The 113,997-nt window shown below is 46.3% G+C and overlaps 7 protein-coding genes and 1 long non-coding RNA gene across 11 annotated transcripts; 4 read left to right on the top strand and 4 right to left on the bottom strand.

Moving 5' to 3' along the window:
* Positions 1 to 10,767: 10,767 nt before the first annotated feature.
* Positions 10,768 to 15,931, top strand: dram2b (DNA-damage regulated autophagy modulator 2b). The gene is made up of 7 exons (XM_047025856.1): positions 10,768 to 10,994; positions 12,017 to 12,084; positions 12,242 to 12,384; positions 12,639 to 12,816; positions 13,399 to 13,481; positions 13,596 to 13,688; positions 14,149 to 15,931. Exons 1-7 carry the CDS (start codon positions 10,864 to 10,866, stop codon positions 14,269 to 14,271), a joined length of 819 nt encoding a protein of 272 aa, XP_046881812.1. The 5' UTR covers positions 10,768 to 10,863; the 3' UTR covers positions 14,272 to 15,931.
* On the bottom strand, positions 14,689 to 29,778 carry dennd2db (DENN/MADD domain containing 2Db). The gene is made up of 13 exons (XM_047025817.1): positions 29,409 to 29,778; positions 27,778 to 27,869; positions 26,219 to 26,379; positions 25,958 to 26,070; positions 24,834 to 24,903; positions 22,915 to 22,992; positions 22,392 to 22,532; positions 20,770 to 20,918; positions 20,465 to 20,636; positions 19,630 to 19,680; positions 17,942 to 18,023; positions 16,678 to 16,920; positions 14,689 to 16,467 (listed from the first exon to the last, which is right to left on the bottom strand). Exons 2-13 carry the CDS (start codon positions 27,866 to 27,868, stop codon positions 16,379 to 16,381), a joined length of 1,440 nt encoding a protein of 479 aa, XP_046881773.1. The 5' UTR covers position 27,869; positions 29,409 to 29,778; the 3' UTR covers positions 14,689 to 16,378.
* Positions 29,779 to 48,352: 18,574 nt separating this feature from the next.
* cry4 (cryptochrome circadian regulator 4) lies at positions 48,353 to 62,235 on the top strand. Of its 2 annotated transcripts, none has more exons than XM_047025790.1 (12): positions 48,353 to 48,482; positions 51,239 to 51,461; positions 51,800 to 52,038; positions 52,564 to 52,680; positions 54,206 to 54,416; positions 56,427 to 56,567; positions 56,736 to 56,906; positions 57,031 to 57,171; positions 57,403 to 57,554; positions 57,680 to 57,777; positions 59,628 to 59,738; positions 61,398 to 62,235. In XM_047025790.1, exons 2-12 carry the CDS (start codon positions 51,285 to 51,287, stop codon positions 61,556 to 61,558), a joined length of 1,719 nt encoding a protein of 572 aa, XP_046881746.1. In that variant the 5' UTR covers positions 48,353 to 48,482; positions 51,239 to 51,284; the 3' UTR covers positions 61,559 to 62,235. The 2 variants fall into 2 exon arrangements, with proteins under 2 accessions (XP_046881746.1, XP_046881747.1); XM_047025791.1 differs by lacking the exon at positions 48,353 to 48,482 and adding an exon at positions 50,085 to 50,396.
* A 5,805-nt stretch (positions 62,236 to 68,040) lies between these two features.
* Positions 68,041 to 71,228, top strand: zgc:153675 (uncharacterized protein LOC768179 homolog). The gene is made up of 3 exons (XM_047025884.1): positions 68,041 to 68,347; positions 69,067 to 69,151; positions 69,901 to 71,228. The coding sequence occupies exons 1-3, from the start codon at positions 68,339 to 68,341 to the stop codon at positions 70,200 to 70,202; spliced, it is 396 nt and encodes a 131-aa protein (XP_046881840.1). The 5' UTR covers positions 68,041 to 68,338; the 3' UTR covers positions 70,203 to 71,228.
* A 3,878-nt stretch (positions 71,229 to 75,106) lies between these two features.
* Positions 75,107 to 84,041, bottom strand: cry3b (cryptochrome circadian regulator 3b). Its single transcript, XM_047025786.1, has 15 exons — positions 83,890 to 84,041; positions 82,975 to 83,145; positions 80,813 to 80,921; positions 80,240 to 80,382; positions 79,679 to 79,863; positions 79,462 to 79,559; positions 79,177 to 79,317; positions 78,648 to 78,929; positions 78,386 to 78,537; positions 78,008 to 78,210; positions 77,786 to 77,899; positions 77,540 to 77,611; positions 77,244 to 77,333; positions 76,259 to 76,374; positions 75,107 to 76,083 (listed from the first exon to the last, which is right to left on the bottom strand). Exons 2-15 carry the CDS (start codon positions 83,130 to 83,132, stop codon positions 76,039 to 76,041), a joined length of 1,908 nt encoding a protein of 635 aa, XP_046881742.1. The 5' UTR covers positions 83,133 to 83,145; positions 83,890 to 84,041; the 3' UTR covers positions 75,107 to 76,038.
* A 379-nt stretch (positions 84,042 to 84,420) lies between these two features.
* rbbp5 (retinoblastoma binding protein 5) lies at positions 84,421 to 100,446 on the top strand. 3 transcript variants are annotated; one of them, XM_047025793.1, is made up of 14 exons: positions 84,421 to 84,499; positions 85,509 to 85,534; positions 85,689 to 85,861; positions 86,265 to 86,405; positions 91,704 to 91,866; positions 92,551 to 92,660; positions 94,896 to 95,015; positions 95,148 to 95,301; positions 97,614 to 97,685; positions 97,966 to 98,083; positions 98,176 to 98,245; positions 98,494 to 98,741; positions 98,965 to 99,177; positions 100,036 to 100,446. In XM_047025793.1, the coding sequence occupies exons 3-14, from the start codon at positions 85,719 to 85,721 to the stop codon at positions 100,086 to 100,088; spliced, it is 1,605 nt and encodes a 534-aa protein (XP_046881749.1). In that variant the 5' UTR covers positions 84,421 to 84,499; positions 85,509 to 85,534; positions 85,689 to 85,718; the 3' UTR covers positions 100,089 to 100,446. The 3 variants fall into 3 exon arrangements, with proteins under 3 accessions (XP_046881749.1, XP_046881750.1, XP_046881748.1); XM_047025794.1 differs by lacking the exon at positions 84,421 to 84,499 and adding an exon at positions 84,923 to 85,067 and having other exon boundaries at positions 98,965 to 99,042; XM_047025792.1 differs by lacking the exon at positions 84,421 to 84,499 and adding an exon at positions 84,923 to 85,067.
* A 5,308-nt stretch (positions 100,447 to 105,754) lies between these two features.
* LOC124470620 (SH3 and multiple ankyrin repeat domains protein 1-like) lies at positions 105,755 to 107,923 on the bottom strand. Its single transcript, XM_047024554.1, has 2 exons — positions 107,676 to 107,923; positions 105,755 to 107,066 (listed from the first exon to the last, which is right to left on the bottom strand). The coding sequence occupies exons 1-2, from the start codon at positions 107,921 to 107,923 to the stop codon at positions 105,755 to 105,757; spliced, it is 1,560 nt and encodes a 519-aa protein (XP_046880510.1).
* Positions 107,924 to 108,144: 221 nt separating this feature from the next.
* LOC124471400 lies at positions 108,145 to 113,052 on the bottom strand. The gene is made up of 3 exons (XR_006956531.1): positions 112,981 to 113,052; positions 108,441 to 108,536; positions 108,145 to 108,193 (listed from the first exon to the last, which is right to left on the bottom strand). It is a non-coding gene; the product is annotated as an uncharacterized LOC124471400 (long non-coding RNA).
* Positions 113,053 to 113,997: the final 945 nt, after the last annotated feature.

Below are 113,997 nucleotides of genomic sequence, written 5' to 3'. Positions count from 1 at the left end.
TATCACAAGCAGGTTTCGGTTATTTGCAGAAACAATCCCGACATCACGGGTTGTATCACAAGCGCCACCTGTCACAGCTTCACCATCGTGACCGAGGGACAAAAACAGTGTACGGGTGACTGATGTGTTGCTCTTTGACGTCCTGGGTTGAGCCCAAAAATTCCAGGCCTAGCGCTCCAGCACATCATTGAAGTTCCCATCAGCGATGCCGGTGGCCATGGCTTCAAGCAGCTTGGCAAAATGCCCAAAACCGTGAAACTGTTCGCAGAATGCATCCAGCTGGCCGGCCTGAGCACCTCAGCATCAGCGATTTGAATGGGCCCATGATGGGCAACAATACTATCAAGAGGGCTTCATCGCCATCGAGCTTGAGCAGGCGCACGACCTCTGCATCGATTTCACGGGCACCTTTGAGTTGTGATGGTGAAAGTGGTGCTGTCATGGGAGTCTCTTAATTAGGAATATTTTTGCGGGAATTATCGGCTGGTGGAATACCGATGTTCACGGCTCATTCCATAGACACAGACCGCATAGTCGAGCTCCTTTGAGGGGGGAGGGGGCATCATCACCTCCGCAGTCTATCCCCCAGGCTTGCCGTCAAGACCCGCGCCCCGCTGGCCCTGGGCTGGGCTGCGCTCCGGGCACGGGGCGAACGGCTCCCGCTCCGCTTTGACTGCTGCGCCTCAAGCGGGATGGCTTGGCGGGGTCGATGATGGAGACGTATTTTTATCGGCGGATTTTATCTTCTGACTTTATGCTTATGCCAAACCACGTGACCCATACCGTAGCGGTGGCCGCACCACTGGAAATGCTGTCTCGTGAGATGTGGAATAGAGCTAAATCATAGCACTTAACCAAATGTGCTCCCGCATTTTGAGTACTCTGCAACAGTCTCACTACAAATGCATTGAGGCCTGTTAAAATTGCATTGCGATAGTCTAGACATAACCAGGGCCTGCACAATAAGTTGTGTAGCATTCTGTGTGATTGGGTCTATATTCTTCCTAATATTATAGAGTGTGAACCAACAAGACCTCGGGACAATCCTAATTTTTGTGCACATTTAACTGGGGTCAATGAAGATGAACCAAGCTGGTTGGTACTATTTTGTGGGATAGCCGGTTTGGCTGGGAGTACAAGGAGCTCAGATTATCGAAAGATTGAGTTGAAGGTGACAATCCATTATCCAAGCTGAAATATCACTGAGGCACGCAGAATGCTGACCGATACTGTGGGGTCATCCTGGGGGAAATACAAGTACAACTGAATGTCAACAGTGATTGGAGAAACCATGGGAATTAATGATTTCCCCTTAGAAAGTGGTCAAATAGAAACAAGGTGGAATCCCCAGTCCCTCTCCATTCCTCTCTTCATTTTGCTCTGCAATTTGCTCTCCATTTTAGTCTCCAGTCCCTCTCGCTTCCTCTGCAGCAGAGGCCAGCACAGTAATGGGCCCATATCCCTAATAAGATCTGGCATCGCATGTTTCCCCCTCTACTGTGCTAAAGGCTAGGCATGTCATACGAACGAGTGCTTTCATTTACGATCAGAGAAAAGGTTCTGTTAGTCAGAAGTTCTTGCTTTAGTAACAGGCCGCTCATGGTACCTCTAATACCAAACACATGAAATAGATCACTCAGAAATTGTAGCACAATTAGACCAGTTTGAGGTGACTTGAAGGTATCTTCATTAAAAGGTTTCTTCACAAACTCTTACCTCATTAGCACTGGGCTCTATAAGACCCATGCCATTATCTCTAAGGGTGAGGTAGAAAGCTTATCCCCATTGCAGTTCCATGTTTTGTTCTGTGGTCCACATCCAGGAATGCCCACTTTATGTTTATCTACCCTGCATTTACACTTTAAAGATTAAAGATTAAAAAAGATTAAAGATTAAAAAAGATTAAAAAAGATAAAGAAAAGCTTTAAACAATGTAGTCTTCCCTGTTTTGGGGGGTCAGATGGCTGAGCGGGTAGGGAGTCGGGCTATTAATCAGAAGGTTGTTGGTTCGATTCCCGGCCGTGCGAAATGACGTTGTGTCCTTGGGCAAGGCACTTCACCCTACTTGCCTTGGGGAGAATGTCCCTCCTTACTGTAAGTCGCTCTGGATAAAAGCGTCTGCTAAATGACTAAATGTAAATGTTTTGTCCTTATATGCAAATCAGACCCTTGCCTCTTAAGTCAGCTGATATCACCAAACTAGGGGACATTTCAGCACCGTTTAGGTGGACAGCATCCATTAAGTACTACAGCAGGGAGCAGGGCACGCGCTACATTCTTGTTCTGGAAACCTGTGTAAAAATGTAACGAACATTCGTGAAATCAGAGAATATAGAGAGAACTAACTGTAACGTAACTGCTAAGATTCCTCGTTCTCGGCACACAGGGCCCTGGGCTGTAGGGGTGTGTCTGCAAGCCAAAGAGGCACCACTGGGAGTGATCCTGCGTAAAACATGTTCATAAGTTGATGAGTAAATGTATTGCTTGATTGTTCTCTCCCTTGTACGTCGCTTTGGATAAGCGTCTGCTAATCGACTAAATATAAATGTAAATTGAGTGTGTTGAGTTATTACTGGGAGTGATCCAGTGTAGAATACCATGTATGTGTGAATTAATGTGTTGACCAAATATACTATCAGCAGGAGAGGGTTAACGGTCAGCATGACGAGGTTCAAACACAGATGTCACAACTACAGAACTTTGCATGTAGATCCTCAGCTGTATTACAGTCAGCCGCGGGACGGCCATTGGGAAGTTCATGAATTTTCTTGCGAGGGCTTTGATGAAGATATTCAAAGGGAAATCTTATTTGCGTTGACACGTGTGGTGCAATCTTGAATAGTTTTGCTATGCTAACATGGAGAATAAGAGGAACCTCACAGTCAGAGGTGAACAACCCTTCATTGGCTCCAACTGTAATGTGTGCAAAGATAACTGACTTATTTAAACAGCGTAAAGTAATCTAAATTCTCTACACTAGGCCTGCTTATCAATTATTTATTGCATTCAGCCCAGCAGTAAAACTGATGTCTGTTAGATCCTTACTGTCCAGTGTAAACAAGCAGGTGAACACCTGGGCACTGACCAAGGAAGGCATAGGAGGGAGCAGGAACCAGAATATATCCAATATTAGAGCCCCAAATAAACAATACAAATGACAGATTGTGGTTTTAATTCATTTGTATCGATAAACGTGTCAGTTTGAATTTGGCGTATCAAGTTGGGGCCCCTTGACACCACATTCTTGGGCTTGCTGCTGCCAGTCCGTCCCTGATTGCAGTTATAGCTCTCCAGCATAGTAAAGTACCAAGACATGTTTTACATGAACAGTCAATGTTTCTGGTGTAAGCAGGTGTGCATATAGGTGTTTAAATAAAAAATCATCAGAGAAAGAAAACGCAGAGAACACACGCTTAAAGATGAAAAACATTGTTTTAACCTGCTTATTTTAAACATGTATCTGACAGGTGTGTGTAGTATTTGACTGTGTACAGCCCGGTATAATGTTTATTCAGCATGGTTCCACTGTCATGGTCCTTCGTAATATAGCAAGAACCTTTAGATACAAATAAACTGACACTAACTCAGTACTTCCCTAATGTTTCACTTCCCATTTGACTGTAAGAATATGTGTGCCCAAACACAAAGCATATAGTCTGAAGTGTTCACAGATAGCCAAATGCACTATCAGCAGGAGAGGGTTAACGGCATGACAAGGTTCAAACACAGATGTCACAACTGCAGAACGTTGGGTGGAGATCGTCAGCTGGATTACAGTCAGCTGATATTCAAAGGGAAATATAATTTGCATTGACATGTCTGGTGCAATCTTCAATAGTTTTACTACGCTAACATGGAGAGAGAGGAACCCCACAGTCAGCGGTGAACAAGCCTTTGTTGGCTGTAACTCAAATTGTAAAAGGTAAATTTATGTAGGCTTTTTTGTGATTTGCTGTTATCACAGCCCACAGCACAGCAGATAGACGGCATCTTTTCCGTCCTTAAAATGGCGACTCAAGCCCTGTGTGACATCACATGAAACCCATGAATAGAATAAACTAGCCTGGCTAACGTAGGTCGCTTTCTCAGGCAATCGACAAATGAAACAGGCTCGCCTTGAAAGATCCTTAGACTGGCTATCTTCAGCAGGCTCTTGTCTACAAAAAGTAGTCTTCCCTGACGTTTCTGAAGTAGAATTGAGTGAAATAGAAAATAGTTTACACACTGCCAGTGAGCGAGCCGATTCTGACTCTGAGGCTAACGTCAAAACAATGTACAGTATCCCCAGGACGCAGTGTCACTCCACTTGCAAGTTTTGCACAAATCACAAAAAAAACATCTGGCTAAAAGCACAATTGCAACATTTCTTGAAGGCTGCCCTGCTCGTCTTTTTTGGTGTAGACCCAGGGCTCTCAAGTTTTGAATACAGGCAAGAGTGACCCCCCCCCCCCCCCCCCCCCCCCCCCCCCAGGGGGTCAAAGGGGGGCGGGTTGTATGGGTCGAAGGAATGGGGGTGTTTCATTAATCATATTATTATTAGTGTTTTTGTTGTTATTAATAATTGCTCTGACTTGCAGAAGAAAATATTTAATACATGGCGCTGACAATTCAACAGAGTATCTATTCAATTTCTGTGTGTGTGTGTGTGTGTGTGGGGGGGGGGGGGGTGTAATAGAGAGAGTCTGTGTTTGAGCTTGTAAAATTTACTCATTTTGTAGATATATGCTTAGCATATATGCTCTCCAGCTGTGTGTAATCTCTTACCGGTCTGTTAAACTAACAGCCATCACAGAAGGTAAACACACACTGTAGGAACTGGTTCCTGGTTATCAGTTACAGTTTGTTGTTTGTGTCAAACAAGTTGTGAATTAGTTGTAACATTGAAATAGGAGATCATGACCTACTCTGTGCTCAAAGTGATACTTGAGCTCCAGTGGTTTGCTCTGTGGATGAACGAAACTTTCTGAAGATGTAGCAGAACACGTGAACAATTACAGGATATGCTTTTTTTTCTTTGGGAGTCAGGTGGGTGAACGGTTAGGGAATCGGGCTCGTAATCAGAAGGTTGCCGGATCGATTCTAGGCCGTGCCACATGATGTTTGAGAAATTTTGGTTGGGCATGTAAACACATTTGTTTAAAATGTGTAAAAATAGGATTTACGGAACGTGGCTGCCTCCAACACGGCTATCGGGCAATTCCAGTTAAAAACAACAATGGCCGCCGAAAAATGTATATTCATATATTCGGAGCTAAAGACCAAGGGTGGGGGACTTGGTCAGCACACCATTTCCAGAATGGGTGTGTGTGCGTCTCGCCAAGCTCGCGCATGTGTCAAATAGGGTGACCACCAGGACTGGGACCGAAAATCGGCCCTGGCATTTTTGGTTTAAGGCCCGAAATGTTTGTACATTTTGCGGCATCCGCCTGTATATTTTTTAGCTTTTTCTCTCTAAGCTTTTCTGCGCCTCCCTTGCACTTTCGTTTCTCCATTTTTATCGATGCTAAACTTTAACGATGACAAACCATGTTAGGCATTAGCCAATAGCTTGTGTCTTCTTGGATTTAATTGGGTCAGGCGAGTGCCAATTAAGGACATTAACCAATGGGCCGCTGTCAGTTCTCTATGGGCCGGCCCGACCAAAATACATACATAAATTATATCGGCGAGTCGGCCCAAAAGTGAGTCAGCCCACTGGCCCACCAATTTGGAGCGCGCGCGCTGTGGAGCAATTCAATTGAATTCAATCATATATTGACATACCAAGGTGAAATTGTTTATGGTACTTCAGAGTGATGTCGTCTTGAACCCTATTAGGTTTGAAAAACAATCAGTCAAAATTATATTAGATCTATTGACACAAAGATATTGAGGCAATGTGGATATTTACATAAAAACACCACATTTCTTTTTCAATTTGACCCTTTATAAAAACATATATTCTACACATCCATAACAAATTTCAAGTCATTGGATCTATGGTCCATGAGGAGAAGGGTTTTAAAGGTTGTACCAGATTTGGACTGTACAGCAAAATCTATCATGGCGGACCTTATGGGTTCTTGAAACTTTTTTGTTCCCCATGAGAAATAAGGCATGTATACCAACTTACAGGCATTTTGGAGTAATGGGGTGCTGGGGAAATCATGTAGACTTTGGGAGTGTTCTATAGCGCCACCTATGGGGCTACATGGGCCACTAGCCGTCAAGGAGTAATGAGTGACCTATTGTATCATTGGGCCAAATGTAAAAAAATCAGGTCCAGGACTTTTTGAGCTATTGGGCCATTTAGCGGAGAAATATAATAATAAGAATAAGAATAATAACAAAAACAATAGGTTCCCCCCTACCGGAGGAACCCTAATTACAACTGAAACAGAAGTATAAAATTCCAGGGTCAAACATTAAAAACCAATGCTACCCTTTACTATTCGTCAAAAGCCCTTCACAGAAGACCGATATACAATAACTTCGAGAACAAGTGAGTGGCAAGAGATTCGAGATTGATTTCACTTTTATTGGTAAATGTGGATGCAGAGCTCTAACCTACGTAGCCCATTATCAACCAGACAGTCACTGGGATATCTTTTAAAAAGATTGGTTGGAAAAAAAAGCATTTTACTGAAAGCACTAACAGACATTTTCATAGCTTCAACATGTAACCGTTTTGGCTGAAGTCAGAAGGAGCTTGGGGGGGGCGCGGCAGAAATCTGGGGCGGCGTAGCCCACCCCAGAGCCCCCTGAATCCGGCCCTGATTCACTTTATGAATAGATTAACCATGTTGTACTCTGTTCTTTGATAGTTCCTTGACACTGTATAATATCATCCAATTTCTTAATGTACCAACTCCCAGACTTTGGTGCAAATAAGCGGCTATGGATTATTAATTAAATATAGCTTTCCTCTCATACAAACTTGTTTGTAGGCATTAGTTTCTCAATAAATATAAATAGTGCACTAAATTAGCTAGCTACACTTAACATTACATAAACGGGTCATCACTCACTTCGTAGCACATTGTTTTTGCTACATTCTGGCTTCTACATTTCTACATTTCTGCATCCGTCTACATCAAGTCTCTCCTGCAACCTTACACCCCCACCCGTCACCTACGGTCTTCTTCAGACAACCGCCTGGTGGTCCCACCGCTCAAGACTGCCCGGTCCCAACACAAGCTCTTCTCCTGCCTGGCCCCCCAATGGTGGAACCAGCTCCCCACCTCCATCAGGGACACTGACTGTCTTCCCGCCTTCAAGAAAAGGCTCAAGACGCACTTGTTCCGGGAGTACAACGGCACTTAGGAATGCTTGGCTGGACTTGTTAGTTGGTTTCCTCCAGGATCACAATGACTCTTATTGAGTGACTTGTTGCTCTTTTAGGTTAGATATAACGAAGTTAAGTCTAGTACTCGCTGGGAAATATTTTACTGTTGATTGTTCTTCTACAGGTACAGTCCTGCACTTTTATGGTTCATGTTGTTTTAATTTGTAACTTGTATAACTGCATGCTCTTATGGGTCTTCCCTTTTGGCACTTGTTTAGCTTTTTCACAATGTATGCTTCATGTTTTGGCTACTTGCAATGTTTGGGACTATCTCGTTGTTATGATCAGTGACCTATGCTCTTTTGTAAAACTCTCTCTTGGAAGTCGCTTTGGATAAAAGCGTCTGCTAAATGAATAAATGTAAATGTAAATGTAGCTAGCATCAAAAAATCTCGGCACTTTAAGATACTGAAATGTACTAGATGCCAGAAAATGGGCTAAGAATTTACACATTCTTATCTTGGCACAGCTCCATCATACAGTACAGTACAACTGTTCCTCAACAACGATGCTGCGGTTTGAAACTGATGCTAGCTCGCTAGTTATAACTAGCCTACATTACAGTACCATGAACGTAAAGGCAACCAATTGACGCAACTCTTTCTCTTTATGACTCTGCATGCAGCTAAATGGTACTAATTGGTATCCAGAGCCTCAACGCAAAAAAGTAAAACATCTTGACTAGCACTTTTTTAGCAAGGTTAGCTGGCCAAAACTCTCAAATATCTGGCTATCTGTTGCGTATGTGCAGTCTTTTGTTTACTAAGGTAGTCATAGCAACCCCAGGCATGGAAAGTCCATCTTCGCACTGTGATACCAATCAACCAATGGGGTTAAGGTGACACCGTGACATACATTGATTGACAGCTTACCTCATTAGTTTAAGGACAAGGAAATACAGAAATAAATGTACACAGACATAAATAAATACAGAAATATATGTAAACAGAAATAAATAAGTACAAAAATAAATAAATACAGAAATAAATGGCCATGTAAATAAATAAATACCTAATTAATATTTTTTCATACATTCTTTTAAATATATAAAAAAAAATTGATACATTTATTTATTTTTTCATTTATTTTTAATTTTGGCTGGTTTGGTCCTCCATAGATCTGGGCTGCACGGTCTAAGCTTATTAATGGTTCAGCTTGAAATAGTGTTGCCTGTTGGTGGAACGGCTTGAGGCTTAAGTCAAAGTTGAAGTTTACCCAAGTGAGACTTATTCGTGTTAGCGCGACTTGCGTAATGCGACTTGCGTAATGCGACTTGCGTTAGCGATGTTGATGGAACACCCCCCAGGCCTCTGATGTTGTTTACAGACTGGTAAACATGTCACTGATGAAGAGGCCTGTTGTAGGCCTACCTGTAATAATTTAGACCTGTCTTGTTGTTGATTTAGTATCAGATTATTTTGCCTGGTCGTTTTAATGCTTGTGTTACTCCTCTCGAGCTAAATCAAAGGCTAAGTCGTTCTTCGTTTTCAACAGACATTTATTCTCCAACAATGCCGTCAGAACTAAGAAAGTGTACACCAAAAGAAAATACATCTCTCATTCATTCACAACCCATGCTGAACATTTAACTATTTATTAATTATTCTCTTAAACAGATCTAAACATGAGTTGCCTCTCTGACGGCAGCTACAGCTTGTTTGGTTGCTGTAGCATCACCTGCTGCATCACCTGTAGAGTGGTGATCTATTAAAAGGTCTTGCTGTGAAGAAGCATGTGTGTAGTTACTGTTTCAGACACTAGGCGGCATCTGCCTGTTGTCATAGAGACCAACTAATAAATCACTAAAACATTGATTTTATATCAAGAGTGAACCCCTGGCCTGCATGAGTTTAGTCATGTTCTCAGACCCAGGTACATACCGGATCTGACCCAGGTAGATAAAGGATCTGACCCAGGTCCATACAGGACCTGACCCAGGTAGATACAGGATCTGACCCAGGTAGATACAGGCTCTGACCCAGGTAGACACAGGATCTGACCCAGGTACATACAGGATCTGACCCAGTACTAAAATGCGTGCTTCGGTGTAATGACTTTAAATGTTGCAGTGTTCTCGTGATAGGCTATTTAATCTTCCTTTACTGTCTTAGATAGCCTACCTCAATGATGTAGCCTACCTCCTTTACTTGGTTTTTAAATGATTTCAAATTATATTATTTGATTCTGAAAAAGGTTAATTCTGGCAGAATTGCCAGCGGCCTTTCAACAATTGCCAGCGACCTTTCAACAATTGTATTATTAAGAATGGTGATTCTTATCTAAGCTCGCTCCTTGTGTCTTTTCATGTAAATTGTCTGTTTTCAACGTATTTCCTTTTATTTCCATCTAGTAGCCTACACTGTTTTCCTTTCTACGTTACTCATCCTCGTTTTTTTGTAAAATTGTAGTTCCCAATTTTTGCAACAAAAAAAAGACAAAAAAGACAATGTAAACTTGACATCCCATAGTGTTAATGATTATTGTTTCTATTTATTTGATTTTATTATTATTTTCTTATTTATGTTGTGTAGCTCAAATTTACTGTTGATGTGTTTTAAATTCATACAAAATAAATAACAGTTGACCTTAAAAGCGTGCTTTTCCGTGATCCGGGTGCTTTGAGAGAACACGCCTCCTACAACACTAACAGGAAGACAGAGTGGCGCTGCATGACCCGACTCTGATCTGGATCATGTACATTTAATTAAAGCAAACCAGCTTTCGTACAGTTGGATTTATGGAAAATGTTAAGCCCATTTAAAGGACGTGTGAACTGTCATATGACTATGTAGCACCGAGGGGAGAAGTATTTTCAAACGTAAGTATTGCTATATATTTAGGATCACACGGCTAAGTCTAGCCTATTTGAATAGGCTACAGTACGGCTTCGTGGTAGTCAACTTTCAACTATTTGATCCCACAGATATTAGTTAATTAATCTGGTCGAGAAGTTCTGTAATTTTGTTGTTTTGACAACATTCCTTTGAAGGAAAACTGTCAGCAATAAAGCATTTATAAGGCCAGTTACAAATCAGTTGGTCTAATGTCTGACACGTTACTAATTTGATCTGTAGCTTTGTTCAGTCTTCCGGATTTTCCCTTACTGACAGCACAGCATAGGTTGCAGGAGGAACCGAAAACTGATGTTTTGAGATCTGATTGCTAACCGTAAAGCAGAAACGAAACCATACGTTGATGTGTGTGTGTGTTCTCTAAAGATACCAAATATGTTCAACTCTACAGGTGGAAACAGGCATCACATTGCCGGCTGGAACATTCACACACTTAGACACACATCCACATAGACACACACACACATCTACTTAAACACACACACACACACACACACACACACACACACACACACACACACATAGACACACACACACACCTCACACAAACACATACACATACATACGCTCACATAGACATACACACCTCACACACACATGTAGACACACTCCTCACCCACACACACCTCACACATACACACCTCACTCACACACGTACACACACACACACGTCCCGGTGAGGAGGCCATGTGGTGGTTCCAGCAGGGTTTGTGTATCCTGCCAGTGGCCCTGGTGGTGTGGACAGCAGCCACCTTCATCCTGGCCTACATCACAGCCGTGCTGCTTCGACATGTGGACCCCCTGGTGCCTTACATCAGGTCTGAGAAAGCACGTCCACCACAACCTCACCACACTCTCTCTGTCCCCCTCCACCACACTCTCTCTGTCCCCCTGCACCACACTCTCTTTGTCCCCCTGCATCACACTCTCTCTGTCCCCCTGAACCACACTCTCTCTGTCCCCCTGCACCACACTCTCTCTGTCCCCCTGCACCACACTCTCTCTGTCCCCCTGCACCACACTCTCTCTGTCCCCCTGAACCACACTCTCTCTGTCCCCCTGCACCACACTCTCTCTGTCCCCCTGCACCACACTCTCTCTGTCCCCCTGAACCACACTCTCTCTGTCCCCCTGCACCACACTCTCTCTGTCCCCCTGCACCACACTCTCTCTGTCCCCCTGCACCACACTCTCTCTGTCCCCCTGAACCACTCTCTCTCTGTCCCCCTGAACCACACTCTCTCTGTCCCCCTGCATCACACTCTCTCTGTCCCCCTGAACCACACTCTCTCTGTCCCCCTGCACCACACTCTCTCTGTCCCCCTGCACCACACTCTCTCTGTCCCCCTGTACCACACTCTCTCTGTCCCCCTGCACCACACTCTCTCTGTCCCCCTGAACCACTCTCTCTCTGTCCCCCTGTACCACTCTCTCTGTCCCCCTGCACCACACTCTCTCTGTCCCCCCCTGCATCACACTCTCTCTGTCCCCCTGCACCACACTCTCTCAGTCCCCCCCTGCACCACACTCTCTCTGTCCCCCTGCACCACACTCTCTCTGTCCCCCTGCACCACACTCTCTCTGTCCCCCTGCATCACACTCTCTCTGTCCCCCTGCACCACACTCTCTCTGTCCCCCTGCACCACACTCTCTCTGTCCCCCTGCACCACACTCTCTCTGTCCCCCTGCACCACACTCTCTCTGCCCCCCCCCCTGTACCACACTCTCTCTGTCCCCCCCCTGCACCACACTCTCTCTGTCCCCTGCACCTGGACCTGTAGAAGCCCAGCTGTGGTGTGTCTGCTGTTTCACACAGCGGTGGTGTGTTTTGTGTTGACAGCGACACAGGTACGGTGCCTCCTGAACGCTGCGTGTTTGGAATCATGCTGGACGTGTCAGCATTCTTAGGTAACTACCCCGTTCTCTCACGGTCCTGTATCACCCTCTCTATTCATGGAGCAGCAGTCTTTGTGTGAGTTAGACTACCGGAAACAGGCTGTTAAAAACTAAAAACATCCCAAATGTTTTGACTGACCATTGACCATGACCTTGGATATTTTGACAGGCATTGCGACCACTTATGTGCGCTACAAGCAGGTACAGGCCCTGACAGAAGACGAGGAGTACAAACTCCACAAGCTCAACCTGTTTGGTCTGGTGTTGGGCTGGATTAGCTCCTTTGGGATGTGTGTCGTTGCTAACTTCCAGGTCGGTGTTTATGCTGAAAGATAATAAAATATGTACTTAGTTTCTGTTAGTCTTTATTTGCTTATGATAATAAAAAAAAAAATATATATATAAAATGTATGTAATACCTGCATCACTATCACACCTATAACATGATTTTTTCTTTCTTTTTTTCTGTCTCTGTTGGTCTGTCTTTGTCGGCCTGTCTGTCCTTTCTTTATCCTATTCTCGCTTCCTTTTCTCCCACACTCTGTGCCACATGCCCCCCTGTCCAGAAGACCACCCTGTTCTCCATGCACCTGGTGGGGGCTGTGTTGACGTTTGGCGTGGGGGCGCTGTACATCCTGGTGCAGACGCTGGTGTCCCTCTACATGCAGCCCCACGTCCACGGCAAGACCGTCTTCTGGGTGCGCCTGGCTGTAGGAGTGTGGACCTTCTCCAGCATCATCAGCAGTATCCTTCTCTGCCTGCGGGGGGGGGAGGATTCTTCGATTGTCTCTCGAACAATTATAGATCGATGCCGAAAACTCAATAATCGGACATTTAATATAAAATGCCGGTAACAGTTTTTATAAGACCCCACTGTACGTTCCTTATGTTTGAACAGTTGGATTGTGAAAATAACGAACGTAAAATGTGTGTCGTACGTACATGCTAAGCTAGGCTCTACCTACTTTGTGAGTTATGGTGAAGATAGCTGAGTTTGAGAAATCGAAGGAGCATAGGCCTACAATCTAACCTGCACATCCTGGCTTAACAGCAAATTGAAGCATTTTGGCTTCTTTGAAGCTGAATGGAAAAAGGACCTGTTTAAGAGCCACACTATAGGCAAGTTGTATCTAACTAAATAAAACATTTGGGAAATGCAACAAACAAGAGAAACCAAATTTCACATTTCCAGTTGAAGGAAAAACGGTGGCAAGGTGAAACAGTAGTCACACAGTGATAGACAAATAATTATGTATTTTTAATGGGTTGTAATGCGTCAATTATGGTTTTCTAATGGAATGGCTCCTTGACCCTTGACCTCCCCAGTGTTTGTGTCGTCTGTCATCATGTACAGCAGTCTACCTGGGGTGGACGTGGCCCACAAACTACACTGGATCCCAGGAGAGACGGTGTGTGTGTGTGTATGTTTGTACGTGTGTGTGTATGTGTGTATATGAGTGTAAGTGTATGTGTGTGTGTGTGTGTGTGTGTGTGTGTACTAACCTTGTCTGTGTCTCCTCCAGGGCTACACAGCTCACCTCATCAGCACCATCTCAGAGTGGTCGCTGGCCATGTCCTTCATCAGCTTCTTTCTCACCTACATCAGAGACTTCCAGGTACATCCTCCTCTCCCCTCCTCCTCTCTCCTCCTCCCTCTCTTCCAGGTACATCCTCCTCTCTCCTCTTCCCCTCTCTTCCAGGTACATCCTCCTATTTTCTCCTCCTCTCCCTTCTTTCCTCCGCTCCCCCTTTCTCCTCTTCCCTCCTCCGTCCCCCTTTCTCGTTCCTTCTCCTCTCCTCCTCCACCTTTTCTCTCCTTATTCCTCCTCTCTTATCCTTCCCCTCTCTCATCCTCTCTCTTTACCTCTCCCACCTCAATGTCTAGATGTAAATGTTCTGTTGTATTACCTGGTGAGGCTGGTGTATCAATAATCCAGTCTGATGTTCATGTTTACCCTAACGCCTAAAAATCTATTATTTTATAAATCTATATGCAGAAAATGCTGTTGAACTTGTTTGCAAAGACGGATGACTGGAGTGACATTTTTGTGTTCTTTTCCTATTTCCTTTTCAAAGAAAATAACCTTGCGAGCTGACGTCAACCTACACAGCAGTCACCTCTATGATTCGCCGCATTATAGCATCACAGCACCCGTCAACCAATCAGAGACATCGCCGTTACTAGCAGGAAGTATCTAAAACTCAGGGACTGTGTTCAACTCTCCCAGTAATGGGGTTCACCTGACACATATATGACAAGTGGACATGGATTTACAGGAGCCGGTAAATCCACATTTCCACTAAATGTTTGTACTAAGAGAGTAGCTAGTCTATATTACTACTTTTTTACATTTGTAAGGCACATTCCCTGGAGGTGCCAAGAAATGTACAGGTAGATATACGTTAGGAAATTAAGTCGTCTACCTGAACAAGTATATTTTAATAGAATAAATCTTGCTCAGATGTTTATCTATTTTGATTCTGGAAGTAATTATGTTTCTCACTTTCTAACATTGCCGTTTTGTTATTTTGCTGCTTCACTTGTGACCAGTTAAGTAGAAATTTGTTTTTTTTCTCTCTCAATTGCCTACACACGTTATCTGAAAGCAAGGTTCGTTTTCTCAAAACTCTAAACACAAATCCAAAAGCTGACACACCAAAACACAGAACTCCACAAATCAAAACTGCTAAACGGAACAATCTAACAATCTAAACGGAATCTAATTTGAAACGTTGTCTTGAAATGACATGCAAACCAACAACTGAGTAGACATTTCTAACAATCAGACACTGATGTGCTCAGTGGGAAACACTTCTATCATACTGTAATCTTACCGTTTGAGTAAGGCTTTTGTATTTCCAGTGTTACACTGCATACTGGATGTACAGTAGCCTGTTGTAAACTGTTATGTTTTCCATCTGAACATGAGTAAAGATCGAACTATCAAGTGTGGTTTAGGACTGCACAATGAGGGAAAAACAGACGTGCTTATAAATGTGCTGGATTGGTGTAAGATAACGTACAAATGTTTTTGATTTTTGTGTTAAAGTTTTAGTGTTACTGTGTAAGCAACTGAGAGAAACTGTTAATATGTTGACAAGCCTTCAATTAATCACACTGCAGTATTATTCAGCTGTCAATAATTTATATCTTTCAAAACTTTTACAACAAGGCCCTAAATAGGGAAGATAATTAAGGTTTTGAATGATGCTGTTGTCAAATCTGTTTACACATTTTGCCACAAACCTGATCCAGCCAGCATTGGTTCTGTCCTCCAGTTCGGCAGGGTATAATTGTCGTTGACAAATCAGACTGGTAATCATGCACTGACATAGTGCATATTTAATATCACACCTTGTGCAAACCTGCTGTATACAAAAGACTTTACACACAGTCCCCAGTTTTATAGGTCTATCGCATCTGTCAAGTTGAAACAGCTTGCATTTCAATGTGTCTGAGCTGTCCATAAGGCAGACTAGGCTGCTAATTATTCTGGGTCATCATGAAATACTTAGCTTAATGACCACAAGCCCTTAAACCATTAAACACCTGCTACAGTGAGTAGGTTGAGTTCAGTAGGAACATTTGCCCGGAGACAAGCGCTGTAGAGATTTTTACAGTAAACATCAGTCGCAGGGAAGTGATAGATGATGGTTTGTACGTCAGAACATTGTCGACTGGTCATTGTGTCTTGCTGTCAAAGCCAGTGCTGGAGTACTGAACCAAAACACAAGGTGTCATTGTACAGCTTTTGTTGCTAACTGTACTAAGGGATGTTGTACCCAATCCAACGTATTCTATGTTTATTTGCCTTTGAAAGAAAACTGTCACCAATAAATCATTTTCAAACCACTCTTACAGTTCAGATCAACTGGATGACTGGCACATTGTTATTGTTCATTCTCCATTTATGTCATTAGAAGCAAACTAGATTTTATTATTTCACATTAAGTGCAAGACATTTGGTCATGAAATCCTTCACATTGTTTCAAAATAGCTAAAAATAACAAACATGTATATACAAACATTTAATTTAAAATATGAAATAATCATTTACAGTAACTTTTAAGTGTAACCATTTTATACCAAGCTTTCATAAAACTATAATAAATAGTTGTTTTTTTCCTTTACATTTTTGCAAGAGATGAATCTGGAGTGCGATAAAATAGAGAAATACTCCAACCACCCCAGTCATAGTAAACAACAGTTGTGTTGGCAAAGAGGAAAACAGCAGGTTACAACCTCTGCTTACAGCAGCAACACGTTCAGAAGGAACCGGAAACAGAAGGCCTGGAAGGTGCTGCCTCACACCATAAACCCTCTCAACCAGCCACTCTTGGCTTTCTCTTTTTTCTTCCTCTCTTGATACTTTGCTACTTTCTGCTGGAAGAAACCTGTAAAACAGAAGAACAAATTACTGGTACAGAGGCAATGCTTAGAGAATATCTCACCTGAGATTTGGTCATACATTTTCTAAATATTTTCCTGTGAGTGTAACATGAGTGAAACATGAGTGTAACATGAGTGTAACATGTCGACAATCCCTTGTGATCCGTTTCAAGCTTCCTAACGTTCCAACATGAACCCAAACATCAAGAATCTACCTTCATGTGTCGAGGGCTGCCCCTCTTCCTCCTGGATGAAAATGTCAAACATCTGGGTTCTGCAGAAGTCCTTGACAAACTGACGGTAGGTCTTTGACTCGGTGGCGTTGTAGAAAGATTTCTTCTGGAACACTCTGGACTGGCCGTTGGCGCTGCGCTTCATGTGGGATGAGAAGTGGCCCACGGTCTTCACAAAGAAGGAGAGGAAGGCTTCCGACACCACTCGGTTCAGCACCTCCGGGGCTGCGCGTCAAACACAGCCAGAAGGGGTCAAGGGTCAGTCACTCACACGGCCAAAAGGGGTGAAGGGTCAGTCACTCACATGGCCAGGAAGGGTCAAAGGTCAGTCACTGACACGGCCAGAAGGGGTCAAGGGTCAATGTCAAAACACATATACACACACACACACTGCATTTACAAGTTGTTCTACTATTTTAAGATCTTAGAGACCCAAAGACAATGGTGCAGACCGGTACAGAAGACGAGTAGAAAATTACATTGGACAGCAATGGTTACTGTAGACGGGCCCCAAAGTCATTTGAAATTGTAGTTTGCCGACCTCAAGTAAGTTTATTTTCAGCCCTCAACTCACCAGACTCTCTGGCATGGGGAGTCAACAGGACGAAGCATATTCGAAGCAAATCCACACAGTGGCCTTAAGTGGTGTTCTGGCTGACACAGCGGGGTGAACACAGAGATAATACAGGGCTAGTGCCCAGTGTTTGAACTCATTCAATATCTCCACTACAGTTACGTAGGAACAATCACCCCTAACAGGTGCTGATCTCGACACCCTTAGGTTTCACTGATTAGAAATCAACATTGGGTTAGGACGTAGAAAGAAGTGGAGATTTTAAGGGTATAAAAGAGAAGACAGAAGGAGCCGATCTTGAGTTCGGTACCCAAGGCCAGGCTCAGTTTGTTGGGATTTTGACTTTTGCGAGACTCAAACTTTTTGCATCAAACCCTGCTGAGATTCCTGACCAGTTTTTGGACTTCAAATTGGACAAACTTGGATTGAAAAAAAATACACGACAGAACCCCCAGCGTCCTAAAAACCTGTCTTCCAGTCTCCTAGATACATTGCTTTTGTCAGTTCAGCATATTTTTACACAACATGAGCCCTGTGAAGCAGAGCCATCCTCTGGAGCTTGAGTCGAGCTGTGGTCTGTCTGACAGAGACACGTTTCCACACAGATGGACTATTTCAGGCTCTGCTTCCGGGATGAACCAAAAACATGAGTCAGGGTGAAGCGTCACTTACTGGAGGCTGTAGTTTTGGAGGAAAGTGCGTGAAGCAGTTCTTCCTGAAGCTTCACTGGGAGGAGCGAGTCCTCGTCTCCCATCTGAGTCAGAGAGGAGGGGGGGCAGACGAGTCAGAGAGGAGGGGGGGCAGACGAGTCAGAGAGGAGGAGTGTGAGAATACACACTTGCAGGAACAGATTTGAGGTATCGTGTCGTGTCGTATGAAGCAGGAGGAATGTTGTGGCGCCTGGCTCCTGAAAAAAAATGCTTTGAACTGGAACACGCTTGTGAACACATTTGACTAACAAATATCTGGAGTTACCAGTTAAGTACAGGATATGGAAATACTTGGTCCTACTCCTCTCTATAGGCTCCTATTGGCTCACCACAATTCCATGAACATATAAATTCTAATCCTACGTGAGCTAAAATTTCTTATAAACAATATTTCTTGTTCATAAAATGTTCCTAACAAACTCAAAATCCTGTATGAAATTGTGTCTGACTTCTATGTACAGTAGTAAAGTAAAAACATTTTTTAAAGAGGAAGACAGAGAGTTACCCCTTGTCCATGAGGTGTCACACAATGTAATGTTAGCAGAGCAACGCACAGGGGGGATTTGAACCTGTGAATTCCTGTCAAACACACTACCACTGAGCTATACACATCCCCAATAGTCCAGACAGGGGTGAGGAGGGGTAAAGGTGTTAGACCAGACAGGGGTGAGGGTGTTAGACCAGACAGGGGTGAGGGTGTTAGACCAGACAGGGGTGAGGGTGTTAGACCAGACAGGGGTGGAGGAGGGGTGAGGATGTTAGACCAGACAGGGATGAGGAGGGGTGAGGATGTTAGACCAGACAGGGGTGAGGGTGTTAGACCAGACAGGGGTGAGGGTGTTAGACCAGACAGGGGTGGAGGAGGGGTGAGGATGTTAGACCAGACAGGGGTGAGGAGGGGTGAGGATGTTAGACCAGACAGGGGTGAGGGTGTTAGACCAGACAGGGGTGAGGGTGTTAGACCAGACAGGGGTGGAGGAGGGGTGAGGATGTTAGACCAGACAGGGGTGAGGAGGGGTGAGGATGTTAGACCAGACAGGGGTGAGGAGGGGTGAGGGTGTTAGACCAGACAGGGGTGAGGAGGGGTGACGGTGTTAGACCAGACAGGGGTGAGGATGTTAGACCAGACAGGGGTGGAGGAGGGGTGAGGATGTTAGACCAGACAGGGGTGGAGGAGGGGTGAGGATGTTAGACCAGACAGGGGTGAGGAGGGGTGAGGGTGTTAGACCAGACAGGTGTGAGGAGGGGTGACGGTGTTAGACCAGACAGGGGTGAGGAGGGGTGAGGGTGTTAGACCAGACAGGTGTGAGGAGGTGTGAGGGTGTTAGACCAGACAGGGGTGAGGAGGGGTGAGGGTGTTAGACCAGACAGGGGTGAGGAGGGGTGAGGGTGTTAGCCCAGACAGGGTCTGTACCACCAGGGACCGCTGCTGTGAAGGAACCAGGAGGATCATGGGAGGGAGGTGATGGTTCAGTAATCTAACTGCTCCACAGGGTTCTGACAGGGATCTTCATACGGCCTCGTTTTTGTCCAGACAAAACATGTCCCTGTGTGTGTGTGTGTGTGTGTCTGGTAATGTGAACGCTAAAGCATGTATGGATGATGTGTTTTTGTGTGGCTGTGACAGTGAGTGTTGTAGGAAACACTTACACTGGTGATGAATCTACTCTCTGCCCCAGCTGACAGATCCACAATCAGCATCTGTTTTAAAGACAGAAAAACACATCACGTCATCAGTCTCAGCACACACACACACACACTACAAAAGACGAACGCAACTAATAAACACACAGAATACATTTAAAGACACAAGGAGTACAAACTAACTCACCACCTCCTCCATAACCTCTGACAGTGAAACTTTTCTCTGAATACTAAGACTTGTGATCATAAACACACAGGCACACACACACACAGGGCAGACACACACACACACACAGGGCAGACACACACACACACACAGGGCAGACACACACACACACAGGGCAGACACACACACACACAGGGCACACACACACACACACACACACACACAGGGCAGACACAGACACACACACAGGGCAGACACACACACACAGGGCAGACACACACACACACACACACACACACACACACACAGGGCAGGCACACACACACACACATAGGGCAGACACACACACACACACACACAGGGCAGACACACACACACACACACACACACACACACACAGGGCAGACACACACACACACACAGGGCAGACACACACACACACAGGGCTCTGTACTATGTAATTGTGTTAGTCTAATAAGTGTCAGCCTCCATGTCTGTGAGACAAACAGGAGCGTCTGAAACACCACAGTACAGCCTGCTGTCCTCTCCACTGGCCTCCTGGATACACGCTTACAAAGATATACTTACAGCTCATTATGAAGCTTCTACGTAACAAGTGTTACCACACACATTTAAAACAAGAAGCAGACAACACACACACAGATACACACTCACATCGCTGTGGTCGTGGATGTTGTCCAGCAAGTTTTTCTGCACACCCAGCAGGTAGGGGGTGGGTGCCATGACGACGTCTATCAGCACCGTGGGAACAATGGAGATGAAGGTGTGCTGCCATGAGAATGGGTAGAGCAGCGCTGCTACCGCATGGAGCACCTGGGACAGAGTACTGGACACACACACATACACACACATACACACAGCATTGTTACAGAAAGCCTCTACAAACCGATAACCTACCCAGAGTAGACCAACAACCTTCATTCCACCAGTACACCAGACGCACGCGGTCAGTAGCCTACCTGAGCTCGTCGGCAGTGAAGACGACCCTCCTCTCCAGCACGGTGGCAGCAAACACGGTCAGCACCTCCTCGTCTGTCAGCAGACCAAACAACACCCTGAAGTCCACATGCTCCAGCCACGAGTCACAGGGACGCGTCAGCCTGATGATCTGAACACACACAAGCAGATGCACATATATATTACATATATATACAGTACCAGTTGAATTGAAGATACACACCAATTGAATGGGAAAATGTGTCCAAACCTTTGACTGGTACTATATATACAAACACACAGACAGACGGTGTATGGTTCAGTGACAGGGTTCAGTGACAGGGTTCAAAGTCACTCTGCAAAACAGGCTGATCCTTCCTGTCAGGGTGAACTCATACCTCCAATAACTTCAATACCAACAGCTGTCTGGTAGCCACATAAACACTCATTCTCCTACAGACACCTGGATGTGTGTGTTTGAGTGGCGCCACGTTAATAATCTTGTTTCTCAGAGGTCGGTCCACACCATATTACATTTTACATTTAGTTATTTAGCAGACGCTGTTATCCAGAGCGACTAACAGAAAGTACAGGGACATTTCCCCTGAGGCAAGTACGGTGAAGTGCCTTGCCCAAAGACACAACGTCATTTTGCACATTTTTCGAACCGGTAACCTTCTGATTACTAGCCCGAATCCCTAACCGCTCAGCCAGCTGACTCCTTTTGACCATGTACCTGTGTACAAACACCACTCCACCTCTGTATCAGACCTCTGTGTGTGTGTGTGTGTGTGTGTGTATTGTGACAACCCTCAGTCAGGTGATCCGGGGAAAGTCCCATAAATTCCCGCTCTCCGGCCGGCTCACGAGGACCACAGCTGCACCTCCTATTACACTAATTGTTACCCCACTCGTCTTTAGGCTAGTATAGCTTACTATGTGTATCAGAGGTTTAGTATCCTGTATTGTATATTATTTTGTATATTTAGGAGCTTTATTATATTTTTGCTTATCATAGGTGTAAATTATGTTTAGAGTACTTATATGTTTATGTTATGCCAGGTAGCTTTGCGTTGTCTGGTCCTAAGAATTTCAATGCCCAGTCTGACTTTATGCTGTTCTGTGCATCTGACAATAAAAGACTTGAACTGGAACCATCAGGACGAGCCGCTGGCTGAGAGCTGGTCAGTACTGAGGAGCAGGGAGAGAACAACCATGGTGAGAGCTGCAGCTGGTCAGTACTGAGGAGCAGGGAGAGAACAACCATGGTGAGAGCTGCAGCTGGTCAGTACTGAGGAGCAGGGAGAGAACAACCATGGTGAGAGCTGCAGCTGGTCAGTACTGAGGAGCAGGGAGAGAACAACCATGGTGAGAGCTGCAGTGGACGATATCTGGTCATGCCCAAGTGAGCTCCTTGGTTATCTATATATACATGTGTGGGTGTGTAGTGTGTGGGTGTGGGTATGTGTATATATGTGTGGTGTGGGTGTATGTATATGTGTGTGTGTGTATATGTGTGTGTGTAGTTTGTGTGTGTAGTGTGTGTGTGTGTATGTAGTGTGTGTTTGTGTGTGTGTAGTTTGTGTATATTTGTGTGTGTTTGTGTAGTGTGTGTTTGTACATATGTGTGTGTGTGTGCTCTCACCTGGGTGCCAGACTCAGGGATGAAGCTGGTGATGTTGACGGTGTCTCCTGGGGCAGGAAACGGCGCCTCTCTCAGACTCTGCATGAAGGGGTAGATCATCGCCACGGAGATCTGCCTTCTCTTCTCCACCTCGTCAAAGATCTGCTCACACAAATGCAGCGCTCTCACAAACAGCCCTGACGTCGGCACAGCGTGAAAATGCTCTGCTTTTTAGTCTTAATGTTTTACCATTTTAAAAAGGTTTCTATACTCTTAATCAAACCTGCATTTTCATTTGCTAAGTTGTGTGTGTTTCCAGTAAAGCTATGATCCATTATCTAACAAGCCAAAACTAGACCAGCCAGTTTCAGACAACGCTGCACAGTCAGAAACACACCCACGCAAACTCACAGACCCACAGGACCTGTTGACTGATTAAGTGCATTAGCGTTCTGCGTCATTCACATTTTTTGGGGGGAAAACACAATCCAGCATTGAGGGCACATTTTACAATGGGATGTGTATGTGTGTGTGTGTGTCTCACCTTGGAGAACAGTCCGAAGCAGGCCACCCTGCTGATGATGCAGTAGGCTTCAGGAGGTCTGGCCCCTCTGCCACCAGGCTACAGCAGGACACATCCCACAACAAGTTCACATCCCACAACAAGGTCACATCCCACAACAAGGTCACATCCCACAACAAGGTCACACATCCCACAACAAGGTCAAGTCCCACAACAAGGTCACATCCCACAACAAGGTCACATCCCACAACAAGGTCACACATCCCACAACAAGGTCACGTCCCACAACAAGGTCACATCCCACAACAAGGTCACATCCCACAACAAGGTCACACATCCCACAACAAGGTCACGTCCCACAACAAGGTCACATCCCACAACAAGGTCACATCCCACAACAAGGTCACATCCCACAACAAGGTCACACATCCCACAACAAGGTCAAGTCCAACAACAAGGTCACATCCCACAACAAGGTCACGTCCCACAACAAGGTCACATCCCACAACAAGGTCACATCCCACAACAAGGTCACACATCCCACAACAAGGTCACGTCCCACAACAAGGTCACATCCCACAACAAGGTCACATCCCACAACAAGGTCACATCCCACAACAAGGTCACACATCCCACAACAAGGTCAAGTCCAACAACAAGGTCACATCCCACAACAAGGTCACGTCCCACAACAAGGTCACACATCCCACAACAAGGTCACATCCCACAACAAGGTCACACATCCCACAACAAGGTCACGTCCCACAACAAGGTCACATCCCACAACAAGGTCACATCCCACAACAAGGTCACATCCCACAACAAGGTCACACATCCCACAACAAGGTCAAGTCCAACAACAAGGTCACATCCCACAACAAGGTCACATCCCACAACAAGGTCACACATCCCACAACAAGGTCACGTCCCACAACAAGGTCACATCCCACAACAAGGTCACATCCCACAACAAGGTCACACATCCCACAACAAGGTCACGTCCCACAACAAGGTCACATCCCACAACAAGGTCACATCCCACAACAAGGTCACACATCCCACAACAAGGTCACACATCCCACAACAAGGTCACATCCCACAACAAGGTCACATCCCACAACAAGGTCACACATCCCACAACAAGGTCAAGTCCAACAACAAGGTCACATCCCACAACAAGGTCACATCCCACAACAAGGTCACACATCCCACAACAAGGTCACGTCCCACAACAAGGTCACATCCCACAACAAGGTCACATCCCACAACAAGGTCACACATCCCACAACAAGGTCACGTCCCACAACAAGGTCACATCCCACAACAAGGTCACATCCCACAACAAGGTCACACATCCCACAACAAGGTCACATCCCACAACAAGGTCACATCCCACAACAAGGTCACACATCCCACAACAAGGTCAAGTCCAACAACAAGGTCACATCCCACAACAAGGTCACATCCCACAACAAGGTCACACATCCCACAACAAGGTCACGTCCCACAACAAGGTCACATCCCACAACAAGGTCACATCCCACAACAAGGTCACACATCCCACAACAAGGTCACGTCCCACAACAAGGTCACATCCCACAACAAGGTCACACATCCCACAACAAGGTCACATCCCACAACAAGGTCACATCCCACAACAAGGTCACATCCCACAACAAGGTCACACATCCCACAACAAGGTCAAGTCCAACAACAAGGTCACATCCCACAACAAGGTCACACATCCCACAACAAGGTCACGTCCCACAACAAGGTCACACATCCCACAACAAGGTCACGTCCCACAACAAGGTCACACATCCCACAACAAGGTCACGTCCCACAACAAGGTCACACACACAAACACTCGGCCTACATCTCACTGTCAAGTACTTCTGAAACGTGTCATTCACTAGTAACCTCATGCAGTATCCACTCACCAGTAACCTCCTGCAGTATCCATTCCGTCTGCTGCCATCCACCTCTGTCAAAACGAAGGAGAACGTCTCACTGGGAGGAAGGGAGAAAGAGAGGAGGGTTACTGCCACCTCACTCCACACTGTAGAGTCTAGAGTAGCTCTATAGGGTCTTTATCCCATCTTCAACTAGAGTGCCTTCTAGCAGAGAGCACACTGTTCTAGGCCTGGGCGGTATGGCCTCAAATGTATATCACGATATAAAAGCGCTGACGGTAACGCTATATATCACAATATATTAGTTTTCCTTCAAATGTCTAGTCCATTCGTTTGAATATATAGTGCAGCCCTCACCGCTGCACTCGGCCGGATTCGGATGGGGTACGGCAGGCGTGTCGGGGTACGGCAGGCGTGTCGGGGTACGGCAGGCGTGTCGGGGTACGGCAGGCGTGTCGGGGTACGGCAGGCGTGTCGGGGTACGGCAGGCGTGTCGGGGTACGGCATGCAAGTTGAATTTTTCCAACTTTCGTAAGGCTTTGCCACGGCAGAAAAGCCAGATTAAATATATATATATATCGAAGGCCTTATTCATACCGGTATATTTTTATACTGTTCATACCATCCATCCCATACCATTTTTTAATCGTTGGACTAAACCTAGTGTCCCCTTTCTCCTCTCCCTCCCTTCGGAACGTTTCACTTTTACAACAAAGCACGAGGGAGAATAACAGTGCTCCCTGTGCAGGAGCTGTGAAACATCGATTTTCTAATTGGTCGTACACATCTGTGCGGCCTAAAAAGGTTAACTTTTCTTAGCTTCTACGTCTGTATTATAGAGCAGTAAAACCCGCCAGCAGCCATTTTGAACATGTACGCAATTTAACGCAGTCGTACGTGAGATGAGATGAAAGAAACGTTAAGACAAGGCCCGTACTAATAGGCCTACGCAATAGTGTGATATGGTTGTGACGCAAGTCAACTGGTTGCAAAAGTTGCTTCAGACACACACACACAAACGAATGTGTTCCCGCTGAACAACATCCTGCCTCAGCCTCCACTCTGCTGTAAGGTTGGAGAGTGGGTTGTAGAGACACGCACACACGCACACACACACACACGCACACAGACACACACACACACAATGTTACCTGTGGTACTCTGTGAGAGGGGCCCAGTTGACTCCTTCTGGGAAACAGAACAGGGGGATGGCCTTCAGGGTTCCCTCCTCCTGCTCTCGCTGTGAGCGCCCCAGCTCTGCCAGCTAACACACACACACACTTCACTTACCAAAATCAGCACTATTAAACAAAAATGTTAGGACACTTTTTTCCTGGCAGCATACATGTACACATCTTGTTGATACGCACAAGTAAACATGTGTGTGTGTGTATTCCTGCGTGACAGCAGACCTTCGGAAACTGGTAGGTGATGTGAGGCTGGTAGACTCCCTCCTTCCTCTGCAGGCTGACCACCACCAGGTACTCAAAGAACGCCTGTCCGCTTGGGAGCCCAGGTAGCTGGGGAGAGGAGAGGGCCGGGGCCCTGGACACCGGAGCCCCCCCGTCACGGCCTAACACACACACACACCACAACACCGCTTTGGAACGCTGGAAATAAATACTGTATGGATATTTACGTACGTCTGGTGTCAAAAGATGTTGACAGATTGCTGTAACATGAAATTACAGATTCAGAAATTGAAAATTAGGCGTCAATGTAGAATGAGACTATAAGTACCAACTGCCAACTTGGTCGGTGAGAAATGCAGTGCATGTTGTTGAATGTTTTCACTTCCATATTTAATGTTTCCAACGTCTATTGGTTTAAAGGGGAAATGAATTATTGTTACAGGGACTGTGCTTAAGAAAGTGTAGGATCAAGCCTCTTGAGACTGGCTCTGCAGCATAGTGGATAGGATACAATATTGTTCAAATTCAGCTTCAGTAGATTTTGAGGAACCAAACAGAAGCATGCATGTCAACCTCAGAGCGAAACAAACATACTGACAGCTGAACCAAGTAGAAACGAGTCCAGGAAGTGGTATGTCGAACAGGCCTGTCTTTCATTGCGATGCGGTGCCATGGAGCCTCAGTGAGAACAACAGAAACTAGCTTCACCCTCGTATGTTCAGAACTCCACACGCGTGTTTCTGACTTCCCCACACGGCACACAAAGACGTCTGTTAACAACAGCACACCGGCACAATACGTGTTCTGTCCAGGCTGTCCAGTATTGTCCAGGCTGTCCAGTATTGTCCAGGCTGTCCAGTATTGTCCATCCCAGCTGTCAGACGGTGATTCCTGGCCTTTGTTTACTCTATTGGCCAAATGTTAACTTGACCAACAGACAATTGTCAAACTACATGACAAACAATCCTTCCCTCCATCCCGTGGCCATAAGAACAGAACGTCAGCAAAACGGTGACATAACCAGTATGGCTAGGTGTTCAAGGAGCATGTCACTGAACAACTTGAAATGTCAGTCAGATGAACACACACACAAAAAACGATGTGACAATGTGGCTGGAAAAAACATCTTACACATTTCGGATGTGAAGAAGAGAAACTATTCAAGGCTGTTTGTGTGTTTGTCTCAGTAAAGTCTGGTTTCTGAAATCTTTCTGTTTTTCTCCTCACCTGCAAATAAACTAGTGGGTGAGCTAAGTTGATTTATGGGGTTAAGAGTTTGTGGTGAGTGTCGACAAAAGGTGTTTGTTTACAAGTGTGTGGTGATGCAAAGTGTAAAACCGGTTATGTCAGCAATGTCTCAGATTTTGTGCATCCTGTCAGTGAGGATCACAACCAGGTTGTTCTTATTCGTAAATACGTTTTGTGTTCTTGAGTATCTGGCAAAAGATATTAAACTAAACTCCTCACCCCAAACTTCATTTGAAAAAAGTAAGTGAAATCAAAACTAATGGAAAGACTAGGTGTAAGGTAAGGTGCTCACTGCCAAACTAAATACTTACGTCCTTGGTTGATCTTGTCATGGAGGGATGTGAATATGGAACTGAGTCGTTTCATTGGCCCGTGGTCCCTCGTGTCCACTTCATCAGACATCCTGGAAAGGAGGGGGGGGGGGGGAGGCAGGGGGGGTCAGACATGGTGGGAATCTACACACTTACCCCTCACACTTCTAACATGCCAACTTTCACTTAGAAATACATTTCCTGTTGGAAATTCCAAGAAGGATGAAGGGAGTGTTTCAAATCTTGATTAGTGTTACAGGCAAAATAACAATTGAACATCCTTGAAACAAAATCAGTGACAGGCATGACTAACTCCCTGTTCAAAGGCTACCAGGGAAAGCAAAAAACTGAGTGAATAATAATACAGGGGAGCACAGAGTAAAGAAATCTGAAAGCTCTAAACATTGAGCTCACTGCCTGCCTGACAAGGACAAACAGCAGTGAGATAAGACTGTCACGGCCAGAGTTAGGTCACAAACTTGAAAGATGGGGAGGGGATTCTTAAAGGACATATTTTGCTCTATCCCTAAATGTGATTTATTTGACTGAACACAGTTTACTGCAGTCTGCCCTCCTTGGAATCAACATTCAATAGTCACATGCTGAACAACATAATTCTCTTAGTCCCGTATGATGTGATAACAATCTGTAATGTAATCTTCACAGGGAAATCTTCACCTTTTGGCCCTGGGAGAAGAGAAATAAGCATGCTACTACATCAACACACATGATGACTCTGTTCAGTTGGCCAACAACCGCAGGTCCAAAAATACCCTTTAGAGGTTACTCTACCAGCAACAGATAACCTACTCTGTGGTGTTATCTAAAAACTAGGGCACTAGCCGCATAACTCAACCGGTCTCTACTCATCACAACTGTCAATGTGAACGTAGAATAGTTGTATGCGAGAGGGCCAAACGTCGCTGACACCCTACCCTCTGTCACGTGGCAGCTCTATAGATGAGGTGCTGCCTTGAGGCACTCAGTCCTTGTTTTTCATGTTCAATTGAAGTGTACCCAACCAAATACGTGAGAAGTGACCTTTCAGAACAATGTGAAGACCTTTCCAGTGTTCCATCAATGACAGTTCAGTGTGTACTATGGATGTCCTCTCTGTTTTCTCTTTATGGAGGCTTAAACTAACCAGAGCAACAGATCAGATAAAAGTTGATTTTTACTGGAAGTCTTTTTAAACTTGAGGTTTCATTTGGTGTGGTACATTGTACTGAAAACACTTGAAGAGCCCATAAACTTCGTCATTCTCTATTGTTTGAAGCCCTGGGCCTTAATTTGAGCCTAATTCGCCCCGTAACAAAAGTATACCAATTTGTCAGTAGTCTGCGACAGCAAATCATGTTCACCACATTGGGGTTATGCAAATACTGTAGGAAAGAGGTCACCAATAGCCTACACTACATCAGTATGACCATGTTAATTTAGACGTCTGGGCTGACCCGTAGCCAAGCACAGCGGTTCAGTAGCCGACTCAATGTATTTCAGATAAAGTGAAAAAATTCAAAAGAGCATTTTCCAAAATATCAACATTCCTAGTTTAGTGGTATACACCCAAGACTGACATCAACGACTTCAGAAACAGTCAGATAAATAAAGTCCGATAAATCTATACTCACTTTCTTTTTGGGTCTCGCTGTGAATGTCAAACTTGCACTCCTATTGACCGTCTGACATCCAGAACAAGACGTGGCTACAAGCGGTCAGCCTGCAGGTGGACGTACTGTTTTAGACCTCGATCGAAACGTTTGAGAGAAACTTGAGGAATGACTACTACCTGAGTAAAACCGTAAATCCTATTTAAGAGCTGAATATTAATCCCTATTGAGTCATGAAGTAGTTTCCGCTTTCGAAGCAGATGCAAGCGTTTTCAAAGCTACCCATTGAGAGAAACACTGCGGAATAAGAGAATAGATCCCTTAAGAAGTTAGACTACGAACACAGGAAAGACAGTGGCATAGCAAGAAGCACACCCCTTTTAATCGTTACCTAATTTTAAGTGACGATTCTTATGCTGTGACGTTTCTTATGCAAAAACAAGTGAGGGAAGAAACATTGCATTATGTGTAGCCTTGCCTAAATTATTTCTTAAAGGACAAAACATTAGACTCATGCCAGTTAATATAAAATAATGTGATTTAGATTTTCTTCAAAGGTTCAAATGAAAAGAAGCTTTGCATTCAATAGATTGTGGACAGCCACTCAACTTTACAACAGTACTGTATAGACTTTTGGAGAGTTTCCACCCCCTGGTGTAGATATAAGTAATGAAAAAATGGGCTGTGAGTACCACGTTCCAACTTATATCATCTTTGATGGGCCTAGTAGTTTGCCCACTGGGCCGGATCCTGGTCGGTCCGTGTACCTTGTGGCCATTGGTTTTTCTATTTTGCAACCCGTGTTGACAAACGCAATATAGGGCCGTAATATCGTTTTGTCATTTTAGTAACTCAAACACACATTTAAGTATTACGGCTTGTTTTTGGTTGTTTCGGGGTTTTTTAAATAATGAAATAAACATATAACACAAATGGTATAACGAGCCATTAATCGTTGTTTTGATTATTCCATATCCTTTATGCTAATATCTGCAACAACAAAAAAATAACCTCGTAATATCGATTTGTTCATTTTGGATGTCAGAACCAGATTATGGGGAAAGGCTTGGTTTCCGTTGTTTTGTTTCATTTTGGAATTACGGAGTATCCATATAACACAAACGGTATAACGAGCCATTTAGCCTACTCGTTTGTTTGATCGGCCGTATTGTGCATACTGGCACAAGTGAAAAACAGAGGGAGAGATGCTAAACGATTGGGAGTGTTATTACTTCCGAACACCAGAGGGCAGCAACGACCTGTGATCTGTAGGCCTACACTCTTGACGACATAGCAGCAGGTTCTTTAGTAGAAGACCCACACCAAACTGGAAGCACATGTTGACCGAGTTTGCTACTTGCTACTTAGTTAATAAATCTTTGATGATCCCAAGTTTCTTTAATATATATTAGAAACATTACAAGACGGGGCTCCAGTGTGTGTTCAAACAAGGCCAAAAGGGCCCGATGGTATCAGTTGAAAAAGACAATCACACCTGTGCAAGAAACCCTCCCCAATCATCCCTCCCCCCACCTAAATTACCTTTCAGCTCTGTTGTACGTTTTAATGAAGTGCATTGAGGCAATCAGTGAGGAAATCTTCCCTTTTTATTAATAAAAAACATAATATTTTCCATCAATGTACAACACTACACTTGTTTAGCCAACATCAATGCATTCACGCTGTTACACAACATTTTAAAATGTCCTGAGAAAGGAAATTACTGTTCTGCTTGTGACGATTCGTATTGTAGCCTATACTTCTGTGCTTAAAGTTAGTATACTAGCTTGAGACCACCGTAGCCACAGGAATGAGAATGAATGCAATTAGAGGGGCGGCTGTGTCTACATACAATTTTTCTTGTTGTTTGTTCGTAATTTAAATATTAAGTTAGTTCCAACCAAGTAGGCCTACTTTAATTGTACAGGAGGCATTCCATGAGTGCTGATATTTGACAGCCTCAGACAGCATGTCTGCCACTGGGCCTTATGAAAAGGCTCTTGTCTTGATTTGCAATGTAGCTAGGTGAGGTTCTAGACCATGAGGGGGGGGGGGCAGTTACATTGGGGCCAGTGGTGCTGTTAGAAGGGCCAGTTACATTAAACATTATTGTTGTCATATCTTTTTCTTCATTGCAGTGCAAGCATAAACAGGCAAAAGCAGTGGCACCCCCAGAAATGTTTTATAGGAGTGGCCAGATGGGGCCACTGAAATCTTGGGGTGGCACTCCAAAATCAAAAGCCATATCTGAATTTCAGGGATTGTATTATGCTGTTGTAGTATATAAGTTAGTTGAAAACAGCAGTGGGCTGGGAAAGGGTGATGGGATCTCAGTGTGGAGAGATATATGGATTGATATGCCGGATTGTTTTGATATACAGTACACAGTCATCTTTTATGCAGGATACAGAGAGAATGGAGTATAGAGACTTAAACAATTGGAAAGCGTGAGAAGGTAAAGTGAGTGGAGAAAAAGAGAAGCAGAAAAGTGCAACACCCTCCCATTACCATTATCTCTAATTCACTCTCATCTGTGTTGTATGTCTGCAACCTGCTATAGCATGGGCCTACACACACGTTATTAAAGTCATTGGACTTGTGTGGGGAGGATTTGACAAGTGTGATGACTGTATTCCTCCACAGATACCATGGGCTTGGATATGGAGTTGGACCAGTTACTATTCACTTTGACTTGATGCCTGTGACCTGTGAAGAATGAATGGCACCATTCAATGGTGAAGGGCTATAACCCAGGGTTGATTGCAACTGGTGTTGGAAAACACATGTAGTAGGGCATAATAGAGGAACTGGTTTGGTCCCTGGTTAGTCCCCAAAAATGTCGCAGAAACAGCTGAAAATATGACATAGCATTGCATCAAGGCCCAATTGGAGCAGAATTCATAGGTTATTTACAATTGTAGTAGGCCAAAAGATTTGTTTTAAAAGTTCAGGGGTGTAATTTGTTGGATATAAAAGGTGTAGCACAGACAAATGAAATCTGATTTTCCTGGGAACCCTCTCGTTGCTGCTCCGTGTTGTTTATGGACTTTGAAGAAGTTGAATTTGGACATTGAATATGATCAGAACTTTGAAAACAGTATCCACAACAGTGCCTCTGTCAGTTGTGTGTCTATGTAAAATGCAAAGGTAGCCCTCATGACCTCAACTTGCTCACTATGATTGCGTGGAGTGTTTCTTGCAAGGGTATGATTATCTTTTTCAACCGATGCCGTCTGACACTTTTGGCCTTGTTTGAACACACACTGAAGCCCCGTCTTGTAATGTTTCTAATATATTTTAAAGAAACTTGGGTTCTTCAAAGATTTATTAATTAAGTAGCAACTAGAAAACTCGGTCAACATGTGCCTCCAGTTTGGTGTGTGTCTTTTACTAAAGAACCTGCTGGTAATTCTTCAAGATTGTAAGCCTACAGATCACAGGACATTTTTTTCTTTTTTTAGCTAGTCGTTGCTGCCCTCTGGTGTTCGATAGTAATAACACCCCCAATCATTATACGTCTCTCCCCCTCTCTCTCTCTTTCACTTGTGCCAGTGTGCATAATACGGCCGGTCAAACAAATGAGTAAATGGCTCGTTGTACCGTTTGTGTTATATGGATATTCCGTAATTCCAAAATGAAACAAAACAACGGAAACCAAGCCTTTACCCATAATCTGGTTCTGACATCCAAAATGGACAAAACGATATTACGAGGCTATTATTCATTTGTTGCAGATATTAGCATAAAGGATATGGAATAATCAAAACAACGATTAATGGCTCGTTATACCATTTGTGTTATATTGTTATTTCATTATTCCCAAAAAAACAAAACAACCAAAAACATGCCGTAATACTTAAATGTGTGTTTGAGTTACTAAAATGACAAAACGATATTACGGCCCTATTTTGCGTTTGTCAACACGGGTTGGAAAATAGAATAACCAATGGCCACAAGGTACACGGACCCTGGTCCTAGGAAATACCTGGACATGTCTCTCCTGTGTTGGTCTCTCCTGTGTTGGTCTCTCTGTGTTGGTGTCTCCTGTGTTGGTCTCTCCTGTGTTGGTCTCTCCTGTGTTGGTCTCTCCTGTCAGTTTGTGACTGCCAAAAAAACATTGGGGAAACACTGACTGCAGATTAAGAAACACTGCTGCAGATTAAATAGCCTGAAATTAACATTTCAGGCTATTTAGCTGGAAACGAGTCAGGCATGAAAGACTTTAATTGGATGAGAGTTTGTTGGCAAAGTATATATCCAGGCATAGGCGATTTGACCGCGGGTCCTACTGTTGGGATTAAAACATTTACATTTTCAAATTAATATAAAAAAAACGATTGAATGATTTTAGAAAATGTTTAAGTGATGTCAGCCTTGTATGTTCTATCATAGTTTGTTGTACTCTAATGATTAATACAAATAAATTGATCTACTATGAATTTTGAGCATGTTTTTTGTTAGCAAAAAACCCCTACCTTTTGTACTCCCAGTTTTAAAACCTAGAATCGCCTATGTGTCCCCAAGTCTGATGGAGTGCATGAACCTTGTCCACTATGACATCACTGTTAGACACCTGACTTAAACGCAACTCCCAGGGCTGGCCTAAGCCTTGGTGGGGCCTTAAGCAGAATTGATTTGGCATATAATATATATATTTAATTAAACTGTAATTTCATGTGCTTTTGAGGGCCCTCTGGTGGCCACGGGGCCCTAAACAGCCGTTTAGTTATCTTGAGCTTTGGGCCGGCTCTGCTCCTAAGAGACTGGTTGTGCGATGTTCAGGCCTTTAGCTTATCAATGACCACATCTTGAACTACTGCCTTACCTCATGTCACACCTGACTCTGAGCTCTCATCTGCAAATGTTCTCTTTTCCTGAATATGGTGCTGATGTGTAACTGGGAAACACCTGTTAAGGCTGCCCAAAATCTCAAACTGGTCTCGTCCCTCCACAACATCCCTCAATGACGACAAAAGCTCTGCTGCTACAGACATGTCAGAGTTGAACCTTCAACACGGTCCTTTCTGATCACGTCAGTAAGACACAGCACTGCTGACCACATGAGCACAAGAACCCCGACATTTGCATGATGTGACGCTTCATACAACACCACTATCTTTCTGGATGAGCCTCAAAGGATTGATACCACCCCTGGGGCCTGTACTACGAATCAAGATCAACATGCTCTGGATTGCTTTCAGTTACCCGGCTACGCGAAGCCTAACAATCCCAATCACGATAAGCAGTACTACAACGGCGGTTATCAACTCTAAGTCAACCCAGATCTTTCCAATCTAGAGACGTGCACGTTCACATAAAGGGGCGGTGTTTGCACCGTATGTCCAATTGCAAACATGGACGAAACAAGAGCCGCATATTTCACGTAGGAGGAGCAGACAATAATCCACAGGACATCATTCCTGCCGAGGAGCTGGCCCTTTCCAGCTATTAGGGTCACCCCATGATGGAAGGAGTGGATGGGGGCCTTTCTTTAGACCCTAGTGGCAGCAGGTTGGAAGCCCAGACATATGTATGTTTCAAGTAATCTATGTGACCATGTTCATTCAGCAATTATTTATGAATATTGTAGGAGTGAAATGTATTACTGTTCTCTGCAGTGACAGGAAATACAGTGGTGTTGCTGCCACCATCCACTGTTGTCCCACTGTGCCATACAGAGGTAACAGTGAAACTAATAGTCATACGCCAGTATTTATGGCATATGTGGTTGCAGAAAATTGATCAAATATACCATTTACTTTCTCAAGTGGAGGTCGTAGATGATCAGGAAACTGTGTCTCGCTGCTCATTTTGGGGGTACACTTTTGAGTTTTATTTACCACTTGCAACACAGATGGTGAGAGTGTGTGAACATGTGGCTGTGATTGAAGTGTTTGTAATGACTTACTAATGGTGGTGGTCTCAACATAAGACACAAGTCCTTAAAGTGCTCATTTCAAATATGACTCAATTGATTAAATTACTATGGTGTTAAACTCAGCAGGAAGAGGAACTTCTTCCTCCCCATGAGCCGCGGGCCTCCACTTCAAGGCCAAGACAAAGACACAAGGTATAAGCAATGAACCTTGAAACACAGTAGTCAAATGGACACCAACTTTCTCCAAATGTGCCTTGCAAAGGGACAATGTTCTTTATTTGTTTCAGGTTGGAGCAGACAATGTAAGGGCCCTGTATAAAAGAACGCTGGAGCTCGATTATAAGAGGCTTTTAATTTAAAAAACAAGGCTAGATAGAATAACTTGAATATGAGAAGAGATAGTACATGACTGAATGAATGGCACTAAACTTAGTTGCACTGACATAATTTTTCTGTGTTCCTAGGGAAGGGAGAACACAATGAGGATGTATTTTTTTAACTTTTTTCTATGTGTTGGACTTTTTATACCTTTTTCTGGCTTTTTTGTTGTGCCTTTTGAGTCTTTTGGGGGGGGGGTTCACCACTTCTCTCTTTCAATGTCCTATTTATTATGTTTGAAAAAAATTGTATAAAAGTGAATGAAACATCAAAATTCAATGAGTGGTAGTGAAATTATTGTTTATTTAACTTGTGAAGAGCATTGTACAGATACACGTTGTTCTTTTTGGTTTGAAATGTTTTAATTGAAAGATTCCATTCATTTCCATTCCAATTTCTGGAATGGAAATGATTAGAAAATGGGTCAAAGAAACCCAAGGACAAAAGGGTTAAGGGGAGACACCCCAGTGAATAGGGACAACAAATCAACATGAAACCCCCCCATGTGATAACTAACAGTAGGTCAAATATTGTTTTCATTACTAGTTTCCTGTAAATGTATGTTTAAATGAGCAAATGATGCATTAAGTTGTAAAATATGATATCATTTTGCATACATTTCCAGAACGGAAATCAGAATATTGAGTGAAAATCTTTGTTTAATTTTGTCAACATATTGGAGTCCAAAGTTTTTACAAAGGGCACTTAGGATATCTCTTTTTCATCACTCCATTAATCAGAATATGGTGGCAACAGACATTAAAGAAAATCCGTAGTAAACTGCGCGGCAGACCGTGTTCTTGCTCAAGTTCTCTGCATCACCCACACTATAAAAGTACCAATGGCGAAATAACGAAACGCTATGCATACAGTCTGTGGGACTGTGAGTGCACAGCTTCAATGTGTCGCATTGGCAACATACAGCTCAAGAAGCTGGCAATTTACGTAATTCCCTCTGCTAAGACTCTATGTCTTTCATAAAGATAGGCCTACTCATGAGGGAATGCGAAAGGGTTTGGTCGGTGTCTAAATGTTCTGGCTCTTCTGAGCGCACCTCACACGATCCGTGCATCAAGCTCCACAGGATCTTGAACGGTGACGACATTATCGTCAAGAATGGGCAGGGTTTTTATACCGGTTGATCTCTGATCTCCAACTTAACCTGCTCCCAACCAGGTTAGCCGTTCAGCATGTGTTACCATGGCGATCTACCCCGGTAACGAGTGATCCACCGTCGTAATACAGAAAACCCTGGGTTGAACCTGAAGTTACCTCGCTAACGCCAAATCTTGATTCGTAGTACAGGCCCCTGGTATCTCCTTCTCCCCATGGGAGGGAGAAGGGACAGCCAAGTGGCCCACCTTCCTCAGCCTCTCCTTACTCCAGAGAGACACTGGATCAAATAAAGGATTGATCCAAAACAGACATTTAATGGATTCACAAACATCTCTCAAAGACTACACTGCTTGTGGACACTAGAAGGATCAAGGGTGTAGGATTATATAGGGACGGTAGGGTCCCGACCCTACCAAAATCCAGCCTCTACTGTGTAGTCCCTACCAATAATACACCCGCTGTCCGTATTGTTTAGGCAATAATTATAGTACTCAAAGGGTTAAAAATCAGTCTCTGCTAGAAGTCCCGCCTCTAAACAACTATCGCGCTTTGATTGGCTGTAGTGGTTTCCTGCAAACCTATATTCAACCTGATTGGCCGTCCCCTCTGTCACTCCATCTGCTTGTGAAAAAAAAAGAAAAAAAAAGCTACCGGCAATTTGCTAGTCCCAGACAGGAGGAGCAACAGGACACCTCAGTGCATGGCTAATATCTGCACCTGCGAGTGTAAATTCTGTCACGTCAGCGAGACGGATTTTAATATCAGTGATGTCATTTGCAGTAACACTTATATTTGTGTGTTTTATGCTTGTGCGTGCGCGCGCTCTGTGCGTGTGTGTGTGTGTGTGTGTGTGTGTGTGTAGGATGTCGAAGAAACGAAAACTGGACATAAGAGACTTCTTTAGAAGTCAACGTGTAAGTTAATTAAAAGGTTATATATTTTAGAGCCATAACAATACTGATATTGATTATTAGTCAGCATAGGCTATAATGCCAAAGAGATCCGCATTTTAAGGTATAGGCCTACCATTATTTTCATGTTTTATTTGTGTGGAAAGGGAGCAATGGTTTAAAAAAATGTTTTGGGATAAATAAACATAAATTAAATTTATTAACCTTTATTTTCCTTCAAGGTTTCCCTCTCATTTACAGTAACAACAAGCACATTGCAGATGCTCATGTGATTTTATAGGCCTACATATATATTTTGGGGGAATAAAACAGAATAATTGTGTGAACATTTTGTCTACCCATGTATGTACCCTAATATATCTGTTCATATGTCATGCATCAACATACTTCTGTCAGGTGACAGACAGTGGAGAGACTGGAGGAGATAGAGGAGGAGAGACTGGAGGAGATAGAGGAGGAGAGACTGGAGGAAATAGAGGAGGAGAGACTGGAGGAGATAGAGGAGGAGAGACTGGAGGAGAGGATAAAGAAGGAGAGACTGGAGGAGAGGATAGAGAAGGAGACAGAGGAGGAGATGCTGTAGAAGATGAAGGAGAGGCTAGAGAAGGAGAGGCTGGAGGAGATGGAAGAGAGGCTGGAAATTCACAGGTGAGGTTCAATAATGATTAATATGTTAGCCATGAGATTCAGCATGAAGAATGCACTTGCCAGTTTTCAGCGGCATCAAAATACCAAATCCCACCATCATGCCATGACAGTTAGTGCTCAAGAGGGAAGCCCAATAGATTCGCATCTCTCAAGTGCATGGGCACAGCAACAAGAGGATGCTATACTGCCTACAAAATATTGTAGGATCAATACAGTACCTTGCCAGGCAGGGCATAGCACTGCGAGGCCATGAGACAAAAGATGGCAATCTATTTCAACTTCTGAAATTTAAAGCCAGGGATGATGTACGTCTCAGTACTTGGTTAGCTCTCTGTTATGACTATATCTCTCCTCAAGTGCAAAACAAGGTTTTGCAGATGCTAGGAAACTGTATTGTCAGGAGTATTGCACAATCCATCCAGATGCTACCAGTTTTGCAGTATTCACTTATCATTGATGGCACACAAGATGTCACAGGAACAGAACAAGAGGCTATTTGTTTTAGATACAGTGCCCTCCAAAAGTATTGGAACAGTGAGGCCAATTCCTTTATTTTTGCTGTAGACTGAAAACATTTGGGCTTGACATCAAACGATGAATGTGAAACCAGAGATCAACGTTTCAGCTTTTATTTCCAGGTATTTACATCAGGATCTGATGCACAAATTAGAAAATATCACCTTTTTGTTCGAACCCACCCATTTGTCACGTGAGCAAAAGTATTGGAACATATGACTGACAGGTGTGTTTTGTTGCCCAGGTGTGTCCTATTACATACATTATTCAATCAATAAATACCACTGAATGTCTACACTCAGGTTCAGATTGGGTAAGATAGGTTTTGTCTATGCAGACTGTATTCAGAGGTGAAAACAACATGAAAACCGGAGCGCTGTCTTTGGGTGAAAAACAAGCAATTGTGAGTCTTAGAGAAGATGGAAAATCAATCAGAGCCATTGCAGAAACATTGGCCATAGCCAGTACAACCATTTGGAATGTCCTGAAGAAGAAGAAAACTACTGGTGTACTAAGTAACAGACGTCGAACAGGTAGACCAAGGAAAACATCAGCAGTTGATGACAGAAACATTGTGAGAGCTGTAAAGAAAGACCCTAAAACAACTGTTAGTGAGATCAGCAACAACCTCCAGATGGCAGGAGTGAAGGTATCACTATCTACTGTTCGCAGAAGACTTCATGAACAAAAGTACAAGGGCTACACCAGAAGATGCAAACCACTCATTAGCAAGAAGAATAGGAAGGCCAGGCTGGAATTTGCCAAAAAGTACAGAGATGAACCTCAAAAATTCTGGGACAAAGTTTTATGGACTGATGAGACAAAGATTAACTTTTACCAAAGTGATGGAAAGGCTAAAGTTTGGAGAAAGAAAGGAACTGCTCATGATCCCAAACACACAAGCTCATCTGTGAAACACGGTGGAGGTAATGTCATGGCTTGGGCTTGCATGGCTTCTTCTAGGACGGGCTCATTAATCTTCATTGAGGATGTAACACATGATGGCAGCAGCAAAATGAACTCGGAAGTCTACAGAAACATTTTGTCTGCCAATTTAAGGAAAGATGCAACCAAACTGATTGGCAGAGCCTTCATCATGCAGCAAGATAACGACCCAAAACACACTGCCAAAACAACAAAGGAGTTCATCAGGGGCAAGAAATGGAAGGTATTAGACTGGCCAAGTCAATCTCCAGACTTAAACCCTATAGAGCATGCATTTTACCTGCTTAAGAGGAGACTGAAGGGAGGAACCCCACAAAACAAACAACAACTGAAAGAGGCTGCAGTGAAAGCCTGGGAAAGCATCAAAAAGGAAGAATGCAAAAGTTTGGTGACGTCAATGGGTCACAGACTTGCTGCAGTTATTGAAAGCAAAGGATTTGCAACTAAATATTAAGTCTTATTCACTTAAATATGTTTTAAGTATATCTGTTCCAATACTTTTGCTCACATGACAAATGGGTGGATTCAAACAAAATGTGATATTTTCTTAGTTGTGCATCAGATCCTGATGTAAATACCTGGAAATAAAAGCTGAAACGTTGATCTCTGGTCTCACGTTCATTATTTGATGTCAAGCCCAAATGTTTTCAGTCTACAGCAAAAATAAAGGAATTCGCCTCACTGTTCCAATACTTTTGGAGGGCACTGTATGTGGACCATGACCTGGTACCACGGGAGGTTTTCATTGGCTTGTATGAGGTCCCTGGTACTACTGGAGTGGAGATTGCAAGATTGGCTGAGGATGTCCTCTTGAGGCTCAATATTCCCATTTCTGGGTTAAGAGGCCAGACATATGATGGTGCTGCTAATATGTCAGGCAAATATTCTGGAGCTCAAGCAGAACTGAAGAGACAGCAACCGTTAGCGTTGTATGTGCATTGTGGGGCACACTGTCTTAACCTGATTACGCAGTCTGCATGCAGAGCCAGTCCCTTGATCAATGATTCCTTACAGTGGGTGCATGAGCTTGGCACATTAAACAAGCAATCAGGAAAATTCAGGAACATATTTTCCAAAGCCATAAGTTCAGAGGTACCATTAAAATCACTCAGACCACTTTGTCCAACCAGGTGGACAGTGCGGGGCAAAGCTATCAGAGCGGTGCTGTCTCAGTATGAACGTGTTTTGTCTAGCTTGGAGGAGATGGCATCAAGTGGGTCAAACACAGGCATGAGAGCAAATGGTCTGCGTGAGAGGTTTGAGAAAGGGAAAACGGTACTTGGTCTTTGTCTGGCATTAGAAGTGATAGAGGAGCTGGAGTGTCTGAACACATCCCTTCAAAAAAGGACTGAAACTGTTGCAGGTATGAGAAGTGCCATACAGTGTGTGAAATCTACTGTACATGCCAAAAGAAATGAGAAGAGCTTTCATGAGGTTTTTGAGAAAGCAGTGGCTATGGTTGACTCCCTTGGCATTGAGCCCATTCAGATTCCTCATCAAAGAAAGCCACCAAAACGATTCACGAGTGAAGCAAGCCAGCACATCCCCAAGTCAGCAGAGGAGCATTATAGAACAGAGTTCTATAAAATGCTTGATAGTGTGCACATTCAGTTTGAGGAGAGGTTCAACCAACCAGATCTAAATGTCTTGCAAAAGCTGGAGGAAACTCTTCTGACTGGAGAAGTGAATGACATTGTAGATCAGTACCCAGAGCTGAACAGGGACATACTAAAGGTCCAACTAGCCATGTTTAGGTCCAAATACACTGTCAAATCTAGTGTTGAAGTGGCAGAAATAATGAGAGGATTGACAGTTGAAGTGAGAGGTCTGTTTGATCAGGTTGAGTCCCTTATCAGGCTGCTTTTAGTCATACCAGTTGCATCAGCTGAGGCTGAAAGAAGTTTCAGTGCTCTCAGGAGGCTTAAAACATGGCTGAGAACCACCATGACTCAAGTCAGATTGAACAATCTTGCAGTGTGCCATGTCCATCAGGAGACACTGGACAACATTGACCTTAAAGAAATCTATCAGCAGTTCATTTCTGTTACAGAAAGACGTAGGCATGTGTTTAGTTCTTTCAAATAGGAAGAGCACAATGGACACTAATCTGTGTATATGTTAGTATTAGTGATTCATGGCTGATGACCCTGCAGCTGGCTCATGGGCACTGGAGGAATAAATGCCCAGCTGGAAATTATACTGACCTGTACATTTAGTGATACACCTGTTGTTGTATTATTTCAAAAATATTTATTTACAATGTTGTTGATGTTGTTTACAGTTGCACCAGAGTAAAGTTGAAAACTCTTCTAAGTTGACACATTTTCTTTTATTAGTTGCTTTAACCTATAACATTACAGAATGCATATTCTCTTTTGATATTCAGATATGCATTATAAACATGTTAATTAAGCCGATTTATTGATTTATTTTCAATTATCATTGCGAATACAAAAAAAAACTATCAACTTTAGGAAGCACTTTCATATCCCACGGACCCCACCAATGTCCAAATCAAACCTACTCCCTTGAGAAGGATTATTGGATATGTGACAATTTATGCTTCTTTCTTTTCTGTGTTGATTTAATTTGATGTTTTAATGTAACTTCCTGTCATGTTATAAGTCAGTCGACCTTGGTATCAGATTTATTGTAATCTTCAAACCAAACCGTTTATAAATGTTATGTAGATATATATGAACATTTTAAGGACACAATCCAAAAGTTACATCCCCTTCACACCTATCTGTAACCAGTTTGAACAACACCCAGGCCAAGGACCTGACCAATGAACTGTTTACCTGCCTCAAGACCTCTTTAGTCTGATTATAAATACCAACAACAAACACCCCCCCCCCCGGGAGCGCAAATCGTAGTCACCCCCCCCCCCCCCCCCCCCGGGCTGTCCCCCCAAACGCAACACGGAGATATGAACTGGCATGTGCACTTGGGAAAATGCCCCCCCCTCTTCATGCCGCCTTAGGTGGGACCGGCCCTGCGCCAAGCCCCTGAGATTCAACATTAAAGAGCGATTCTGGACAATTTTGCAGAATTAACCAAACGCTATTCTAATTGCGACACTGAGATAACCAAACTCAGTCTCACCGTGGATTAAAAGGAATACTTTCACAAAATAACCTTTTGCGACAATTCCCGTTGTTAGACAAAGGCCTTGATTTTTTCTCATCTGCCCTTCCTGCTCTTTCCATCTGACCGATTGTATGTTTTCTTTGATGTGTTAGCCCATCAAATTCTTACTGTAGCCAATAAGATATCTCTATTACTGTTCGTTATATTTCCATTTATTTCAATAAATCATTGTGTATAATTTTAACTTGCGTATTTTGATCCCTCATGTTATTTGATCCGCTCTACACTTTAAACACATTAATTCCTTAAGATACTGATTATTTGTCATGCCCACCACCGTGCCCCAGCCTTAGTTTGTCTGCCCAAGTGTTTCCCTGTGTTCTGTGTTTGTTAGTTCCACCTGTGTCTTGTTTGTCCTTCAGTGGTGTCGTTAGTGTTGTTGAGTTCACCTGTGTCTTGTTTGGATTGGTGTATTTTGTTCCTGTCATTTGTTCAGTCTTGGTCAGTCATTGTTTCATGTAGCATGTTTCCTGTTGTTTGGTTTCCATGTCTCCCCGTCCCTGTGAGATTCCCTGCTGTCTTCACGGTTACCAGTAAAGCCTTTGATTCCGGACCCCTGTTTTGACCATCTCTCTGCACCTGGGACCTAGGTTTCACCCCTCCTTGAGTCACCACCTTACTGCGGTGGAGGGGTTTGTGTGTCCTAGTGATCCTGGAAGCTATGTTGCTGGGGGCTTTATGCCCCTGGTAGGGTCACCCAAGGCAAACAGGTTCCAGGTGAAAGACCAGACAAAGTGTGGCTCAAAAACCTACCATGAAGAAAAACAACAATGGTTCTCAGTTGCCCCTGCCCGGAAGTGGGTCACCGGGGCCCCCCCCCTGGAGCCAGGCCCCGGGGGTGGGGCTCAATGGCGAGCGCCTGGTGGCCGGGCCTTTTCCCATGGGGGCCGGTCGGGCACAGCCCGAAGAGACAACGTGGGACCCTCTTCCAGTGGGCTCACCATCCGCAGGAGGGGTCATGGGGGTCGGGTGCAGTGTGAGACGGGCGGCGGCCGAAGGCGGGGGGCTTGGCGGTCCGATCCTCGGCTGCAGAAGCTAGCTTTAGGGACGTGGAATGTCACCTCGCTGGCGGGAAAGGAGCCTGAGCTGTTGCGCGAGGTAGAGAGTTTCCGGCTAGATATAGCCGGCCTCGCCTCGACGCACAGCATAGGCTCCGGAACCAGTCTCCTTGAGAGGGGCTGGACTCTCTTCCACTCTGGAGTTGCCCTTGGTGAGAGGCGGCGAGCTGGGGTGGGAATACTTGTTTCCCCTCGGTTCGGCGACTGTACATTGGGGTTCACCCCGGTGGACGAGAGGGTAGCCTCCCTCTACCTTCGGGTGGGGGGACGGGTCCTCACTGTTGTTTGTGGTTATGCACCAAACGGCAGCTCAGAATACCCACCCTTTTTGGAGTCTCTGGGGGGAGTGCTGGAAAGCGCTCCTCCTGGGGATTCCCTCGTCCTCCTGGGGGACTTCAATGCTCATGTGGGCAATGACAGTGAGACCTGGAGGGGCGTGATTGGGAGGAACGGCCCCCCCGATCTGAACCCGAGTGGTGTTTTGTTGTTGGACTTCTGTGCTAGACACGGCTTGTCCATAACGAACACCATGTTCAAGCATAAGGGTGTCCATATGTGCACCTGGCACCAGGACACCCGAGGTCTCAGTTCGATGATCGACTTTATAGTCGTGTCGTCGGACTTGGGGCCGCATGTCTTGGACACTCGGGTGAGGAGAGGGGCGGAGCTGTCAACTGATCACCACCTGGTGGTGAGTTGGGTTCGATGGTGGGGGAAGACGCCGGTCAGGCCTGGCAGGCCCAAACGTAATGTGAGGGTCTGCTGGGAACGGCTGGCAGAACCCTCTGTTAGAAGGAGCTTCAACTCCCACCTCCGGGAGAGCTTTGATCATGTCTCGGGGGGGGCCGGGGACATTGAGTCCGAATGGGCCATGTTCCGGGCCTCCATTGTTGAAGCGGCTAAGGTCGCAAAGCGGTCGGTGCATGTCGCGGCGATAACCCTCGGACCCGGTGGTGGACTCCGGAGGTGAGGGATGCCGTCAAGCTGAAGAAGGAGGCCTATCGGACTTTATTGGCTGGTAGAACTCCAGAGGCAGCTGATGTGTACCGGCAGGCCAAGCGGAACGCGGCTTTGGCGGTCGCGGAGGCAAAAACCCGGGCATGGGAGGAGTTCAGTGAGGCCATGGAGAATGACTTCCGAACGGCTTCAAAAAGGTTCTGGACCACCATCCAGCGACTCAGGAGGGGGAAGCAGTGCTCTGTCAACACTGTATACAGTGGGGATGGTGCGCTGCTGACCTCGACGGGGGACGTCCTGGATCGTTGGAAGGAATACTTCGAAGACCTCCTTAATTCCACCAACACGCTTTCCGACATGGAGGCAGAGTCTGGGGACATCGGGGGGGGCCCTTCTATTTCTGGGGCTGAGGTCGCCGAGGTGGTTGAAAAGCTCCACGGTGGCAGGGCCCCTGGGGTGGATGAGGTCTGCCCGGAGTTCCTTAAGGCTCTGGATGTTGTAGGGCTGTCTTGGTTGACACGACTGCAACATCGCGTGGACATCGGGGACAGTGCCTCTGGACCGGCAGACCGGGGTGGTGGTTCCCCTCTTTAAAAAGGGGGACCGGAGGGTGTGCTCCAACTTTAGGGGATCACACTCCTCAGCCTCCCTGGAAAAGTCTATTCAGGGGTCCTGGAGAGGAGGGTCCGTCGGATTGTCGAACCTCGGATTCAGGAGGAGCAATGTGGTTTTCGTCCTGGCCGTGTAACAGTGGACCAACTCCATACCCTCCGCTGAGTCCTGGAGGGTACATGGGAGTTCGCCCAATCAGTCTACACATGTTTTGTGGATTCGGAAAAGGCGTTCGACCGTGTCCCTCGGGGGCTCATGTGGGGAGTGCTCCGAGAGTACGGGGTACCGGATTCCCTGATCGGGGCTGTCCGGTCCCTGTGCGACCGGTGCCAGAGTTTGGTCCGCATTGCCGGTAATAAGTCAAACTTGTTTCCGGTGAGGGTTGGACTCCGCCAGGGCTGCCCTATGTCACCGATTCTGTTCATTACCTATATGGACAGAATTTCTAGGCGCAGCCAGGGTGTTGAGGGTAGCCGGTTTGGTGACCTCAGGATCGGGTCGCTGCTTTTTGCAAAAAATGAAATGAGCTTTCTCCGCAGGGTGTCCGGGCTCTCCCTTAGAGATAGGGTGAGAAGCTCGGTCATCCGGTAGGGGCTCAGGGTAGAACCGCTGCTCCTCCGCGTCGAGAGGAGCCAGCTGAGGTGGCTCGGGCATCTGATTAGGATGCCTCCTGGACGCCTCCCTGGTGAGGTGTTCCAGGCCGACCCACTGGGAAGAGGCCCGGGAAAGACCCAGGACACGCTGGAGGGACTATGTCTCTCGGCTGGCCTGGGAACGCCTCGGGGTCCCCCAGGAAGAGCTGGTGGAAGTGGCCGGGGAGAGGGAAGCCAGGGCCTCCTTGATTAGGTCGCTGCCCCCGCGACCCGACCCCCGGACAAGCGGCAGATGATGACGACGACGACGACCTAGGTTTCCCTGATGTCCTAAACCCAATATCAGGATAGTGCCCCCTTTTACCAAATACTTGATTATGAATTAAGTGTTTCTATTCTTCAATGAGCAAACTCCCGCTACTGGTGCATGCTTGTAGCATGGAACCAGTCAAATCTATTGTCCCAGATATGTGCCATAAACACCACCTCTAAGGTGTTCAATTTAGCACAGTCCAGCTTAACGGTTGGAAGTGAATGAACCGGACCAACGCTGATTGAGGTTCCGTCTCTTGTTCATCTCTGGTCACATTCCCTCAATTGTGTCACTGGTAATGTAAAAGACAGGTCATTTGTACACCAACTACTGTTGTGGCTTGACTAGGTTTTTCTCACACAAAAATAAGCTATGGAGCATTAATGATACAGGAGTGACCATAGTCATGGCACCAATCATATAGCAAACCATCACGTCTGCCAAAAGGGTAACACTAGTGTCTCAGGCGTGTGCCGTTGAAGTAAAAGAAAACTCAGTCCCCCAAACATTTGTTTTTCCACAGCAATTTCTGTAGTATGTAATGGACTAATTGGACGTGTTTGCAGGGGAAACTCATCAAGCTGATAATAATAAAAATCCCTACACAACAAACAGTACGATCGGTACCATGATTATGACTACGGTGGCCTGTATTAGACAAAAAGTATGTGACACGTGAGTTTGGATCTATCAAGCACGGCAACAAGAATACTAACGTAACTAGGTGATCCCAAATTGTAGAAACCGAGGGACATATACATGATTAATGAGTTATTTTTATTTAGCAAATTTACATTAAACCATCTACAGAGCCGTCTTTTTAATCACTTTATTTATGATTGTACTGTGTGGCCTAGTCTTCTGGCACGTCCTCATCTGATGCAGACAAGCGCTCTTTCCCAAAACGCTGGCGTTTGAGGACTTCCAACTGCTGTTGTAAGCTCCCTAATCTGGCGACGTAAGGCTTCGTTTTCGTCGGACAAATTACTCGCCCTCGCTCCTGTTTTAGGGACTACACAGTAGTCGTGATCTGGAGCCATTTCGGTCTCCATCTCCGAGTCTGACTCGGCTTCGGGACTCTCGGCCCGCGGACGCCGTTCCCAGACGCTTGGTCTGGGCGCAGGTAGTTTGTACCCATTCCACGAAAAGTAAACTAGTATGGCTCCCTTCTTCAGCCTCCTCAACCCTGCGGCAGTCACATTAATATCGGTCTGCTTAAAATGCCGACTACAGACCCGGGTGTTTTTGGTCGGGTTGAAGTCATCCCTCCGGATCTTCTCCATCCACTCAGCCCGTACTGCAGCGTCAACGGGGAATGCATGAAAGCTGACTTCTTTGTTGTAATGTGACGAAACGGTACATAACGGCACAAGTGCTGAGGCTGTCACCCCTCTGAAAGGCAAGTCGCCTCTCTTGAATCCTTAAAACACTCATTGTAAAAAAAAATAATCTCTGGTATCTCTCTGGTATCTCTCTCTTGGTTGCTGTTGTCTCCCTCGCTGTCAGATCACCGGAAGTTTTTACCGGAAGTACTGGCCCACGCACAAGTTCGAACGTTAACGTGCACGGAGCATATTGCTCAATTTGAATGAATTTTCCTCATAGACCCCACGTGGTCGCAACCCTGTTCTACACAGACCATGTCATGTTTTCTAAGGGATGTATGCGTTAGTGTAATACCTTTTTTTGCGATTTGTAAGACTACCTTTTCTGTATTTTTACGATCTCTATTGATTTAGATTAACTGATCAACAATTCCGGATAGGCTACATTGTTCAATAGGCTACAAATTGAGTAAAACAAAACAGTACAAGGGCAGCGGTAACCCCGCCAAAGTTGGTCTCTTCCACAAGATTCTGCCCAATCAAATTACTTTGTTGAGCTGACGCAAGAAAAAAGCCGACCAACATTTGAAATCGTACTGTATCAGTTAAAACCTCTATGGTTAAAACAAAAGACTGTAGGCTATGGTTAAAACCATATAACTAATTTGTTTCAAGAGAAGACAAAAACAAAAGAGGTAAGCAAGAATGTGGACTGTTGTGTAGCAAATAGTGGTAGCTCTAGCTACAGTACAGCTACTGTAGTAACTGCACAGGGAGTAGCAAATAGGCTATTAAAATGTAATGCTATAAATGTACTGAAATGTAATGCTAGAAATGTACTGAAATGTAATGCTAGAAATGTATTCCAAAGTCTTTATTTCACCTGCAGGGGATCACCAGTCGACTATTTAAGAAACGTTAAGAAATGCCTTGTCAACTGGCTTATAAAAGCGATATTAATGACAGTCTGGAGGTCTAAAAAGTCACTCACTACGACAGTTCCCGACGCATCCCATAAATAGCATATGCTATTTAATGCTATATTAGTAATAGTTGACCGACCTATGTACGTGTTTTAATTAAATGCAGTGGAATTATGAGTGTGATGGTGCATTGTGTTTTATGATCTGCAGAGTTTGTTAGACAAGATATGTGGTGTAACAGGTTGAGGGCTGTGTGTGCCAGAGACCTTGCTTGTGCATCGGTGAGTTAGGATTGTGGAGGTTACCATTTGCTTTCTGTTATTGGATTATCAAGAACCATTACACAATTATTTATTTATTTTTGTTGAAAAAGCATTAAATCGGTGTCGAGTTAACAATGGAAAGGGGACACACGGGAAGTTTCACTACGTCACTCATAAATAAATCACAATTTTGAGAGTGGAAACCTTATTGCAGACAGTGACTGTTTGGTATGGCCCTGTCCTCATTACTGGTTTAAAGATGCTGTACAGCACCACTACGTATTGGTATGGACTTTGAACATGTAGGCTACCCAAATCTTCCATCGATATTACAGATCTGCATTTGAATTGATCAACATCGCCCAGTAAACCCTGGCAGTGTAGCGCTAACTCCGGTCTTCCTCTACCTCTCTCCCGCAATTTTGAAGAATGATTATCCTTTGTGGCGCATTGGTCAAAACTCGCATTCCCTAATGAGACTACTAAGATTAATGAGTTGTAGGCTATGGGTTGGCTGTCTAGTAGCCTAGTCCGGTTAGCAGTCTTAACTGGGAACCATAGCCAAAATCGAAATGGAATGTTAGCGTGTCTAACAAGCGTCAGATTTGGTGAGGGAATAAAAGACTATTCACTTCCTCTAGATCAGGGGTGTCGAGCTCCGGTCCTCGAGGGCCGCTGTCCTGCATGTTTTAGATGTTTCCCTGATCCAGCTCACCTGATTCGAATGAATGGTCGTTATAACAACCCTTTTAATTGAATAAGGTGTGTTGGAGCAGGGAAACATCTAAAACATGCAGGACAGCGGCCCTCGAGGACCGGAGTTCCACACCCCTGCTCTAGATGGTGTAAACTGACCTACATTCACGCACACGGACTTTAGTTGTCTACGTTTTACAGTTTGTTATAGCCTTTGGGAGATTGTTTATATTTAAAAGTTCCAGCATTTTCATTCATGTTTTACACATTTTCAGGATAATAATTTTTGGGGGGAGAACAAGTAGGCCTAGGCCTACAATTTTAAATGTAGGCCTAACCTGTATTGTATTACTCAAAATATAGGCTACGTTATGGTAAAACGTTTTACAAAACGTTTGTGGTTGTCATGTAAACAACATTTATTTAAATAGTGTTTATTTTATACAATTCCATTTAATCTACACTAGCTGTCAATGCAGCTAGAGATCATTAATGTTCCCAGTGGGTCGGGCACATTTAGCGTTGAGCTATTCCGGGCTATGGTTAATGCAACACACAACACTTCGCAGTGCCCTGGAAGCTCAAAGTAACATATTTTCAACCAGACGGACGATTTTCGGTGGCATTTAGGCTATGCATCATGGTTTAACGGTTCTGCTTGACAATGACCATAGCATACGTCGATAGTTATTATAACGGAAAGGCAACTAGACTCGAGATAACTCAGGTAAGATTATTTTACGTTTATTAAAGTTGTGGTTTGTGGAAGTAGGCAGGTCTAGAGAATATTATTTTCGATTTTTTATTTATTTATATTTCTGACGATATTCCAAAAAGCCGGGTAGCCTAGTATAGGCAGTAGGGATCCTAGCAGGTCACCACACACGCGTAGATTATGGTGTGTGAAGTGTGGTTTGGATCTTGGACATAGTTACTTCTTTGTCGCAGTTAGATTTACTGATGTCGTGGACATGCAGAATGTTGGCCCAAGACGCGTTCTTCGCTCAGTGGCGATTTTAGACTCGTTTTAGGGGTGCTCAAGCACACCTAAATTTAATTTCAGCCCCCCATAAAAAAAGTTTGCACTAACGTGCCTGTTAGTGACATGAAAACAATTACAAAGCAGCAGGGCAAAGCAGACTCCAGCACCTGGCTGTCAATTGAGAAGGAGGATGTGCATGAGAGAGTCCAACACGAAAAAGTGATTGATATATTTGCCACCCTCAAGGGGAGGCGACATAACTTAATTCTCCCTAAGTAGAAGGAATGATCTGCAGATATAGCCTGGCTACCAGCCCAGTTTAGCCCCGCCCACAAAACAATTTGGTCGGAAAGTTGGGTCTGGGGAAGCTGTTCGGACCAATTAAATTGTCAGGGCGGGCTTTATACGATGATGGACAGATGATCAACAGTAACGTAACCATGTGTTTATGTACATTTATGTTTGTTTTCTGGAATTGTTTATTTGTTATAAAACGTAATTTGTACAAACAGAAATCTGTACGAAGTCTTAAATACGCGTTCCCAGTTCGCTGACACATGTTCCGCACTCCCGTTGTCTTCCGCTAGCTACCTGCTAAGGTACCTGGTGGATCCCCCCCCCCCCCAACACACCATGACCCAGCACCGCTCCATCCATCTGTTCCGGAAGGGCCTGCGTCTCCACGACAACCCGTCCCTGGTGGGGGTGTTGGAGTCGTCGGAGTTTGTGTACCCCGTGTTCATCCTGGACCGGGCCTTCATGGAGGGGGCCATGCGTATCGGGGTGCTGCGCTGGAGGTTCATACTGCAGGTACCCCGTCACAAACACAGCTGTCCAGTCAGAAGCTACGAGGTCTCTTTAGTGTGCTGTGGCCTGCTTGTTGTTGGAAGTATCCGTCCAGATATATGTCCTTGCTATGAAGAAAAATAGCCCATTGACAGTAACAGATTTTATATTTGATTACTACTTCCTGGCACACAGTGCAATTTTGGGAATTTGTCAGATTGTGTTCCAACAAGTCAGCTGGAGGGTGTTCGGCTTGTTTTGATAGTATCAATTCAAATGAATAATACATTAACAATGTAAACCACCCCTTCTCAAGGCCTCCTAGAAAGCCTAATCCTAATCTGAGGCCTGTTGTCCTCCAGAGTCTGGAGGACCTCCACCACAGGTTGCAGGCGCTGGGCTCCCGGCTCTACGTGGTCCAGGGGCCCTGCCTGGGGGTGCTGCGGCGCCTGGTGGCCCAGTGGGGGGTGACCCAGCTCAGCCTGGACACAGAGGTGGAGCCCCACTATCTCCAGCAGGACCAGGAGATCCAGGCCCTGGCCGGGGAGCTGAGCCTGACCCTGCGCACCGCCGTGGCTCACACGCTCTACGACGTCCGCAGGTGGGAGCAGGCAAGCTGGAGCCCTCCTGTTAAGACACAGAGCTAGTAGGAGGATGGGTATAGCTCAGTGGTAGAACATGGGGATGGTTACAGCTCAGTGGTAGAGCATGGGGATGGGTATATCTCAGTGGTAGAGCATGGGGATGGGTATAGCTCAGTGGTGGAGCATGGGGATGGGTATAGCTCAGTGGTAGAGCATGGGGATGGGTATAGCTCAGTGCTAGAGTATGGGATGGGTATAGCTCAGTGCTAGAGTATGGGATGGGTATATCTCAGTGCTAGAACATGGGGATGGGTACAGCTCAGTGGTAGAGCATGGGGATGGGTATAGCTCAGTGGTAGAACATGGGGATTGGTATAGCTCAGTGCTACTTGACTGCTGATCAATAGGGCCCAAGTTCAGATGTCACCCCCCTGTACATGTATTAGTGTAAAAGTGTCTGCTAAAGGAAGTCCAGTGTGGGCTGTGATGGAGTGTGTCCTAGGCATGCTGTAGTGACACGGTTGTTCTTCCGTCTCCTGCAGGATAGTGAGAGCCAATGGGGGCCAGCCTCCCCTCACCTATAAGAAGTTCCTGAAGGTTCTCTCTGGTCTGGGGGAGCCCAGTCAGCCTGCCAGAGACATCACAGCCGAGGACTTCCAGTAAGTGCACACACACACCCACACACACACACACGCACGCGAGTGCAGTAAAGGGCCGTCTGGTTCTGCTAGTGCCGGAGGGATCACCAGGCAGCAGAGTCCTTCCTGCCCATCATCTCCTCTCATCTTGGGCCTTGATAACCAAGCTAGGCTGTAGACATATGGATTAGTTTAGTATTGTTTCTGAGGGAGATATTGGTGTGGCTATCAAGGCTATTTGGAATGTTGCCCCTGCTGTGAATGGTTGTTTAATTAGTACAATTATTACGGTAGTGTGAGACTGGCACATGTAATAGTGTGTGTGTGTGTCAGAGCTGCCAAGGCAGCAGATGCCTGTGAATCCCTAAGCTGTCTGTGTTTAGTAAACACTCTACATGTGACTCGGCAGCAACAGCCCCCACTCACAAACACACAGTGCAGGAGCCAGCTACAGAACATGGGTCTGTGTTGGTGGTGGATGCTAAGAAATGAAATTGTAACACAATCATTGACTCAAGGAATGATCTGACTGATGATTCACAAACACACACACACATACACATACACACACACACGTGTGTTTTTGGACCATTCCACACCCTCACATCAAAGGTTCTCCTGTCTGTGTGACCCAGCCAGTCACCAGCCCACCTCTGAGCCGACCAGGCTGCCAGCAGTGCTGGTGTTTGATCCCAGCCAGACCAGCCTGGTCAGAACCCCTGTGCTCCAAACAGGATATGGATCATGTGACCTTTACCACACAGCTCAGCTGATGTTGTCTCTGGGTTCCAGCGGTGCTGCTAGGGGGAGGGAGAGGTGTTCCAGGGGTGCTGCTAGGGGGCGGGAGGGATGTTCCAGGGGTGCTGCTAGGGGGATGGAGGGCTGTTCCAGGGGTGCTGCTAGGGGGAGGGAGGGATGTTCCAGGGGTACTGCTAGGGGGAGGGAGGGATGCTCCAGGGGTGCTACTAGGGATGGGAGGGAGGACACCAGCGTCTGGCGTCTGTAGAGACACTGTGTGATGATGTATCTGGGATGTTCTGTATCATGGGATTGAATAAACGTTGCTAAACAGGGTTTGTAGTTTCAAGTGACCTGCTTCCTTCATCTGACCCCCGTCGTGGGAAATTATACTTATATCTGCTGGTACTGGGCACACATAGGAAGGCAGACAGCTGTGCATTTTTACATATATACAGTGTAGTCATACAATATAATACAAACATAGTTGACACACATCTGAAATCCTGCCCCAAGACAACATTGACAACTGACTGGAATGACAATGTGTAATCATTTTTATAATGAGTGTGTCTGGGTAATGGGACAGCATTTGACATCATATCAGGTTCAGATCCTCTCTATGTCACTTGGAATAAAAACATCAGCCCCAAAAATGATATACATGTTTGTACGTGTTTGTTTTTTTAAGGTTATGTCAATGTACGTTAATGCCAATGTTCCTGTCATTAGAAGCCCAGTGTGCCTGTGAAGAGCAGTGACAGAGGGGACGTGATGTTCCGGTCTCCTCCGTGTTGTTCCGTCTCAGGAAGTGCCGTCCACCGCTGGAGGAAAAGGGCCGGTGCGGGGTGCCCTCCCTGGAGGACGAGGGCCGGTACGGGGTGCCCTCCCTGGAGGACGAGGGCCGGTACGGGCTGCCCTCCCTGGAGGAGCTGGGCTTGCACACAGAGCACCAGGTGCTGTGGCCTGGAGGAGAGACCCAGGCCCTCCAGAGGCTGCACACACACATGGAGAGCCAGGTGGGCAGCAGAGGACATTCACCTCCTAGAGTGCTGTTCGAAATACTCTCACAGAGTGAATACATAGGGTGAAATCATTTAGTCTGTATATGTATAAATAAAAAACCAGTAGATGTTGTTGCACAGGAACAGCCTGGTAAAGACAGACCCTTCCTTTTAGGCCTGTCCCTATCCAGTTTTCCCGACACGATTATTATGGCCAAAATGATTCACGATTACGATATTAGTGTGATATAGTTGCGTGGCAACGATTTATGTAGGAACTATGCTTTGTAGTGGCGATGACTGTTTATTATTAAACTATTTTGTTTCTAATTGTTTTTATTCATGAAACCATAACAAATATTTGTAGTAACAGTTTTAGAAAAGCAATAAGCCCCAAGAGGTCGTGTTTTGCGCTGATTTTAGAACAGGTAAGGGGAGTTGGAAAACCCCCTTACCTGTTCTAAACATTGGTGTTGATGGAATAAACAACAGGTGCACTAAAGGGGTAACAATGAGCCGACCCCAAAACAGGACTGGTTTTGCATATGGAGCCATTTCAAGTTTCTCCCTCTTGATCTCTTTGACAGGTTTTCCACTAGTGTTGGCTTTAGCTAGAGTCATTATCACTACTGGGAGCATAAGGCTTGAGCACTTAGCCTGGCTGCCAGCCCAACTTCTCCCCGCCCCCCAAAAAATTTGGTCGGGAAGTTGGGTCTGGAGGGTCTCGTATTGGGGACCAACTACAGAAAACCAGAATCTGGGCGGACCAATGAAATTGCCAGGGCGGGCTTTATACGATGATGGACAGGTGATCAACAGTAACGTAATCAACAACGTCACGAAAGAGCGCTTGGGTTGAATTCGTTTTCAACAAACAAAATATTACGTTGCTCTGATTGGTTGTAGGTCTATTTAATTGAGCGAAGAGGCATTTGTTTTCCAGGCTTGTTTGAAACACGCCCCTTAGTCAAAGCCCAACGGAGAGTTCTCAGACTCATATTCTGACTAGAATTATGAGTATGACAACGTCAGGCTATTGAGCACTGCCCGAGCCCTACAGAATGACCAACATCATTCAGCATGACCGGTTTGGTGGTGGGTCAGTGATGGTCTGGGGAGGCATATCCATGGAGGGACGCACAGGCCTCTACAGGCTAGAGAACGGCAGTCTGACTGCCATTTGGTATCGGGATGAAATCCTTGAACCCATGGTCAGACCCTACGCTGGTGCAGTAGGTCCTGGGTTCCTCCTGATGCACGACAATGCCCGGCCTGATGTTGCAAGAGTATACAGGCAGTACCTGGAGGATGAAGGAATCGATACAATTGAATGTCCCTCACCTGACCTAAACCCGATAGAACACCTCTGGGACATTATGTTTAGGTCCATCAGACTCCGCCAGGTTGCTCCTCAGACTTTACTCACTGATGCCCTTCGACAGATCTGGGAGGACATCCCACAAGACACCATCTGTCGTCTCATTAGGAGCATGCCGCAACGTTGTCAAGCATGCATACAAGCACGTGGGGGCCACACAAGATTTTGAGAAGCATTTTGAGTTGCAGACATTGAATTTTGGCAAAAAGGACTAGCCTGCCATATGAGTTTTTTACTTTGATTTTGGAGGTGTCTGTAAAATTAAGCCCCCTCTAGGCTAAAGACTTTGATTTCTATCAAAAGATGTGGCATCATTTCATTCCTAAGACATTAAACTGTCCATATCATTATAGATATCCAACATATTTTCTTTTCACATAGAGGTCTGATGTGGTTTCAGTGTTCCATAATTTTTTTGGAGCAGTGTATTATAGGTGTATTATTAACATGATAACTTTGATTCTTTTTATAATAACGACATATGAAAAATACAACCAATAACCCCTGCTGTGAACCCCAGTACACTGTTAGGACTACTCGCTCCTGATCCTTGAGTCCAAACCAGAGTCCTGAGGTGTTAGTGACGAATCTCAGCTGTCCTGTAGATATGTGGCCTGGTTAAAAGAGCTTGTCTTGTGTCTGTCCAGGGGTGGGTGAACAACTTCTCCAGGCCCCGGACTATTCCCAACTCCCTCCTACCCAGCACCACCGGCCTGTCTCCCTACCTGGCCCTGGGCTGCCTGTCCGCCCGCACCTTCTACCACAGGCTCTCCAAAATCCATGCGCAGGTACGTACTCAAAATTAAGTAGAGCTCCACGATTGTTTCAAAATCACCCCAAAAAGAGGTGTTGGAGGCAGTTCATTTGACATTGATCTTTTGGCTAAAGAAAAGCCAGGTTTCCATATCACCAAGGTAACCTTTTGTTTCCCCGCGTCTCCCTGGGCCCTCCCCCAGTCCAAGAACCACTCGCTGCCCCCCGGGTCGCTCCAAGGGCAGACGCTCTGGCGCGAGTTCTTTTACACCATCGCCTCGGCAACGCCCAACTTCAGCCTGATGGAGGGCAACCCCATCTGCCTCCAGATCGACTGGGACCAGAGGAAGGACCTGCTCCACAAGTGGACGATGGTACAAGCGGACCCCTCCAGCCCTCCCTGACCCCAGGCTCAGAGCAGGGAGGGGTTGATCCCAAACAGTAGTTATTGTCTGCATGGTGGTTGTTTTGACTCTCTGGCCTCTCTGTGGATCCCAGGGCCAGACGGGCTTCCCATGGATCGACGCCATCATGACCCAGCTGAGGCAGGAGGGCTGGATCCACCACCTGGCCCGCCACGCCGTCGCCTGCTTCCTCACCAGAGGAGACCTGTGGATCAACTGGGAGGAGGGACTGAAGGTGAGAAGGAGGAAGGGAGTAGGAGGGAGGATGGGAAGGGGAGGAGAGAGGAGGAAAGAGGGAGGGAGGGGTATGTAGATGAGGAGGTTAGAGGGGGCGGGAGGAGGGATGAAAAGGGAGATGGAGAGGTAAGAGGGTATGAGTTGGTAGAAAGCGTGTCACATGCACAGGGTTAGGATACGGGCTGTTCTACACTAAGCATGTGTGTGTGTGTTTGTGTGTGTGTCTCAGGTGTTTGAGGACGAGCTGTTGGATGCAGACTACAGCATCAACGCTGGTAACTGGATGTGGCTGTCTGCCAGTGCCTTCTACCACCAGTTACCTCGCATCTTCTGTCCTGTACGCTTCGGCCGGCGCACTGACCCCACCGGAGAGTACCTCAGGTAGACCAGGACCAGCCTAAGCCATGTCTGGGAAACTGGGCCTATACATTACATACATATAAATAAATCAATGTATTATTAGTGTTTTTAAACACCCTGTTGGATGTCCTCCTCTGTGTCTGCAGAAAGTACCTGCCAGTACTGAAGGACTTTCCGTCCAAGTACATCTACGAGCCGTGGAAAGCCCCGGAGGAGGTGCAGCTACAGGCTGGATGTGTCATAGGTAACTACTGTAGTACTATAACTACTGTAGTACTATAACTGCTGTAGTACTGTTACTGTAGTACTGTTACTGCTGTAGTACTATAACTACTTTAGTACTACAACTACTGTAGTATTATAACTACTGTAGTACTGTTACTGCTGTAGTACTATAACTACTGTAGTACTATAACTGCTGTAGTACTGTTACTGTAGTACTGTTACTGCTGTAGTACTATAACTACTTTATTACTACAACTCCTGTAGTATTATAACTACTGTAGTACTGTTACTGCTGTAGTACTATAACTACTGTAGTACTATAACTACTGTAGTATTGTAACTACTGTAGTACTGTTACTGCTGTAGTACTATAACTACTGTAGTACTATAACTACTGTAGTACTGTTACTGTAGTACTATAACTACTGTAGTACTATAACTACTGTAGTATTATAACTACTGTAGTACTGTTATTGCTGTAGTACTATAACTACTGTAGTACTATTACTGTAGTACTATTACTGTAGTACTATTACTGCTGTAGTACTATAACTACTTTAGTAGTATAACTACTGTAGTATTATAACTACTGTAGTACTGTTACTGCTGTAGTACTATAACTACTGTAGTACTATAACTACTGTAGTATTATAACTACTGTAGTACTGTTACTGTAGTACTATAACTACTGTAGTACTATAACTACTGTAGTACTATTACTGTAGTACTATTACTGCTGTAGTGCTATAACTACTTTAGTACTATAACTACTGTAGTATTATAACTACTGTAGTACTGTTACTGCTGTAGTACTATAACTACTGTAGTATTATAACTACTGTAGTACTGCTACTGTAGTACTATAACTACTGTAGTATTATAACTACTGTAGTACTGTTACTGTAGTACTATAACTACTGTAGTACTATAACTGCTGTAGTACTGTTACTGTAGTACTATTACTGCTGTAGTACTATAACTACTTTAGTAGTATAACTACTGTAGTATTATAACTACTGTAGTACTGTTACTGCTGTAGTACTATAACTACTGTAGTACTATAACTACTGTAGTATTATAACTACTGTAGTACTGTTACTGTAGTACAATACCTACTGTAGTACTATAACTACTGTAGTACTGTTACTGTAGTACTATTACTGTAGTACTATTACTGTAGTACTATAACTACTTTAGTACTATAACTACTGTAGTATTATAACTACTGTAGTGCTGTTACTGCTGTAGTACTATAACTACTGTAGTACTATAACTACTGTAGTATTATAACTACTGTAGTACTGTTACTGTAGTACTATAACTACTGTAGTACTATAACTACTGTAGTATTATAACTACTGTAGTACTGTTACTGTAGTACTATAACTACTGTAGTACTATAACTACTGTAGTACTGTTACTGCTGGAGACAAGGACAAGGAATTTACAATTTACAAAAGGAAGGTGCATACGGTGAACATATGAGTTTTAAATATAACATTTCAAAAATTTAAAACAGTATCCAACTATATCTAACCATTACTACACAATGTAAAATTAATATAAAATATAAAATAAGATATAAAGAATAGTGCAATGGGATTAGTGCATTGTGCAATAAATGACAGATGGACTTTATGACAGTATTGGTGGCAGTTGGGAGTTCTGGGCGTTGTAGATGAGGCCAGCTGCAGATGGAAAGAAACTGTTGTTGTGGCGTGAGGTTTTGCAGCTGATGTACTTACTACTTAGTACTATTACTACTGTAGTACTATTACTTTAGTACCACTACTGCCAGAGCATGCGCAGCTACGGCTGGATGTGTCCTAGGTAACTGCAGTAGTACTCTAGTCCTGCTGGTGTGTGCAGGTAAGGACTACCCTCTACCGGTTGTGGACCACAAGGAGGCCAGCCAGAAGAACCTGGAGATGATGACACAAGTCCACAACCAACAGGAGAGCACAGCACGACTAACAAGAGGTAACACACACACAGCACGACTCAGTAGAGGTAACACACACACACACAGCACGACTAACAAGAGGTAACACACACACAGCAAGAGGTAACACACACACAGCACGACTCACTAGAGCAGGGGTGTCAAACTCATTTCGCATCGTGGGCCACATACGGCCTAGGGTGATGTCAAGTGGGCCGGACCATTAAAATTATACCATACTCTGCTATAAATAACCAAAATATCATGTCTTTCTTCTGTGCTATCTAGTTTAATTGATATAAAGACCATATCGTATAAAGTCCGTCCAACCGCTTTAATAAGTAATGATCTCTTCGGTGGTGTAGTTGGTTAAAGCGTTGTACGACTACATATTGTTAATGCGAATCTGGGATCCCAAGTTCGCGCCCCAGTCCGGTGAATCTCGTACGATATTCTTTAACTTTTACTGTGAGAAAATGACATAATTCTAAAGGCCTACGGATGTATCACAACATTTTAATGTGTGAGCACTAATATCAGATCAAAATGAACACATGTAGCCTTAATTAAATATTGAATAACGTAGGGTAGTCTACCGTCGGAGACAACCACTACGCCTCATTCAGCCAGTTTAAACGGCTGCTAGATGACGCTGTTCATTTTCAAAGCGCCGATAGTTCGGCTCTTTGGGCCGGCACAATCCGGAAGAAACCACCAAAGCTTCACAAGGCATCGTTCGCCCATCCCTAGTAGAGACCAAGGTATTAATTGATACCGTCTGCTGTTTTCAGTCTGTCTCAGTGATGCGGCTTGTCTTCTACTCTGATGGAAAGAGTGCGCCCCTTAGCGGATAATCCATGAATTGCAGCGAATTAAAAATATTAATTCCATGTCTTTTATGCATTTTTTCCACTTTCAAATTATCCTGCGGGCCTGATCGAACCTCCTTGGGGGCCGGTTCCGGCCCGCGGGCCGTATGTTTGACACCCCTGCACTAGAGGTAACACACACACACAGCACGACTAACAAGAGGTAACACACACACACACACAGCAAGACTAACAAGAGGTAACACACACACAGCACGACTCACTAGAGGTAACACACACACATACACAGCAAGACTCACTAGAAGTAACACACACACACAGCAGCAGCTCCTGCACACTATTTGACCAGTTGGAGTTACTTTTGAAGCAGATGTTATAGCTTAGTGGTAGACTGCAGATCAACAGGTTGCACTCATACCCACCTGTCTCTTTGGATAAAAACATCTGCTAAATGAATGTGACATTCCTTTTCCCCCTATACACTTAAGAATACACACTGGTCAATTAACTAATGGGTGATCTCTCTCAATTTATTTGTTTATGTATATCAGTTCATGCTTTCTAAATGAGTGACAGTAAAGGCAGGGTAGAGAGAGGGGAAAACATGGCAGTAAACACACAGAACCACTAGAACACCAACCACCAGTAGAACACAATGACCACTAGAACACAAACCACCAGTAGAACACAATGACCACTAGAACACAAACCACCAGTAGAACACAATGACCTGTAGAACACAAACCACCAGTAGAACACAATGACCTGTAGAACACAAACCACCAGTAGAAGTCTCAGGTGAGTGTTGACACTGTACGCCTGTACGGTAACCCTGTCCTCCTCCCTCCTCCTCCCTGCTCTCCTCAGACGTGGTGGACGACCCCATGAAGATGCGTCTGGAGCGGAACGACACCGTAGAGGACGAAGACGGCACGCCTCCCACCAAGCAGCGCCGGCCGGACAGAGAGCAGCGCGCCGCGCCAGGCCGGGAGGCGGACACTGACGACGACAGCAGAGACACCGAGTGACCTGCCGCCTCCCCGGACCGACTGTCCAACAAGCACCACTCTGACAAGCACGTCTTCACATAGCCTTCCATCGTTAGTGGTTTAGAAGCTGGCGTGAGAGCAGCGGACTTCTCCCTACTGAGGACAAACAGAGCAGCGTCCAAACCATCTGGGTCTTTTTTTTGTTTTTGCACAAAAATGCCAGTTGTACACCCCCTTGTTAAAAGTCGTGGACTGTAGGAGTGTGGTCCTGCTTGTGGGCTCCTGAAGTCTGGGATGTAGGAGGGCTCACCCTGAAGCTGCCAGGAGAACCCGTTTCTGCTCTTTGCTTTCAGACAGTCTGAAGTCTGCTCGGTAACTGTTTTATTATGGGCTTTTCGACTGTTTTTGTTTGGGATTTTTGGGGGCAGTTAATCAGCCGTCTATATAAAGGACACAAACTCGGGACTTCCTGTCACATGACTCTTGGCTCGGCGACCAAACTCTTGCCTGGAGGCAAACACAGAACTTGGAGATGCTCAGATGTAAACTCGGTAATTTGCATTCAGAACAAGATAAAAAATGACGACGAACAACAACAAAAAAAGTGGTGCGAATTGCCAAATCTTAAAGGAGGTTCACCTTAGGAGGTTATTTAACATTAATATGAGTTCCCCTAGACTGCCTTTGGTCCCCCGGTGGCTAGAATTTTCGATAGGTTTAAACCAAGCCCTGGGTGTTCTTCTACGCCTTTAAAAAATGAAGGCTCAATTGCTCTGTTTGAAAATCTCCTTCTTGTGACGTCACAAGGAGGAAGGTTACCTCCCCTCTCTCTGCTTTTCCCGCCCAGATCATCTGGCCCGTCCATGAGAAACTGAGCTATGACCGTGCAAGGGCGAGTGCGATATCGTTTTTTCCTGGAGAGACATCATAGCGAGCAAACAAACGAAGCATAACAGTTGCTCAGTGCTTGGATGTACAAATGAAAACAAAAGTCTTTTTTTAGTTCCTTCATCCCGAGCCTCTGCACAACCAGTATCTTAATTTGTTTTTTGCTGAAAATGGGCCAACACAACTTCCCAAAGTTTTGCATGTCTGCGCCAAACATTTCAGCCACCACTGTTTCCTCAACTTGAGCCAATACAAAGTTGGCCTTGCTGACCGTCTGAAATTAAATTCTGGATCAGTACTCCTTGGTCCAGCTACAAACCTCGGACAAGTAAGTCAACTAACGCTATATCATTTTGTTGCTTACTATATGGTTACCTAGCTTGCTACCCTTAGAATCTGGCTGTAACATTACCTCTGCAGCTAACAGCTGAGGTACTGTCGCTAATGTAAAGGTAGATAGCATCAAGTATGTGTGTGAATACACATTCTGTAACGCAGTGTTGTACGCTTCGTTGTTATGTCGCTCAGCGCTCTGTCGCTCAGCGCTCTGTCGCTCAGCGCTCTGTCGCTCAGCGCTCTGTCGCTCAGCGCTCTGTCGCTCAGCGCTCTGTCGCTCAGCGCTCTGTCGCTCAGCGCTCTGTCGCTCAGCGCTCTGTCGCTCAGCGCTCTGTCGCTCAGCGCTCTGTCGCTCAGCGCTCTGTCGCAGTGAGCAGGTGAGTCCCACCTTGCCTCCCCAGCCACACCTGGTGAACAGGCCCAACACCTAGACTGACGGCTAAACAGGATCAGAGGGAACACAGGGACAGGGCACTTCACACGAGGGCCTCCTACACTGCTTAACCACAATTTTGAAAACAGAGCTCACTTTGTCAACACACGATTCACACAACCAGACACACAAGTAGCAGAACACCTCAGAGCTTTTGCTAAATGAAACACTTGGTTCGAAACTATACAATAATTAAAACCCAATTTTGTCACCGTATGCTACACACATGGTTCATACAATTTGACTGTTTGAACCAGTTACACACTGTTCTAAAGTAGGCAGTAGTCTGCTTCCATCTGCTCTGAGGATGTGGTTTGGGTTGTATGGACCTAGCTTGGCATGGCGGTGGAGGACCCCCATTCTGAGTGACTGCAGCGCAAGTTGTGATGTCACCACCACGCTGTGCCGGAACATTCAGAACAGCTCTGTGGCTGATGACGTTTTTCCCTTTTCCTCTAACCTTTGTCAGGTTCAACCCAGCCTCACCTAGGAATATGAATTCATGCCGGATTGCATCAGCATCCATTTGCAAAAATCGCTGAAAAAACAGAACATAGCACATTGTGGTTTACTGTAATACATATAGGTCTTTTGCTGTATAAATGTACATGGAGGTTTTGTGTGCAGTGCCGTTGCACTTTACGTATACAGTAAATACTACAAATACTGTAGTAGTTTGTTTGAACAAAAAATATTTTTCTTTACAGCATCTCTAACTGTACTGTATCCACATTGAACACCACCACCACTAGGTGAAAACCCCACAACAAGTGTACATTATTTACCTCAACAAATTTATGCCCTGGGTTTTTTACTATGAATTTCTTTCAAATGGCACTTTGTAAAGTTGTTTCATCTATGACAGTGTCACAGTAGTAGGCTACAGTTTACTGTACTGTAGACAGTAGAGAATAGTAGTGTGCTCTTGTCAAAATGTCCGAGTTACTGTTGCAACAGTATATCTGCTGAGGTTGGGCGGAACTCTGTCCAGCCTCTCTTAATGTTGCCCCATGGTTCACAACATGGTCAACCAATGTTGCTCAAATTTCATTAGATAAATTTGGCCCTATTCTTCCACGGCCTCCAGGTCTACCTCTCCCTCCCTTCCTCCACGGGCTCCCCCTCTCATCCTACCTCTCCCTCTTCCTCTTCCTGCAACATTGCCTTCCATTTGTGATGAGGACAGGTACACTGACCTGTTGCCTTTTTACTGTATAGTGCTTACACCTGATTGGTATGTTTACAGCTAAGCACCTAAGTGCTTGTTCACCTGATGCCCATGTTTGATCCATTCGTTCAAAAGTTTGGCATTTTACAAGGCAGTGTCTTGAAAGGCAATTAAGTGACATTTTCTTATATTTTTGTGTCCAGTGTAGAAAAGTGTGTTGTGTGATTTGCAAAACACGTGTGTGTATAGTATTTTGCCAATGGTGTGAGGCTGAGAATGTGCTTATAGTTGTGCAGATCTGAGCTGTTGTTTTTCTCTTTGAGTGTCCTGTTTCCCTTAATGTGTGTTATTTGAAATGTTTTTGTTGAAGCAATCGGAAATAACTGTAATTTACATTCAGGCAATTATCGGCTGACCTCTGGTGGGCAACAATATATTCAAACTGGCTCAAAAAAGACCATTTTTTGTTTGTTTTTTCCAATGAGTTCTTCCCAGGTTCTGCTAATCACCTGCCTGCTGTGGAGCTCTGAGATGTGCACTTAAGCACTTGAGTGAGATCTGGACTGAAGTACCAGCTCAACCAAAGTTTTATGTTATTATGACCTGTTACTATCTGGCAGTACCTTTCCCTGACACTGAAAACGTTTCTGAGACTCTGTTTCCAAAGCCTGTTCCAAACGGTTCGCTCCTTGGTTTGTGCTTTTCAGTATGTAAATATCTAATAAAGAGACATTAAATGATCTTGAATCCCAAAAACCTGCCCAAATTGACTAAAACCTGCCCTGAAATGGCATCTGAATACCCCAATATTCAATAACTACTCACTCCTAACTGGTAAAGCTTCATTTACCTTTCCTGCCTGGAGGGATAGAGGTGTTCTTGTCTTAGGTGATATTTTTGATGATAATGGCCTTTGTTCTTTTGATGACCTACGTAAATTATATAATCTGCCAGGCTTCTCTTTCTTCCTGCATCTTCAACTAAGGTCCTCTGTGAAAGCCTGTGGAGTTCCCTGGAACTCAAAACTTGAGCTCCATCCCTTGTATAATATTTTAAGCAAGAGCAATGTAAAGGGTATAGTGTCTTTACTGTATTCCCAATTTTCTTCTTACATCTTCTTACACTTCTCTTTCTGTACAAAATATTTGGTAAACCCTTGTGCTGCCTTCGTGTCACATGACCCAAAGGTTCATAACGAACGATCCTTGATTTTACCCAATACAAAAACAAATAAAAAGAATGTTCTTTTGGGGTCTGAGACAGCCCAACGGTTAAAGGGGGAGGGTTTACCTTGCACCCCCACAGCCACACTGTTAAATATTTTTCATTTTCCAAAATCAGAAGAAAATTAAAATAATTATCTGGGTTGACCGCTGCTAAGAAGATCCTATCTCAATGCTCAATGTTACCACCACATACACTGACTCGAGTACAATGGCTAAACACATCTCTAGATATAATAGTTTCTGAAATTTCTGTTGCCAGAATGCATGGCGCCTACAAAACAATGATAGCAACATGGTCTAAAATATATACAAAACTAAGGACTTTTTTCTAAGAATATTATTATTATTATGACTAGTTTTATTGTGACTATAATTGTCATGGAAGTTCTTCTTTCTGATCAGTTTGTACTTAACTTTTAATTTTTTTATTTCACTATTTGCAACCTTACATTAGTGGCGGATCGAAGGGGTGGCAAGGGGTGGCAACTGCCACCCCAAGAAAAAATACTCCCACCCCCAATTTTTTTTATTTTTATTTGTGTATGCATTTAGCAGGCGCTTTTATCCAAAGCGACTTCCAAGAGAGAGCTTTACAAAAGTGCATAGGTCTCTGATCATAACAACGAAATAGCCCCAAACATTGCAGGTAGCCAAAACATGAAGCATACATTGTGAAAAAACAGTCCCAAAAGGAAGAACCATAAGAGCATGTACTGAAACAAGTTACAATTAAACACCATGAACCTCAATCTTCCCATGGAAAAATATTATTTGTACATTACAGAATGTTTCAATAAATAATATTAATGTTACTGTTTAATTTAAACTACAATGTTCTAGCCTAATCATTTACCACAGGGAGTACTGTACCCCCCTACTTTGGGTTTGATTCGCCTCTAGGAGGCCACCCAACAACTTCCTTCCTGCCACCCCATTGCCACCCCGATTGAAAATCTCTAGATCCGCCCCTGTCTGACATCGAACTATATATGTCTGTATTGTGAAGGGACGGGTGAGGGAGGGAGGGTGTTTTGTTTTTTGTCTTGAAAACTATATAAAAGAAAAATAAATAATCGATTTAAAAATAAATCTTGAATCCCGATGAGTTTTGGACCACACGGTTGATTTAAGAAGCCTCTGACATAATATATACAATAATGATGTTCCATCGCCAGGACTAATACCAGGTCACATGACAACCAGCTAAGACATGGTCATGTCCCCTGGAGAGGAACGCATTACCTGCTCTGCTGCTGTTCAACACATCATGAATGATTCAGTCTGATGTAGACATGACCTGCTCATCACCCAGGTAGACCAGCTGTTGAGATGTAGGGTGAATCCACCACACACACAGCCCAGCCAAGGTTGGTCTTCATACATACACACACACACACACACACACACACACAGCCTAGGTTGGTCTTCTTACACACACACACACACACACAAACAGCCTAGGTTGGTCTTCTTACACACACACACACACACACACACACACACACACACACAGCCTAGGTTGGTCTTCTTACACACACACACACACACACACAGCCTAGGTTGGTCTTCTTACACACACACACACACACACACACACAGCCTAGGTTGGTCTTCTTACACACACACACACACACACACACACACACACACACACACACACACACACACACACACAGCCTTGGTTGGTCTTCTTACACACACACACACACACACACACACACACACACACACACACACACACACAGCCTAGGTTGGTCTTCAGCCACACACACACACACACACAGCCTAGGTTGGTCTTCAGCCACACACACACCAACGTTTCTTTGCCCATAAATGGAAACAAGCCTAACCCACCATTTTGCCTTAGTCCTTCAGAGTTGGCAGGGTCATGGTTGGGGGCAAAGGTTTTCCTGCAGGGTAGAGATACTCAGTCTGATAAGCATGCTCCGTTATCGTGTAGAAAACACTGGTTGTGACTTTGGTAGCAGGGATTGTGTAAGCCTTTTTTTTCAACACAAATGTAGACAACATGCTGAATACCTGACTAGTGGTCACTACTGTAGAGGGAAATCTTGTCTCGTTTTTCATGCTTGTAAAATAAAATGATTATGAATTATGAATAAATTGAAATGAGCATCCGTAAATGGTATGCGGTATGTTATACTGGGCCAATATGTTGACCCACGTTTTAACCTTTCTTCACTATTTGGGACAATTTTTTTTTCTTTTCTTAACACAATCATGGTTATGGGATATGCTCAGGGCTGGTTGGATTACAGCAAACAGTGAGGGTAGAACGGTTTTCAAGAAATGTATCAGTGAGTTAGTTTGGATTCAAGTTATGTTTTCCTGTGGGTGATATGTATACCTGTAAGAACCGTATGCATGAGCATCCAGGACAGTACATGTATTATTCTATGAAAAAAAAGAGGAACGAATGCCTCCTATAGGTGACGCAAGATCCGGAGACGGAAGAAAAGTGAGCGCTCCAGCGCCACGTCGGCAGAACCAACAAGATAAACGTATACTTTTTTTTTTTTAGTTTTGAAGCTTCGGGTAAACGATTTACAACGTGCACCAGTAGAGAAAACAAGTGGTTATTTTCAAAGTAAACACAAAATTATTGCCCTTCGCACTTAAATATAATAAGTGCTTAAACTTGTGAAAGGATCCAAGACGAACGAGCGCACCAATCATTTGTTTCAGGTGCGTTTTTGCAAGACTTCATCGTACTCTCTGCAATCAATCGTCAGAAAGTTCTGGAAACAATGGTCAAGGTAAATGTCTTCTCTATGTTGGATCTGCATTATCAAGTGTTTTTCTACCCGTGTATTTAAAGCCTTCTTGACGAAAATAAAGACCATTTTACAAAACTACGATAACGTTTCAGCGCAAATGGTGTGCGATGCTCCGTCCGCTTTAGGGGTGTAGATTATTAGCTTGAACACTATCGAGACGTTTTGTTCTCGTTAAATGTGCAACTTGTATGTAATGCTGTCTAGAGGCCTACTAAAAGAACGTTTGTCTTCTGATGATACCTTAAAATACATGTTTCATAATCCGCCGTGGGTTCAATTTCGATAAATCGCCTTTACAAAAAATGTTTTCCTCCTTTTAGCCACGTAGCTATAAATATTAAATGTAGCCTATATCAGTTATGTTACTCTGCCCCAAAGATGAATTGGCTTTATTTGTTGCTATCATATAGGCCTATGCACTTAAATTAACCTATTGCATGTTTGCAATATATATTTATGCATTAAATGCATCCCTGAGAAATCTGGGGTAGATATGTAACCTAGTCCAGATATGTAATTTGTAAATTCACGTGTGTAAAACCAGTCATGTAAGTTGCTTGAAAAGCCTCAACGTGGCAATTAAGTGAGACTCGAGTCTCGTAGAGAAATATTGTGGTTAAGCTTAAAGATATGGGCTACGATTAATTTGTTATGCTTCCCGTTTTGTGTCATATAGTCTGATTTCTTATCCATTTCAGAACGTGAACGTCAGCGCTGAAACCCAGCCGGGAACGAGTCTCGTGGGTGAGGAGGCCGAATCCACGGAGAGCAAACCTGTTCCAGGTAACGACGCCCCCGGCGCATACCCTCTGCCCCGCCGGACTAGCTTTTTCTTGACTAATACACGACTATATTAAGCCTTCAAGATGATGAGGGATGATAGTCTTGGGGGAGATGGTGCAATTCAGGGCTGAGGTTGCCATTTTAGCCCAAGTTTCGCCAGGGTAATGTGTTTGTGCAAGGAACCACTGGTTTGAACACAGGGCTCCCAAGTCTCACACATTTCAACCATTACTTATGCCAAGAAGTAAGGGATAACGTGTCCCGCTATATACAATTCATGGCGCAGGTGTACTGAGGGAAGATTTCTGCTAATTTGCTTGTTGTCTTGAGTTACACAGTGAAATGCAACCCACCAGCCAATCAGAAACATGTCCATGTTCACTTGTGTGGTTCATCTACTGCTTCGCTACTCTTGTTAGCCTGACGTGGTTTAGAACAGTGGTCGTTGAAGTTCATCCTCATCTTCAGTTACTCTTAAAGGCAGGGTCGGTACATTTTGTGAACCTAGCCATTTTGGCTCGAGTTTGAAAAGGATTCAAACCAAAATATCCGACCCTATCCCTTTAAAGCCACTCCCCCAAAATACTTGACCATGCCTGACTACTACCAGGAGGTCTTGGATCAGCAAATTTGACCAGAAATGCATCTCAATAACTTTATCGACCCTGCCTTTAACTGGTGTTGGAAGACAGGCTTGTTGAATCTCCAGGCTGTGGGTGCTCCTGACCTCCCATGCGTTCCCCCCGCAGATGCGCCCAAGGACGAGGGCAAGGACCACCCGGTGGCGGCGGGGCCGGGCGTGGTGTGGAGGGTGACGGGGGGCCTGCTCAGCGTCACCCGGGGTGTGGTGGGAGCCACAGTGGGGGGCGTGGCCTGGCTGGGCGGGAAGAGCCTGGAGATCACCAAGACGGCCGTCACCACCGTCCCCTCCGTGGGCGTCAGCCTCGTCAAGGGGGGCGTGTCGGCCGTGGCCGGGGGCGTGTCCTCGGTGGGGTCCACGGTAGCCAATAAAGTCCCCTTCACGGCCAAGAGGAAGGACAAGGCTGAGTGAGGAGGAGGAGGATGATGATGATGATGGACAGTTTATAAATGCAACGCCCTCCTGAGCCATAAGAGAGACCCGTGAGCGACGAGAAGCTTGGTGTCGGCTGTGATCACAGGTCCAAAAGGGGACCGTTCCATTTTTCTTCTGAAAAACCTTGTTTAAAAGTGCCTTCGGTTGCTCAACTCTTTTCACGCAAGTGTTTGTTCTGTTGGTTCTGTTTTTCGTCCTAGTGTGTGTTTTCACCCCAGTGTGTGTTTTCACCCCAGTGTGTGTTCTTCTTTGTAGCTCCTGTTTGAGAGGTCAGAGGTGACAGCCACAGCCTCCACTCTTCTGTGGCCCCGTTGGGTTTCCACCTAGATGCAGGTCTGGGTCTAGACCGTCCTTGTCCTAACTGCACCAGGCTGTATAACTGACCTTCGACCCACTTATGACAGCGTCATTTCAATCAACTCTTTCAACCCCAAATGCCTCCTTCCTTCAAACCCATTGTCAGCCTTAAAGCTTAGCTGGTGAGTTTAGTATTGTCACCACCTGCCAAGGACATGAATGACAGGTCAGAATACTTTCAGGTTCTCTAATAGGCTTCTGTCTCTATACGGAACATGGACTTTGTAAACCGACGTTGAAGACGCAGCATTATATAATGTTTGGAGAATCCTATTTAGTGTCTGGCATGGCTGGTCACTCCGTATAGACTGATTCCCAGTAAACAAAGTACCTCCAGAGCTTGAGTCCCGTTTGGTGTCTGATAGCAGGGTGTGATGATGGCGAAGCCAGGGGATATTACAGGGAAACTATATCAAGCTAGGATTCAGTCTTCAATCAAATTCCATTTTACTCAAATCTATTTATATGGAAGGGCTTTTTCAGATTTCTGACCCTTTTAAACATTTGTATGTGAACATTTAAATTGAATTAAAGCATTTCAATGCAACATTTGTGTTTTCCCGTGACAGTGCCGTTGCAGGTGGAAATACTGTCATGGATGTTTTTACTTTCCAGCATCATAATAAAGTCTTTTGGAAATCGTGATAGCCTTGTCCAGCCTGTTCTTGCCCCCCTTCCCCTGCTCCACCTCCTCCCTCTCCTCCTCCCTCGTCATTTAGTTGCAACAGCTCTGTGCTAACAGCCTTGTTTTGACTAATGTCGACTAAAAAGCAGCACAAAGCTACAAGCACCTGGAATCCCCTCTGATTCACCTGGCTGTACCGTATGGTAATGACCCACATTACAGAGTTCTACTTGTCTTGAGGTGTCATCAATGTTAAAGATCCCTCATATCAAGGCTGTTTAAACAAGCTGATAAGCCACATTTATATAACACTCAGCTGTTATCAAGCAAACACACTTCTGCACTATGTACTTGAATAACATTGTCAGCAATATTGATTCATGTGAAAAGGTGCTTTTGAATGTCATGTTTAACCCTTGTGTTATCTTCGGGTCATTCTGACCCGTCAGTCATTGTGACCCACCGTCGTATTGCAACAACTTCACCGGATACAAAAACAAATTGAAGCATTTTCTTTTAACCGTCGGGCTGTCTCAGACCCCCCACATTGCGAAGGTTAAAAGAAAATGCTTTTGATTTGTTTTTGTATTGGGTGAAGTTGTCGCAACACAATGATGGTTTGTTGTGACCCGAAGGCAACAAAGGGTTAAGGATAGTTTTCTTGTTTTTGTAGTCATTGATCACGTTTTCTTTCAGGAACGGTCCAAGGGTATTGAGCCTCTGGTTGGTTAACGTTCCTCAATGTTTTATGCAGCGCAAAGCTATTTCTGGATCTCCTTAAGAACATTCAACATCCACAGTATGAAATCCCTTAAGGTAAGTACCTTTTTTGACAAAACAAACCCAATTAGCGCAGGTTGGATCCAGTTTGATTCAGGCCTCTGTCACAGACCTGGGTCTGCTTGGTCCATCAGGCCTCTGTCACAGACCTGGGTCTGCTTGGTCCATGGGCTGCTCCTGGAGATTCTCTCACCTATGCTCATGTTTCTACTCCCTTCTCTGAATCCCATGTAAGTGTGATCAGCCAGTACATATCACTACTGCCCCCCCTGGCCTCCTGACCTGGCGATGAACTGGACACAACCCTCTGTTCCACGGTGACTCTACTGGACATGTTCCACAGTGACTCTACTGGACATGTTCCTCTGTTCCACAGTGACTCTACTGGACATGGTCCTCTGTTCCACGGTGACTCTACTGGACACGTTCCTCTGTTCCACGGTGACTCTACTGGACACGTTCCTCTGTTCCAAGGTGACTCTACTGGACATGTTCCTCTGTTCCACGGTGACTCTACTGGACATGTTCCTCTGTTCCACGGTGACTCTACTGGACACGTTCCTCTGTTCCACGGTGACTCTACTGGACACGTTCCTCTGTTCCACAGTGACTCCACTGGACACGTTCCTCTGTTCCACAGTGACTCCACTGGACATGGTCCTCTGTTCCACAGTGACTCTACTGGACACGTTCCTCTGTTCCACGGTGACTCTACTGGACTTGTTCCTCTGTTCCACGGTGACTCTACTGGACATGTTCCTCTGTTCCACGGTGACTCTACTGGACATGTTCCTCTGTTCCATGGTGACTCTACTGGACATGTTCCTCTGTTCCACGGTGACTCTACTGGACATGTTCCTCTGTTCCACGGTGACTCTACTGGACATGTTCCTCTGTTCCACGGTGACTCTACTGGACACGTTCCTCTGTTCCACGGTGACTCTACTGGACACGTTCCTCTGTTCCACGGTGACTCTACTGGACATGTTCCTCTGTTCCACGGTGACTCTACTGGACATGTTCCTCTGTTCCACGGTGACTCTACTGGACATGTTCCTCTGTTCCACGGTGACTCTACTGGACACGTTCCTCTGTTCCACGGTGACTCTACTGGACACGTTCCTCTGTTCCACGGTGACTCTACTGGACATGTTCCTCTGTTCCACGGTGACTCTACTGGACACGTTCCTCTGTTCCACGGTGACTCTACTGGACACGTTCCTCTGTTCCACAGTGACTCCACTGGACACGTTCCTCTGTTCCACAGTGACTCCACTGGACATGGTCCTCTGTTCCACAGTGACTCTACTGGACACGTTCCTCTGTTCCACGGTGACTCTACTGGACATGTTCCTCTGTTCCACGGTGACTCTACTGGACACGTTCCTCTGCCACGGTGACTCTACTGGACATGTTCCTCTGTTCCACGGTGACTCTACTGGACATGTTCCACGGTGACTCTACTGGACATGTTCCTCATGTTCCACGGTGTACTGGACATGTTCCTCTGTTCCACGGTGACTCTACTGGACATGTTCCTCTGTTCCACAGTGACTCCACTGGACATGTTCCTCTGTTCCACGGTGACTCTACTGGACATGTTCCTCTGTTCCACAGTGACTCTACTGGACATGGTCCTCTGTTCCACAATGACTCTACTGGACATGATCCTCTGTTCCACAGTGACTCTACTGGACATGGTCCTCTGTTCCACAGTGACTCCACTGGACATGGTCCTCTGTTCCACAGTGACTCTACTGGACATGTTCCTCTGTTCCACAGTGACTCTACTGGACATGTTCCTCTGTTCCACAGTGACTCTACTGGACATGTTCCTCTGTTCCACAGTGACTTTACTGGACATGTTCCTCTGTTCCACAGTGACTCTACTGGACATGTTCCTCTGTTCCACAGTGACTCTACTGGACAGTTTTCGCCTCAAGGCCAAGCCCACCCAGATGGAGGGTGTGGTGTCACTGCCTTCGGTCTCTCCACCCCCCGCTACCATCAGGCTGGCAGCCTTCACCAGGAGGAGCTCAACACCTCCCTCCTTCTGTTTCATTCCCTCCCTCTCTTTACTCTCCCAAGAACTCAGCCAGAACCTCCCCTTTCCCTCTCGTCCTCTCTTCCTCTCCCTCCTTTGTTTTTTACTCTTACCCATACTTCAGACGCATCACCCTGCTCCACCCAGACATCATCACCCTGCTCCACCCATACACCATCACCCTGCTCCACCCTGACATCATCACCCTCCAGAAGTGAGCTCAGCAACCAGCTAGTCTCCTTCTGGGCGCTGAAGGACTCTGACATGGACCGTCTCCTCAGAACCCACACCCTGCCCCCTGGATCCCCTCCAGCCCTCTGCTTTCCTCTGGTCCCTCATCCAGTGACATCCCCCAGGAACACCCCTAGAGCCCTCTGCTCTCCTCTGGTCCCTCATCCAGTGACATCCCCCTGGAACACCCCTAGAGCCCTCTGCTCTCCTCTGGTCCTCATCCAGTGACATCCCCCTGGAACACCCCTAGAGCCCTCTGCTCTCCTCTGGTCCCTCATCCAGTGACATCCTCCTGGGTCTATCCCCAGGCATCAACACCTCTTCACCTCTGGCAGTGTCCACTAAGACTGGCTCAAGTCACTTCCCTGCTGAAAAGGCAGACCGTGGACCTGTCGACATTGTCCATCAGATATCTCTCCTTTGATTCAGATGGTTGAAGACATCTCTTCAGCAGACTTCACCTGAACTATGATCACATGACCCAAGGGACCTCCAGCTTCACTTAGCTGTACATGGGTGATTGTGGTACCAGCGAAAATTAACTTTACTTGCATGTTGTATGTGAGATGTTTGAGCACTGTCCTGTAGACAGACTAGCTACAAAAGTGTTGACGATTGTTGCCCAGAAGTCAGATCACTGCTGATCTTATCAGCCCTGATGTTTCTCTGCCTTGTAAAATAAAACTCTTCCTTGCTTGTTAACCCCTAAAATACCGTTACAACTGTGTACGTAAGATCTGCAAACTAGATGCACTTTCTCAATGCTTCTTTGGATTAAAGAGTCATCTAAATGAATAAAATGTAACTGAAAATGTAAAACTTACTTGTGGACACATTAACTTGCTTTTGGAAGACATTTAGGCTCCATCCATTTATTTTCTGGTGAAATAGCATTTCAACTATATACATAACTTGAGCATAAAAACATACAAGCAATACAATAAAATTATATATAAATACAAAATATTTACAATATAAACACATTGTAAATGTGTTTAAAAATGCGTTTAAAAAAGTGTCATTTACAGCAAAGTCTACTTTGGTAAAGTAATTTTGGTACAAAATAAATTTAAGTAAAGTATTATAAAACTGTAGTAGACAACTTAATTGGTGGGAGACAATTGATGTCATATTAGTAATATGACATGAAGACTTCTACACTGGTGACTGCTACTAGGAACAAGGTGAGGACTGAGTGTGAGACAAGAGAAGACCTAAGAGGTGGACATTGTTTTCTTTTCAGTAAATCTAAAATAGATCAGAAAATACAACATTGTACACTGTTGGACCTATCAACTGCAGTCAAACTGTTTTACATGACATGTCTTATGGCAGCTGAAGGAACAGGTTGACATGTGTCCACCTTGTCCTAGCCAGAGGTGTCCCAGCTTCCTGTGCCTTGACAGACCTTAAACCTCGTTAAACCTCACGACACACTTCGGTGAGAGGTACTGTCTTTGAACAACCCTTCAGACATATAGAATGTCAACAATGTAAGTCATAAGAGAACATTTATAGTAATATTCTGTTGGTGTTCTTTTTTGCAGATCATACAGGTGAGAATTTCAGTTTGTAGTTGTATGGAACGCATTATTGTACGGTATTTTAAACAGTGATTTTCAACAAATTTAGAAAACATTTGGTTGGATTTCACACTCATTAAAAAATATACCAAGGTTAAGTCATTTTGTCTTAAACAGCAATAGATGCTTCTTTGTACAATAAAAAATTTAAACATTTCTTTTTAACAATGTATTTACAGTCTGTTTAAGAACTTAGGAAGACGTGGTCACCCTCTCCCTCAGTTGACCTGTGATTTTCTGAAACACAAATATAAAACTATGATGAATGATACAGCAGTTTATCTCTGCTCGCTGTGGTCGTAACACAGTGGCTGTTTTCCCGATAATACAGTCGCAATAAATGACTGTATCATTGTGTTCATGTTATAAACGTACAAAAAGACACAAACATCCAAAGTCACCAAACGCCCACCTGTTTGTTTGGTCGGTGGACCTTGAAGGATGACGAGCCGCCGTCCGAGCCTCGCTCATGTTCCGCCTCCCGCCTCCTCTTCCCCGGAGCGCTCCCGGCCCAACGAGCCTGGCGCCCTGCAGACACAGCGGCAACACAGGAGGCATGGTTACAGGAGGCATGGTTACAGGAGGCATGGTTACAGGAGGCATGGTTACAGACCCATCCTCCTCTCTGACCACCAGTACACTGTAGAACTCTGCACTTCTAACCCTTGATCTTCTGTTGTACTCTAAATGCACTACTGGTACGTTGCTTTGGATACAAGGGTCAACTAAATAAATAAAATGTCAATTACCTAGTATGGTGCTGTGTGTTAGAATACAGGGTGTAGTGTGGTGCTGTGTGTTAGTATACAGAGTGTAGTGTGCTGCTGTGTGTTAGTGTACAGAGTGTAGTGTGGTGCTGTGTGTTAGTATACAGGGTGTAGTGTGGTGCTGTGTGTTAGTATACAGAGTGTAGTGTGGTGCTGTGTGTTAGTGTACAGGGTGTAGTGTGGTGCTGTGTGTTAGTATACAGAGTGTAGTGTGGTGCTGTGTGTTAGTATACAGGGTGTAGTGTGGTGCTGTGTGTTAGTGTACAGGGTGTAGTGTGGTGCTGTGTGTTAGTATACAGGGTGTAGTGTGGTGCTGTGTGTTAGTATACAGAGTGTAGTGTGGTGCTGTGTGTTAGTGTACAGGGTGTAGTGTGGTGCTGTGTGTTAGTATACAGAGTGTAGTGTGGTGCTGTGTGTTAGTATACAGGGTGTAGTGTGGTGCTGTGTGTTAGTGTACAGGGTGTAGTGTGGTGCTGTGTGTTAGTGTACAGAGTGTAGTGTGGTGCTGTGTGTTAGTATACAGGGTGTAGTGTGGTGCTGTGTGTTAGTATACAGGGTGTAGTGTGGTGCTGTGTGTTAGTATACAGGGTGTAGTCTGGGTGTGGTTTACTAATGTCCCTCCATGCTTACCAGGATGTTGAGGCACAGCAAACTCGTGACCACTCCCACTCTCCTCCTGATTGGTCAGTCCTGCTAGCGGGGAACTGGACCTATGGCAGCCTAGAATAGCCAAACAAAATTGTCAATTCCAACTAGATGTAAATATGAAAAGAAAGTATAATGTATAAACACAGACCACAAGCCAGAGTGGAATGGAATCTATATCTAATGGATATGTAGCCTGTGAACTAAGTAGTAGTGAATATGTGGTCTCGTAAAGTCGTTTTTGAAATTAGTTTGTTGTCAGAGGGTTATAGTGGCCTTACCCTGCTGCTGTGTTGGTCCAGGAAGGAATGTTGAGTCACTGGACACCAGCTGTTCTTTCTGTTCTCTATGAGCTGGAGGAGAAAGAGACGAAGAGAAAGAGGGAAGAGAAAGGAGACAGGGAAGAGTGAAGAGAGAGGGAAATGAGAAGAGAACAGGAAAGAGGAGAGGTATGTTAGCGCTGTAGCCTGTGGTAGCTGAGAGCGTTGGGGTGGGAGTGAAGCGCGTGGCGTCCACGCTGGGCTCACCGTGGCAGCTGCCGCTCCCGCGCTGCTTCCTGTCAGCAGAGGGACACGACGCAGGCCTCATCCCGCTCAGGTTCAAGTCCTCCACAGGGCCGGACGGCACGGCTGCTAGCAGGCCTGGAGAGACACACAGAGAGACGGGGATCAGCACACCTGCCAGACGACACGCACGTACGATGGAACAAGCAGACAGGACAACACAGACAGAGACGGCTCCAGGCTTACTGAGTCCTCTGTAGCGCGACAGCTGCTGGTAGATCTGCCTCATGCGTTCGATGTTGAGGCGGCTGACTTCGGCGTGGTTGACCATGGGCTTGGGGTAGTCCACCCCCACCACACACTGGGCCCCGCGCTGCACCTCCACCGGAGCGTTCCAGGGGTCGTAGATGAACTTGGCCGGGTAGTCCTTCAGGACAGGGAGGTAACGTCTAGAGGGACAGGAGAGAGAGACAAGTCCTTGAGCATAGGGAGGTATTGTCTCGGACTGGTGAGAGACACAAGTCTTTGACTGCATGTGTGTCTGAGTGGCGTGTGTGTGGTGTGTGTGTGTAAAAGTGTGTGTGTGGTGTGTGTGTGTGTAAGTGCGTGTGGTGGGCCCCCTACCTGATGTAGTCCCCGTTGGGGTCCATGCGCCGTCCGAAGCCCACGGGACAGTAGCAGTGGAAGAACGGCTGGAAGAAGGAGCTGCAGGAGTGGCACATCCAGCTGCCTGCGTTCACGCTCCAGTCTGTGTCCAGCAGCAGCTCCTCAAACACCTGCGCGCACACACACACACAGCTTGTGTTACAAACAAGCCTTTCCTCATCCTCACCTACATACTCCCCACTCCTTCCTGTTTCCCCTCCCCCTCCCTCCTCCTCCTCACCTTCATCCCCTCCTCCCAGTTGATCCACAGGTCTCCTCTGGTGAGGAAGCAGGCGACGGCGTGGCGGGCCAGCGGGTGGATCCAGCCCTCCTGCCTCAGCTGGGTCATGATGGCGTCGATCCAGGGGAAGCCCGTCTTGGCCTCCGCCCACTTGGCCAGCGCCTCTGGGTTGCGGTCCCAGGGGATGCGGATGCAGACGGGGTTGCCCTCCATCTTGTCGAAGCGGGGGTTGTTGGTGGCGGCCGTGTAGAAGAAGTCCCGCCACAGCAGCTTGGTCTTTACCTGGAGGGAACGAGTCGGCACATTATGAGTCGTTAACCGGAGGTGCACTTTCATTCGTGATATGCAAGTGTCCTAGGTGTGTCCAAGTGTCCTAGGTGTGTCCAAGTGTCCTAGGTGTGTCCAAGTGTCCTAGGTGTGTGTCTAAGTGTCCTAAGTGTGTGTCCAAGTCTCCTATGTGTGTGTCCAAGCGTCCTAGGTGTGTCCTATGTGTGTGTCCAAGTGTCCTGGGCCTGTGTCAGCGTCTCACCTTCTTGTCGGTGTGGGCCAGCTTGCTGTAGAGCAGGCGGCAGGACAGACAGCCAAAGCGTAGGTAGGGGCTGAGGTCCAGGGAGCCAGACAGCAGGGGGCTGGAGGGCTCCTTGGGACCCTCCACATTCCCCTGCAGAGCCTGGAGGGAAACACAGGACACGTTCACATCACAATCCAGGGAAACAAGTACAGCGTTCATATTTACAGTGTGTGTCAAATGTATGACGTGTTTGCAAAGTGTGTGTGTGTGCATGTGAGTATTTGTGTGTGTGTAATAACATACAGCAGAGGGATCAGGAGCCAGCTGTTTCTCTATCCTGACCAGAGCTTCAGTCTCTCCTCCTGGCCACACTGCTGGAAGCAAGTCTTCAGTGTCGAACCCTGGACAGGGACACACACATACACACGTTCAGTCAAACTCCTCGAGCCTCCTCCATGTCCAGTACTGAGATGGAGCAGTGCTGTAGATGCAGCCCTAGTGCTCGTGTCTTTAGCCATACCTAGCTCCTCCAGCAGGGGCACGCCATACTTGTCCCTGTGGTCCTTGGTGACGGGGGTGACACAGCGGCCCATGAGGGCCAGGGACAGGGGCTCTACGGGGGGCTCAGGAGGGGGCATGGAGGCCACCAGCATCTGGAAGCGCTTGTACGTGAGGGGAGGGTGGCCCCCGTTCGTCTCAATCACCCTGCGGAGGGAGGGGGGAGGGGAGTCCAGTTAGGTCACAACATACATGAAGTGCATTCCAGGTGCCTGAGATCTGGGATACGTTGTAGGGACGATTACAGCAGCACTTGGATATGCAAGCAAGTATAAAATAAGGACTACTTTATTATACATGTGAAACTGTGTGAAGATTTTTGGTGCTATAAAATAGGAGACTATGTATGAAAAACTGACTTTTGTTCAATTTAAGGACATGAAAATACCCTGTATTCAAGCTGACAGTCTACCTTCCAGTTTAGTGTTTTACTTCATGTCACTGTAGAAGGACTTTAATAAACTGACCTGACATGAAGTTGACACACACACCCAAAGGAATCCCATGTGCCAGTTCCACTTACTTGTCGAGGTCGTAGAGAGAGTGAGAGGTCCTCACGATCACCTCCACTCCTGCCTCGCTGGCCAGTTTCTTAATGGCCGCATCTCGCTCCTTCCCGAAGGGCTCCGAGTCGCACTCAAACGTCAGCCTGTTGATGTTCCACTCCTGTGGGAGGGGGGGTGAGAGAGGGAGAGAGAGTGTTAGCCCTACCCCTAGCTCACGTGAACACACAAAACTAAAGGCTAGGGGTAAGGGGTAGGGGCAAGGGCCAGGGGTAAAGGGTAGGGGTAAGGACTAGGGGTAAGGGGTAGGGTTAAGGGCTAGGGGTAAGGAGTAGTATTGGGATTTGGCCTAAGTCTAAACAGAGGATAGGTGATACCAAAGTCTGAGTTTCAGTAGACCCTGAAACAAACCTAGGCCCTCAGGGTTCTGTGTTCAAACACCATTAAGAACTGTTGTTATTAGTCTGGCCTCTCTCCCTCCATAGCTCCTACTGCCCCTTGATAACTGTTCATGTGAGCCTCTGCTCTATGAAGCCACCCCCACCCTGGAGAAGAGCCCCAGGAGGAAACAGGGAAGCAGCAGGGGGTCTGACCTTGAAGAGGCTGGGGAAGATGTTGGCCGGCTGGCCCCGGATCACAAACAGGCGAGAGTTCACCTTCCGCAGGCTGGCGTCCAGGTCCTCCAGGCTCTGCAGCAGGAACCTGGGGGAGGAGGAGGAGAAGAGGTTCCCATGGTTACGGAATGGCCCAACCCGGGGAGACGGAACTCCAGAGCTCCTGAGCTCCTGAGCTCCCCTCTCTGTGAATATCACAGAGGAAGGTTCTTCCTGCCGTGGACACATCCCATGCTTGTCCTCGACGCCCCCTGGATAAACAGTGATTACTGAGTGGAGCATGAAGGTTTCTGGCACAACCTGCAGGACTGCAGGCCACCAGTAGAGGATGGTCACAGCACAGGAAGTGCTGTTGTGTAATATTTTATATAATACGTTTCATAAGGGTTGAAAACAGGTGGTATTTTTCACAAGAATGTTTTAACACTGTATTTTTACTATTGTGCTTCGTTTTAAATGGAAGTATATTAACTAATGCAAAAAAATATATATGGTTAAAGAGTGTAAGAATAAATGGTTATATTTATGTATGTTGTTTTAGGTACACCCCCTAAGCTCCTGAGTAAAGAATCATCAAAGTGTGTGTGTGTGTGCGCGTGTGTGTGTGCGTGTGTTTGTGCATGTGTGCGTGTCCCACACGTGCAGATTGGCAGCGCTCCAGAACAGTGTTGAGCCGTCTAAGCTCAGAAGCACGTGATGTCACTGCCTGCCCTCTGATGTCACTGCCTACCCTGTTTCATAACTGTCCCACTCCAGTGTTCCTGGACCTGGAGTCTCCTTCCTGTTTCATAACTGTTTCCTTCAAAAGCTTCCAGCACATTATCATCTGTCTATTTAGAAAGAGCATTAGTAATGTATAAATGCATGGGTCACTTAGTCTTGATTTAGAAAGATGTGACATTTTTACTGTCGCTGTAGGTGACTGTGTTAAGGTTCCAACTAACTCCGGCTGACTGTTGTCATTCAGTAAACCAGGGCGCTGTTCAGCACTGACAGCAGATGCTGTGGCTCCTGGTGGTGGTGGAGCAGAGAGAGGCTTGGAATGCTGTCACCCAGCTAGTGACTGAGGAGCTGTGCTTGTGGTGTGATCAGTCAAAACAGCCATTCCCCTGTGTTCATTAAACATGGGTGTCATCACGGACAATATTCATTTAATTACAGACACTTGTGGTCGTTCTGTACTGCTCAAAGGTCAGCCTCATTCAACCTGCATCAACTGCATTGGACGGTTCATTTATAATCTACTTTATAATCTACTTTATGATGTAAGTCACCACAACAGCAGGCATTTCCTCAACCCTCATTATAGACATTTCCTAATTCATTCAAATGACACTAACATCTGTATTTTTTTTCTGATCAAGTTTGTAAGCTGAAGGAGACTTCAGACATTGTTTGGAAAGCGTGACATATTATCTTTCCTTATAAAGACCTTGTCAGTGGCACAGCTGAACCAGCGCAGGCTTCTGGCAATCGCTCCGCGCTGCAGAAGCAACGCTAGCTAGGCGGCCACAGCCTAGCCCGCTGAAAAGTAGGTCATCTCCATGACAACTGGTGACTCAAGAAAGACGGACTTTCCTGGCACACTAACCGCCTCTCTTTCAAAGTGGAATGCCTCAATTTTAAAGTCCCTGTCCTGCATTGTACATTTTCTCCTTTCCAGAATATAATAATAATAAAATCAATTCCAAACACAAAAAAAAAACACTTTATCTTTTTTCTTTTTTTACACCTGCCAACAACAAAGCCAGGTAAAAATAAAACCATAATTGAGTTCCACAAATGAGAGAGAGAGAGAGAGAGAGACAGAGAGACAGATAGACAGACACACAATGTGTAGCCACCTGTACAGGTGTCAGGTGAAAGCCTTATGTCAAACCAAAACTGGCCCCACTGTTTGCACTATGATCCCTACCATAAAAAATCTGTACAGTAATTGGAATCAAAAGCCAACCAATCTATATGACTTGTGAATGTTTTGTCTGAACTGTCATAGCTTGATTTAGCATCTAGATGCTAACATTTGTGCTTTACTTTCTGAAACCTTCCCTATTGGCTTGCCTTTAAGAAGGTAAGACAAACCAAGCGGACAGGACGTCTAAACCAAACAAAAACAAGAGGAGTAGTTAGGCGTTCCTCACCTCCACCTGTTGACCCCAAGGTTAGAGGAACCGGCAAACCAGGGGTCCAGGAAGTAGACACAGCGCACCGAGTCCACGCCACGCACCGCCTCCAACAGGGCAGGGTTGTCATGGAGACGCAGGCCCTTCCGGAACCAGTGGATGGAGTTGGTGGCCATGGCACAAGCAGCGCTGGGAGAGGCAACAGGGAGGGTTACATGAGTTTCCTGCATTACAACTCTAAACTCATAACTCAAGCACATGAATTAGATCAATCTGGACAAGGGAAAAAGGAACTGGCAAACTGACAGGAATAAATTGCTGACGTATTTAACCATAATTATGCCTCTGCCAACCACACAAACAGGAGACTAAATGTGAAATATTGCCTATTCTGCATTTTAAAATGGTTAACAACACTGACAAAATCAAACGTGAGTCAAAGCATGCTGAATCAAACTGAATATATAAATGTACAAATGTGCATAACATGCACTATTGAGAATGATAATCTGTTCAATAAACTATTTCATGTTTCCACATTAATGATGTTTGAAAATGGCAATTCATTATCCACTGCAAATCACACACAGCATAAATATGAACAGGAGATTCACTGATATATCAACAAAATGTATGTTGTACCACTTTGAAATATATATATATGTGCAAAGTATACCGGTTTTGGTGTTTTTTTTTGTGGGCATTCTCACAATCTTCTATTAAGACAATCAAATTGATTTGTATTTAATTACTGAACTTAATACTGCAAACCATTAACAAACATCTTATACAAACCATGGTTTGTCTCGTCCATTCAGACCCATATCGAGGTCAGTTTTCATTTATGTAACTCCAAAACTAATCTCTGTTCACGGACACGTTATACAATTTGACAAGCGTTTGTTGAGAATTAAATAAACAATCCCATCTCACCTTAAAACGTGTCACAATAGTAAGTGTCTTATATCACATTCCAGGACACAAGGTCGTTTTATTCCTCGGTGATGTCTTGTCAGTTAAGTCGAGCAGTGCTGTGTTCTAAACGGGTTCGGTTTGCCGAGACAACAACTAGATGATTTCATAACTATTTTTGCAACTGCGCATGCTCTGTGTTTTAGCGAAACTCTATCGACATAGAAATTGAATAGTCAGAGACATTATGCATTACGTTACAGATATTTTAAATCTTGGAAAACTAAGATTACAATAACACAGGATCGAAGTCATATTTCGACCTTAAGCCAATACAAATATATTAAAGTGTCTAAATTATTTATGTATATTTATGGTGTAAAAGCAAATGCTTCAGCATTTTAGAGCAAATTCCTTGTTCTGATTCTGTTTCAGTGTCTACTGCTAAATTTCTAGACCACCAGGGCCACGCCCCATCCAGTAACAAAGTGGCGACCTAGAAAGAGGACACATTCCATTGGTCAATTTGGTCGTGACGCAGACGGCAGGGACTCACGTTTATTCAGCGTGGACCGAAAGCACTTTATAGTTTATTTTAAGTTATTTTGTGCACTGTACCTTCTTCTTTTTGGTATGTACATTTCGTGCATGTCGTAATTATGGGTTAGAAACACGTATTTACCATATTAATCATCCATTTCTACTAAACAAAACTCCGCCCCATTTATCAGGGAAAGATGTAATTGGTGAATGTTTGTCAGTACCCGGATGATCACGAGTAGGAGGGCAGGTTAACACCGATTGGCAGCCCTGATGGCTCAAAGTACCACAGTTGCTTGATAAACCTTTCATTTAAATGTAACTGTGTACAATCTAAACAAATGTACAGCTCTGTATGAAGTCCGAACACATGAATTATCTGCAATTATTACATTATTAGTTTTTAGATCATAGAAACAAGTCTAAACGTACTACAGTAGTTTTGTCAATAACACATTTATCAATGTGGATTTTTGTCAGGGCAAATTCAGCATCACTTTGTTTGGGGTCCTTCGTTCTGAGTCAGCGCCAGTCGCTCTCTTGTTAGCGGCAACACTGGAACGCAACCAAGGCAGTGTTTGCAATACATCATCCAATACACATTTTTGGGGTTTATTTACAGGTCCATTATTATCCGGATATGAATTTAGAGTTGCTCGGTAATTACATTTACTCGTTCATTTACAATTTGGTCGACCTTTTGCCCGTAAACTAGAGAGTTGTCAAAGCAGCCTTTAGCTTTAGCATGGCTATTCAGCCAATCGAGTACTTCTACTAGCTACAGAGCGCGTCTAGCTTCAATGCGAACTCATTTTAGTTCACATAAATGACTAAAATACGATTTGTATTATTCATATAGTTTTAATGTTACATACCTAATTAGTTAGGTAACGCTTGCTCGCTATTAAGCTACTTGGTCAGTGTTGCTGTGTTGTTGACTCTTAGTAGCGTACCGTACAGTAACTTTCTTTGTATTATTGAATGTATGCAGCTGTCAAGCAGTGATGCTAACGATCTGACTCCGGGGTTGCTTGATTACTTGCTTGATCGGTGCTGGCCATGTTTGTGTAATAAACCTACGACTTTCTTTGCTTCTGCAGAGTCATTTGGGCAGAACTATCCAGAGGTAAGGCTAGCTTATTCACTGGACAACAAGTGTGATGTTATTCATTGCTAGTTTCGATGTTTTTCTTCATTTAGAGATAAATGTGTATGTTTGTAATTGTCCAAAGTGCATAGCCTTTCTGCAGTTGGTGACATCTCTGGCTATTGTGTGGTAGGAAGCAGATGGGACCCTGGACTGCATTAGCATGGCGCTCACCTGCACCTTCAACCGCTGGGGCACGCTGCTGGCCGTGGGCTGCAACGACGGGAGAATCGTCATCTGGGACTTCCTGACGCGGGGCATCGCCAAAATCATCAGCGCTCACATCCACCCGGTGTGCTCGCTATGGTGAGACGACCTCGTAACGCATGTGGTGCTCTTACATGACATGTAATAGAGAGTTTCATAGGTAGGCAGACTGGACACGCATATGAAAAGTCATGGCCGATGAGAATGTAAATGAAACATGTCAGGTCAATCATTGAGTTATTGATTTGTACCCTTACTTGTGTAGAATAAAAAGTTTGCTGCCGAATTTGGATCTTGAATGAGCATCATTTTGTCACACAACTAGGAAAAAATGCCACATGCCATGTGTGACATTTTTATTTCAAGATACAGTAAAATAACTTACTGTTTAGTCTATTTAGCCTACATCATTTACATCATTGTAAAACATAAACAAGGACATCAAATCAGTTTAGCCTTCATTGATAAAACCTCTCCCCCCATGCCATCTGTGTGTCCACAGTTGGAGCAGAGACGGCCACAAGCTGGTGAGCGCGTCCACAGACAACATCGTGTCCCTGTGGGACGTCCTGACGGGGGACTGTGACCAGAGGTTCCGGTTCCCCTCGCCCATCCTCAAGCTGCAGTACCACCCTCGGGACCTGTGAGTACCCCGGCCAGCAGACATGGAGGCAGGGCCCCACCCTCTGACTGGAGGCAGACATGGAGGCAGGGCCCGCCCTCTGACTGGAGGCAGACATGGAGGCAGGGCCCGCCCTCTGACTGGAGGCAGACATGGAGGCAGGGCCCGCCCTCTGACAGGAGGCAGACATGGAGGCAGGGCCTGTTCTCTGACAAGAGGCAGACATGGAAGCAGGGCCCGTCCTCTGACAGGAGGCAGACATGGAGGCAGGGCCCGCCTTCTGACAGGCTCCAGTGTTCAGGGACTCAAGACGTCCTCGAGTCCTTTTGTCCCTAGTGTAGCTGTTTGTTTTGTTAGTTACCTTTACATAGCTTATCTGGTGGTCATGGTCCGTTATAGATGCTGCACTACCAAACACATGAGTTCAGTACTCGTCTAAGAACTATTACATTTTGTTCATTTCCAAGACTAATCCCTCATCCAAGATTCCAACTATGGATATTGGATGTTATATTGCAGTTAACTTTGCTACTATATGGGGGTGTAACATTTAGTCAATAGGCAGACGCTCTTATCCAGAGCGTAACAGTATATTGAGGCACATTATATCGCAATGCCCCAAAAAACATTGCAGGCAGCCCAAACGTGAAGCATACATTGTGAAAAGCAAATAAGTGCCGATGGGAAGAACCATAAGAGCATGTAGTTAAACAAGTTACAATTAAACAGCATGAACCTCGAAAGTGCTAGAATGTACCTGGAGGAAAGCAAGCAACAATAATATAATTTACAGCGAGTACAAGTAGTTAAATCAGTTACAACTAACCAACAAGTGCAGCAAGTCCCTCAATAAGTGTCATAGTGTTCCTGGAGGAAATAAACTAACATCTGATCCAACAAATATATGTATGTGTATATAAACATATACATACAAAAGCATATAAAGTTGTGTAATGCTGGATAGTCAAGTTTTGACTGGCAACATACTGACACTGCTCGTCCACAAACTCATAACAGGATGTTCACTTCTCCTGCTAGGATACCTGTTCAGCGTTCACGCTGCTAGGATACCTGTTCATGCTGCCAGGTCTCTCACATTGCCTTGCAGTATCTCACGTGACTGCCTGTCACGTGACTTCCATTGAAAACGAATGGGAGGCTAAATTGAGAAAATAATTCCAGTTTAATTTAATATTTTGTTCAAATTGTGATACGTTTTGTATTGTGAACACAGTATCGTGATACGTATCGAATCGTGAGCTGAGTGTATCGTTACACCCCCACTACTATATCACAAAAATATCTTCTCTGGTTCTCTGGAAGGTCAGAGAGGCATCCCTCTGGGACCGTATGGAGAGATAGACCGTATGGGGTTAAAGAGGCATCCTTCTGGAGGGTTAGAGAGGGATCCCTCTGGAGGGTCAGAGAGGGATCCCTCTGGAGGGTCAGAGAGGGATCCCTCTGGAGGGTCAGAGAGGGATCCTTCTGGAGGGTCAGAGAGGGATCCCTCTGGAGGGTCAGAGAGGGATCCCTCTGGAGGGTCAGAGAGGTATCCCTCTGGAGGGTTAGAGAGGGATCCCTCTGGAGGGTCAGAGAGGGATCCCTCTGGAGGGTCAGAGAGGGATCCCTCTGGAGGGTCAGAGAGGCATCCTTCTGGAGGGTCAGAGAGGCATCCCTCTGGAGGGTTAAAGAGGCATCCTTCTGGAGGGTCAGAGAGGGATCCCTCTGGAGGGTCAGAGAGGCATCCTTCTGGAGGGTCAGAGAGGCATCCCTCTGGAGGGTTAAAGAGGCATCCCTCTGGAGGGTCAGAGAGGCATCCCTCTGTAGGATCAGAGAGGGATCCCTCTGGAGGATCAGAGAGGCATCCCTCTGGAGGGTCAGAGAGGGATCCCTCTGGAGGGTCAGAGAGGGATCCCTCTGGAGGGTCAGAGAGGGATCCCTCTGGAGGGTCAGAGAGGGATCCCTCTGGAGGGTCAGAGAGGTATCCCTCTGGAGGGTCAGAGAGGGATCCCTCTGGAGGATCAGAGAGGTATCCTTCTGGAGGGTCAGAGAGGTATCAGAGAGGGATCCCTCTGGAGGATCAGAGAGGGATCCCTCTGGAGGGTCAGAGAGGTATCCCTCTGGAGGGTCAGAGAGGTATCAGAGAGGGATCCCTCTGGAGGATCAGAGAGGCATCCCTCTGGAGGGTCAGAGAGGGATCCCTCTGGAGGGTCAGAGAGGTATCCCTCTGGAGGGTCAGAGAGGGATCCCTCTGGAGCAGAGGTCGCCAACCTGTCGATCGCGATCGACGTGTCGATCTCGGAGACTTTCCCTGTCGATCTCCAAAATAATTTCAGAAATACTGATCTCCGACTAATTCATGAACGCGGAGGATTCTTAAACTGAACGCGCGTTCTCTTGTACCTGGATTTGCATATTGGCCTGTGCGTGTTGCAAAGCAATTCACCGACAGAATAAATGGGCGTTTTTTCCCGAAGACGACCTTTGAGAGACCTGCTATCCCAGGATACCTGTGGGCGTGGTTGCCGTTGGTTTGTTTATTTACCCGGCCGTGTTGTCCACATAGTGTTAGCAAGCATGGCAGAGGCACCACGAAAGAGGGCGAAAAACTACAGTTTCCATCATGAATGGGAGGAGGAATTCATCTTTACCTTGGTAAAAGACAAGAGTGTGTGTATGTTGTGCCACCAGCCACAGGCACTGTCTAAGCGAGGGAATTTGGAGCGGCACCACAACACTAACCATCCGAAATTCAAAGACTGCTATCCACCAAAGAGCGCAATCCGCGCCAAAAAAGTTCAGGAGCTGAAAGTGGAGTTGAAGGCTCAACAGTCGCTTTTCTCACAACCTACGTCTTAAAGTAAGGCTGCAACTGAGGCGTCATTTCGTATTAGCCACATTTTGGCTAAACACAAGAGACCTTTTACAGATGGGGATTTGTTTAAGGAACTATTGACCGTCACCGCAGAGACTGTTTGCAGCACCTTCAAAAACAAAGAGGACATAAAAGCTGCATTCCGTGCTGTGCCTCTTGGTCCTACAACAGTGACACGAAGGATCGAGTTACTGTCGGATAACGTTGGTCAACAGGTGTTGGAGGACTTGTCACTCTGTGAATATTTTTCACTGCAGTTTGATGAATCGCTGGATGTAATGGACACGGCTCAGCTTGTTGTATTTGTCAGAATGGCTTTCCAGGACTTTACAACAAAGGAGGACTTCCTCACTCTTCTCCAATTAAAAGAGAGAACGAGAGGTGAGGATATTTACAACGTTTTTAAAAGCTATGTCCGTGAAAAGAACATCCCCATTCAGAAACTGGTGGCAATCACTACCGATGGGGCACCGGCAATGTGCGGTGTGCACGCTGGTTTTATAGCACTGTGCCGTAATGATCCGGATTTCCCCGACTTCATGAAGTATCACTGTGTGATTCATCAGCAAGCCTTGGCTGGGAAAGTTGTGGACTTTTCTCATGTCATGTCACTGGTGGTCAAAGTGGTAAACTCGATTCGAGCAAAAGCGCTTCAGCATCGCTTATTCAAGGCGTTATTGGATGAGCTCGATTCGGCGTATGGAGACCTGCTTCTGCATGCTGATGTCAGGTGGTTGAGTCGCGGAAAAGTGCTGCAGCGATTTGTTGACTTGCTGCCTGAGATTAAGACGTTTCTGTCGAAAAGGAACGAGGAGCACGAGGAACTTTCAACGGATGCGTGGCTACTGGACCTGGGGTTTCTGACGGACCTAACCGGAAAACTGAACTCGCTCAACCACGAACTCCAGGGAAAAGACCGGCACCTCCTCCACATGATCAGCGCAGTGAATGCGTTCAAGGCCAAACTCTGTGTCTGGACCACGAATCTGAGAAAAGGGACGCTGACACACTTTACAAACCTGGAAAAAATGTCACAGTCCATCAAAGACTCTTCTGACTTTCACCCTGAGCAGTACTGTGTGCACCTGGACAAACTGGCAGCGGAGTTCAGTCGACGTTTTGGTGAGTTAGAAATCATGAAGGATATTGCTGCATTTCTTTCAAACCCATTCCTGCCTATTAATACAGAGGAGGTTGCAGACCAATTCGAGAAAGCATTTGCTTTGCCAAGTGGAGTGGACATGGAGATGCTTGATTTGCAAAATGACATTGAGCTGAAAGCCAGGTCAAGGGACAGTGACTTTTGGGGACTTGTCAGCCGAGAGAAGTTTCCTCTCCTCAGTGCATGTGCACTAAAAGTGAGTGCCTACTTTGGATCGACCTACCTCTGTGAAATGGCATTTTCACAGATGAAAATCACCAAATCCAAGTACAGGAGCCGGCTTACTGACAGACACCTCACAGACTGCCTCAGACTGGCTGTCTCTGCTTATGAGCCAAACTACAAGGCACTCACAGACAGTGTTCAGTCACAGCCATCACACTGACTTGTCACATGAGAAATTTGTCAGTGTTGTAACTTCAGTTTATAAATAAAACCGTTCATATCCAGCCTGCTCATTGCAAAAGTGTTTTTTCTTGTTCATATTGTTCACAAAGTGTTTGATTTCATTCAATTACAATAAGGCCAAATATAAAGTTAAGTTGTAAGTTCAGTCTGGAGTCTGTTCTGTCTCTCAACGCCTCAATAGGTAGATCTTCGGGTCACCAAGGCAAAGGTCGGTGATCTTTGGCCTAAAAAGGTTGGTGACCACTGCTCTGGAGGGTCAGAGAGGTATCCCTCTGGAAGGTCAGAGAGGCATCCTTCTGGAGGGTCAGAGAGGGATCCCTCTGGAGGGTCAGAGAGGGATCCTTCTGGAGGGTCAGAGAGGCATCCTTCTGGAGGGTCAGAGAGGGATCCCTCTGGAGGGTCAGAGAGGGATCCCTCTGGAGGGTCAGAGAGGGATCCTTCTGGAGGGTCAGAGAGGGATCCCTCTGGAGGGTCAGAGAGGGATCCTTCTGGAGGGTCAGAGAGGGATCCCTCTGGAGGGTCAGAGAGGTATCCCTCTGGAGGGTCAGAGAGGGATCCTTCTGGAGGGTCAGAGAGGGATCCTTCTGGAGGGTCAGAGAGGGATCCCCTCTGAGTTGCTCCTCGCTGAGTTGCTCCTCCTGGGGTTACTTCAAACAGTTGACTCTCTGGGAGTTTCTCCTTTGTCTCCTCTGATGGTTTAGGTTGATTATAGGTGCTGGTCTGTGGGCATCTCTGAAGCCCTCTGTGACACTGCTTTTTAAAAGGAGCTATGCAAATGTACCTGGATTTGATATATCTCTTGCATGGCAGTTTGAGAGCCACTGCGTAGTGTCCCCCACTCTGAGTAGCCTGACGGTTCCTCTGTGTCCTCCAGAGACAAGGTGCTGGTGTGCCCCATGAAGTCGGCCCCGGTGCTGCTCACGCTGTCCGACTCCAAGCACGTGGTCCTGCCCGTGGACGACGACTCGGACCTGAACGTGGTGGCGGCCTTCGACCGGCGGGGGGAGTTCATCTACACCGGCAACGCCAAGGGAAAGGTGTGTGTGTTGGTCTGTTTGTGTGCGTGTCAGAACTGGGTCCGTTGCTGAGATCAGTATAACACAAGTATTTGAGTAGTGTTTAATTTGCTTCTTGGCATTGATGAGAGTGAGTGATTGGATTGATCACAGTGGTTGACATTAAACAAGTGCATATTATTTCATAGTATTTCCCTTGCTGTGTCTCAATACAGCTTTACTACATACTGTTTAGGATCAATTGTTATTTTAAACATCGGTATAGGTATTGGCCCAGAATATCAGAACTACTGCAATTTCATACTTATAGGCAGGGTAGGTAATGTTGTTGTGAAGCACTTTGTCATATCTGCTGAAACAAACTTCACATTCTGATAGTAACCATCTAAAGATTTGACAGTAAAATTAAATAAATCTGTGGGCGTCGCAGGACTGTAATAAACAGGACTAATCATTTCATTCGGACCGAACAAAATGATTGGACGGCATGCAGACCCAATGCAACGATTGAACGGACTGCTTGTTTGCCTGTCTACCTACCTCCCGGCAGTAGATAGGCATGTTAATGTGTTTTGAAGGAGTGGCTTTAAAGGGAGGGGGTGGGATATTTAGGTTTGAATCATTTCGAACTCGGGCCAACATGACTAGGTTTGCAAAACTTACCGACCCTGCCTTTAATACAGACTACCCAACTTCCTCCCTCAGATCCTGGTGTTGAACACAGACACTCAGGACCTGGTAGCATCCTTTAGGGTGACCACAGGCACTAGCAACACCACGGCCATCAAGTCCATCGAGTTAGCACGCAAGGGCAGGTGAGTCCATGGGCATGGGACCAAGGGAACCGAAATGTCTTTAAGCGCTTGTCTCATTGTCCGTGGCTACGAGGCGACTGAACTGATAACCATGTCGGAGCCAGGCGTTGTTAACCATGTCGGACCCAGGCGTTGTTAACCATGTCGGAGCCAGGCGTTGTTAACCATGTCGGACCCAGGCGTTGTTTACCATGTCGGACCCAGGCGTTGTTAACCATGTCGGACCCAGGCGTTGTTAACCATGTCGGACCCAGGCGTCGATAACCATGTCGGAGCCAGGCGTTGTTAACCATGTCGGACCCAGGCGTTGTTAACCATGTCGGACCCAGGCGTTGTTAACCATGTCGGACCCAGGCGTCGATAACCATGTCGGACCCAGGCGTTGATAACCATGTCGGAGCCAGGCTTTGTTAACCATGTCGGACCCAGGCGTTGTTAACCATGTCGGACCCAGGCGTTGATAACCATGTCGGACCCAGGCGTTGTTAACCATGTCGGACCCAGGCGTTGTTAACCATGTCGGACCCAGGCGTTGTTAACCATGTCGGACCCAGGCGTTGATAACCATGTCGGAGCCAGGCTTTGTTAACCATGTCGGACCCAGGCGTTGTTAACCATGTCGGAGCCAGGCTTTGTTAACCATGTCGGACCCAGGCGTCGATAACCATGTCGGACCCAGGCGTCGATAACCATGTCGGACCCAGGCGTTGTTAACCATGTCGGACCCAGGCGTTGTTAACCATGTCGGAGCCAGGCGTTGTTAACCATGTCGGAGCCAGGCGTTGTTAACCATGTCGGACCCAGGCGTTGTTAACCATGTCGGAGCCAGGCGTTGTTAACCATGTCGGACCCAGGCGTTGTTAACCATGTCGGACCCAGGCGTTGTTAACCATGTCGGACCCAGGCGTTGTTAACCATGTCGGACCCAGGCGTCGATAACCATGTCGGAGCCAGGCGTTGTTAACCATGTCGGACCCAGGCGTTGTTAACCATGTCGGACCCAGGCGTTGTTAACCATGTCGGACCCAGGCGTCGATAACCATGTCGGACCCAGGCGTTGATAACCATGTCGGAGCCAGGCTTTGTTAACCATGTCGGACCCAGGCGTTGTTAACCATGTCGGACCCAGGCGTTGATAACCATGTCGGACCCAGGCGTTGTTAACCATGTCGGACCCAGGCGTTGTTAACAATGTCGGACCCAGGCGTTGTTAACCATGTCGGACCCAGGCGTTGATAACCATGTCGGAGCCAGGCTTTGTTAACCATGTCGGACCCAGGCGTTGTTAACCATGTCGGAGCCAGGCTTTGTTAACCATGTCGGACCCAGGCGTCGATAACCATGTCGGACCCAGGCGTCGATAACCAGGTCGGACCCAGGTGTTGTTAACCATGTCGGACCCAGGCGTTGTTAACCATGTCGGAGCCAGGCGTTGTTAACCATGTCGGAGCCAGGCGTTGTTAACCATGTCGGAGCCAGGCGTTGTTAACCATGTCGGACCCAGGCGTTGTTAACCATGTCGGAGCCAGGCTTTGTTAACCATGTCGGACCCAGGCGTTGTTAACCATGTCGGAGCCAGGCTTTGTTAACCATGTCGGACCCAGGCGTCGATAACCATGTCGGACCCAGGCGTTGTTAACCATGTCGGACCCAGGCGTTGTTAACCATGTCGGACCCAGGCGTTGATAACCATGTCGGACCCAGGCGTTGTTAACCATGTCGGACCCAGGCGTTGATAACCATGTCGGACCCAGGCGTTGTTAACCATGTCGGAGCCAGGCGTTGTTAACCATGTCGGACCCAGGCGTTGTTAACCATGTCGGAGCCAGGCTTTGTTAACCATGTCGGACCCAGGCGTTGTTAACCATGTCGGAGCCAGGCTTTGTTAACCATGTCGGACCCAGGCGTCGATAACCATGTCGGACCCAGGCGTCGATAACCATGTCGGACCCAGGCGTTGTTAACCATGTCGGACCCAGGCGTTGTTAACCATGTCGGACCCAGGCGTTGATAACCATGTCGGACCCAGGCGTTGTTAACCATGTCGGACCCAGGCGTTGATAACCATGTCGAACCCAGGCGTTGTTAACCATGTCGGACCCAGGCGTTGATAACCATGTCGGACCCAGGCGTCGATAACCATGTCGGACCCAGGCGTCGATAACCATGTCGGCGATGATGTGAGCGGAATGTTCCTGTTGTTTGTGTGGTGACCAGTTCCCCTTCTGTGTCCAGCTGTTTCCTCATCAACACAGCCGACCGCATCATCCGCGTGTACGACGGCAGGGAGGTCCTGACCTGTGGCAGAGACGGGGAACCAGAGCCCCTGCAGAAACTACAGGACCTGGTCAACAGGTACACACACAGGCATACACACTACTGTGTGTAACAGTAGTGATGTATGTGGAGTGGAGCCGGTGTGTAACAGCAGAGGGTGTGTATGAAGTGTAAAGGATGTGTAACAGTAGTGGTGTGCGTGTCCTCCAGAACCCCCTGGAAGCGATGCTGCTTCTCTGGGGATGGGGAGTACATCGTAGCGGGCTCGGCCAGGCAGCATGCCCTCTACATCTGGGAGAAGAGCATCGGGAACCTGGTGAAGATCCTGCACGGCACCAGAGGAGAACTGCTGCTGGACGTGGCGGTAGGAACACTGTCCTCTCCTCATCTCCTCCTCTCTTCACCTCCCCATCTCTCCTCCACTCTCCTTTCCTCGCCTCTCCTCCTCCCCTCTTCTCATCTCCTCTTCACCTCCCCTCTTCTCCTCTCTCCTCCACCTACTCCTCCTATCCTCATCTCAATTATATGATATACTTCATTAAATTAGTTTTACTGGCCAATAGTGTGAAAATGGTTGATAAGCTGATAGTTGGCAACAAAGCCCTGCGTTCATAGTGTTTGAAGCCACCTACAGAGGTAAGTTCTGGGAGCAGACAGGATCCTGACGACACCAGTGGAACCTAAGGACGGGTCCCAGTCAAGCTAACACACTATTACTTACTTAGATATTAGCCAGCTCCAAATGTTAGTGTCCCAGTGATGGGATTTACATCCGTGGTTGCAGCTCACTAGAACGTTCTATTGCAGCATTACTCGTTGGTGGGAAACCAAGGATGCCAATAGCCTGGTATGGCGACCTACAATACCTGACCTTAGAAGACCCTGCCTAGCAGGTCCAGTCTTGACATAATGAACCTAACAAAGGACAATCAAGACTCCAGGAGGTGTAACATGGCTGCACAGCTAGTGGTTGATGATCCCATAGCTCTTCTCTACCCTTTTCAACTTACAAAAACATTTCCTGAACACAAAGGCACTGCTGGGTCCTTTCTGTTCCTTCACAACTATATTAGCAACACTAAGACTGGAAGAAAGGGTACCTAACCCTGACACTGGGCAAGGAATGACATGGTGTTCTATGAATTCTAAGAATCTGGTTGACAATTCCGCTGGAAGTCAAGAGTAAACAGAGTAGAAAGTTTCACATTTCATACGAAAACATTTTGATTTTGAAGGTAAGACATGATTTCCTCTTATCTGATGTATTCACAATATTAGTGTAATGAAAAGTTAGTGTAGTGTAATGTAAGATAGCCAGTCTATAGGTTACAATGTTCCTTTAATATTAAACCCAAGAGAAATGTTAGCTACCGTGAGCACCAAAAGTTATTGCACCATACCAATTCCTTACCTGAAATATTATTATTTTGGTTTGAGTGTTTGCTTGAAGAATGGTTTAATTGTACCCTCCTTCAATTTGTGGACGCTCCACTTTAAACCACTTTTGAAAAAAAAAAACCTGTTAGATATACTTGGACAGTTTAAAAACAGTGATAATCATGAGGGAGATGGGTAAGCACAGTCTCTTAGTTTGACATCTGGTTTCATATGGGAAACCCAGAATGCTCTGGACACTGTTAGCTGTCACGTCATTAAAGAGGGCAGTTCATGTTCAATGTGACTGTGGCCTTACTGGCCAAGGGACTCTTAGACTCTTCACGAGATTCCCCCTACTTTAGTGCGGGTTATATGAAATGATTCTGGCGTTCAGAGAGGGATACTAGCAAAGGTCAGACAATGATATCTAACCTGTGACCGTCAGGCTTCTCCAGCATGTCCCAGCACCCTGCCAGCATGTCCCAGCGCCCTGCCAGCATGCCCCAGCACCCTGCCAGCATGTCCCAGCACCCTGCCAGCATGTCCCAGCGCCCTGCTCCGTGTCCCTCCTTCCAGCTGTGGCAGCCTCAGCCCACTCTGGACGCCGTCGTGTCGGCTCTGTGGCGCGACCTCTGCCCGGGACGCCCCCCGGGGCCCCGCCACCCCCTGGAGCACATCTACTCCAGCATGTCCCAGCGCCCCGAGCTAGCCACCCTGCCCCTCTACTCCGTCTACTTTGACCCCGTCACCGAGCAGCTGCCCTGCACGGCGTCAGAAAGGCACAGTTTCAACCTGCGGCTGAGTGTGTTTGACTCGTGGGCCGACCTGGACAGGGAGAGCCAGAGAGTCCAAGAGAGGGAGTCAAAGAGGAGGCGCTTCGTGGCTCCTGGAGGAGGGGCCCATGCCAGGGGCGTCTGCCCGTGTAGACTAGACTGCTCCTGTAGACTAGACTGCTCCTGTAGACTGTCTCGCTTCGGAGCCTCCAGCAGGAGGAGAAACCCAACCCAAACTTGAAACATCTGATTTAACTGAATCGTTCTACTCTATTTCATTGAAGCAGTATTTAACTCATTCAAAAAATAAATAATGACCTAGGAAGCCTCATCCAAAATGCTTCATGGAAAATCTTTCATGTTTCAGTTTCTGATTTATCCAGGAAGCACAATACAGACACAAAGGCATCCAGACAGGCAAAATAAAATAAACAACCAAAAAGATTGTGTCAGATAAGTGGTTTAGTTGACTGTTTGAAATGCCTTTGACCCCTGAAGCCCCTCTGTTGACCCCTGACCTCCACAGTGGCACCCGGTGCGTCCCATCATCGCCTCCATCTCCAGCGGAGTGGTGTCCATCTGGGCCCAGAACCAAGTGGTGAGTGTCCCATTCCCAGCCCCTCCTGTCGGCCCTTGTCTGGGTAAACATGCCCCTAAAACCCTGCCTAAGATGCAGGAACCATTCCAAACTCACACCTGTACCCTACTCTGGGAACTAGTGAAAGTAACAAAGGTGGTCAAAACAAAACAAACAAGTAAATCAGCTGGTGGCCAAAACCAACCAATTCCAAACCAAAACCCCAATAGTCTCATAATAATACTTCTAGCAGCCAGTGCCAGTTCTAGCTGCATTGTGAGTTGTTGTTTTGGGTGTTCAGGAAAACTGGAGTGCTTTTGCCCCGGACTTTAAAGAGCTGGACGAGAATGTGGAGTACGAGGAGAGAGAGTCTGAGTTTGACATAGAAGACGAGGACAAGAGTGAACCAGAACAGACAGGTACACACACACACCACACACTGTCTTTCCATTATCTTTCTAGTGAAAGGATATTGATGCTGTGTATTTGTGTGTGTGTGTGTGTGTGTTAGGCGCGGATGCGGCCGAGGATGAGGAGGTAGATGTGACCTCTGTCGACCCCATCATAGCCTTCTGCAGCAGGTGACTGGAGGGGATTTGGGGATAGACCTGGTCCACTATTCACACCAACCTTGAAACCTGCTGAGAACTAAATCCTCCCCCTCTTCTATCCTCACCACCACTCCCACTCCTACCTCCACCCCCATCCTCACATCCAACCCTACCTACCTTCACCCACACCTTCTTCTCCTACCCTCACCTCCACCTGCCCCCCTATCCCTCCCCCCCCCCCCCCCCCCCCCCCCCCCCCCCCCCCCCCCCCCCCCCAGTGACGAGGAGCTGGAGGACTACAAGGCCCTGCTGTACCTGCCCATCGCTCCGGAGGTGGAGGACCCCGAGGAGAACCCGTTCGGCCCTCCTCCGGACGGCGCTGGAGGCGCCTCGCAGACGGCCCCCGCCGAGGAGCCCTCATCTGCGGGGGACGGCAAGAAGCAGCGGCAGCCCTCGTCCGAGGGGGGGCCGGCCAAGAAGAAGGCCCGCACCACCACCATCGAGCTGCAGGGGGTGCCCAGTGACGGTGAGGCCTTAAACGAGGACACACGCATCACACACGGCCCTGCAAACGTATTCAACCCCACTGAACAATTCGGTCATAAGCGCAAATCGAGTGAAATGTGATTCTGATCCAAATCAATACAAAATCCAAAGCTTCAGTGATGACTCCATGGCACCCAGTGCTGCTGAAGGGTGATCACACCCTGTAAACTAACCCCCCCTTCCCCTGTCCTCCTGTCCCCCAGAGGTGCACCCCCTGCTGGGCGTGAAGGGCGACAGCAAGTCAAAGAAGAAGACCGCGGGCCGTCCCAAAGGCTCCAAAGGTAAAGAGAAAGACTTCCCCTTCAGGCCCAAACCCCACAGGGGCGAGCGGCCCTACCCCTCGGACGGAGACGCGGGAGGAGGAGGAGGAGGAGGAGGGATGAAGGGCAGGATGGAGGGGGGCCTAGCCACAGCTGGTAAGGACCCGAGCTCCCTCTAGCCGCGCCTCATGGCTGGGAGCTACGCTAGGCTAGCTTTTCACGTTGCTTCACTTTGCCCCCCCCTTTCCCCCCCCTCCCAGCCTTCTCCAACACCCACATGCTGACTGATCCTGCAAGTCCCCTAAGCTAGACACCGGACACATGACCCCACCCCCTTGCTTAGCCCCCCCCCCCTCTCCCAGAGTGGGCGTGGTCAGTGCTGACTTCCTGTAGGCAGCGTCAGGTCCTCGTGGGCTCTCCCATGGCTAGCTTCACCTACTTCCTGCTTGCCCTTTGACCCTCCTGCTCCTGCCTGGCTCCTGCTCGCTCGTCGCAGGCGTGTGTGCTGTGTGTCTCCAGGTACGCTTCCTCATGTCCTCTGTGGGCCCCTGTGGCAGGCGCTCTTGCGGCAGGCGCTCCTGCAGGGCCGTGCGTCTAGCTTGATTGGGACGGGCGTGTACGTGTGAGGCGTGCTTAGTGGGATCTCCTGTGCGTACGATGTGCAAGCTGGTTTCCTGGGATTAGTTTGTTGTTATTGTTTGAACTCTCTCTCTCTGTATCCCGTGCTTATGTCATGTGCAACTTAAGAAGGCCCACCAGATGAATCCTAGTTGACTGTTTAAAAGCCGGAACACTCAATGCGTCATCGCCCCTCTGTATATTTGACCAGTGCCAGTAACTAGTCAGTGAACCATGAAAGGCTCTAGCAGCAAATGGTCCAGCTGAGCAGACGAATGGTTACTTGCATGATAACCAGTGTCACAGTGGCATCACCACGGTCCCTGATCCACTGGCGTGGTGTTACTGTACTGGTCCCAGGCGCTCTCTGATGCTTGTGACCTTTCCCCCCCACAGGAAATCTGGGTTCCCAGTCGTACAAGCAGCCTGATCTGCAGGGTCTGGATTGACGGGGCCCTGGTCCTGGAGAAGAGACGGCAGCCCTCATCTCTTCTCACCACTAAAGACTGTCCTCATGAACTCAGAATGCCCCCCTCCAGGATGATGAAAGACAGCCCGGAATCACTGGACCCTGGGGGGTTCTCCTTCCCCTGACCCTCAAGGATTGATGTCACTATGGTTACCTGGACGTTGAACTCCTCTCCTATGCGTGTACCTTGATGTTCAGTTGTACCTGTGTTCTGTGCGGGGTGCGGGATGTACAGAGCTCTGAAGATACTCCCTGCCTTTCATTACTGCGTCACCGTTTCTGTATAGGTGCTTTATACTTTTTTAATACATTCATTAAACCATTTGGATCTTTGGTGAGTGGAGCCTGTTTGTATGGGAGTTCTAGGTTATCAGAGTAGGCTGTGAAAGAGGTTATTGTTTCCCGTCAACCTAATCAAGTTCCCGTCTGTAGAACCTTCTGTTCCTGTAGAACCTGGTGTCCCTCTAGAACCAGGTGTTCCTGTAGAACCTGGTACCACTGTAGAACGTGGTCGTCATGAACGTGGTGAGGATAGGCCCTGTAAAAGTCCTCCCCTTCATTTAGTCATTTTTATATCCCCACAAGTACCTACATCACCACAAATCCAAACTGGAACAAACCTGTTCACTTCCCCTTCAGCCATCCAGTTCATTTTCAGTTTATATATATAATCTTAGTAAAATTAGACAATACAAAATACATGGCAAAGGAGGCCCAATGGATGGCATTAAGAGGTATCAGTGCATTTGCTGCTGGAGACCATTTCAGCATCTGCGTGTGTCTAGTTGTTCCACAGGGGGGTGCTGCAGCCACACTGCCAGTGAGGTTGCCGTGCAAAATGACATTGTGTCACACAACGACCACGAGACGGTACAAGCTCACATAACGGCAATAAGCAGTACGGGGAAGCACTAAGATGTTTGTCAGGAAGCTGTATGCTTGGAGTGTAGTTCTGTAACTCAATATGAGAAGTGAAAAACACTACTGCCTTTCGTTGTAAAACAGAGGTAAAATCTTTTTTTTTTTTAAAGAAGCATTCAAATGCACAAGTCTTAATTAAGCTTTTGACTCACTGGTTATGAACAGCAGTGCTCATATACGCTCCTTACAGTCACAAGGACGTCACACAGACATGCATAAATGATGCTCACTATTGTGACACATCGTGCCCCATTTCCTGTTTTTAGACGTTCAGATGTAACACATCCCTGGAACCTTCCCTCGTGATGAACTGAAGTGTTGCTGAACGACCACAAGGCAGATTGAGGGATGAGCTTACCCAACTGCTCATCCTTCAGAGCGCTTATATAACTCCGCTGTTGTTATGGTGACGGTGGGCTATGTTTGCTCCTGGACCAGTGCAGAATACAAGATGGTCGACGGTGTTGTTCATGGTGTTACTGTGAGTCTAGAAAACAAGGATAGCCGTCACTTCGATGGTCCGCTAATTCTTGTGTTTGAACAGGCCATTCGATGGGGCTTGGTGGATCTCCGTACCCATCTCTCCCTCCCTGCTTCCACCTGTTGTGTTGTTTTAATCCAGGGAGCTAGCAAGCTTGTCTCCTGCCCTGCTTTCATAGCTCCACAGGTCTTCGAAATAGGTTTCTTTAATGATTGAGGGTTAGAGGGGCTTGATTTGAAGTGAGGTGAACCCTGACCGAACCTGTTGGTCCTGGGAATCAGGACCTGGACTGTGCGTGTCATCATGGCCTCTGCAGCAGCTCCCAGCTCCATGAAAGCTGTGGTGACACAGAGCACGTCAGGCTCAGAGGACCAGAGAGCACGTCAGGCTCAGGGAACCAGAGAGCACGTCGGGCTCAGAGAACCAGAGAGCACGTCAGGCTCAGAGAACCAGAGAGCACATCGGGCTCAGAGAACCAGAGAGCACGTCGGGCTCAGAGGACCAGAGAGCACATCAGGCTCAGAGAACCAGAGAGCACATCAGGCTCAGAGAACCAGAGAGCACGTCGGGCTCAGAGAACCAGAGAGCACGTCAGGCTCAGAGGACCAGAGAGCACGTCAGGCTCAGAGGACCAGAGAGCACATCAGGCTCAGAGGACCAGAGAGCACGTCAGGCTCAGAGGACAAGAGAGCGGGGCCATATTAGCATGTGCCTCAGTACCTCATGCTTATGCATGTCAGGATGGTTCACACTACACTTACCAGAACAGCCTTGGGTTGAAATGTCTCACTAGATGCATTAGATCGGATGTTTAGATCCAGATCTGAATTCGTTCTTGGCTCATTTAATGTAGTAGGGCTATGAATATTACATGTATTGTCTGCGTTTTTTTATCATACCATTAAACCTGGTCTTGATTTGATCAAACCATTTGACTGGGATTCTGCATTGACAATAATTGTAATACCAGATCAGGCTGCAATCTGTCTTTAGTATGACCTCTCCTTTAACAAAGTAAAGACAGATCTGTTACAGGCACCCATTGTGCAACTTAGATCTCTAAACATTTTTTACAGTTTGTTCGCATAGCGGATGCTGCATGTAAAAGGACATATAAATAGAATACAGTACAGAAGGTTCAGTGGAAGGTCAAGGATCAGAAGTGCAGCAGTATTTCTGTGGTCAGAGTCAAGGGTTGGTCTGTATTTCCCAGACAAAGTTACTATGTCTCAGCTACCAGGCACAGTGATCAAAGCAGGACTAATATAACAGCACAGTGGTCTTAAATCCAACAACTGCCAGAACAAAACTACAAAATATAGTTATCTAATCGGCAAGCAGTTGCTGTGACTAAAACTGTGCACTTTTCGATCTCTCTCACCTTGTCTATAAGAACACAGCAGTCCAACAAGAATTGCATCAAAATATCACATAAAAAATAAAAAAAATCTATGGAGGAAGGAATAGGACTTGATTTCTCTGCCTAACGACAGTCAACTGTAACCAGACAGATGTTTTTTTCTTCTTCACCAAACACTATTTAACAACAAGAAACACAGGCAAAGCCATTTTTGTAGCTAATTAAAATCTCTTTATTACAACCACATATCCCAAAAAGTATTGTTTTGTCTGAAAAGTGAAAAGGTGCCAACCCGTACACACATACAGACATTGAAGTTGTGCAATGCTCCAGTCCCCACCACCGAGCATTTCTATGTTTCCTTTCATAAAGGAGAGCTATTTTCAGCGCTCTTAATCCTCACATAGTGGAGAAGGAAGCGAGAGGTAGGGAGAGGGAGAAGGAGAGATGGAGAGGGGAAATAGATGGAGAGAATACATCCTCCCCTTATTTTCATCCATAATGCAGGGTTGTGGAGTCATGCCGAGTGTGACACGGTGCACACATACACCTTGAGGAAAGATTTGTTTTTAAGACATCTGACATGCTTTATCTCTCACTCAATCTCCCCTTTTTGATTTCCCACCACCTCTCTCCTCTCTTTCTCCCTCCTTCAGTCTCTACGTTGCTCGCTTTCCTTCCTTCCCTCGATCTCCTCTCTCTCCTTTATACTTGATCTCTTTTACGCACTCGTTCTCTCTGCTCGTCAGGCAGACACTTGTCAGTCTTGCTGCGAGTGTGTGTGTGTGCCAAATGCACGCTGCGTGAAATAAGTTTTAATTATGTGATAAAACACGCAGTGCAAATAAGCTGTCTGTGATCTTTCGACATCAGGTGCAGCTAACAGGAGGATGCTATGAGCCACACAGCTAGTGACACTGTGGAGCGCTTTCTGTCTCTGTCACATACAGCCAACACTGAATGTAAACTAATGGATTTGTAAACATCCCTGAATACCATAATAACGCTTTGTTAAGAGAGTGTGCTTTACCGACGCCTGTGTGACCCTGACATGCGCATATACAACCCCCGAACCTTCCAAGCCACTAACAGAACACTTATGCACAGGTTTCAACAGAATAAGAGCAGTAGCAATACGGTTCAAAATAGCAAAATAATGTTAGTTTTACTGTTCACTCTGCTAAAATGGTAAACAAAGTCCGATACAGATTTTTTTTCTTTTTTGTTTACAAATTATAAAAACAAACAATTTCTCTCACGTTTTTGTGACTGTCACGAGAACAATATTTAAATATATCCAACACAAATATAACCTACAATACCTTTACTGTTTTTCGGCAAACCTCCTTTAAAAGCAATTTGCAATCGAACTAAATAGCGACAAACGTTATAATTATATCTACAGTCCACTGGCCGAAGTCCCCTTTGTGAGGAAAAATCTAATAATTATTTATATGTAAAAGAATGTGCAAAAGTTTTTTATGTCCTTCCTTGGCAGTTAGGGAATTTAGAAACCGCCTTTGCTGTCACCTTATAAGAAAGATCGAAGGTTGAAAGGTTTCCCCGGAACCAGTTTTATCCTTGATATGCAATACAACACATTTTGATCTGTGACACATGCTACAGTACTCTCCCATGAATATTACTGGGTGATCATTTGGGGATTTATATGCCTCATAGACAAATGTCAGAAAATCACATCTGTATAAACGCTAATAACTCCTTGACATTGTAACTAGTGAACATCAGTATGAATTCCCATTTTCTCCCCTCTCAGAACATCCCTGACAATCAGTTTTCAGGGAACTCAGTTTACTGTCATGGGTCGAGTTTAGCCTCTAGCTAAACAGCACACATGCCATTGGAGATTTTTACTTGATATGTCTAGTGTTGGAATGTGTCAGAGATCTTGTGGGGGTGCCCAAGGTGGATGGTGGGAACCAAGTTGTGTCACATCTGACAGGGGTCTGTTAAACTCCTGAGCCCAACCTGAGATTGAACACTGACAGAGCCATAGGAAGGAGCTAAACAGACATTTTTAAACAGTCCAGCTCAAAGTTTGTTCAAGTTGTCGTTCATTCTGAATGACAACTTAGCGTTGAATCTGTGTGTAAATGGTAAACGGGCCCAATGTAACGGTAAAAGTATATATAAAATCTTGCTTTTCTTGGTTTGTGTCAGCATATTGTTTGAATTCAACTTCTTCTCCCTCATTTTGATCATTTTATTTGACGCAGGTGTCATGATGCCATATAAAGAGTACGCACCTTACACGAGGAGGAGTGTAGGATTGCTTTGCGTGTTCAAGGGTAACAGGTCATCTTTTTCAGTTCATGAAACACTGCACTCCTCTGCGATGACTGTAAACTGAGTTTGTGTATCAAAAGTGACTGTCTGCGGTCAACAGTATGGGACATTGATTCAAATGGCCGTAACATTAATGCTACATACTTTACTGTGACCTCTTCGTAGAAGCCACCCTTAAAAAGTGATAGTGTTTAGCTTGATACATTTGCAGTTCAGTATTGCTTTTAGAAATCTCTTCCATTGGAGGCATGCCTGTACCTACAGGGGAGATTTCTCCTCAGGATCATCAGTGTGTTCTGTGAGATATCGAATGAACTCGCATCCTCTCCTTTAAGTACACACTTGCTGAAGTTCTTAAGTTGGTCATGCACCTACACACACTTCTCAAAGGTTCTCAACACAGTGACTCTTGCGCGTGTGCACACACACTCCCTCACTCCCTCACTCACTCACTCACTCACTCACTCACTCACTCACTCACTCACTCACTCACTCACTCACACAAACCTATTGGCTGAGTTTCTGCTGCCCAGGGTGTACAGTGCTGCTCTCTCCATGTCACACACACAGTCTGTGTTCACACAGTGGTAACAGTGAGCAGCGAGCTGGGACAAAGGATCTCTCCACTCCCCATCCTCGTTCCATGAGTCAGCAGCTCCTCCACCGTCGTCCAATCATCAAGCACCTTCCTGTTCCGCATGCGACTCAACTTCCTGTGGCTGAGCTCCAGGACCGTGTTGCTCCGTCCGTCTCCCAAAGCTCCGCCCCTTTCCCCACCTCCCCCCTGGGACCCGCCTTCCACCGCCTTGGAGACCAACCCCTCTCGTGTAGCCCCGCCCCTCGCGCCGACCCCGCCCTCTTTCCCAGCCCCGCCCCCGCGGGCTTGCTGCTGCTGATGTCGCTGCTCGCGGGCCAATAGGAGGTGCTCCCTCCTCTCTGTGCGGCTCCAGTAGCGGCCCCGGAGCATGTCCCCGTGGCTCTCCTCGTCCGTGCTCATCCCGCTGCGCTCGTCCGCCAGCCGCAGGGCCCGCTCCCTCAGCATCTGGTTCCTGGAGAGGCGTGGGGGGGTGGGAGCGGTGTTGAGGCTCTGGTTCTGGAGACCGCTCCTGGAGGCGGGAGCGCCGAGCGGCCCGGTCCCGGTGCCCACGTGGCCCTCCAGGGTGCTGTAGAGGCCCCCGCCGCCCCCAGAGCCCTGGGACTGGCGACTCGCCGGCTTGGGCCACGTGTCGTGGATGTCTCCTTGCTGGGGAGGGTGGCCCAGGGAATGGAAGCGAGCGTCTCTTTCCCGTTCCCGCTGTCCTTCTCGTTCCCTCTCTCGCTCTCGTTCCCTCTCTCGCTCTCGTTCCCTGGCAGGCAGCTCCATCAGAAAGCTCCTCCCGTGCTGCACCCGCCGGCTGTGTGCCAGCTGGTTAGCGTTGTTGTCGTAGCAGGGGCCGCAGGGCAGGGGCCCTGCTCCCCGGTGCTCCCCCAGCACGGGGGCATGCAGCTGGGGGGAAAGGGCCAGGCCGGCTGGGGGCTGGAGGCCTGGCTGCTCCAGCAGGCCCATCTCTAGGCCTCTAGGTGGCGCTGCCACCCCTCCGCAGTGGTGCAGCGTGGCGTAGGAGGGAGAGGCTGGGTGGCTGGCGCGCCGCCGGTATTCCTGGGGTGGCGGCCGGTGGTGGAGGGTCCGGCTCCTCCTTAGCGCACCCGCCGACACTGAGCCAGAATGCTGCAGCGCCGGTTCAGAGGGCCTCCGGTGGCCGGAGGGGGTACTGCAGGTGGAGAGGACGGGGCCAGGGGCTCCCGGGAGGGCCAGGGGGGCCAGAGACTGGGTGAAGAGGGAGCCACTGCTGGAGCTGTGTCTGTTCAGACACGGACGATCGGCCTTGCGGAACTGGACTGAAGATACCCTGGAGAGAGAGACAGCGAGCAAGAACACCAATATGTCTCAACGATTGCTCAATTTGAATCATTGATGTTTTAACATTATACAGAAACACAATTGAACCCATCCAGCAGTAGCGTCACATATATGTGAGCGTTCCAAAGTGGGCACCACAGCGTAATGTTGGATATATGTGATTCGAACATTCCAATTTTCCGACAAAAACTACACAACAAACGCTTTAGTATGTCTTCAGAATCTACCAATTAGAAGACTAGCAAGTAACATTAGCATCATAGTAGCACGTAGGTGTGGTAGCTGGCTAGCTTAGATAGCTGCCAGGCTAAGTTACCCAGCATTAAACTTGTAGCAATGCCATACTAAAGAGTTTGTCGCATAGTTTTTGTCTATTGGAAAATATTCAATTGGAATGTAAGAATCACATATTTGTGATGTTACACTGGGGAACCCACATTTGAACGATCACATATTTGTGACGCTTCTCATTAACTGGTTAATGGGTTAATCTACTTTCTAAATAAAACCAACAAAGGAATTTGAAAAGTTAATTTGGCATTTTTATGTGCAAAATTAGTAGGGAAATGAAAGAAATCTAAAGGAAAACATCTGTTACCTGAAGAGTCCGCGAGGTGGAGGGGCTGTGAGGCCTCCCATCCCCAGGGGGGCGCACTGGAGCTGATGCTGATGCTGATGCTGGTGCTGGTGCTGGGGCTGGTGCTGGGGCTGGACAGTCAGGGTCTCGGGGATGGCCTCCAGCAGCTCTCTGTGGTTCTTCTGGCAGCTGTCCCTGCGCTCTCTTCTGTCACAGGGCTCTGGGGCGTGCAGGCGGGCGCTGTACAGCCGCATGCGCGTCTCCAGCATTCTCTGGAAGCGGCGGAACTCTCCGGTGCTCACGCTGTAGAAGCCAGAGTCGCTCAGCTCAGAGGAGATGAAGGACTCGGACGAGCCCCCGCCCTGGGGCCCCGGCGCGCCCCCCCGCAGGCCCTCATCCAGCCCCCCCTCCTCCGTATCCAGCCCTGAGAGCTCCCCCTGGTGGATGCTGCCGTCCGTCCAGCCCAGGCCACTGTCCAGCTCGTGGTGCAGGGGCAGGTAGCCCAGGGACTTGTCCAGTATCACATCCTCATCCTCTGTCTGGGGACGGAAACACGCTTCAACATGGAGGTGGTGATGGCACAGCACTTAATACATCACCACAGTACACCACCACACACTCACACACTATTATACAATGCATGCTTACACATACATAAGTATAAAACATGCCGATACACTGTACACACACACTCACTCACCCACACACATATACATATACACTCACTCTCACACACACAAACACACACACTCATACACACACACTCTCTCACACACAAATAGTGACCTGGCTGTGGAAACTGCTGGGTTCCTCCAGGTTGGCGTTGCAGCAGCCAATCAGACAGCTTTGTCCTTTGGGCACACGGTTCGACAGCTCTGGATCCTGAGAGAGAAGAGGAGAGAGGGATGAGGAGGGAGAAAAGAGGAGAGAGGGATAAGGAGGGAGAGAGTGATGAGGAGGAGGGAGAGGAAATAGGGATGAGGAGGGAGAGAAAAGGAGAGAGGGATGAGGAGGGGAAAGAGAGAGCCTTCTTAATTAGGATCTGTTCCCTCACAACGAAGGACAGACATCTAACTTGTATTGTAGAACCTCATCAGACCTGTCTCCCTCCAGTCTGTCCTCTTTTGGAGATGAACTGGTTACAGTGCTTTAGAACCAACTTATATCTCCCTCAAGTACCACTCACTACTAGTCCTCTAACCCTGCTCTGAAAGGGAGGCTGGTGTTAGTGTACGGAGGAGAAATAACCAGGGAGGCTGGTGTGTGTTTCCCTCCTCTGCTCCTCCATTCTCAGCATCTGGCGACACACCGTCTACTGAACACGTGAGTGTGTTTGTGAGAGTGTTTGTGAGTGTGTTTTTGAGTGTGTTTGTGAGTGTGTTTGTGAGTGTGCAAGAGCAAGAGCGTCTGCAGGAGTGTGTGCGTCCTGAAGTAGGCTAGCCTGAGGTTCTAGGTGTTGTGTTAGTCTGTGTGCACTGGTGTTGTGTTAGTCTGTGTGCACTGGCGTTGTGGGAGGCTGTGTGCACTGGCGTTGTGGGAGGCTGTGTGTGTGATGGTTTGTTGTCTCGGGTCCCGGGGCATAACAGCTACATAAATAATTCCAGATTGAACTGAAGGAATGCGTCGTTATCCTCCCTCAATTCTACCAAATACTTTATTTCACTCCGGGAAGATGTTAAAACACAACATGATGCTGCATTTTTTATTTTATCTATAAAACCGGTGGAAAACATTGTGTTCATCTTAAAGGGATGTTCAAAAATAACAATAAAGACTTTCTGTGTGAGGCTCATTGTGCCAAATTCTGTTAAGCTGTTTGAGCATTGTTTAAATGTTGTTTGAACGTGCCCAGACAGAACAACACTGTCCCAGTGTTGTTGTAAACTCTCCCCTCCGGCTTCCCCACACGCACACACACATACACACAGCTGCAGAATTTCATGTAGACCTAGATTTTAGAAATCGCCACCGAAACATTTCATGAAGTAGCCTTATTCACTTCCAATCGATAAGCCTATGGGCAACGAGAGTGGAAGTCACAAGGGGGAGGGGGTATGCCCCCTACTCTGTTTACTCTGCGGTACTGCACGCGACCGCCACCTAAGCCTGCATTTTCTTGCATTACATTATTATCATTAGTAGGCAGGCTATTTTTTTTCTTCTTTTTTGTGCGGGGGGGTGTCCTTTTTTCAGGCCAGAGCAACTGCCCTTCAAAATTCCTGTGCACGTCCCTGTTCTAAAGTACAAACATGACATGTTGTAAAGTACAAACATGACATGTTCTAAAGTACAAACATCACATGTTATAAAGTACAAACATCACATTCTAAATTGTTGCCTGCCTCGCAGACATCTCCGCCTGGATGACCGAGCACCACCTCCAGCTGAACCTCGCCAAAACAGAACTTCTCATCATCCCGGCTAAACCCTCCATCTCCCACGATCTGTCAATCACCCTGGGATCTGAGACGGTGACCCCCTCATCCTCTGCCAGGAACCTTGGGGTTACCATGGATGACGAGCTCTCCCTCACGGCCCACATCGCCGCAGTCTCCCGGTCTTGTAGATTTACCCTCTACAACATCCGGAAGATCAAGAGATACCTGTCTGAGCACTCCACCCAGCTGCTAGTCCAAGCACTGGTCCTCTCTAAGTTGGACTACTGCAACTCGCTGCTTGCTGGTCTCCCAGCATGTGCAACCCGCCCTCTTCAGAGGATTCAGAACGCGGGCGGCCCGCCTGGTCTACAATCTACCCAGACGCTCCCATGTTACCCCGCTCCTCATCTCTCTCCACTGGCTACCCATCAACGCCCGTATCAGATTCAAGACCCTGGTAGTGACCTTCCGAGCAGTGAACGGGACTGCACCCATCTACATCAAGTCTCTCCTGCAACCTTACACCCCCACCCGTCACTTACGGTCTTCTTCAGACAACCGCCTGGTGGTCCCACCGCTCAAGACTGCCCGGTCCCAACACAAGCTCTTCTCCTGCCTGGCCCCCCAATGGTGGAACCAGCTCCCCACCTCCATCAGGGACACTGACTGTCTCCCCACCTTCAAGAAAAGGCTCAAGACGCACTTGTTCCGGGAGTACAACGGCACTTAAGAATGCTTGGCTGGACTTGTTAGTTAGTTTCCTCCAGGATCACAATGACTCTTATTGAGTGACTTGTTGCTCTTTTAGGTTAGATATATCGAAGTTAAGTCTTGTACTCGCTGTGAAATATTTTACTGTTGATTGTTCTTCCACAGGTACAGTCCTGCACTTTTGTGGTTCATGTTGTTTTAATTTGTAACTTGTATAACTGCATGCTCTTATGGGTCTTCCCTTTTGGCACTTGTTTAGCTTTTTCACAATGTATGCTTCATGTTTTGGCTACTTGCAATGTTTGGGACTATCTCGTTGTTATGATCAGTGACCTATGCTCTTTTGTAAAGCTCTCTCTTGGAAGTCGCTTTGGATAAAAGCGTCTGCTAAATGAATAAATGTAAATGTAATGTAAATTATAAAACAATTGGGTTCTGTTGACTTATTTAGCTGTTTCTGATTGGACGACAGACGTTCCATGAGTTGAAATATCCCACGACAATCCAACTCTGACTTTTCACAATAAATCACTCCGCGATTAAACATTCGCGTTGATACAGATAAGTAACATAACAACAGGGACGAGTCAAAGCGTCCATTTACAATTTTGAAAGACTTAAAAGCTAACTTGTATTTACAACAATGAGTGACTTCAATATTTATTTTTACCTATTTGAAAAATGTTTATTTTCTGTATGTAGTGTGTCAGTGTCACTCATCTTACATCCCATTCGCTATTCAGCTCGCTAGTCAATCTACTTCAGACAGTCTGCGGCCAACACGACAGTAGCAACAACTGTACACATGGCCGATTATTTTCTTCTTAAAAATCTTGATTTTATTTGGGGACAATGACATGGTTCGATAGCTGGCTAGTCTTGTTGTTAAACATACTGTCAAATTATAATGGCCGGGTTTCCCAGAATCGTTAAGAAGCTCTTAACGCAGAGCTTCTTAAGAACGTTCTAAGAGCGTTCGAGAGCGTCCTTAGAACGCTCATAAGAAGCTCTGAGCGTTAAGAGGTTATTAACAAATCTGTAAAACCCGGCCAATAACTGTTTGGAGAAATTGTCAACTTTGATGCGGTCATCTCACATCCATTTGCTGTAGGCCTACTGTATTCAGCTCGCTCCACTGGCTGCGGCCGTATGGCCACTTTGTTCGTGAAAATCTTGATATAGATTTTGGGACAGTGATGTGGCTGGTTAGCTAGCAAATCTTCTTGTCAAAAATACTGTAAAATTACATTTACTGTTTGTCAACCGTACACAATGTTATTGCCTTTGAATCTTGCTAGCATAACGTTAGCTTTCGGGCTAATAGCTCAGCTGACGCAATGGAACTACGGCACTCGGCTTCCGACCTCGTGGCTACGGCCGAACAGCACCAGTGGGAATATCCCTTACCAACCCCACTCGCACGAGTACTATATTGGTTGAGTACTACTGGAGATAGTCTCACACAGACACACCTTTTTCATTCTGTGTATTACTGTAACATTACTGTAACATTACTGTAACATTACTGTAATTTAGATAAGCCAAGAGTGAAGTCATTTTGCGAATGAGATTTTTCACCCTTTTAAGCCTTTTTGTATGTATTAGGGGGTATCCCTCCAAACCCACAATCAATGTACACCTCAATGTACACCTCCATGCTGATGATGCAGGAGGAGCAGTGTAAGGCCTGGGGTGGATGGATTGCTGCCATGTAGAGAGCAGATATCCTCACATGGTGTCAGGGCGATTATAGAGGAGAGAGGTGTTATCTAATGAGTATTTATACCTGTCACAACCAATCGTCATGTCATCAAAAATAGTGTGTGTGTGTGCAACTGTTGTAAATTCAAATGCCTGCCGGACTATGCTCGGCCAAGATTGTGTGTGTGAGAGAGAGCCTGTCTACTAGACCCCGTTGCTGCCTGTCCTGGCTGTGTGGACTGGTGCCTGTGTAACGGAGTTAGAACCTGTGAAACTCACTGCTCAGGTATGTATCAGGCCACCCGCGTCAAGGAAGAGCTAGCTTTTCTTTGGCGTAGTTGGTAGTGGTCGGGCTTGGCAAGTCAGAGGTTTTGTGTTCGAGCCCAGCGAGTGGCGAACGACACTTTGTCGAGACGGAGCGTGGCTACATCCGTTACATACCCTGTGTGTGTGTGTGGGAGGGGTGGCTCCTGTGTGTGTGTGTGTGTGTGTGTGTGTGTGTGTGTGTGTGTGTGTGGCTCCTGTGTGTGTCTCACCTGGTAACCAACAGGCTCCGTATCTTGGATGTGGTGGGGGACCCTGGGAAGGTAGTCGTATCTGTCTCTGGGCAGGCTCATGTGGTCTCTGTGGTCTCGAGGCAGGCTCATGTGGTCTCTGTGGTCTCTGGGCAGGCTCATGTGGGTGCAGCAGGGTCTGAACCAGGAACACTGAACACGTCAGGACTCATGTCTGTGTGTGTGCCTGCATGTCATGCGTGTGTGTGTTTGTGAGTGTAAAGGTGTACATGCACACCAACGTGTGTCTGAGGGAGCGGACACATTTACTGTGTGTGTGTGTGCATGTGTGTATTTGTTTGTGTAAGTGCATGTGCATGTGTATATGCGTGTATATGTGTGTACATGTGTCTGTATGTGTGTTTATCTTTATAGATATGTGTGTATACATGTGTATGTGTGTATACATGTATATGTAAAAAAAAAAAAAGTGTATTCATGTGTGTACATTTATAAGTATATACTGTATGTGTGTGTATATAAGTGTTTAAATGTATGTGTATTCATGTGTGTATATGTGCGTGTATGTGTAAACATAAGTGTAGGTGTATACATGTGTGTAAATGTGTGTGTCCTACCTGTCCTGGTAGGCAGCGCTGGCTCGGGGCACGGTTCCTCCCAGACTCCTGAGCGGCAGGGGGAGGTGCTGGGCTCCGGGGGGGAGGAGCTGGGCTCCGGGGGGGCGGAGCTCCCAGTGCTCCGTCTGCGTGCTGCAGTCCTGCTGACACTCCCCCCAGTGGCCTCCCCGGATCTGCAGCGTGATTGGCTGCTCGTATGTGGCCAAGATGCGCAGGGCATCTCGTTTGCCAAGGTGGGTCAGGTCCCGCTTACCCACCTGACAGAGAGGGGAAGAAGGGGGAGAGAGAGAGAGAGAGAGGGAAGGACAGAGGGAGGGACAACAGGGAGAGAGGACCGAGATAGGAAGACAGAGAGGGAGGGGGAGGAGAAAGAGAGGAGAGAGGGAGACAGCGAGGGGGAGAGGACAGAGATAGGGAGACA

This window comes from Hypomesus transpacificus, chromosome 9 (genome assembly GCF_021917145.1).
Source record: "Hypomesus transpacificus isolate Combined female chromosome 9, fHypTra1, whole genome shotgun sequence".
In the NCBI taxonomy this organism is placed as follows: domain Eukaryota; kingdom Metazoa; phylum Chordata; class Actinopteri; order Osmeriformes; family Osmeridae; genus Hypomesus; species Hypomesus transpacificus.
The sequence above is the reverse complement of the archived record's forward strand: the minus strand, read 5'-3'. Positions and strand labels throughout refer to the sequence as shown.

What these genes read in the sequence shown, in the direction of transcription:
- rbbp5 (XM_047025792.1), top strand. An exon ending in TTGGGCAGAACTATCCAGAG is followed by an intron (nt 85,535 to 85,688) that starts GTAAGGCTAGCT and finishes ATTGTGTGGTAG; the next exon opens with GAAGCAGATGGGACCCTGGA. An exon ending in AACTGCTGCTGGACGTGGCG is followed by an intron (nt 95,302 to 97,613) that starts GTAGGAACACTG and finishes TGACCTCCACAG; the next exon opens with TGGCACCCGGTGCGTCCCAT.
- LOC124470620 (XM_047024554.1), bottom strand. Translation starts at nt 107,923, where the DNA reads ATGCTGGAGACGCGCATGCGGCTGTACAGCGCCCGCCTGCACGCCCCA. An exon ending in CCACCTCGCGGACTCTTCAG is followed by an intron (nt 107,067 to 107,675) that starts GTAACAGATGTT and finishes CTCTCTCTCCAG; the next exon opens with GGTATCTTCAGTCCAGTTCC.
- zgc:153675 (XM_047025884.1), top strand. An exon ending in GGAGAGCAAACCTGTTCCAG is followed by an intron (nt 69,152 to 69,900) that starts GTAACGACGCCC and finishes TTCCCCCCGCAG; the next exon opens with ATGCGCCCAAGGACGAGGGC.
- dennd2db (XM_047025817.1), bottom strand. Translation starts at nt 27,868, where the DNA reads ATGTCTGATGAAGTGGACACGAGGGACCACGGGCCAATGAAACGACTC. An exon ending in CCTCTCACAGAGTACCACAG is followed by an intron (nt 24,904 to 25,957) that starts GTAACATTGTGT and finishes CCTTCCTCCCAG; the next exon opens with TGAGACGTTCTCCTTCGTTT. An exon ending in CTCCAAAACTACAGCCTCCA is followed by an intron (nt 16,921 to 17,941) that starts GTAAGTGACGCT and finishes TTTGACGCGCAG; the next exon opens with CCCCGGAGGTGCTGAACCGA.
- cry4 (XM_047025790.1), top strand. Translation starts at nt 51,285, where the DNA reads ATGACCCAGCACCGCTCCATCCATCTGTTCCGGAAGGGCCTGCGTCTC. An exon ending in ACACACACATGGAGAGCCAG is followed by an intron (nt 54,417 to 56,426) that starts GTGGGCAGCAGA and finishes GTGTCTGTCCAG; the next exon opens with GGGTGGGTGAACAACTTCTC. An exon ending in CCCACCGGAGAGTACCTCAG is followed by an intron (nt 57,555 to 57,679) that starts GTAGACCAGGAC and finishes CTGTGTCTGCAG; the next exon opens with AAAGTACCTGCCAGTACTGA.
- dram2b (XM_047025856.1), top strand. Translation starts at nt 10,864, where the DNA reads ATGTGGTGGTTCCAGCAGGGTTTGTGTATCCTGCCAGTGGCCCTGGTG. An exon ending in GGACGTGTCAGCATTCTTAG is followed by an intron (nt 12,085 to 12,241) that starts GTAACTACCCCG and finishes ATATTTTGACAG; the next exon opens with GCATTGCGACCACTTATGTG. An exon ending in CTTCTCCAGCATCATCAGCA is followed by an intron (nt 12,817 to 13,398) that starts GTATCCTTCTCT and finishes TGACCTCCCCAG; the next exon opens with TGTTTGTGTCGTCTGTCATC.
- cry3b (XM_047025786.1), bottom strand. Translation starts at nt 83,132, where the DNA reads ATGGCCACCAACTCCATCCACTGGTTCCGGAAGGGCCTGCGTCTCCAT. An exon ending in CCCAACGGGGACTACATCAG is followed by an intron (nt 78,211 to 78,385) that starts GTAGGGGGCCCA and finishes CTGTCCCTCTAG; the next exon opens with ACGTTACCTCCCTGTCCTGA. An exon ending in TGGACCAACACAGCAGCAGG is followed by an intron (nt 77,334 to 77,539) that starts GTAAGGCCACTA and finishes TGGCTATTCTAG; the next exon opens with GCTGCCATAGGTCCAGTTCC.